The sequence below is a fragment of the Xenopus laevis genome, chromosome 3S, assembly GCF_017654675.1.
Source record: "Xenopus laevis strain J_2021 chromosome 3S, Xenopus_laevis_v10.1, whole genome shotgun sequence".
Classification (NCBI taxonomy): domain Eukaryota; kingdom Metazoa; phylum Chordata; class Amphibia; order Anura; family Pipidae; genus Xenopus; species Xenopus laevis.
This window is the reverse complement of record NC_054376.1, coordinates 125993742-126112111: the sequence shown is the minus strand read 5'-3', so window position 1 is coordinate 126112111 and position 118370 is coordinate 125993742. Positions and strand designations below refer to the sequence as shown.

The 118370-nt window shown below is 43.0% G+C and overlaps 5 protein-coding genes and 1 pseudogene across 8 annotated transcripts; 5 read left to right on the top strand and 1 right to left on the bottom strand.

The window, feature by feature from the left end:
• Positions 1-5877: 5877 nt before the first annotated feature.
• Positions 5878-18268, top strand: tubb4a.S (tubulin beta 4A class IVa S homeolog). Its single transcript, NM_001086203.1, is given in 4 exon segments — positions 5878-5958; positions 14458-14566; positions 14898-15008; positions 16204-18268. Coding segments are annotated over 4 exon segments (1335 nt in total). The 5' UTR covers positions 5878-5901; the 3' UTR covers positions 17262-18268.
• A 12440-nt stretch (positions 18269-30708) lies between these two features.
• Positions 30709-33937, top strand: LOC108703500 (annotated as a pseudogene).
• Positions 33938-37878: 3941 nt separating this feature from the next.
• On the bottom strand, positions 37879-47805 carry crb3.S (crumbs 3, cell polarity complex component S homeolog). Of its 3 annotated transcripts, none has more exons than XM_018239659.2 (4): positions 47674-47805; positions 46578-46702; positions 39931-39968; positions 37879-38785 (listed from the first exon to the last, which is right to left on the bottom strand). In XM_018239659.2, exons 2-4 carry the CDS (start codon positions 46657-46659, stop codon positions 38582-38584), a joined length of 324 nt encoding a protein of 107 aa, XP_018095148.1. In that variant the 5' UTR covers positions 46660-46702; positions 47674-47805; the 3' UTR covers positions 37879-38581. The 3 variants fall into 3 exon arrangements, with proteins under 3 accessions (XP_018095148.1, XP_018095149.1, XP_018095147.1); XM_018239660.2 differs by having other exon boundaries at positions 37879-38782; positions 47645-47786; XM_018239658.2 differs by having other exon boundaries at positions 37880-38785; positions 47645-47785.
• Positions 47806-56586: 8781 nt separating this feature from the next.
• Positions 56587-79614, top strand: khsrp.S (KH-type splicing regulatory protein S homeolog). Of its 2 annotated transcripts, none has more exons than XM_018239494.2 (20): positions 56587-56819; positions 61268-61361; positions 61616-61678; positions 64441-64477; positions 64571-64623; positions 64705-64776; positions 66402-66459; positions 66543-66714; positions 67939-68037; positions 69688-69804; positions 71217-71319; positions 72535-72635; positions 73348-73489; positions 73577-73737; positions 74567-74676; positions 74803-74900; positions 75703-75903; positions 77024-77095; positions 77931-78115; positions 78976-79614. In XM_018239494.2, the coding sequence occupies exons 1-20, from the start codon at positions 56745-56747 to the stop codon at positions 78982-78984; spliced, it is 2022 nt and encodes a 673-aa protein (XP_018094983.1). In that variant the 5' UTR covers positions 56587-56744; the 3' UTR covers positions 78985-79614.
• Positions 79615-82603: 2989 nt separating this feature from the next.
• c19orf53.S (chromosome 19 open reading frame 53 S homeolog) lies at positions 82604-84415 on the top strand. The gene is made up of 3 exons (XM_018239657.2): positions 82604-82826; positions 83495-83550; positions 84078-84415. Exons 1-3 carry the CDS (start codon positions 82751-82753, stop codon positions 84222-84224), a joined length of 279 nt encoding a protein of 92 aa, XP_018095146.1. The 5' UTR covers positions 82604-82750; the 3' UTR covers positions 84225-84415.
• Positions 84416-89159: 4744 nt separating this feature from the next.
• Positions 89160-106034, top strand: zswim4.S (zinc finger SWIM-type containing 4 S homeolog). The gene is given in 14 exon segments (NM_001091107.1): positions 89160-89397; positions 96575-96776; positions 99519-99866; positions 99971-100119; positions 100216-100366; positions 100583-100759; positions 101281-101604; positions 101907-102044; positions 102251-102511; positions 102701-102836; positions 102925-103079; positions 103484-103647; positions 103808-103889; positions 103987-106034. Coding segments are annotated over 14 exon segments (3279 nt in total). The 5' UTR covers positions 89160-89283; the 3' UTR covers positions 104865-106034.
• Positions 106035-118370: the final 12336 nt, after the last annotated feature.

Genomic DNA, 118370 nt, shown 5'->3' with positions numbered 1-118370 from the left:
TGAACCACCATTTCGTGACTCTATCTGTGCTGCCTCAGAGATCACCTGACCAGAAATACTACAACACTAACTGTAACAGGAAGAAGTGAGGAAGCAAAAGGCAGAAATCTGTCTGTTAATTGGCTCATGTGACCTTACATGTGGTTTGTATGTGTGCACAGTGAATCTTACGATCTCAGGGGGCGGCACTTATTTTTTAAAATGGCAATTTTCTATTTATGATTACCCAATGGCACATACTACTAAAAAAGTATATTATTATGATAATGGTTCATTTACATGAAGCAGGGTTTTACACATGAGCTGTTTTACTCAGTATCTTTTAATAGAGACCTACATTGTTTGTGGGTATAGTTTTCCTTTAAGAACAAGAATAAGACAGGCAGGTTGGACAGGGTGGGGTTTGGACAGGGTGTCTAATGTTGGCTAAAAATTAAGTTATGGTCTATATAACACTCTTTGTTGTAAAATTGTCTTCATACTCTTCTTGACCATGTCTAACTTGTTCTGCCACAGCCCCCAACATGCACCAACTTCCCCTCACCTTGGCCTTATTCACTGTGTTGCTGAAACCCAAGCTTTATTCTTTAATGTGATCAGTCATCTCCAGCTTTGGACCAGCATCCTCTTTCCTCCTTTATAGGGATCAAGGACAACAGTATCTTTACTAACTAGGATTTTACTAGGGTTCTGAATCAGCAGTGATGAGAAGTTATGGGCTCTGACTGATATTGAGATTCTTGGGCCACTCCATCTATATATCTGCAAGACTGTAGGGTCTGTGTCTACAGTGCTGGGCACTAGGGATGGGCGAATTTTTTCGCCTCGTTTCGCCGAAAAAATGATGCCCATAGACTCGTATGGCAGCGTGCGTCAAAAAAAAAAAAGACGCGCGTCAAACCAGTTTCGCCGCGCGACAAAATTTTTTTGACGCCCATAGACTTTAATGGGCGTCTGCGACATTTCGCCGCCGGCGAATTTTTGGCGAAGCGAAACGGGTCAAATTCGCCCATCCCTGCTGGGCACTATTTACTTTTTTGCATCCTGTTACACAGAAAGGAGACAATGGGGTTAAACAAACAGCTTCAACAGGCTCACTACACAATTGCTTATGAATTTTAAAAGGCTTTCCAATATGCTCAGTTTCAAGTTAATGTAAAACCACAACTCAAGGTGGACATACACACACAACGATAACGTTTTCTGCTATGAATACGAGCCTCCAAAATTTTATCTGCACGGCCCTTGTTGACCAGTGCTCAGTGCCTCAGCAGATGAAAAATTGGAGAGCCGCAACTTCTCTGCCCTCCCTGCTGTTTGCATGAATGATCAGAACAATAAGAGTGCCCGGACTGTGTGTTTCCCTTGTTTGTTATACTGTAGCTTATACAGGAGCAGTGGGCAGCTCCATGTTGTACCTCCCACCCTCCCAGCTACAGTCAGGTGATCCTAGTGGTGGCCAATAAAAGGGCAACCATGATTGGGAGTTTTAACCTTGAAAGCAAGTAAATTGCAGGTAAAACTTAGTCCCTGTGTTAAATGTATAATGAAGCAGTAAAATTCTTAAAGGAATCAGATGAAAGATGAGTGTAGGACTTGCCATACCAGGGATGACTTTGACATAGTTAGCCAGCTTAAATATATTGCAATATGTGGACAAACAATCCCTGTTTTGTTTAAAGGGTAAGGCATTTTTAGTAGCTTAAAGGACAAGGAAAGGCAAGAAAATAAAATCCCATTTTTACTTTCTTTAATGAAAAAGAAACCTTTCTCCAATATACTTTAATTAAAAAATGTGTACCGTTTTTATAAGAAACCTGACTGTATGCAGTGAAATTCTCCCTTTATTTACTGCTGTGGATAGGAATTGTCAGACGGTCCCTAACTGCTCTGCAGGGAAACAATCATACTTATGAACAGCAGGGGGAGCTCCCGCCTTACTTCCGAGCCATGCAGAATTCAAACAGCTTTGTTTATGACGATCCCTAAGCAGCCCAGACCACACGGAGCATGTGCAGGGTCAGGGTAAGATGTATAACAAAGTTACAAGATGGTGGACCCTGTGGCCAACTTTAAAAGCATAAATCATTTGTTTGATTAGGCTTGTGGTGCAGTAAGTTCATGCTTATGTTTAGTATACAAAATACAGCATTTCTAGCCTTATTCTATTTTAGACTTTACTTGTCCTTTAAGGCACAAAATGCCTCAATGTCTTAAATATATTGATATGAGAGATGGGTTGAGTGCAGAGGATTTTTTGTACTTGTATGTTGCCCCTTGGACACTAAGGGGCCGATTCACTAACTTCGAGTGAAGGATTCGAAGGTAAAAAACTTCGAATTTCGAAGTTTTTTTTGGGCTACTTCGACCATCGAATGGGCTACTTTGACCTTCGACTACGACTCGAAGGATTCGTAGTAAAAATCGTTCGACTATTCGACCATTCGATAGTACTGTCTCTTTAAAAAAAACTTTGACCCCCTAGTTCGCCATCTAAAAGCTACCGAAGTCAATGTTAGCCTATGGGGAAGGTCCCTATAGGCTTGGCTAACTTTTTTTGATCGAAGGATATTCCTTCGATCGTTGGATTTAAATCCTTCGAATCGTTCGATTCGAAGGATTTAATCAATTTCGAAGGAATTATCCTTCGATCGAACTATGCGCTAAATCCTTCGACTTCGATATTCGAAGGATTTTAATTCCTAGTCGAATATCGAGGGTTAATTAACCCTCGATATTTGACCCTTAGTGAATCGGCCCCTTAATGTCCTTTTGACCCGTTATGGCCACCTTTACAGGCCACATTCACTCCACTTTTGGTCATTCCCACAATTTTTATCTCCTCATTTTTATCTTCAAGGACTGATGTCAGTAGGTTTGTCCTGTCTGGCTGATATTTCACCAACCCACTGAAAATGATACTTGCTGCAAAGAAACAATACTTGTAGATTATTACTGGAGAAGTACCAGCCCTTCCAGTATAGAGAAGTCTAGTGGCCGGTACTAAACAACCGTCAATGTCAATATTAATAGCAACAGTACTGTCAGTGGCAGAACTGACAATATTCCCGCCCCCATCCCATTCATCACCTTGGCAAAAATTGCAGGTGCCAACTCAACCAGGGTCCGGCAGACAGAAGAGGTACATGCCCAGTGCCCCAAAACAATTGTTGCCCTCGCTTGTGCCTCTTCATCCTAGTTCTGGCCCTGAGCATTATGCTAAACCTTATTTCAAATGACCATAAATGTGAAGAGAATATTATCATGACTATATGACATCCTCAAGCATAAAGGTGGCTATAGACATATCGATTTTAATCGGACGGCGAACGTTCAGATGTCAAGCATACGTTTTAATACAACAATATGAATCTAAACTTCAGATTTTGAAATTGAAGGATTTAAGTCCTGAAAAATAACAAATCTGATGTTTTGGTAGGGTTGCCACCTTTTCTTCCATTGGAATCCGTGCAGGGGGTAGTGGCAGTGACATCAGAGGTGATGTAGATGACACTAAGGGGCGGGCCAGTGACGCGAAGGGGCGCGCTAGTTAAGTGCCAGCAGTGATTGGTCAAAATGCTCAGGAAGCAGGGAACAGGCTTGGCCTGTTTTCAGACTTCTGAAAACTGGGCAGGTATTTACAAACCGGACAGCAGGCGTAAAAAACCTACCTGTCCGGTTCAAAACCAGACAGGTGACAATCCTATGTTTTGGCCATTAATAATTGCCAGTCAACAATCATATAAAAATCATGTCCCGGATACCTCATAGGTCATCTACGGATATTGTCAGATAGGCAATACATGCACAGGGTTATCCGACAGTGAAATTTCCTAACCTGTCCAACTGCCAGGGTCGTTTTTGAGGCAGGAGCCTGAGGTGGCTCCTGCAAGGCCGCCCCTCTTGCCCGCTTACCTTTCCTGTGTGGGGGGTGAGGTCACAACACTAGTGCAGAGAAAGTAATCGTGCTCTCTCGCACTAGTAAAGCCAGACTTCCCGTTTAAAAAACGGAAATTTGTCTCTTAAAGGACAACGAAAGTGAAAAAATAAACGTAATAACCCTTAGGGGCACATTTAATCAACCCTCGATATTCGACCGTCGAAGTAAAATCCTTCGACTTAGAATATCGAAGTCTCAGGATTTAACGCATTCGTACGATCGAAGGAAAAATCGTTGAGCTGCAATGACAACAGTGGATGGGTATTTTTTGCATGAGCATTACCGATCAGGAGGAGGTAATCCTTAAGCAATATGGCGGGGACGTTCTGATAAAGCTGTTTGATGGTAGACTTAAGTGAGCTGTAATCTTAGCGATCTAACACTACTCCGTGAGACTTATTCAGGGAACATGATGATTAGATTTGTCTTTCCTTCTCCTTTGAAGCAGCTTTTTGCAGCCCCTGGTAACCCATTTGGTGTTACTGCCAAACCTTGCCTCATTGGCACAGCACCCCCCTGACTGCACTAAACACCCCTAGCCATAGGTAAACGGAAATATAAAATGTTTTCCCCTTCCCACCCCTAATTTGCATATGCAAATGAGCATTTGTACTCAGTTCGGAAATGGGCAGGATTCGGGTTTTTTCAGCAGGATTCGGCCGAATCCTTCTGCACAGCCGAACCGAATCCTTATTTACATATGCAAATTAGGGGCAGGAAGTGAAATTGCGTGACTTTTTGTCATAAAACAAGGAAGTAAATAAAAATTCTCTTTCCCAACCCTAATTTGCAAATCCAAATCCTAATTTACTTACGCAAATTAGGGGCAAGGAGGGGAAATCGTGTGACTTTTTGTCACAAAACAAGGAAGTAAAAAAATGTTATCCCCTCCCCCTAATTTGCATAGGCAAATGAGCATCCAGATTCAGTTCGGGATTCGGCCTTTTTCAGCAGGATTCAGATTCGGCCGAATCCTTCTGCCCGGCTGAACCGAATCCTAATTTGCAGGTAAATTGTGTGACTTTTTGTCACAAAACAAGGAAGTAAAAAATGTTATCCCCTCCCCCTAATTTGCATATGCAAATGAGCATCCGGATTCAGTTCGGGATTCGGCCTTTTTCAGCAGGATTCAGATTCGGACGAATCCATCTGCCCGGCTGAACCGAATCCTAATTTGCAGGGAAATTGTGTGACTTTTTGTCACAAAACAAGGAAGTAAAAAATGTTTCCCCTCCCCCTAATTTGCATATGCAAATGAACATTCGGATTCAGTTCAGGATTTGCCCTTTTTCAGCAGAATTCAGATTCGTCCGAATCCTTCTGCCCGGCTGAACCGAATCCTAATTTGCAGGGAAATTGTGACTTTTTCTCACAAAACAAGGAAGTAAAAAAAGGTTTCCCACCCACCACCATTTTGGATTTGGCCAACTCCAAAATGGTGGATTCAGCACATCCTTATAAAAAATACACGAAGGTCTGTATTTGTCTCAGAAAAGGTACAAACCTTAGGCACTTGACAAAAGGCCAGAAGACAGAAAGAAGTTATTAATGTGTCAGACAGGGTCTCAGCTGACTCGCAATATTCTTATAGTCATCATATCAGTCTGTAATTTCAATATTGCTTCTAATATCAATTAAAACTACGCATTTACCAACACGCCACACTGCAATCCCTCTACATTCGATGCTGTTGGCGCATTTTAATCCTATCGTAAGATGGAGGACAGGAAATGGAACCGTATTTGCCCATATTCAAAATGGCCGCTATGCGTCCTCAATGACTTTTTGTGCCAGTCGTGTGGAATGACTTGCTGGAAACGCTCAGCCCTGCCCCTTCGATGACGACACGCGCTCCGTCCTATAAAGCGGCAGACGGCAAGCGGGAACGCGCAGAAGCTTCAGGACTGGGGTTTGTCATCTTGTTTGTGGTACGAAGAGTCGAACGATAAAAGACCGGCAACATGAGGGAAATCGTGCACCTGCAGGCGGGCCAATGTGGAAACCAGATAGGAGCAAAGGTGAAGGCAATGTTGTCAATATGTGACAGGAGAAAAACCTTGTAATGCTTCTCTAGAGAGAAATATATAGGGAGAGAGAGACCGTTTTCCCAGTAAAGGTCCAAGTGTATTCATAGGGTTGAAGGGAAGGGTAATTTGGGGGGAATATTTCACACCACAGAAGTAAACGGCAGCCATTTTACAAACCCTTTGTGGAGAAGGGATTCCTGCCTTTCAGGGCTAATGAACTGTTAAATAGGTTCTAATAGCAACATTGCTAAGGGGGAACGGGCTGGGTCAAGGTACATGTTCTGAAGAGCTTACAGTCTTTACTTCTGAGCCTTAGATGTGCTCAACTGTGGAACAGGAAAGGGATTTAGACTTAGTGTCCATATACAACATGGTTTTGTGCACCGAATCCACTATTTTGGTTTCAGCCGAATCCTTTACGAAAGATTCGGCTGAAAACCGAACCCTAATTTGCATATGCCAATTAGGGGTAGGAAGGGGAAAACATTTTTTACTTCCTTGTTTTGTGACAAAGTCATGTGATTTCCCTCCCCACCCCTAATTTGCATATGCAAATTAGGATTTGGTTCAGCTGGGCAGAATGATTCGGCCGAATCCAGCTGAAAAAGGCCGAATCCTTGATTCAGTGCATCCCTAGTTTTGTGTCATTTATGGACCTTCAGCTTTTCTGCAACATTTGGATCATCCCCAGGTAGAGATAAATAGCAGCAATGCTGTGAGAGATAATCCAAGGCCAAGGAAGGAATCCTGATCCACAGAGCTTACATCCTGTAAGAGCCTTATTATTATCATCATCATTTATTTATATAGCGCTGTCAAGATACGCAGTGCTTTATTAGAGAATAAACTTATCCTAGGGAGAAAACGTACAATTTGTAGAGATCTCTATAGAATCATAAGAACGGCAACAGGTAGATAGGAACCAACAGAGACAGAGCTGAGAACCTTTCCTAATGGAAATAGAAGACATTAATGGAGACAGACCCCCCGCCCCCGTGGGATACAATTAGAGCTCAGAATTTAGGTGGCCATAGACGTAACAATTACGATCTTTCTTGGAGAAGATCGTTTCAATTAACACGTGTAGAGCTTAATCATCGGATATATAGGTAGAAAAAAATTAGAATTCTACCTGTATCTGATGATTCAGCACCAACAATGGCCGATGTTTGGGTGCCTTCAAATCATAATTTTCTGTCCAGCCCGATCAACGAGCCGCCCGATATCCAAGTCTTCTGCCGATATCAGTCAGCTCTTTTTCCACCATACACGCACCGAATATTGTATGAAAATTTGTTATGTACAATATTTTCTGTCTATGGCCACCTTAATTCTGCTGTAGTTGGGCAGTGTTTCAGAGCCTACAGCCTTTATAGAAAGGGTGACGATACTGAAAAGGATCGGAAAGAGGATTGGTGAGAAGTATAAAGCTTCCTAGAGTTTATATATAAATACGTACATATGTTGGACACAATGCTTATACTGTAGGAGGAATTACTGAAAGGATTGTAGCTCTAAGCTCATTCTCTATATAGTGGTGTACAAGCTATACAGGAAAAGCCATTCGGGAAGAGTAATAAAGCACTGCGGAGCTTAGTCTATATAGGGAAACACGACAGCCATACTGGGAGGGTTGAGAGAATGGAATCGTGCACTGCAGACCTTCACACAGCAATAACCAGGCTCAGCTATACAGTCTAGAAAGGATTATCCGAGCAGAAAAAGCCTCTTCTTGATGAAATTGCTTTCCACAATACATAAAAAGAGTTAATAAAGGTTGTGGGGGAGGTAGAAAGGTTGGGGGAAAGGATTAACCATTGAGAAAGTGTTCCTTCCGCTGAGATTCTATAATGTGAAGCAGAAAAACTGTGATTGATTTACAAGTGGCTATGGAATAGAATAAACCAAAGGTTGTTTGCCATTGTTGAGATTTTACATGACCGAAAAATGGAGCTCCATTACAGGCAGCCAAATGGGTGGAGGGGAGGGGTTTCTGCCCTGCAAGCTACGCAGTATAATAGACGGGGGGAGGGGTTTCTGTCTGCAAGCTACGCAGTTTAATAGACGGGTGGAGGGGAGGGGTTTCTGCCCTGCAAGCTACGCAGTATAATAGACGGGTGGAGGGGAGGGGTTTCTGCCCTGCAATTTACGCAGTATAGTAGACATATGGACATCACTGCAGTACATGAAAGGGTGGAGGCTTTGCAGGAATAGAATCTGGCTCTGCGTATGGGCATTTCAGAATAGTATATTTAGAGCAAGCCATCAATTGCGAATATTGTTCTGTAGATATATACCTATGTACATATTTAACTTCAATTAATGTGATGGGGGCGTATGAGCTTAGCAAAAATGCTGCAATGCAGAGATTTGGTTGTAACGTATAACGAGCCGTGCTGTGGATACAATATAGGGGAATCTAGATGGAGGGTTCCACCTCCTGCACAGGTTATGTTGTGATTTATAAGATGTATGATGAAAAAAATCTATAGCCATAATATATAAGGAACCTTGTTTTACTTTGCAAAGCATTATAATGCAGAGCTACAGCAGTTGCACATCACGGTGTATACAAGGTGTCACAGATTAGAAATTTAAAGCCATTTTGTGTCGAGGATATAGTTTGGGTGTGGCAGTGTCTGCATACAACATTGAAGCTGTACCTTCATGGATAGAGTATACAGCTTCTCAGTAACCTATATGGCAATTTATTTAAAATGCATTTTGCTACATATCCATGAGCTCATATGAGTGTTGAAAGGGTGTGCTTTTGGTAATAGTCTGAATTATGTGTCAATGTATGAATAATCCTCACCCCTCCCAGCCGGATTTGATGGTGTCAGGTGATGCACACGGAGCAGAAATGACTTGGTCTTCTGTGTGAGTAACAAGACCTGGAATAGGAGTGTGCCAGTTGCCTGTAATTCATGCGCAGTACAGATAAGCATTTGCACCCACATCATAATTAGGTTTGATTGCTTCTCTGTATAGGGGCAGTGAGACACCAGAAGATTAATCGCTAGCGATAAATCGTTGCTTCTCTGGGCAACTAATCTCCTGCATTCTCCAGTAAAAAGCTTTCCCATAGGCAATAATGCGAATCGCTGGTGGTAAAACACGTGTCGCTTCAGTCTCCCAAAATTTCTACAAGAGGAATCCAAGCGATTTTGGGGGGGAAACGCCGGCCGTAATCACACGCGACGATTCCTTTTCTGAAGTCGCCCGAAGTTTCCGACTTCAGAAATTGAACTGCCGCGTGTGATTAGCACCGGCATTTTTTCATTTTAGCCGGCGCAGGAACAGGGAAGGCATTTGGGGAGATTGGTCGCCGCAAAAACAAGCCCATTAGTCGCCAGGCGACCAAATGTCCCCAAACCGCCCTGTGGGAACTAACCCTAAAGAATATTCTTCAGTAGTTTCTACTTTTAAAATACAAAGTTAAAACATATTTTTTTCCCATAAAATGTAGCGACTACAAAGTTCTTACACAAGTAGATGCTGCCATAGTTATGTCATTGATAGAGGTGTTTTTGTCCCCATTTTCAAATATGGGTGTTGCTATTACTGTCTGAAGGGTGTGTTTCTGATGCTTTAAAGTGGTAGCAACCACTCATTAAAGAGTAGTTAAATTTTAAAATTAACTTATGATCATTAAGTGTGATATATAACATAATCAGCAGTGTATAATAGTAATACAATTTGGTCTCCATTTCTAATGAGTTTTCAAATTTTAACATTTTCTTCTGCAAATCTGAGGTTTGGCATTCCCACTGCAGTCTTGTTGCTAGGGATTACATTTCCCTAGCAACCAGGAAGCAGTTGGGAAGGCAGAGAGTAGAAGTCCAAAGAAATAGACTGACTCCACTGGAAAAGTGACAATCAGCGTGGAAACCAGTGTATTAAAATTTTTCAAAGGCTTTATTAAACCACTTTAAAATCACAGGAGTAGCGGGCAGAGGAATATGCGCTCAACGCGTTTTGTGACCCTTATGTCACTTCATCAGAAGCATGGGTGCCCTCTACCGGACTCATACTTAAATAGCATGCATCGTTAAGAACATGGGAAACACCTGATTAAAAATCATGTAAACATGCGCTTGCACAAAATAAATTAAAGTATTGAAAAAAATTTATATACTGCATAGCCGTTATGTATAAGATCATAGTTAAAGGGATCCTGTCATCGGAAAACATGTTTTTTTGTTTTTTTCAAAACGCATCCATTAATAGTGCTACTCCAGCAGAATTCTGCACTGAAATCCATTTCTCAAAAGAGCAAACAGATTTTTTTTATATAAAATTTTGAAATCTGACATGGGGCTAGACATTTTGTCAATTTCCCAGCTGCCCCTGGTCATGTGACTTGTGCCTGCACTTTAGGAGAGAAATGCTTCTCAATGTAACTGAATGTGTCTCAGTGGGACATGGGTTTTTACTATTGAGTTTTGTTCTTAGATCTACCAGGCAGCTGTTATCTTGTTAGGGAGCTGTTATCTGGTTACCTTCCCATTGTTCTTTTGTTTGGCTGCTGGGGGGGAAAGGGAGGGGGGTGATATCACTCCAACTTGCAGTAAAGAGTGAAGTTTATCAGAGCACAAGTCACATGACTTGGGGCAGCTGGGAAATTGACCATGTCTAGCCCCATGTCAGATTTCAAAATTGAATATAAAAAAATCTGTTTGCTCTTTTGAGAAATGGGTTTCAGTGCAGAATTCTTCTGGAGCAACACTATTAAGGATTAATTTTGAAAAAAAAAAATTTCCCATGACAGTATCCCTTTAAGCTGTTACAAGCATAATTTTGAGTCTCGTCTGCCCTTGAAAGTTTTAGTTGGCCTTATATAGCGGCAAGTGTCACGAGTTCCATCGCACCTGTAGCAACCCTTGGTTGTTAGCCAATGTGTGGGTCCAGATATATCAGAATCTGTGCATAGACTAGGTGACAAAATCGATCCCAAACTGGGTCCCCTCTTATAGGCAAAATTGGGTTGTGTGGGTAAAATACCCAATTTGCCTATAAGAGGGGACCCAGTTTCGGATCGATTTTGTCATGCCATGACTTTAGCTCTGCTGGATGGTTTACCAAACCCTAGAGGAGTTATCACTGGAATTGAAGTATACAATTCAGGTAGATAATAACTGAAGAATACATTCTTTATACAACTGCAGTCAACGCCATCCTGCTGTGGTATCTATTTTGCCATTAAGTTTTTGGTTCTAAGAGGTGGAAGGCCATGCCACTATACAGGCACCGCCAGTGAGAGGATGTTAAGTGATACCTCTTTCAGTAATGTTAATGTACTGTACCCGGAATAGAGGTTCTGTGCAGGTACAGGTCAAAAAGGGACATCCTTGCAACTACCAAATCAGGCCATTTTTTGGCCTTCTGTAGGCTTATACATTCTGACTTCTAGATGCAAATCACCAACAAGAATTGAATTATATAGCTCATATGCAAATTGACGGACTTGTGAATTATCTATTTGCGTGACCAATTTCAGGGCAAAATGCTGACTTATATTTGTAAAGTAGATTATTCAATGGGAAACATTCATGTTAAAGTACCAGAGGATTAGACTTTACAAAGTGGGAGGGGAATGGTTTAGTTAAAAGATTAACAGGATTCGTATTTTCAGATTTCCCTTTTCTTTTTTTTTTTTTTTTTTTGTCATTGAATGTCTTGGCACGAATGTCAATCTTATATGGTGGTTCCTAACTATTTACCTCCAGTCATAGTATTCAAAGGCTGGCACCTCTCTGCATGGTAGCATTTCTTTCGATTAGTGTCTTCTGACCTAGGCATTGGTTTCAGTCCGAACGCTTAGTCCTCCCCCCCCCCCCACCATTAGCTTTTAAAGGAGAGAGATTGGCAAGACCACAGCATTGGTTCTATAGGCTTAATCCTCCTGTTGGACCAATCTTGTATATAAAGATATTTGGACTTGTGCATTTTTAGTCTGAGAGTCCTTGTCTGTGATGTGTTTTGCTGTGTGTGTTTGTGGCATGAAGGCATTTCTGCATCATAAATGCATCTTCTGTCTTGATGAAGATAGAGGACACATCTGTGCTCTGAGCACAAACCAGTCATTGTGCAGTGAGGGGTGTGCTCTAGACCTAAAGCCTCTGCACACTGCATCAGATTCTATGATTCTCTGTAGTGGGGCGGTAGGAGGCAGTCATCGAAGGCATCCATTTATAGCTCATGAAAGCTGTGGCTTTTCACATATATTACAGTGCACCTACAGAGAACTTGTTATTTGTTCCTGTTTAATAATTTAGTGCTGTTCTTCTTCCAGATTGCCACGTGTCAGCATTTGCAGAAGCAGTTACAGGGTATCAGATGGAAAATGCAGCGGTTTTTAATCTGCTGTGGAGATGCAGGGACTTAACAGTGTGTACATTATTCAGTAACTTAATCTAGAATCTTTGTAGTGACTGTTCACTCTCTATCTCCCCCCCCCCCCCCATGTTTAGGGACTGAGTAGTTTGTGGGGAGAAAGGCAATTTCAGTAGCCAGAAGCATCAATCTTGCATTTGACTTACAGATTTACAGAATATGTTTTGCAGTACACTCCTTTAGTTTTTTTTTTTTTTTTTTTTTAGTAGCCTAAGCGCACAGTGCCAACATTGTCCTCTATGGTATTTGCCTGAAATCACAAGTTTTTGGGCAAATCCCATGGTAGGTGCTTCCAATCCCTTTCAAGTGATTGTCATGGAGGCTAGTATCTGGTGTTTTAAATGGGGATGCACCGAATCCAGGATTCGGTTCTTGATTAGGCCAAGATTCTGCCTTTTTCAGCAGGATTCAGCCGAATCCTTGTGCCTGGCCGATCCAAATTCTAATTTGCATGTGCAAATTGTGGGGAGGGTGGGATTTTACGTGACTTTTTGTTACAAAACAAGAAATTAACCCAACTTTTTCCTTCCCCACCCCTAATTTGCATATGCAAATTAGGATTCAGTTCAGGATTCAGACGAATCTTCCAAGATGGATTCGGCCGAATCCAAAATAGTGGATTCGGTGGATCCCTTGTTTTGTAGCTGCTAATCGAGAAGCTGGCAAAGCACCTAAAATTGCATGCATATGCCTTTTCCCTGTAAGGCTACCTAAAACGTCTGCAGGAAAAAATGTTTTATGATTGAGTACTTTGAGAGCACTGTACAGCTTCTGAGACTAAACCCACTAAAACCCTCCAAATGTGTTCCACTCTACTGCAACACATGACTCAAGTTTAGCCCCATTGCTTAAACTCTGTTATCAGCCCTACTTTGCGCAGGAAAGCTAGATGTACACTTGAAGAGCTGCGTATCTGGCAAGGTTACAAAACCAAGCTTATCTTTGCCCATAATAATGCCACCTTTGTGCTCATCTAAATCAGGCTGATACAATTTTTTTAACCTCCAGGCCAACGATTCCATAATAATGGAGGGCGCCTGGAGAGGACTGTATGCAAGGGACCTTGCCCCTAAAACTGGCCATAGATGCAAAGATTCGAACGATCAGACTTCCCCATCTCCCGACCTGCCACTAACATTCTGATCAAATAAAGTAGTAAAAGAACAGATCAGCCGATGTTCTGCCCCTGACGGCAATCGTACGAAAGTTGTCCGACAACTGGTAGTGACAGTCTCCCACTGAAAATCGTACGATCGGAAATACATGCAGAGAAATTATCGGCAGCCAAACGTCCGATCTCCGCCGGACGAAAAATCTCGGGACTCCACACACGGTCCAAAAATCGTATAATGGTGGCCATACACGGGCAGATAAAGCTGCCGATATCGGTCGTTTGGACCGATTTGACGGCTTATCTGCCCGTGTATGGGGCTTCCGACGGGTCTTCCCGATCGATATCTGGCCACGATATATTTTACCCGACCGACCCGTCGGAGCCGCTTGGCGCATCGTAATTCGAACGTTCGGCCATACGGCCGAACGCTCAAATTACCCCCGATATAGCCACGCAGTTTAGTGGCATATCGGGGAAAGATCCGCTCGTTTGGCGATGTCTCCAAACGAGCGGATCTTTGAGTCTATGGCCACCTTAAATCCTCGGATCGGATCTTTACGTTTATGGCCAGCTTTACACAATTTTCCAATAATTATCTGGCTGATCTTGAGACTTGATTTCTCATTCAGAGATGGCAGCTGTGGAAATTCTGAGGGGCCATGCAATGACTGTATGTGTTTCTGCTCTAAATAACTGCATTTCAAGGGTTCCTAGTGTAACATGTACCCATGTTAGTGGTATTGTGTAACTGTGTGGTCTTTTTTTAGATGAATAGTGATCAGCAAAATTGTCGTGCGACAAAAATAAAATTTGACTCACTGCATCAAGCGATAAAAAGATTTGACGCCCATAGACTTCAATGCATCTTGGTGGATTTCTTTTACCGTTTCGCAAACTTTTGGCGAAGCGAAATGGGTCAGATTCGCCCATCACTAGATATGAATGCCCTGCCAGCTAACCCTATCTCCCTTTCTCTACAGTTCTGGGAAGTTATCAGTGATGAGCATGGAATTGATCCTACGGGAAGTTACCATGGAGACAGTGATCTGCAGCTGGAAAGAATTAATGTCTATTATAACGAAGCTTCAGGTACATCTTGTGCTATGCTATATTATTATCTAACTGGTTATTGTGGAACATAAAGCCAGTGTTAGGGTATTCATTGTAAACTTTGGTATAGTAGTGACTTTAACTGAGCTCTTTAAGTATCAGGTGATAATAGAATAGGAAACGCTAGACTATTTACAAAAGTTCACGGATACTGCTCAAACTGTACATTGCATTTTATGAATTTGTACGATTGGCCATAATTTGTGTAGAAGTAGTAATATTCACATTATTTTTATTTAGTTTGACATTGTTCTTTTCCTGAGTTTACAGGACCATGTACAATGGCTTATTGTATGTTTCTGTTCCATAGGTGGAAAGTACGTTCCCAGGGCAGTTCTTGTGGACCTGGAGCCTGGTACAATGGATTCTGTTCGTTCCGGCCCTTTTGGGCAAATCTTTAGACCCGACAACTTTGTATTTGGTGAGTGGCAGCATTTTATCTTGGAGGTGAAGAAGGAAATTTTAAGAGATTAGCTTCAAAGCTTTAGTGGATTTGGCATAGGCATACTATATCTGAGTTCATTAAGTATGAAATCCTTGTTTGCACAGAGTTTAGGCTGATATCTGACTAGGTGTCATGACCGTGACTATCATCAGACAGAAAACAGTGGGGGTCAAAACTCCCTAACATCACACAGACTTCAACCAGCTCCTTATATCAGTGGTAGTCAAAATCCCACTTGCCCCGAAGGGTGGAATTCCACCTGTGTTTGTCCATCCCCAGACACAGGTTAAAATTCTCAATTCAAATGCTCCAGTGCCAAAAGACTGATGCAGAGAGGGTAGGTAGTTAGAGTAAGTTAAAGATAATGCTTGTTTGCTATCTGAAATGTAACAAAAACTGTGGGCAGCTCAAGCAGGTCACCTCCTGATAATTAGTGAAACACCTGTAATAAGGGTTAATTATTTCTATTAACTAAAAAGTTAATATTTGCAGACATCGCTTCCTATCCTAAACGAGTTCAACTGGAGATGGAAAAAAAATGATAAACCTTGCTAAATATAAGGTAATGCAGTTAACATTAATATACAGATCAAAGGAGTGAGGTCAGACTGGAGCAGCTGTTTCTTTCAAACACAAAGTTGCCACTCCTTATTCTGAAGTGAATACACAAACTTGGGCAAGGCCTGACTTTACAAACCACAACATTTTTATGGTAAATCCAGCCACCTGCAAAACATTATTCTAACTTAGAACATTATTCTACAGAAAAACAAGAGGAAAGAGTTTCTGCAGAAATACTCCTTAGTGAAAACATCTGAGCCAGTCTGTCTTGGCAGTGATGGATTGTAATGTTTTATCCACAGGGTTGTAAATATAGATTTTAGCAGAGTTAGGTAAACCATCCAAGCCAAGTAATATTGAAAGGGTGCCGATTTACCAGTTAGGCAATATCTGTCTCTGTCCAGTGCCCCTGTGTCTATAATAAGGTGTTTGAAATGGTCTATTCTCTTAACTGTAGGCAGGAACCAATGTGTCTGAGCTTTGATGCTTGCCATTTAAAAATACAGCAATGATGCTTGCCATTTAAAAATACAGCAATAGGTATCTGATTACTTTTGACTGGGTATCAACCTTGACTGACCTTTTTGTTTTGGCATATTCTCTTGTGCAGGTCAGAGCGGTGCTGGGAACAACTGGGCTAAGGGTCACTACACAGAAGGTGCAGAGTTAGTGGACTCTGTAATGGATGTTGTAAGGAAGGAGGCCGAAAGCTGTGACTGTCTGCAGGGTTTCCAGCTCACCCACTCATTAGGAGGGGGCACTGGTTCTGGAATGGGAACCCTGTTAATTAGCAAGATCCGTGAAGAGTACCCCGATCGTATTATGAATACCTTTAGTGTAGTGCCCTCCCCTAAAGTATCTGATACTGTAGTGGAACCATACAATGCCACACTTTCTGTACACCAGTTGGTAGAAAACACAGACGAAACCTACTGCATAGACAACGAGGCCCTTTATGATATCTGCTTCCGCACTCTCAAGCTGACCACTCCCACCTATGGTGACCTCAACCACCTTGTTAGTGTCACCATGAGTGGTGTCACCACCTGCCTTCGCTTCCCAGGGCAGCTTAATGCTGACCTTCGTAAGCTGGCTGTCAACATGGTACCCTTTCCACGTCTCCACTTCTTCATGCCAGGGTTTGCACCCTTAACCAGCCGAGGCAGTCAGCAGTATCGTTCCCTGACAGTACCAGAGCTAACCCAGCAGATGTTTGACTCCAAGAACATGATGGCTGCCTGTGACCCAAGGCATGGGCGATACCTGACAGTGGCTGCAGTTTTCCGTGGCCGCATGTCGATGAAGGAAGTGGATGAGCAGATGCTTAATATTCAGAACAAGAACAGCAGCTACTTTGTAGAGTGGATACCCAACAATGTCAAAACAGCAGTGTGTGACATCCCACCCCGAGGTCTGAAAATGGCAGCTACCTTTATTGGCAACAGTACTGCCATCCAGGAGTTGTTTAAGCGCATCTCTGAGCAGTTCACAGCCATGTTCAGGCGCAAAGCCTTCTTACATTGGTACACAGGAGAGGGCATGGATGAGATGGAGTTCACAGAAGCTGAAAGTAATATGAATGACCTGGTATCAGAATACCAACAGTACCAAGATGCCACAGCTGAGGAGGGAGAATTTGAAGAAGAGGGAGAGGAGGAAATTGCCTAAATCATATTTACCTAGTGTATCATTTGCCAAGCCCCCTCCCATTTCCCTTCTTTTTTTTTTAAATCTCTTCATCTGACCTCTTACTCCATTTCTGTGAGAAACAGCAGAGTCTCTGAATATGCAATCAGGAGTTGAACGGTTACAAATGTCATCCCAATTACAATTACTATAATGATCATCGTTAGGGAAGCAGCTTGTTCTTTAGAATACCATAGATGATTTTGCCCCACAATGGGCATTTATTTAACTGCCCGATAGAAAGGGTATTTGTTATACAGAAAGCTAGAGGGACTCTAAAGTTTTATTTGCTTTTGAGCAGAATTTTAAATTTTGTAAGATGAACAAAAGTTTTCCAGAAAGGCTGTTAGAATGCAGCACCAATAGGGAATGTAATGTAGTACTGTATTTGACATCATTTACATTAAGCTGCTTCAGAAGTAGGCTCTGCTGCCAACATTTCTCACTGCACAGCATCCCCAAGACAATTCCCCTGCTGTGCTGCAGCTGTTCAATCTTTTCTGTTCATAGTTTCAGCACTGCTGGGTGTAACTGAAAGCACTTGCCTTTCATTGTCTCTGTGCTAACAGTAATGTCACACCTTAAGCTCATGAGCATGATAACTTTCTATTTACAACACATGCGCTGCTGCAACTTATTCAATTTACTGAATTGACCAGAATTGAGAGGAACAGGGTTTTCCCGAGCCACTAGAAATATACATGTCATAGAAGAGGTTAAGATGGTGGCCCTGTGTGCTGTTTAACACAGAGGTGGAATATACTGAGAGGGCAGAACCTTTTTCTGAGATGTTAATCAGACGGCTGTGCTGTCCAGAAAGCTTCATCCTCTCCTACCTCTCTGTGTTCTGTACAGTTTGGTTCTGTGAGTACATTCATGTGATTTGTGAGTCATTGAACGTGTTGCACATGGTGTAAGCACTTACCCTGGCAAAGTAATTATCATGTTTGCACATTACACTACTGAATAAACGCCTGTGCTCAATCAAATACTGTGTGATGTTTACAAAAAAGTCTAATGGCTTGGATTTGGGTATGGGTTCTGTATGTTAAATGATCAGAATGATTTGCCACCAAGCTAGCTGCATGTTATTTTCAGTCAATTCCTTTTCTAACAGGATTGTAAGATCTTGGATCACTTAAACTCTGTTCCCATTAATTCAATGTTGGGCATATCAAAATACTAAGATGACCATTATTATACTGGGATTACAGGCTGACCTGGCATTGAGATGCTCTCCAGTAAATGTGTGGGTGATATGTACTGACTGGTCAGATACCTTAACAGATGGCCAGGGAAAAGTTGCCTGCTGGTTGAATGTTATTGGACAGTGAGTCCAGTTTCATCAGAATTGCCTGACCATCATGCAGGAGCTTTATATGTCAATCATTGGATCCCATTAATCTGTCTGGATGGAAAAATAGTTTTACTGATGTTGACTTGTGCAAAATCATTGGCTGAACATGAAGTAAATGGACACACAAATGGGCCTTAAATGAGCTGACCTCTTGTGCTCCAGGCCAAACAAACATAGAGCATGCGAGGAGCCACATGATATGGCCGCTCTTGTTTCAGTCATTCTTTCAAAGTGCAAAATGCTTGGCCATACATGAGCTTACCTCCTATCTTCTCTGGGCCAAACAGAAGGAGAATGTATGAGGAGCCACATGGTATGGCCACCTTTTTGTTGTTCCAGTCGTTCATGCAAAGTGCACACAAAAAGTGAAAGGTTTGCCGTTTTCACTAAAGATAGCCATACATGTGCTGACCTCGAACGCTTGCTGGGCCAACCTTTCCATTGTACAATGGCTCTTTTACACTTCCTCGTCTGCTGATGCACCATGTGACATCCTTAACCTAGACCAAACCCTCTTGTGTTTCTCTATAAATATATTCTGCTCTCACTGATTACATGCCCTTGCTTTTGCACAACATTTCAGCCTTGCTTTATTCATGAAATAATCTCTCCTTGACTCTTTGTTTTCCTAAAAGGCTGATGTAATACTGCATTATATCATATCTCATGCACACACTATCTGTGCACCCTAGCATTTGATATGTGTTTGCCTTTCCCACAAGTCTCTTCTTCCTTAAAGAATAATCAGAAGTTTGGCTTTTCTTGTGCTGCTGTGACTGGACATTCCTGGCAGGCTTTGGTCACTTGTGCTGGCTGGGGACATTCCCACAAAGACAGCTGCAAATTGAAGAAGGGGAAAGTGTTCTGTGTTAGACAAGAGCTTCCTCTGGTGGACGTTACATACAAGTAATATGACATACTTTAAAGTGGTTTTGACTACTTTTTAGTATTTAATAGGGCCTATTAATTAAAGCTGTGTAAAAACAACAAACGTTACACCTGAGAAAATGGAGTTTAAAAAAATGGTGCAAAATATATATATATATATATATATATATCCAGCTGTGCTTTAATATTTAATCATGACTTTACATCTTTGCCATTGACAAAAAGAACCACCAAAATAAGTTACAAAGCCCAAATGGGTGTATTTTTTTGATGTGTATGTGTTTTATCTTACACTTTCTGAAAGGCAAAAAAAAACCTGGGAAACAAGAAAACTGAGATTTGAAACACCAGAAGATCTCCACTGAGCAGGAACTTGTACATAGAACTTGTGGCAGGACAGAAGTCTCACTTGAGGACAACTGTGCATAAAAAAAGAGTCCAAATTATTTTATTTACATAAAATACATATTCAGCCTTCATAAACATTTGCACTTCAGTTGAGAGTTGGATCTCGCTTAGGTTGGTTGTAATCAGGTTAGTCAGGCTGATGAAATCAAGGTTTCCAGAGACTGTAAGATGAGCTTCTGCATTTTTGGGGTATACGGGCTAACTAGAAGGAAGCCCTGAAAGTGGACGTTTGATCTCCAGATCCTATTATTGAGTCTGTCCAGCTGGACCTTTTATATTTCAACCATTACACACACACAGAGTAAAAAGGTTAGGTGTGTAACAATTAAATTGAGATATATAGCTTCATGTGTTTTGGGGTTTGACTTTCATATCTGAACATTTCAGAGTATAAATACCAACAGCCTGGCAGATTTTTTCTATTACCAAACCTGTACATTCATATTCGGCATAATGTTGTTCTAGGTTTCCCAAAACGACTGTTGCAAAGAGCATATGTGCAAGTTCTTCTTGCCACACAAGATATTCAGTTTGAACATCTGCTCTACACTCCTACCCAAAGCCACAGATACTTATAATCTGAATAAATCATCATGGTGATCATGAGGCTATAATGGAACGTAAGGAGGTGGAGCTGTCCCAAAGCTAGCTGCCTGTTATTTTCTAAGACTGGGACACCACAAAGGAGAAGACAGGACAGGGTAATCGAGACTGTGGCCTTGGTGTATTAACTTGCCCTGATATTAAAGAGACTAAGTTAACCCTAATAAGCTCCAGATGCAGTTTGGCGTCAACGCACCAGCGCCGCAACCCACATGGTGGCCATGGGCGCCACCATCTTGGATTTGGCGTTGAAGTGGACAGGAGCGCAGTCGGGTGCTCCTGACAGCTGCAAACCACTTTCACCTACCCTTCCCCCCCACCAGTGCGTACCTGCTATATTCTGTTAACAATCGAGGAGGGGCAGAAATCCAGGAGGCCAGCAGACATGAAGAGTAGGTCTTGACCAGCAGGGCCCACCAGGTTTTTCCTAGTGTTCCATCAGCCCTGTCCGACCCTGTTATTAACCAAAGGGAAGGTCTTGTGGCACACTACCTTTGTCTTCCTCTTTTCCTGAATTGTCTACGTTTCGGAGCACAGAGACCTGTGGCCACCCCAGTGAATACAGCTGTTGTGTATTTAGGGTTGCCACCTGGCCGGTGTTTTACCAGTGTGGCTGGTAAAAATGATGGTTGATCCCAATGTTATTAATAGGATGAAAAAGATAAATATATAGGAAAGCTGGTATTTTTTTCCAGAAAGGTGGCACCCCTAACTGTATTCCTGAGGGGATGTAGGCTCGTAGGCATCTCCCTCCTGCCCTCTAACTTGTGCATGATTGAAACGCACATGTAAGGGAGCGGCAGAGGGGCTCTGTCCTTACTGCATCTAACTCCCACCTTACAGGTACAAGTTGCAGAGGGCAGCCATTATGCTCGGTAGAAGTCATCCACGCATGCACACTAAGATGGCCATATATAGGGGTAAATTTACTAAGCGGCGAAAATTCACCAGGGATGGCTTCACACCCATCACAACACTTTGCCAGGTGAAAATTCGCTGGGACAACACACTAGTTAACAAAAATGCAAAGTTTCATCCTGGCTGGCGAATTTTCGCTAGAGTTACTTCGGCAATGCGAGCAAATCAAAGCGAAGATGCGCTAGCATTCAATTCTGCCTAGTGTAAATTCGTTAGAGGTCTTGTGCTCCCAGAACCTTAATAAATTCAATAGAGCTGTTTTAATGTCCTACACATGAGCCCACTGTAAAATAATGTTCCATATGTTAGAAAATGTATGGGGGGAACCGGTTACACAAAAATATTTTTTTAGGACTTTTGCAGCCTATCACCCTGAAAAAAGGAAAAGACACCAGCGTTTTTTTCACAAAATATTATGTAAATAACTGAAGATTGAGGAAGTTCTATCCACTCCATTGCACTTGGTCTGGTCTGAGCTGGCGAAGGCAAGTCTGGTGAAACGTTCAGTAATGTTCAGTAAAATCCGCATTTTAGTGAATTTGCGCAGTGACGTAAATTCGCCAGAGAGAAAGGTCATCTGGCGGCAGAGTGCGAATCACAACTAGCATCTATCTTCTTCACTAGCGAAGTGACGCCTGTGCCCGTTAGTAAATCGGTGAAGTCTCATGTGGGCGGTAATAATGGCGAATCATCGCCAGTGCTAGTCACTTCACACTTTTGTAAATCTGCCCCATAGATAGAACTGCTCGTTTGGCAATGTCGCCAAATGAGCAGATCTTTTCCCTATATGCCCACTTTGAGGTGGGCAATATTGGGCTGATCCGATGGTGAGCCCTAGGGCCCAACGATCGGATCATAATGCAGGAATACGGGATGGTTGGATCGTGGGACCGCATCAACGAACAGATGCAGTCCGTGAACCAACAGGATTTTTAGCCCTGCCCGATCGACATCTGCCGGACTTTCGGGGAAGCCCATTGGAGGGCCCTATGCACGGGCCAATAAGCTACTGACTCGGCCTTGGTTTCATCGGCCCGTTAAGGGACACACGTTGCTACTCTTAGTGCACTTATACTTCTTTCCAGGGGCATAGGATCTGATACCCCCCCAGTATGCCATCTACACATGTAATAAAATGTGGGAGATACAATTATGAAACATTATCTCTTCCACTAAGAAAACATGAAAGTGCAAGTTTGGCCTCCATTTTTGTTCCTTTCAACAGCTTTCAGTTGTGTATAAAAACAAAACAAATCATGATTGAAACACAAAAGCATTCAAATCACTACATTTCAGTAGAGACCACACCCAGGAAATTGCTACTGCAACAACATTTCATTCAATTGTTACCAAAGTTGCACCAATCTCCACCCACATAATTTGAAACTTTAATAATAACATTTATGGCCAATATTCTTCTCCAGTAAACCATTGGGCAATACGCCCCTTGTGCCTAGGCCTTACTGGTTTCATTCATTAATTCATTTTGTTGTGTCTCTTTGAACTGTTTCCATTTTGTGTAAATGTTTAATGTATTGGTGCCAGCAACTATATCATATTTTCAGAGTGTGACTTATCCACTCCATAAAGGCAGGTTAATGGTGGAATTCATTGATTCTATTTACCCTTTTTTTTTGATAATAGTTATAAGTGTTTGCCCCAGAATGTTGTTACCAACCGTGCCATCTACTATTATATTATACTATTAAATACGTCACATTTTTATACTGTATAGCAGATCTATCGCTACATTGCTCAGACTGCCATGGACTCCAGATATTTCCATAGACGTTCAGCTCAGATTTAAAGGGATACTGTCATGGGAAACATGATTTATTCAATATGCATCAGTTAATAATGCTGCTCCAGCAGAATTCTGCACTGAAATCCGTTTTTCAAAAGAGAAAACTGCTTTTTTCATATTTAATTATTTTTTTTAATCTGACATGGGGCTAGACATATTTTCAGTTTCCCAGCTGCCCCCAGTCATGTGACTTGTGCTGATAAACTTCAGTCAGTCATAACTGCTGTACTGCAAGTTGGAGTGATATCACCCCCTCAGCAGCCCATCAGCAGAACAATGGGAGGGTAATCAGATAACAGCTCCCTGGCAAAAGGGAGGCAGAGCCACAGTGCGTGATGGCCAGAAGGATGCAAAAAGGTACGTTTTGAGTAGATTGGGGGCAGGCTAAGGGCTATAGTTAGGGTTATTACAAATTTAGCGGCAGCTACATTGCCAGTTAATTTGTAATACCGGCCTTGGCAGGTGTTTTAACGGCCTGGTGGCAACCCTAGTCCTAGCGCTGGCAGGGCCAATTTTTATTTTTTTAAACTACTGTTACGCCCAATCGGAGTGTGGGCTTTATTCTTTTTAAAGGAGACATTTTGTGTAAAAAATAAGAATGTACCAGTGCATTATACTCATTTAGATATAGAAGAATTGTGCTTAAAAAAGTAGTTTTCAGGTTGATTTTTTGAATATTTCTGCAAAAACCCTAATAATCCCTCCCTTCTCTTCCACTTCCTGCTCCCTGAATTCCCAGGCTGTGCACTCAGCTCACTGCACTGTAGGACAGGAACCAATCAGCAGCTAGCAGGACCTGATAGGGAACTGAAGCCTGACTGCAGGGCTGTGATTGGCTGTCCCCCTCCTACTGTGCTTCTGGCAGGGACCGTTAGGACACGCCCACCCCTCATTTGAAACACAGACAGGGACCAGAGAACATCTATAGGGAGCTCCAATAAAGGGACTATTTTTAAAGATAATATTAATTTTTAGCACCATGTAAAAGCAACACCATATATTACTTATAATTGGCTACAAAATTAGTTTTTTTTTCATTTATCCTATATGTCTCATTTAAAGTTATCATTTTTCTGCACAACAGGGCCAAATATAAGGAATGAATTAACTAAATAGTTTAGATCAGTTACAAAGTCGATGACCCCAACCCTCACTTCAATGATAAAAAAAATAAACGGTCATAAATGGAAAATAGTCATAGTAATTGGAAAAGGTCTCGATTTCTGGTGAACTGAAAAAAAAAATGATGGTGAACAACCCCTTTAATAACAAAAATGATTTGCATAATGAAAATTCATTCTAAAGCAAATGTTTAGAATGTTGCGCGTTTTATGTTGCACGTTTTATTCATCACTCTACTATGAGACACTATATTAATATATATTTCATGGGCTACTTTATTTCTATCCGCTGTACCTGTACTATAAGCCTCTAGGTGACACTGTGCCCAACAAGGATACTTAAATAGAACATAGTAAGTGAGGTTGAAGAAAGACACACGTCCATCAAGTTCAACCTTTTGACTTTTTCTTAACCTGCCTAACTGCCAGTTGATCCAGAGGAAGGCAAAAAAACCTCTCCAATTCCTTCCTGACTCCAAAATGGCAATGGGACCAGTCCCTGGATCAACTTGTACTATGAGCTATCTCCCATATCCCTGTATTCCCTCACTTGCTAAACACCATCCAACCCCTTCTTATACCTATCTAATGTATCAGCCTGTACCCCTGATTCACTTCCCAGCTCTCCCTGTAACACCCCTTTCCCTCCTCTAATCTCATTGGATCCCTCCTGTCTGCTGGGAGGAGCTACTGGTGAATAAAGCATCCGACCCTTCCTTGTACCTATCTAATGTATCAGCCTGTACCACTGATTCAGGGAGACAATTCCACATCTTCACAGCTCTCACTGTAACAAACCCCTTCCCAATATTTAGCCTGAACCTCTTTTCTTCTAATCCGAATGGGTGACCTTGTGTCAGCTGGAAAGACCTACTGATGCTGCTGACTGGCATTGCTACAGACAAGTTTATCATCTACAAGGACTCCAAGCTCCGTCTCCATTATGGATTTGCCTAGTGCAGTCCCATTAAGGGTATAAGTGGATATTGTTACATCCCAGGTGCACGACTTTACATTTATCAACATTGAATCTCATTTGTCACTTAGCTGCCTAGACTGACAGTTTGTCAAGATCATGTTGCAAGTGCCACATCAAATTTGTCTGACATGACCTATCAAGCAAGAGTTTAGTCAGCACTCATACCTCCAAAAATCCGTTCATTTGGTGCAAGTCTCACAGTTTCCACAACCAACTGATTTTCGAATCCTTTGTATCACAGACAGCACCATCCATGAATGTATTTTCTTAAAACGCCTTTGTTGAGACATAGGCTCTTGAGCCAGATAAAACACAACGTTTCAGACCTGCTTAGGTCTTTTTTCAAGCCACTTAAACAGCACCTGTGCACAATTAGTTATACATAAGTGACCCCTGGTGGTATATGTGTTGTAACACATCTCATATACAATCAGCCACAATTATAGCAAATCAATGAACAATGTTGCAAAATGTGTATTTTGTGTATCTTAATAAAATGTCGATGATGATTTCGATAAAAAACTGCAAAAAAGATTAAAATATTTAAAACATTTAGCGATATATTTTACTTAAATCATATTCTCTGTTCAGGCCGTGGGGAACCAACGTTTCCAGCTTTCGAATCCATCTCGCTTCCTTTTTGAGTAACATTTTCACCCAATATCCCCCTCTCCGTATTTTAGGGACACTATCTAGTATTTGGAATTTTAGCTGTTGTACCCCATGGCCTGCATCCAGAAAATAATTTGCAACTGCTTGATCACTTTTTTTGGTGTTAATAGCGGATTTGTATTCTCATATATGCTCTCGGGCACTTCTTGAAGTTTGCCCAACATAAGCTAGCCCAAACGGGCATTTTATGTGTTGAAAATATTTTATTTGATTTTCACGTTAAACAAATGATAAACGGGCATTTTATAACATATACAACATGAATACTTTCACATGTATAGAACCCATTAATCTTACTTGCTGTGCCCTTTCTCGGATGGTATACTACCTCTCCTTTCTGGCAATTCGAGCAACAGCTACACCCTAAACATGGGTATGTCCCATTCTTTCTTGGTCGTAATAGTCGCTCTTGGGTATTTGAGCCACCTATGTCAGCTCTTATGGCCATAGAGCCAATCGACTTAGATGTTTTGTATGAAATAATTGGGGGATTTTTAAATTGTTGTATTTCTGGTATACCTTCCCCAAGTAACGACCAATGTTTTTTAATAGCTTTCTTCACATGGGTGCTTACTGTGCTATACCGAAACACAAAAGGAATTTTCTCTATTTGATTTTTTGGGGTTTACTTACACTCAGTTGTACATCAGAGCGTTGATTTTTTAAAAGTTCCACTGGATATTCCCTCTCTTCAAATTTCATCCAGTCTGGTTTCTAATGCACTGTTGTCGGACACTATTCTTTTCACCCTGCTGAATTGGGATTTTGGCACTGATTTCTTAACCTGCATAGGGTGAAATGACTTATAGTGCTTTTATCAGTAGGTTTTATATATAGGTCCAAGGATTTAAATCATCATGTAAAGTTAATTTTAAGTTTGTCCTGGTACAGTTGATTTGGTTATGAAAATCTTCCAGGTTCCAATGTGGCCCCGTCCATATCACAAAGATATCATCGATAAATCTGTACCAGCACAGACAATGTTCTCTATACAAATCATTGGTATAAACAAAAGTTTCTTCAAAAGCATTAATATAGATATTTGCATATGACAGGGCCAAATTGGACCCCATGGCCGTACCCCTGAATTGCAGAATAAATTGGTCCTTAAACAGAAAAAAGTTGTTATATAAGACCAGCTTCAAACATGTCAGAACAAAATCTTTTTGTGAATCATCCAGTGATTCATCTTGGTCCAACTCGACCCGGATCGCCTCCACACCCCCATCATGTGGGATGGAGGTGTACAGGCTCTCATGTCAAGGGTGACCAAGATGATGTTTTGAGGTAAATTCTTTAATTTTTGACAAAAAATCTCCTGTATCTCTTACATAAGAATGATGTTTCAATACATAAGGATTAATGATTCTATCCACAAAAATTGAAAGTGGAGACAATATAGATTCTATGCAGGATACAATAGGGTGGCCTGGAGGATTATCCAAGCTCTTATGAATTTTGGGTAAAATTGAATTTATCGGAATGACTGGATTTTCATTTATTAGGTAATCCCCCAGGTTTGCATCTATTATCCCTGCATCGCACGCGTTTTTAATGAGTGTCACTATTTGTGTCTTCATTTTAAGACATGACCTATCCTTCATAAAGCCATGCTGATTGCTGCTCATAATGCCATAATGCCATTACTCCGGATCCATGGGAGACTTTTGGAAGACTTTTACGAATGTCCAGGAACCAAAATAAACTGACAACCCAAATCTGTTCAGCTTCAAGATGTGTCTTAGCTTCAATGTGGAAAGGTCCTGGGCCACACCATTCAGCACTGGAGAAAAAAATATGGTGGATTGCAGCCAATGTAAAATCACCTACCTATTGAAAGATAAGCTTGATAAATATGAGTCAATATGGAATCCATGGATTAATAAAGATAACCCCACACAGGATGCTAGTATCTCAAAAACGATGCTATAAATACAATTTTAGCCCTTGTAAAGTAATCTGTAAGAATTACACCGTGACAACAGAAACTTTATGCAAAAAATGTAATATTTTATTTCATATTATTTTATTGTATGTTATGATGTATTATTTCACTTTATTTCTATTTTTTTTTTCATTTTGTGCAAAATACTAAACTTGAATAAACAGTAAGTTTAAACAAAAAAATTAAGTGAATGTAAAATTGATGAGCAATTTTGTAATTTACATTCATTATTTATTTTGTTTTTATTCCAAGATATTAAGGGATACATGTACTGTTAATATGAATAAATTTTATTACAACAGCCCCACCTGCTGGTCAGTTTCCCACCAGTCTGACCACCAAGTAGTCAAGGAAGTTGTCAGGAGAAAATAGAGGCTGATCTGATGTTCTTCTGCGTAGGAAAAGAATTAGAAACCTTTCTCACATCTTTCCTAAGCAGAAGAACATCAGAGCAGCCTCTTTCTTTCTCCTCACAACTTCCTTGACTACTTGGTGGTCAGACTGGTGGGAAACTGACCAGCAGGTGGCGCTGTTGTAACAAAATCCATTCATATTAACAGTACATGTATCCCTTAATATCTTGGAATTGAAAGAAAATAAACAATTAATGTAAATTACAAAAGTGCTTAGAATAGCCCCCTCATCTATTTTACATTCACTTATTTTAAAGGTTTACTTATCCTTTAAAGTCCAAATGGCAAAAACACAAAAAAATTGAAGTTTTTTTTATTATAAAATCCAAATTAGTCCGAATCTGAAAATCAAGCATCTCAGCGCCGAGGTTGTATATAAGTCAATGGGAGAAGTCCCAAAGATATCCTGATCTGTGATGGGTTTCGTGCAAAAATCGGATAAATTCGTACAATTTGAATTTTCGTACAATTTTCACGATTTTTTGAGAAAGTGTGTTGATAAGTAAGGAGAAATGACCCGTTGCAGCTTTGGTCGGAGTATATTTCAGAAAATAATTTGATAAATTCAGATTTTGCACTCTATGGGTAGAGCACAGAGTCCTAGAGTTCTTGATAGAAATGTAATGGTGGCCAGGATGAGGAACATACCATATTGAGATAGGACAGGAAGCTTGGCTTTGAAACCCCTGCAGTGGCTTAGGGTAAAATAGGAGAGCTATGGACCCACCTGTGTAGACTAAAGGAACAACAAGAACCTCCTGGTATCCAACTGGCCAGTCGGACCATGTTCACATGACATATTGTTTAGTGGTCAGTAACCAAAATCAGTGGCGTAACTAGATGTTACAGGGCCCCATAGCAAATTCAATTTAGGGCCGAAAATATTGATAATTTGGCCTATTTTTCCAAGGTATATTAAAATTGCTCGTTAATTAGAACCTCACTGGGCCCCCTACACTCATGGGCCCTCCTTCAACCACAGGGTCTGCTTCCTCTGTAGTTACACCCCAGACTAAAATAGTTGTGTAATATTCTTTCCAAATCAGAGAAACCCTTGAATGAAGAGAAACAAGTTGTTGTTGGCTCCACCATTCATACATTATCCCTGTATGGTTGTGTAGTGTTCTACTAAAGCAATGACTTGAGTCTCTGTATTTCATCTAGAAACGAGGTGGCTCCCTCATCAACAATGTGAAGAGTCGCACACACCCAGCTGTGAGGAACATGCTGAGATATGCGAGTATCTGACTGCCCCATTAAGGATCTAGGCGGGATATAGCTGTGGGATCCCAAGAGATGTGGTAATTCCTTGTTGTCTATCCTCCTTTCTATGTCATACTTTGGGTTGCTTTCCAATGCTCAGACAAAAGGACAGGCAAAGACAGGTTTACAGGTATTGAAATCCTGCATCAAACAAAAGGTAAGAGCTAACGAGGAAGAATTCTATCTTATATTCGTCTGTTGTGGATCATTGGTGGGACCTTAAGGTAGGGACACACTGGGCGATTTGGGGAGATTTAGTCGCCTGGCGACTAAATCTTTCCGCGACCAATCTTCCCCGAATGCCTCCCCTCGCTCTGCGCCTGGCTAAAATGAAAAATCGCCTGCGCTAATCACACGCGGCGATTCGTTTTCCGAAGTCGCCCGAAGTTTCCTCGTGAGGCAACTTCGGGCGATTTCGGAAAACGAATCGCCGCGTGTGATTAGCGCAGGCGATTTTTCATTTTAGCCAGGCGCAGAGCGAGGGGAGGCATTCGGGGAGAAAAGTTGCGGCGATTAGTCGCCAGGCGACTAAATCTCCCCAAATCGCCCAGTGTGTCCCTACCCTAAAGGAGAATTAAACACTTAACTAAAAAAAAAATCCTTATCTCCTACCTAATGTAGAGGCTACTCTGAATTAAAAACCTTTCTCACAACTTTCCTAAGCAGAAGAACATCAGAGCAGCCTCTTTCTTTCTCCTGACAACTTCCTTGACTACTTGGTGGTCAGACTGGTGAGAAAATGACCAGCAGGTGGTGCTGTTGTAACACAATTCATTCATATTAACAGTACATGTATCCCTTAATATCTTGGAATAAAAACAAAATAAATATTGAATGTAAATAACAAAAGTGCTTAGAATAGCACCCTCATCAATTTTACATTCACTTATTTTAAAGGTTTACTTATCATTTAAAGTCTGAATGACAAAAACTTGAAATGTTTGAGTTTTTTTTACTATAAAATCCAAATTGATTGTGAAAAAAAAATCAAATTTTTCCTTATTTATTTTCGTGATTTATTATAGGATGCAAATAGTCCGAATCTGAAAATTCAGCATCTCAGCGCCGAGGTTGTATATAAGTCAAGTCCCAAAGATATCCTGATCTATGCTGGCATTTGTACAATTTGAATTTTTGTACGATTTTCGAAAATGATTTTCGAAAATGTATTGATAAGTAAGGAGAAATAACCTGTACGGCTTTGGTTGGAGTATATTTCAGAAAATAATTCTATATTATATACTTCTTTTGTGGATCATTGGTGGGACCTTAAAGGAGAATTCAACCCTTAACTAAAAAACCCTACCATTCTTTGGCTCTAGAAATAGGTTTTTTATTAGGTCATCTTAGGGCTCATAAAAAAGGGTCCCAAGTGCCCTAATAAAGTCTGCTCAGCTGGTGTAGACTGCATGTAGTACAGTTTTATAGACAATGTAGCTTCTAAAGATGACAGAGAGGCTTTTGCAGTGCTACTACAGGTGTAGGCTACTGTTAACATTGCCTTTCTGTGTGTAAAATACATGAATAGTAAGTAGTTCAGATACTGTTGGTACCAGGAGCACCTGTTTTAATAAACACACAGCATTGACCAGTCCAGGACCTTCTTCAGGATAAGTATCAGCTCCAGCGTGAAGGCTCACTCCGATGGAGGATCAACACATAATCACGAGAGGTTACAGAATAGACTGCCCATCACTCAGCACTTTGGTCACGTAAGATGAGACCATGGATTTAATAGCAACCATGGTCAATGCACATACATCATTGTCTAAGCTAGGCGTGATGATCACGGGCCTCATTTTTGGCCCAGTCTCTTTCCACACAATCGATTTACCCATGTGACCAGGCCCCTGTGTAAACTAAACACATAAGCTGTACCAGGGTTTGTATTTGTGAATACAGCTGACTTGATTTGTTTCCTTCTGATTTTCTCTATCTCTTTGCTTCAGTCACATCCCAGGAGGCCAGAAAAAAGTTTGAGGTATGAGAATCATCTTTGTCTTTTGTTGTAGTAGTTTCCATTCTAAAAAATTATGGAGAAGCAAAAAATAATCCTTATTTCCCAATGGATGTGACTGTCATTTTTTTCTAGTTACTCCCAGGCTGAGAGAAGGGAGGATAATTAAGCCCATGCCCACTGCTGAAGATGACTCTCCGCTGCTCCAGGAAGAGGGTATGGACTTGCTGGAGGAAATCTTTGAGACACTGAACACGAGCGCCTGGCGAGGAACATGCACTGTATGGTACCCACAGCCTGGACTTATTCAATCTAGAGGACAGCCAATACTTCAAAATGGTGAGCGAGACAGATCACATGGCAGTTTTCATGGGTTGGAGACGACAGACCATGTTAGGGCAGGTTAACGAAGCGATAGTTGTCTTTGTTGATTCTCCCTACAAAAAGCACTAGAGGATTTGGTTGATTTAGAATGGCTTCTTATGCACTTTTCTAGCCAGTGTGAGGGACATGTTTTCTATATAGACACCGATGGCTCAGTCCCTAGGGAGCAGCTTCAGGGAGGGCAGCACATAGTGTCGAACAGGGGTGAATGGTTGGTTGATAACATGGCAGAGCTAAAAGTTAACCTGGGCATTGGCCAACCTATATTGTCTAAACCTGAGAACTCCCTGAACCCCTATATATAAACTATATATGTTTAGCCCAGATGAAACCTGGCAGCTTCCTATTATGTCAATAGTTTTCCCATATCCTAATGATCAACGGATCTGTAGAGAGTTATTAAGGCAGCACACAATGCAGTTATTAATCTGAGAGTATCTCTGTTTGAGATATTGGTAGATCATTTTGTAATACATAATACATTGAACCAGCTACAGTTCTTATCAACTTGGGGTCTTGGCTTCCTGTATTGCTGTGAAGAACTCCCTTCACCCCATGACAGGATTGAAATTCTAAATTTAAAGAGTATTGAAGGAGCTTATATTTTCAATCCGCTATTGTTCATGCAGTTGTATGGTGGGGGCAGGAGGTTATATTTGTTGATATCAGCTGTACCAGGGTATTTCCAAAACAACTCTACCAGCTCTTCCAGAGCAGTATAAATACATAAACAGATTTCAGACATTATTATTTAATATAATTAAATAGTAATAGAATGTTGTCTATACACACACAAAGGATAAGCCACATTCAGGTTCTGGCAGGTCCCTATGCAGACACAAGGCCTACAGTAGTTGTACTGCCAGAACAGAATCAGGCCTGTTGGGGCAGATCCTCCAGTAGACAGTATGCTGTGTACATATCTATACATCTTACACAAACCTTTCTTAGTTTCAGTCAATAAACCCCACAAGTGATGAAGACCTGAGTATAAATCAGCCCAGAGACTATAGCCTTTGGTACCTGCAAGAAGAAGACGAGGAGCCTCCAGACTTCTTCAAGTAGTCACCAGAAGTCACTTCAGTGTCTTCAGAGCCTCTAACTCCAGAGATTGCCTCACTCAACACCGAGGACCATTACTAACTCCTGAGGACACTTTAGTGACCTCCAAGTTTATATCCGATACCAGTGATACTAAATCCTCTACCGCAGTGGCTACACCACTCATTATAGACTCCCTAACCACAAATAACATGTCAAAGTGCAGAGTCGGCACCCTCAACCTCAGAAATCAAATTACAATTAACACCAGACTACTTAACAGATAGAAGTTTACCAAAAGCAAATGTATGTTCAGCCAAACTAGAGGTGTTATCAATAACCACTAAGGTGACAACACATACCCACCAGACTATTATACCATCGGCAGAGGCTGAAATTCCACCCACCACTAAAGAAGAAAGCAAGCCTGCACCTGGCCTACCATTCGGGCAACTGAGTGGGTGCTGTAAGGTGAAGAGGGAAACAAGCGGAGGCATTTGACCCAGTGTGTCAGGCTCACACAGCGTTTGTGCAGCAATATCTCGTTTCCAGGCATTGGATTTGGACCGTAGGATGACCTGGAAAGGAAACAGAAAGGAGGAAAATCAACCCCAAAGAGCGATACGATGGAATTACCAACAGCTTCAGAACATGCAACAAGCCAACAGCCCAAATTCTATCAACATGAATAGCACCCAAAAGCTCAACACCCAGTCAAATAACATCCCCACATCCAGCACACAAAGAGGCATTGATGCCCCAAATACTCATTTAGAGAATCTAACTGTCAGGGAGCCGGGAGCTCCCTCCAGGGAGGTAGTCAGGATCTAGGAGGAAGCCCTCTTGAGGGAGCAAGGTCGCGGTATCCAAAGAGTTAAGCAAGTGGATGGTCAGAGTCCAGGCAAGAGTTCAGTGGCAGGCAGATCAGGATAATAAGCAAATAATAATAAGCAATAAGCAAGAGTCCAGGCAAAGGTCAATAACACAAGCAGGTAACAGGAAACACGGCCAGGGAGCAGGAATCAAGACTGGAGCAGGGATCAAGGCTGGAAACAGGCAGGAATCAGGAAACACAAACAGGAACCCAGGATCTATGGCAGCAAATCCTATTCTTGGGCGCCCTTCTGGCGTCCTGGGAGCCCTTTTATAGTTGAATTTGGCGCCATAGTGACGTCACTGGCGCTGGCGTGTTTGCGCATGCGTGTTTACAGTAAAGAACTCACAATATGAACTTTACAGGCATATACAGGTAGGCTTGTGTACGGTATGCAGAAAATATAAACAAAAAAATTATACAATGGTATTATGTTAGGATATTTTTACTTAAATCTCCCTACAGATACCAGAGTAAAGCATTTATATTCTCCTGAAATTCCTTAAAGGGCAGTTTCTGACCCTTTGTGAAGAATTTCCACTGGAGCAAATTTCCAGAGGAGGGATCCCAGTAATATCTGTGTATTTATACATCTCCTTTCTATTACAGTTATACACAGTGCAGCTCCTCTGGGGAGGGATCCAGTAATATCTGTGTATTTATACGGCTCCTTTCTATTACAGTTATACACAGTGCAGCTCCTCTGGGGAGGGATCCAGTAATATCTGTGTATTTATACAGCTCCTTTCTATTACAGTTATACACAGTGCAGCTCCTCTGGGGAGGGATCCCAGTAATATCTGTGTATTTATACAGTTCCTTTCTATTACAGTTATACACAGTGCAGCTCCTCTTGGGAGGGATCCAGTAATATCTGTGTATTTATACAGCTCATTGCTATTACAGTTATACACAGTGCAGCTCCTCTGGGGAGGGATCCAGTAATATCTGTGTATTATACAGCTCCTTTCTATTACAGTTATACACAGTGCAGCTCCTCTGGGGAGGATCCAGTAATATCTGTGTATTTTATTACGGCTGCCTTTCTATTACAGTTATACACAGTGCAGCTCCTCTGGGAGGGATCCAGTAATATCTGTGTATTTATACGGCTCCTTTCTATTACAAGTTATACACAGTGCAGCTCCTCTGGGGAGGGATCCCAGTAATATCTGTGTATTTATACAGCTCCTTCTATTACAGTTTATACACAGTGCAACTCCTCTGGGGAGGGATCCCAGTAATATCTATGTATTTATACAGCTCCTTTCTATTACAGTTATACACAGTGCAGCTCCTCTGGGGAGGGATCCAGTAATATCTGGGTGTATTTATACAGTTCCTTTCTATTACAGTTATACACAGTGCAGCTCCTCTGGGGAGGGATCCAGTAATATCTGTGTATTTATACAGTTCCTTTCTATTACAGTTATACACAGTGCAGCTCCTCTTGGGAGGGATCCAGTAATATCTGTGTATTTATACAGCTCATTGCTATTACAGTTATACACAGTGCAGCTCCTCTGGGGAGGGATCCAGTAATATCTGTGTATTTATACGGCTCCTTTCTATTACAGTTATACACAGTGCAGCTCCTCTGGGGAGGGATCCAGTAATATCTGTGTATTTATACGGCTCCTTTCTATTACAGTTATACACAGTGCAGCTCCTCTGGGGAGGGATCCAGTAATATCTGTGTATTTATACAGCTCCTTTCTATTACAGTTATACACAGTGCAACTCCTCTGGGGAGGGATCCCAGTAATATCTATGTATTTATACAGCTCCTTTCTATTACAGTTATACACAGTGCAGCTCCTCTGGGGAGGGATCCAGTAATATCTGTGTATTTATACAGTTCCTTTCTATTACAGTTATACACAGTGCAGCTCCTCTGGGGAGGGATCCAGTAATATCTGTGTATTTATACAGTTCCTTTCTATTACAGTTATACACAGTGCAGCTCCTCTGGGGAGGGATCCCAGTAATATCTGTGTATTTATACAGTTCCTTTCTATTACAGTTATACACAGTGCAGCTCCTCTGGGGAGGGATCCAGTAATATCCGTGTATTTATACAGCTCCTTTCTATTACAGTTATACACAGTGCAGCTCCTCTGGGGAGGGATCCCAGTAATATCTGTGTATTTATACAGCTCCTTTCTATTACAGTTATACACAGTGCAGCTCCTCTGGGGAGGGATCCCAGTAATATCTGTGTATTTATACATCTCCTTTCTATTACAGTTATACACAGTGCAGCTCCTCTGGGGAGGGATCCAGTAATATCTGTGTATTTATACAGTTACTTTCTATTACACTTATACACAGTGCAGCTCCTCTGGGGAGGGATCCAGTAATATCTGTGTATTTATACAGCTCCTTTCTATTACAGTTATACACAGTGCAGCTCCTCTGGGGAGGGATCCAGTAATATCTGTGTATTTATACAGCTCCTTTCTATTACACTTATACACAGTGCAGCTCCTCTGGGGAGGGATCCAGTAATATCTGTGTATTTATACAGCTCCTTTCTATTACAGTTATACACAGAGCAGCTCCTCTGGGGAGGGATCCAGTAATATCTGTGTATTTATACAGCTCCTTTCTATTACAGTTATACACAGTGCAGCTCCTCTGGGGAGGGATCCAGTAATATCTGTGTATTTATACAGTTACTTTCTATTACACTTATACACAGTGCAGCTCCTCTGGGGAGGGATCCAGTAATATCTGTGTATTTATACAGCTCCTTTCTATTACAGTTATACACAGTGCAGCTCCTCTGGGGAGGGATCCCAGTAATATCTGTGTATTTATACAGCTCCTTTCTATTACAGTTATACACAGTGCAGCCCCTCTCCTCTCACTGGCATAAAGAAACATAAAGAAAGCAAAAAAGAATTTTCTGATAAAATATTTTTATTATCTTAGCAATGAGATGTAAAATATTACGTGTTATAAAATACGATGCCAAGTTGAAACAAGATTGTTTGGCAGGGATGCAGTAAAAAGGTGGGTCATGTAATTGACATGAATCAATACGGCACCAGGTTTGGGGTTGATTCCTGCTGATGTCCAGGGGCACATGAGTGTAAAGCATAACCTGCAGAAAGTGTTGAGGCAGACAGTATACAGTACGTGTGGCCTTTATGCAACTCCTCCATAACCCCAGAAAAATAAGGGGATAGGGGTTCTTCCTTAAACGATGATCGAGGCATATTTATGGCTTTGGGCCAATCAAAAGCCAGCAGATTGCCCTGGCATGCAGCACAATGGCCCAGGACCCAGGTATCACTGGGCTGAAGGCACTGGAAGGCAGGGATTGGTCAGCTTTGTTTTTACACAAACTGTTGCCTTTGATAAGAACATGTCGGCATCATGCCAAACAACTGAACGATAAACATCAGGTTCATACACGCACACATAGTAAGTAATAACATAATGTGACATTCATTAAGAACCCCGGGGAGTGTCTGCAAACTTTCCCTGCTAGTTATTTAGTAGAGTTCAAAATAAACAGTTTCCCTTTAAGTGTTGAATTTAAACCATTAGCCCCAAAACAGGCAACAGAACAACGGCGTTTGTTGGGTGATGTCATAAAAGTATCTGCTTCTAGTGACTCGTAGCAACCAATCAGCACTACTTTACAACCTGATAGGTTGCTATGGGTTACTAAACCTGTGAAATGTATTATATTACCCCATGTGGCATTTAGCAGCTGGAGTATCGACCTCTATTCCCTGTACTGATAAGGCTGAGATCTATCCACAATTTAGGGCACAGACACACGTTCAGATTCAGGGAGATTAGTCACCCGGCGACAAATCTCTTCTTCGAGGCGACTAATCTCCCCGAACTGTCTTCCCGTTGGCTAGAATGTAAATCGCTGGCGGGATGGCACTCGAAACGCTTCGCTTTCTGAAGTCGCCTGAAGTTTCCTCGTGAGGCAACTTCGGAAAACGAAGCGTTCCGAGTGCCATCCCATCGGAGATTTACATTCTAGCCAATTGGAAGGGGAGATTAGTTGCCTTGAAGAAGAGATTTGTCGCCGGGTGACTAATCTCCCCGAATCTGACCGTGAGTCTCTGCCCTTACACCATCCCCAGTGCTATAAAACATATTACTTAATAAATGAGATGTGCCTCTGGAGAATACATTCTTCTGATATCATTCCATGTCCAGCATGTTTAGAATTATATATATATATAAATACATTTATGCACTCAGTTCATTATCAGAGCCTTTATGCCATCGCCAGGCAGGCCCTGCAACTGGATAACATGAGCCCAGGCCCAGATAATCAGTGGTGTTTCTAGGTTTCCTGTACTCCATAGGCCTCTAATACTTTGTGTGATACACACCAGCCCAGGTCTTGGTACCATACAATGAGAGTTGCAAATGGAGTCTGTCGGAAGGCTAAATATTGGATAATACTGAAACTCTATATCTATACAGGCATTTAATGGTGGGGCAAGCAACTGCCATACAGTAGGGTATCCTGTATCTGCCCTACCCCTGTACCCCAGGTTTCACGTGGGAGGAAAAAACAATGCTGCTGATTATTGTTTGGGGACCTTGCCAGTCACATGGTGTGTAAGTCACAGTTCTGACCCGTCTCTAGTGTCAAGTTTTGACCCGTCATTAAATCTTTAGGAATCTCTCCTGGAGTTCATCATATCAACCTCTCCTCGGGTGGTAGTTTCAGAGCCATGTTGGGCTCCACGCGGGGTTCCTTGTGCTCCTCGCTGCTCGGCCGGTAGGTTCCCTCTGTCTGCCGTCTCTCTCTTATCTTAATGAATATAAAGGCCATGATGCCGATGAGAATGAGGCCGCCTACTACGCAGGGAACGATGATGGCGGCTAGTAACGCCGACTCCTGGAAGTAAGAACAAAGGGTACACACTAAAGGCTCGCTGATAGAATACCATAATAACCGGTTGTACCTTCCTCTTATTCATTTGCCCTTTCTTTATGGCTAATGGAAATATTAAAAGGAAAGCTCGTCTTACAATGAACATTTGTTTTGCATTAAAAGGGGTTGTTCAGCTTTAAAGGAGAAACAAACCCCTTATTAAAAAAAACCCTACCCCACATAGACTCCCCTGCCTCCTCAAGCAAAAACAAAAGCGGGATAGACTTAATGTTAGTTGAAAAAGGAGCCCAGATGATATAAAAAGGACATGTTCAAACCTGACGCATTTCGTGCCAAGGGTGGGCACTTACTCCTCAAACCCAGCCTAGCTGCTACCTAACCTAACTTTTTACTTACCCCTTGGTGCAGATTCAGGGACCAGAGTTCAAGGCAGCCATCTTCCGGGGCTTCGGAAATTTTCGGCGCATGCGCAGTTGTTGCAAACCAGGAAATTGCTCCAACTGCGCATACGCATTACTGAAGAGCCAGAAGATGGCTGCTGTGAACTCCGATTCCTGAATCTGCCTCGAGGGATAAGTAAAAAGTTAGGGCCATTTGCCCGGGGTAGAAGCTAGGCTGGGGGTGAGGAGGGAGGGGGGACTATTTGGGGTGGGGGGTAGGGTTTTTTTTAATAAGGGGTTTGTTAATATGAATGAATTTTGTTACAACAGCGCCACCTGCTGGTCAGTTTCCCACCAGTCTGACCACCAAGTAGTCAAGGAAGTTGTCAGGAGAAAGAGGCTGATGTTCTTCTGCTTAGGAATAAAATTAGAAACCTTTCTCACATCTTTCCTAAGCAGAAGAACATCAGAGCAGCCTCTTTCTTTCTCCTGACAACTTCCTTGACTACTTGGTGGTCAGACTGGTGGGAAACTGACCAGCAGGTGGCGATGTTGTAACAAAATTCATTCATATTAACAGCACATGTATGTCTTAATATCTTGGAATAAAAACTAAATAAATAATGAATGTAAATGACAAAAGTGATTAGAATAGCCCCCTCATCAATTTTACATTCACTTATTTTAAAGGTGTACTTATCCTTTAATGGCTATGAGAGAAACAAGAGGTAAATGTTAAAAACATGGCGACAGAGCTGTGTCACTCACCGAGAGCTTGCCTGGGGCTGGCGTGGTCACATTCTGAGCTATGGACAGAACACAGACAGTCACACACAGGAAAAGATAAAATAACAAGAAGAATTAAAAGTAACCCATTTAAATATATATATATATATGTATACACATCACCAGAGAGATAAGGCCCCTGAACACAATAACCTATTAATAGAACCTCTTAAACATTAAAGGGGTTGTTCACCTTTAGTAGAGTAAAGGCCTCCTTTAAGGCAGAAATGTTATAACACAGAACAGTTACGTCTGAGCTTTCATCATCAGGTATGTCCGACTGCCTGGCAAAATCCTTCCAGATCTCCATATGGATAAACTCCATACTAGCTAATGGCCAATGGGGTGTGCTTGTAGATCACTGTGACCAGGAATGAGCCACATAACTATTAGCAGTCACAACAATTTGTGCTCAAAAATGACCCGATGGTTTATATGGCTAACAGTACAACGAAAACCAAAGAGGTTGCAATCTATATAAGGAAAGGGTTACAATTACAGTTACTGGAAACCTTTGAAGATCCAGAGGGCAGATATATAGCTCTGAAAATATCAATGGCTGAGGTGCAAATGACATTGATCTCTTACTATGCCCCAAATTCTGGTCAACTACAATTGTTTGAAAGGTTAGTGGGCTTTCTGTCACACTGGGGAGAAGGCCACTTAATCATTGGGGGAGATACCAATAGCATTCTGGATAGGTACTGGGATAGACAAACAATTTCAACACCCCCTGATCTTCAACACCCCCTGATCTTCAACACCCCCACATCTCAGCAGAGGGGATGAAAATTAGCAAGTTATGTTGCTCAGAGGGTTGGGTAGATGTTTGGAGAGAACTCCATCCAGGTATTAGGCAGTTTACACATTTTTCTCCACCTCACAATTTATATACAAGGATAGATCACATATGGTCCTCACAAAGTCTGATGTCGATGCCCCAGTCCTCCAGAATTTTGAACATATCCTGGTCAGACCACTCTTCCATACTGTTTAAAATCACCCTTCTCCACCTACCCAAAAGCCTGGCAAGGTGGCGAATGAATGAATCTCTTTTAAAAGTGCCGGACTTACACAAACAGCTAGAAACTTCCCTCAAAACACACTTCCAGGAAAATGTTTCTACTGTTCCTTCTTCTACTATGGTATGGGCGGCCCACAAATCTGTAATACGGGGCCTACTGATCCAATGGGGGTCACAGCGGAAAAAGGCCCAAAATATAGAAATCACTAACCGGACCACACAATTGAATGACTTAATGTTACAGCAAACGGAGAACCCTAATGTAGACTTAAGAACCCAGATCATCAAATTCATACAACATTAGATCTAGTTCTCACCCATAAGACAGAAAAAGCCTGGAAATGGACCCAACAGAAATTATATTATAATACAAACAAACCGAGTCGCCTTTTTGCTAGGAGACTCCGAAATCGCTTAGACACTACTCCGATTACTAAAATTAAAAATTCTAGTTGGTTTACCACCAATGCACTGCAGTGTTCTACGAGAATTCCATATTTTCTATAAAAAACTTTACAAGTCTACACCAACCCCCCCACCTTGCAAATTGAATTCATTTTTTCACGATATCACTTTACAACCCTTGACCCCCTCTCAACATCAATCCTTAAATGCGGAGATTTCGGAAGAGGAGGTCAAGGTAGTTATTAAACTCTTGAAACAACCCAAAACACCAGGACCAGACGGTTTTCCAGGTCTATATTACAAGAAATTCTCCCATATCCTTACTCCTCAGTTAGCCACAATGTTTAATCATTTACTTAAGGATGATAAACTTCCAGCCCAAACTCTAATGGCTACAATCATTCCCATCCCTAAACCAGATTCAGACTCGGCAGACTGTAAAAACTACCGCCCTATCTCTATTTTGAACCTGGATATAAAAATTATGGCTAAAGTCCTAGCCACCTGTCTTAGTAAAACCCTGCCATACCCTATACCAATTCATAGGGACCAGGTGGGGTTTGTAAGAGGAAGGCAACCCACAGACGCTATAAGAAGACTAATTTTATTTATGGCGGCAGCCCAAAAAACCTCTACCCCTTCCATGCTCTTGAAGCTTGATATTAAAAAAGCTTTTGACTCTTTAGCAAGGCCCTATCATTATTACAAAATGGGGAATAGGCAATAATTTTTTTTAAATGGGTCCACGCTCTGTATGACCATCCAACGACGAAAGTCCATATTGGACCATACTCCTCTTCCCCATTCCGCATTGAGAGAGGGACACGACATGGGTGCCCCCTCTCCCCTTTACTCTTTGACTTAGCACTCAAACCTCTAGCAATCGCTATTAGGAACAACCCTGATATTATGGGCTTTAAAGACAAGGCTCACCACCATAAGCTAAGTATGTTCGCAGACGACGTGACACTATTTCTATCTCGCCCACTTTTATCACTTCCTAATTTGTACAATGTCTTCAATAAATTTAGTGATATCTCTGGTCTTAAACTCAAACATGCGAAAACAGAGGCACCGAATATAAATCTCCCAAAAGATCTAACCAAACTATTAACTCTGAATTTTGAGTTTCAGTGGAGTACTAAACACATAACAGTACTGGGTGTTAAATTAACTAAGTCATGTGACCAGTTATATGTAGCCAATTACCCTGACTTATTTCGAACGCTACGGAAACTTCTGGAGTACTGGGGAAGATATCACATATCATGGATGGGGAGAGTGTCAGCAATAAAAATGGTCCTGCTGCCAAAAATCCTATATTTGTTCAGAGTATTGCCTATCCCAATTTTAAGGTCAGACTTACGGAAATTTGAATCAAATATCTCATAATTTGTGTGGAATGATAAAACTCCTTGGGTACGACTTAAAACATTACAAAGATCCCTTTCTGAAGGGGGCCTAGGACTCCCAAATCTCTGGAAGTACTATATAGCTGCACAGTTAGTCCACCTTCCTACCTTATACGCCCACGGCAATGCCCCTTTACGGCAGAGAACTGGTTTACGACCCCATTTACAGCTGACAAAGGTAAAACAGACCAACGATAGCTAGCTGCACTTTGCGACATTCCATTAGTATCTGGGACGCTAACGCCCACCTTTACTCACTATTCTCCGCCAACAACCCAGCAAAGCCACTTTTCTATAATCCTCAATTTATCCCTGAATTCCAAGGCCACTCATTTCAGTGGTGGAGAGACCACAACCTTAGGGTGAGAGACTTACTTAATGTTAGGGGCCCGTTACCATCAACTATCTACGAGAGATCCATGACCTCCCAGAAACAGAGTACTTTCGAGCAAACCAATTATTACACTTTGTTACAGAATGTTGGCGGCAACGCTCTCCTGAGGCCCCAGAGCGGACCTTCTTTTCAAGGGGTTGCCTTGAAAGCCATAAGCTTCCTATATAGACATATCAATTCTCCTACATCTTTAGCTGACATACAATATGCTCAGTCATGGGGTAAAGAACTAGGGAAGTTCCTGACAGATATACAATGGAGTAAGAAGTGGGATAATCTAAGGAGATGCTCTAATAATACAGTATTGCTATATGGATATAAGGTTCTCTTTTGTTGGTACCTCACACTCAACAGATTAGCACTTATGTATCCAAACCTTAATAATGGCTGCTTTAGAGAGTGCAACTGCCCTCGAGCAACTAGGTACTGGATCCGGGTGTACAATCTGATATTCTGAGTACTAAATGTAAGTTTAGAGAAAGACCCTTATGAAGCGTTGATGGGTGCTCCACCACAAAACGTAACAGGGACACAGAGAAAGTTAATTAATCACATATTTTATGGCAGCTAGACTGGCACGGTCCTGGAAATCGCCACAAATAAATTACAACCTCCTTAAAAAATAGATTGGATATTCGTAAACGAAAAGTTCACCAGTATCGGAGTAGACAAATTTCCCATGTTTCTAAAAGTATGGCAACCGTGGATAGATTATAGGTACGGGGGGACCCTTTTTCCCATTTGCTGACACTCTATCCATCTGGATATAAAACTGAGGATTTCCATACTCGGATAATAAATAGAGGCAATTAGACAGCGAGGTAAACCACTTTCTATTTACTGGTTTTTTTCCTTTTCCTTTTCTTTCCATTTTAACTGGTTACTTATTATTTGTCATATGTTCTACCATTACCATATGTATACATCTGATGGAACTGGACTTTAGACAATGGAAAACGTTTGCATTTACATTGAACAGTGTTATATGTTTTGAAATATATATGGATACAATGTCAAAACCATTTATGAGTATATCATATGATAATGTATCTATTATTAAAAATAATAAAAATATATTGAAACAAAAAAAAAAAAAGAGTGACTGAAGTTTATCAGAGCACAAGTGACATGACTGGGGGCAGCGACCACCATGTGCTTTTTTTCTGCTGCTGAGAAATCCTCCCTGTCTGTGACATGAGCAGTGGAATGTATAGAGCAGGGGAATGTATAGTGCAGGGGAATGTATAGTGCAGGGGAATGTATAGTGCAGTGGAATGTATAGTGCAGGGGAATGTATAGTGCAGGGGAATGTATAGTGCAGGGGAAAGTATAGTGCAGGGGAAAGTATAGTGCAGGGGAATGTATAGTGCAGTGGAATGTATAGTGCAGTGGAATGTATAGTGCAGGGTATTGTATAGTGCAGGGTATTGTATAGTGCAGGGGAATGTATAGTGCAGGGGAAAGTATAGTGCAGGGGAAAGTATAGTGCAGGGGAAAGTATAGTGCAGGGGAAAGTATAGTGCAGGGGAAAGTATAGTGCAGGGGAAAGTATAGTGCAGGGGAATGTATAGTGCAGGGGAATGTATAGTGCAGGGGAATGTATAGTGCAGTGGAATGTATAGTGCAGTGGAATGTATAGTGCAGGGGAGTGTATAGTGCAGGGGAATGTATAGTGCAGGGGAATGTATAGTGCAGGGGAATGTATAGTGCAGAGGAATATATAGTGCAGGGGAATGTATAGTTCAGTATAATGTATAGTGCAGGGGAATGTATAGTACAGGGGAATGTATAATGCAGAGGAATATATAGTGCAGGGGAATGTATATTGCAGTGGAGTATATAGAGCAGTGGAATGTATAATGGAGAGGAATATATAGTGCAGGGGGATGTATAGTTCAGTATAATGTATAGTGCATCTGTACTGTGTACTGCCCACAGAGAAACAAAGCAGTAACAGAGAAACTGTGCAGTTGTACCCCCCCCCCCCACCCATGGAGCTTTTGTAGATCATATTACAATGAGTCACAACCTGCTGGGACTGTCTTATATAACAGTGCCCTTAATTCATTCCTGTGACCGCTCCTTAAAGGAACACTTTCAGTTTTTGGCGATACTGTTCCTTTAGGGTAAGGCCACACGAGGAGATTCGGGGAAATTTTGTCGCCTGGCGACTAATCGTCTCATCTTTTGAGCAACTATCTCCCCGAATCTCCTCGTGTGGACTAGCCCTTAAACATGGGCTCAGGCTGTAGCACCTGCTGCTTTGTGAACTAGACCTAAAACAAACCATGCGACTCTCATCACATTACTTGCACCGAGTTCATCATTTTCTTCCTCCCAAGCTCTGAACAAACCAATATTTATTTTTTCCAGGCAGGAGACGGTTAATAAAATCTATTGCTTCAAGGATGTCATTATCAGGTCACACAGGGTCGCCACAAAGGGGTCAGATAATAACCTGTTGGTTTTATGCACCTTCCAGGGACTGAGAAGGGGAATCAGCAGATTCTATTTCAGTTAGAGATGCACCAAATCCAGGATTCGGTTCGGGATTCAGCCTTTTTCAGCAGGATTCGGATTTGGTTGAATCTTTCTGCCCGGCCGAACGAATCCTAATTTGCATATGTAAATTATGGACGGGGAGGGAAACCACGTGACTTTTTGTCACAAAAGAAGGAAGTAAAAATGTTTACCCTTCCCCCTAATTTGCATATGAGAGCGTTTCCTCTGAGGATGTAATAAAATGCTTTCTGTATACGAGTTTATAAATTATGTGAGTGTAGGGAGGGGTCAGTGTGTATGGGGCTGGGTTCTATTTGAAGGGGTTGAACTTGATGGAATTTGCACTTTTTTCAACCCGATTTAATGATGTAACTATAGGTTACTGCTGAAGGACCAAATCATCCATATTACTGCATGTTCCTGTATACAGGTATGGGACCTGCGGGTTTCCAGATAATGAATCTTTCCATAATTTAAATCATATAAACATTAAATAAACCCAATAGGTTGGTTTTGCCTCCAATAAGGATTAATTATATCTTAGTTGGGATCAAGTACAAGCGACTGTTTTATTATTACACAGAAGAAGGAAATCAGTTTTTAAAATTTCTATTATTTGGATAAAATGGAGTCTAGGGGAGATGGCCTTTCCATAATTTGGAGCTTTCCACATAACGGGTTTCCGGATATCGGATCCCATACCTGTACTAGTGCTGTGCAAACCCACAGCCAACAAGCTGATCCTTCTGTGATGTCAATAGAGGGCGGTGCCTCTGAGGGGAGGGGCAACTGTTGGCCCTCCCACAGGTCTCAAGCCCAGCGGCAATAAGAAGGCTGCAATTGAAATTTAAATGAAGCAAAATACATTGAGGCCTGTGTTTTTGACACTTACCGTTGGCTAATAAGAGGTTAGAGACGGCAATAAACATGGGAAGAAACTTGAGCTGGCGCATGGTCAGTACATACGTGAGCATGTCGACTCTATAGGCAGCAATAGGAAGTGATGCAGAGATCAGCCTGTGTGCAGCAAATAAATCACAATTATAAATACACAAACTTTCAGTTGAGCAGACTTATAGTTTATCTCTATACCACTTCATACTGGCACTGGGATAAAGTGATAAGGATTGCTATAGAACTGTATATACATATAAATAATACGTCTTTACACATAAAAATGTATCCCCCATACGTACAGTTCAGACATGTTTATATCATTACCCTTATTCACTAATGAGGCTCAATGATTTACACCAGCCAGGTCTCTTATGTATCATGTCTGTATCATTACACAAACACCAGACATGTGTCTTTATATAGTTCCATAACAAATCAGTGACTTCTAATATCCTTATCATTTACAGTAGGGGGTACATTATCCCTTATAATACATGAGTGATACTCAGAGTTCCCTGTATAACTCAGCCTGCAGCCTTGTGTCTTTATATAGTCACAGAACAACCCCTCAGTGACTTCTAATATCCTTATCATTTACAGTAGGGGGTTCATTATCCCTTATAATACATGAGTGATACTCAGAGTTCCCTGTATAACTCAGCCTGCAGCCTTGTGCCTTTATATGGTCACAGAACAACCCCTCAGTGACTTCTAATATCCTTATCATTTACAGTAGGGGGTACATTATCCTTATAATACATGAGTGATACTCAGAGTTCCCTGTATAACTCAGCCTGCAGCCTTGTGCCTTTATATGGTCACAGAACAACCCCTCAGTGACTTCTAATATCCTTATCATTTACAGTAGGGGGTACATTATCCCTTATAATACATGAGTGATACTCAGAGTACAGACAGGTGTAAGAGTGCAGGTAGGTACAAGTGTACAGGGTTGATCTGCGCATGTGTGACAGAATATACACAGATAGTGAAGTACAGAGAAGAATACACTGACGTTACAGCCCCTCACTGTGCCAGTATATGGGGGATAAAGAAACTTACCGCTCTGTAGTGACCCGCCTGCCACTCACCTGTCCGGAGCGTACTGGCCCCGCCCTCACTTTCGGTCACGTGATCAGCTCCCCCACACCTGAGACGCATCCGGGAACACACCCAGGAAAGCTTTTGCGTCATTTCCGGAGTTACCTGAGCAAAACATTGAGCGTATCCGGGTTTCACCTGGCTTGCGTGAGACGTCACTTCCGGAATGTACCTGGGGCGCCGGGTCTGAGCGCTGTGTGGCCTGGAGATTGTAGTGCGGAGCCAGTGGAATGTGTGTGGCGGGATCTCTATCTCAGTGTCACCTGTAGACTTTTCTTTTTTACACAAACTGTTACTTAGCCGCCCCTGGGATTCACATAGTCATCAGCCGCCTGGGATGGAAAGGGTTATGGGTCAGCCTGTGATTTCTCTGTGTTCTCTTTAACCCTTTCTCTACTGCAGCCCTTCAAGGGGCGACTTTATATTAATATTTATTGATATTAACTCTTTGTATCTTATAGAATGGCCAAGGATCAGCAACTTTTCACTTGGTCTCCTTTTATTATAGTTTTGTAATTATTTGCCTCCCTTTCCAGCTTTCAAATGAGGGTCGCTGACCCCATGTAAAAAACAAATTCAAAGGACAAGAAAAGGTTAAAACTAAGGGGCAGATTTATCAGAGGTTGATGTTAATTTTCGAATTTTGAGCTATTTTTTGTGTACTTCAACTAGGGAATAATCCAAATTCGAATATTGAAATTTATCATGTACTGTCTCTTTAAAAATTCAACTTTGACCATTTACCATCTAAAACCTGACAAATTGCTGTTTTAACCTATGGGGGACCTCCTAGAACCGATTTGAAGTCAATTGGTGGACTTTGAAAAACTTCTATTCAAATTTGATTGAATGCGCTAATTCCTTCAATTCGTACGATTCACATTCGGCCAAATATGGACCTAATCGATCGAAAACAGACCTATTGGACCAAAAAAAAAACAAAAAACAACTTTGACTTAATTTCAGTTGGTCTTTTTGAATTTTGACATTTTTTCAATTCAAAATTAAACCCTTCATAAATATGCCCACTAGTAAGCCTTATCAGAAAGGTCTATATAAATACACCCGTAAACCCTCAAAGTAATGCTGCTCTGAGTCCTCTGTCAAAAGAAACAGCACATTTCTTTCCTTCTATTGTGTACTCATGGGCTTCTGTATCAGACTAACTGTTTTCAGCTTAAACCTCCAGGGCTTGGGCTTGAGCATGCTCAGTTTGCTCCCCTCCCCTCCCTGCTGTAATCTGAGCCCAGAGCTATGAGTGAGTAGGAAGAAACTCGGGCAGGAATTGATGTCACACCAAGCTAATATGGCAGCTGCTATCCTAAACAAACAGAGAGCTTCTAGAGCTTTTTACTCAGGTATAATAAAACATTCTACAGAATAAATATAGCATTCTAGCTTGCACTATTACAGCTAATCTATTGGCAATAAAATGCCTCCATAGCTTTCCTTCTCCTTTAAAAACCATAGGAAATTTGTAATGAATGTATATTACAAAGTTGCTTAGAATAAAGTTTTCTTTTATTAGGCAATTTTTTATTTTGGGGTTGACTTGCCCTTTAAAGGTGAATAACCCCTTCCAGTACTTATATCTTTGCCAGGTGATGCTGTGCCTGCATTTCTGGGTATAAGATTACTTTATGGGGGGAAAAAACCTATGAATAATAAAACAATATTGAAAATGCTCAATTTGGTTCCTTTGACTATATATATATATATTTATTAGGGATGAACTGAATCCAGGATTTGGCCTGGGATTTGGCCTTTTCCAGCAGGATTTGGCTGAATCCTAATTTGCATATGCAAATTAGGGGCGGGGAACGAAATCACATGACTTTTTGTCAGAAAACAAGGAGGTAAAAAATGTTTCCCCTTCCCATCCCTAATTTGCATATGCACATTTGCATATGCAAATTAGGGTTTGGTTCGGTACTCGGCCGAATCTGTCACAAAGGATTCGGGGGTTCGACCGAAACCAAAAAATATATATATATATATAAAGAAAGTAAATGGAGCCTTGCTACTGTTTCAAAAAATTGGTTAACTCTAAGGCAGATAGCATATGTCGCTCTCCCGGATTACACAGTGACCTGGGTGTACAAACCCGGGTCCCGCTCTTGGGATTGCCGATGCTTCAAACAGTGTATATGGCTAATGTGAGGGAAGGCACTGACCAGATGAAACGAGTGGCTCGGGTGTGTCGGCCCCAAGCCGTAGCTGAAGGTGAATTGCAAATAGAAGATAAAATCGACGAGCACTCGTGAGTTAAAAGTTACGTACTTTATTTCAACTTGTTAAAAACATCCTGACGCGTTTCGTATCAACGATATGTAGTCCTAGGCATAGCACTCTAATGTGCCGAACGGCTTTTTGAATGGATTCACCGGACATGACATTAATTACAAGGTGGGCGATTAACCCCATTGCTAAAAGCCACGCGTTCTTACAACTGAAATTTGTTAATTCACAAAAACATTGTTCATTTACATACAAGATAGAGGTTAAATAGAATGCTAAAGTCCAATTCACATATGTGCAACAAAGCAACCTGCTCTATCAATGCTTCAAATCAATTTATCTTGTATAATAAATTTCCTCTTTCTTATTTTGATATATGTCCAAATGTAACACATACAAAAAGCTTGGCTACAGAGCAATGGATAGTAAATGTCAATCTGTGGCACGCTATAGACCTCTAGTGACCAAACCGAGGTATATCACAATTCTCAAAAACTTTCATAAGCTCTTTAGTTAAAAAAAAAGGTTTTATTTCATCACATTTAAAACAACCCCACATGGAGCCTAACGCGTTTCATGCTTACCTAGCACTTAGTCATAAGCAATTCCAGATATTTATACTCAGATATGTGTCCCATCTGGAAGGGCCCATTTACTTAGCTCGAGTGAATGAATAGAATAAAAAAAGGAATAGAATAAAAAAAACTTCGAATTTCAAATGATTTTTTTGGCTATTTCGACCATCGAATTGGCTACTTCGACTACGACTTCGAAACAAACGATTCGAACTAAAAATCGTTAGAATATTCGACCATTCGATAATTGAAGTACTGTCTCTTTAAAAAAAACTTTGACCCCCTACTTCGCCACCTAAAACCTACCGAGGTGCAATGTTAGCCTATGGGGAAGGTCCCCATAGGCTTTCTAATGTTTTTTTGGTCACTGAAAAATCGTTCGATCGATGGATTAAAATCCTTCAAATTGAACTGTTCGAAGGATTTAATCGATCTAACGATTTTTCATTCAATCGAACTATTTGCGGTAAATCCTTCGACTTCAATATTCGAAGTCGAAGGATTTACATTCGGCAGTCGAATATCGAGGGTTAATTAACCCTCGATATTCGACCCTATGTAAATCTGCCCCTAAGTGCTAGGTAAGCATGAAACGCGTTAGGCTCCATGTGGGGTTGTTTAAATGTGATGGAATAAACACTTTTTTTAACTAAAGAGCAAGTTTTTGAGAAATATGTCCAAGTGTGCTTTTGGGATAGAAATTTCTGATTTGATTTAAACATAAATATAAATGAGCTAAACATCACAGTGCGTTTTGGGATCAGATATGGAATGGATGTAAAATCAATAGCTAATTATGACTCACGTATCAATAATTATATCCGAAGCTTTACAGAGCTAATTAATGTTTCTTTTATTCTTTTTCTGCTTGATTTCAATTAGTAAAAATAGTAAATGAATTAAGTCATGAATTTAACCAACGTGTAAAAATGAATAAATAAAGAAATGAATAATAAATTATACACATGATATAAGTTCTAACCTTTGTGCGTTTACCCGACACGGTGCAAGTGTTGTCTTTGTCAAACTAACTACCCACTTTACCTATTACCCTGGTGTCACTTAAAACTGTTTTATCCACTTTGGTTTAAAGGGGTGGTTCACCTTTAAAGGAGAAGTAAAGCTTAACTAAAGAAGTAGCTACATTAAGTTTTTTGCTTCTGTACCAGCCCAAGGCAACCACAGCCCTTTAGCAGTAAAGATCTGTGTCTCCAAAGATGCCCCAGTAGCTCCCCATCTTCTTTTCTGCTGATTCACTGCACATGCTCTGTGCTGCTGTCACTTACTGAGCTTAGGGAGCCACTCACAATATACAGTACACATAGAATAGAAATGTCACAATATAAGGCTGATTAGTAATTAATACACATAATTACTACATGGCAGCACAGAAACCAGTGCAATTAGCATCAGAATCGAATAATCAGCAAACCTGTAGCATCAGCTTATATTACAGCCAGGGAAGCTCATTTTCTGCTGGATAATTAGTGACGAGCCCTAAGCTTAGCTTCTCAACAGCCAATCAGAGCCCACTGAGCATGTGAGTGTCACAGACACTTTCCAAGATGGTGACCCCCTGTGACAAGTTTGAAGTCCTGGATCATTGCTGCTATTGACAAGCTCAAACTTTAGCCCCGTGCAATAAGTTCACTATGTAAAATATGCCATTTTTAGCCATATTAATTCTTAGGGTTTAGTTCTCCTTTAAGGAAACTTTTATTATGTTATAGAATGGCCAATTCTTAGCAACTTTTCATTTGGTTTTAATTTTTTATAGTTTTATAGTTTTTTGACTTTTTCTTCTGACTCTTTGCAGCTTTTAATTGGGCGACACTGACTCCCTTCTAAAAAACAAATGCTCTGTACGGCTACAAATATAGTTATTGTTACTTTTTATTACTGATCCTTCTATTCAGGCCCTCTCATATTTATATCATATTAATATCATATATTCATATTCCAGTCTCTTATTCAAATCCATGCATGGTTGCTAGGGGAATTTGGACCCTAGTTACCAGATTGCTTAAGGTAAATAATAAAAAATTAACATGAATTGTAAATTGTCTCAGAATATCACTCTCTACATCATACTAATAGTTATCTCAAAAAGGAAAGAGGTATAAAAGTATAGAAAAGGGGCAAGAATTACATCCCGGGTTCTATAAGGCTATCTAGTTCACAAATCGGTGTAATTATAGGATTTGTTTTTGCAGCTCCACCAGAGGGTGAAAAAGTTCAAAACGATTTTCCCCCGATTCAAAATGAATGGTGATGTGTGACAGGATAATGACATACATTTGTACACGGTGGGTCAATTCTGCACAGATTCCTTTATCCAAAGATAACTGTCCCAAGGCTTTTTTTCCATAAAAAATGTTATTTTATTTAAATTAGCATTAAAATTCAGTTACAAACAAACCCCACCAGGCCCACCTTACGCGTTTCGCACCCTCCGGCGCTTAGTCATAGGTGTATTTGGATACAGGAACTAATTTAAATAAAATAACATTTTTTATGGAAAAAAAAGCCTTGGGACAGTTATCTTTGGATAAAGGAATCTCTTATATGTTATCGCCTGAGAACTGGGGCGAGTCCCTTGGGCTTAACTAAATGGAAATCAGATGTGGACTCCCAATTGATGTAGAATATAATCAATTCTGCACAGGTTACAAAAGGACCATTGTAGGTGCAAACAGCAGAAATGAGCAGCAAGTAACGTAACTAGTAGTTCCTGGGCCCAGCTTTGGGCGAAATTATTATGGCGGATTCGTTACAGCATGATCATCTGTCGGGCCCTGAAGGGGTGGAAACCTGCGAGCAGCTACTGAAACTAGAGTTCTACGTGAGCCCGGCTGATCAGACGTGTGCCCAATCCAGACCCGCAACCAATATACTCGCCTCTCCCGATACCCATCCCTACCCTCAACTCTGAGCCAAACCATAGTCAGAGAAATACAGAAGTGAAATAACTCCAGACAGACACAGGTCCACCAGTTCAAGAGGAAAATTACTTTTCACACAAGGAGGGATTGGATTGCAAGCTTGCAGTCAACCCAGGCAGGGTACCCACAGATTGGTTAGAGAATGAGACTTTCTGCCTGGAACCTGAGTGCTTTGCACAATTCTGCAGGTATCCAACTCAATGCAGGACTCTAAAGGTGGCCATAGATGTTACAATTGCGATATTTCCTGCGAAAGATTGTTCGTTTTCAATACAGATGTATTGGTCAGATTTACAGGTAGAAACAATAGAATAAAACTGACAATAATCTGACAATTCAGCAGTTCCACACGCCGATGTTCAGGTGCCTTCAGTGGCCCGAGCAAAAAAGATAAATATATAGGAAGGTCAGTGATCCCAATGTTATTAATAGGAATAAAGATAAATATATAGGAAGGTCAGTGATCCCAATGTTATTAATAGGGAATAAAGATAAATATATAGGAAGGTCAGTGATCCCAATGTTATTAATAGGAATAAAGATAAATATATAGGAAGGTCAGTGATCCCAATGTTATTAATAGGGAATAAAGATAAATATATAGGAAGGTCAGTGATCCCAATGTTATTAATAGGGAATAAAGATAAATATATAGGAAGGTCAGTGATCCCAATGTTATTAATAGGGAATAAAGAGAAATATATTGGAAGGTCAGTGATCCCAATGTTATTAATAGGGATAAGAAAATAATATAGGAAGGTCAGTGATCCCATGTTATTAATAGGGAATAAAGATAATATATAGGAAGGTCAGTGATCCAATGTTATTAATAGGGAATAAAGATAAATATATAGGAAGGTCAGTGATCCCAATGTTATTAATAGGGAATAAAGATAAATATATAGGAAGGTCAGTGATCCCAATGTTATTAATAGGGAATAAAGATAAATATATAGGAAGGTCAGTGATCCCAATGTTATTAATAGGGAATAAAGATAAATATATAGGAAGGTCAGTGATCCAATGTTATTAATAGGGAATAAAGAGAAATATATAGGAAGGTCAGTGATCCCAATGTTATTAATAGGGAATAAAGATAAATATATAGGAAGGTCAGTGATCCCAATGTTATTAATAGGGAATAAAGATAAATATATAGGAAGGTCAGTGATCCCAATGTTATTAATAGGGAATAAAGATAAATCTATAGGAAGGTCAGTGATCCCAATGTTTATTAATAGGGAATAAAGATAAATATATGGAAGGTCAGTGATCCGCATGTTATTAATAGGGAATAAGATAAATATATAGAAGGTCAGTGATCCAATGTTATTAATAGGGAATAAAGATAAATATATAGGAAGGTCAGTGATCCGCATGTTATTAATAGGGAATAAAGATAATCTATAGGAAGGTCAGTGATCCCCAAATGTTATTAATAGGGAATAAAGATAGATATATAGGAAGGTCAGTGATCCCAATGTTATTAATAGGGAATAAAGATTAAATATAAGGAAGATCAGTGATCCCAATGTTATTAATAGGGAATAAAGATAAATATATAGGAAGGTCAGTGATCCCAATGTTATTAATAGGGGGAATAAAGATAATACTATAAGGAAGATCAGTGATCCCAATGTTATTAATAGGGAATAAAGATAAATATATAGGAAGGTCAGTGATCCCAATGTTATTAATAGGGAATAAAGATAAATATAAGGAAGATCAGTGATTCCCAATGTTATTAATAGGGAATAAAGATAAATATATAGGAAGGCCAGTGATCCCAATGTTATTAATAGGGAATAAGATAAATATAAGGAAGATCAGTGATCCCAATGTTATTAATAGGGAATAAAGATAAATATATAGGAAGGCCAGTGATCCCAATGTTATTAATAGGGAATAATAAAGATAAATATATAGGAAGGTCAGTGATCCCAATGTTATTAATAGGGAATAAAGATAAATATATAGGAAGGTCAGTGATCCCAATGTTATTAATAGGGAATAAAGATAAATATATAGGAAGGCCAGTGATCCCAATGTTATTAATAGGGAATAAAGATAAATATATAGGAAGGTCAGTGATATGATCCCAATGTTATTAATAGGGAATAAAGATAAATATATAGGAAGGTCAGTGATCCCAATGTTATTAATAGGGAATAAAGATAAATATATAGGAAGGTCAGTGATCCCAATGTTATTAATAGGGAATAAAGATAAATATATAGGAAGGTCAGTGATCCCAATGTTATTAATAGGAATAAAGATAAATATATAGGAAGGTCAGTGATCCCAATGTTATTAATAGGGAATAAAGATAAATATATAGGAAGGTCAGTGATCCCAATGTTATTTATAGGGAATAAAGATAAATATATAGGAAGGTCAGTGATCCAGATGTTATTAATAGGGAATAAAGATAAATATATAGGAAGGTCAGTGATCCCAATGTTATTAATAGGGAATAAAGATAAATATATAGGAAGGTCAGTGATCCCAATGTTATTTATAGGGAATAAAGATAAATATATAGGAAGGTGAGTGATCCCAATGTTATTAATAGGAATAAAGAGAAATATAAGTGAAAGAAGGAGGTAGAAGCAGCACATTAGTCATTGGGAGGCCAGACCACGTGTTGGCAGTAGGACCCAGGGGAAGATGAATATTTCATATTATGTTTATAGTTTATTTGCTGCTCTTCTCTCACTGATTATGTGACACAATGAGATGCTGCCGATGGACACAATTGAGGAATCGGTCAGTCATTGAAGAGAGTAAAGTAATCGCTGGGATTGGGAACACAGGTAAAAAGGCCCAGTTTATAAAGCGACTACAAACACCGCTGTGTTCCGGTACCTCGCCAATCCAAAGGCCTAAAATGTGTTTAGAGGCCTGCGGTGCCAGTCTCTTCTTTGTAGCCAATCCAGTGAATAAAACAAATAATAGCTCCGCCTTTTAGCATTTACACGCAAATGGTTGGTTCTAATGCACGTCAATTAACACCGTGTTCTGCGCTGTATGGCTACTGCGTATCTCAATCTGCGCCTTCCCACCCACTTGTCTTTGTTCCCTACGACGCAGCGCTTCCTCTTGTTATAGGCCTCTGGTGGGTGTCAGTCAGTTTTGCCCAAGCACCGCCCCAGCTCTGCGGTTGGCTGGCTCCAAAGCACCAAAGCGCTGTGGTTGGTTGTTACGTTTGTTGCTCAGCGGTCTTCATTCCCCCCCTTCTTTTCCCAGGGTTCTTTGCGCGTCGCGGCCTTGTTCGCGCCTTCAGACCGCGGAGAAGCCACTGCCACCATGTCAGACTATCCCGGAGCCCAGAGCGGTAACCGTAAAGACGCATTTGCCGATGCTGTACAGAGGGCCCGCCAGGTAAGGGCGCTGCAGTGGGAATATTAAGAGTGTGGGCGGCTGGAATAGAGAGCGGGATCCCGTGTAAACGTGAGGCGTTCGGGCCGGATGTGCGGCGCTTCCCTGCGTTCCCTGGGTGCTCGTGTTTGGCGCCGGGAATTGGTAAAACCGCGTATTTAAGCCGGGACCCTTTATCTGTTCATCAACCAGCGGTGTGTGGAGCCTCGGGAGAGCGGTGGCTGCTGGGAATTGTAGTTTCCTACAGACTGGAGAGCGGGAAGATGTATATGAGTGTGTGTTTGGCTCGGGCCTTGGGAGAGCGCGGAGTTTAGTCAGGGCCCATGGCTTTCTCTACACAGGGGGCTTTTTATACGGGCCACTTATTGTCTATAGAGGAGGGAGCTAGGGCCCGTGGCTTGTGTATTGCACGTGATTTATTTAGTGACCCGTGGCTTGTATCCTGCATGTGGCATAATTAGTGGCTTGGGCCCGTGGCTTGTGTATTGCACGTGATTTATTTAGTGACCCGTGGCTTGTATCTTGCATGTGGCATAATTAGTGGCTTGTGTCTTTTGGCTTGATTAGTGGCCCGTGGCTTGTATACTACATGTGGCCCGTGGCTTGTATCCTGCATTTGCCTTTTTTAGTGGCCCGTGGCTTGTATCCTGCAGGTGGCCTTGATTAGGGGCCAGTGGCTTGTATACTACATGTGGCCTTGATTAGTGGCCCGTGGCTTGTATCCTGCATTTGCCTTGATTAGGGGCCCGTGGCTTGTATCCTGCAGGTGGCTTGCAATGTCTAGGGGTCAAGGCTTGTAAGGGGCTTGGCTAGTTGGTCCATGACTTGTATATAGCAGGGTGTTGACTTGCGACCCATTGCTTGTATACTGAATGGGATTGGGCTAGGGGTCAGAGTCTTGTATACTGAATGGGATTGGGCTAGGGGTCCAAGGATTGTATATGGGAATTATCTAGGGGTCAAGGTTTATATATTGAAGGCAGGGCTAGGGGCTCATGGTATTGGAGCTATGGGTGTGTCCATTACAGGGGGTGTGGCTAGAGGACTGTGTACTGTGTGGGAGGAGCTTGGGTGAAGGTATGGAACAGTGCAGTGTTTGCTATAGGGGGCAATGACTTTATACAATACAGGGGGTCCATTGCTTTGTACAGTGCATGGGGTTTGGGTGCCAGGGCCTGAGGTGGGGGAGTTGGGCTTGTGAGTTCATCCTTATGGCACTTTCACTACTAGTGACCTACAATGATCTTGTGCAGCCCCTGAACTCTTCCAGGGCAGGTGAGAATAATAGGGGTGGTGAGTAAGTGAAAACTAGTGAACCCTTTCCTGTATGTTCTCTAGCTTGGGAGCTGAAACCGTCCTTTGTGGGGGGTTGTGCAAAAGTTTAGCTCTCTTTAACTGAGTTGACCTGTAGATCCCTGGAGCACATGCTTTGTGCTGCTTCAACCCCCGACTTTCACTGTACCCCAGATAGCAACTCAATAGCACACCTCTAAAAGTTTTCTTTTAAAGGACAAGTAAACCTTTAAAACCAGGGAATGTAAAATTGATGATGGTGCTATTCTAAGCAGTTTTGTAATTTACACACAATTATTTATTTTGTTTTTATTCCAAGATATTAAGGGATACATGTGCTGTTAATATGAATGAATTTTGTTACAACAGCGCCACCTGCTGGACAGTTTCCCACCAGTCTGACCAGCAAGTAGTCAAGGAAGTTGTCAGGAGAAAGAAAGAGGCTGATGTTCTTCTGCTTAGGAAAGATGTGAGAGAATTCTAATTCTTTCACTAAGCTCTGGCAGGGTGGGGGTCAACGACCCTGTAAACTGTTCTAAATTGATACATTTAGTTGGTAAATTTCTTTGTCCCTGCTGAGCAGAATCCCTGAGTTTCATTACAGGCAGCTGTTAGACTTGATACAATAGTTGCTAATATGCCACTGATACTGCTGAGAAATGTATCTACTAAATGTATCTACTAAATGTATCTACTAAATGTATCTACTAAATGTATCTACTAAATGTATCTACTAAATGTATCAAAATTCTAACTGTTCAGAATCTGCACCAGAATTACTGATCTGCCAGATTGAAACACCAGAGGCAGGGACATTCAACTTTAAACTTAGATTTTGAAAAAATGGAAAGTGATTGAAAAAAGTCTTTATTTCTGGGGAACAATATGAAAACAATGGAACTAAAAAAAAAATGTTTGGAAGCTGAACAACTTTTTTAAATAACATTGGCCATCAGTCTGCTTTGTGGTAGTTGTGCTCAGTCTTCTTAGCAACTGTGAGGCAATAGAAATGCTAATGAGTTACAGAACATAGCCTGGAGGCCACCTGCATGGGCTAGTTACATCTTTTACATTCTATTATCTAAATGGCAGCTTCCCTAAAAGCCTAATCACCCGAGGCAACTTGACTTTCATTGTAAACAGACGTGGTCTAACCCGCCCCTCAATGGCCTGTGATCCTTGGGGATTATGTTGCCTAAGGGCAGAGACATGCTCCGATTCGGGGAGATAAGTCACCCGCCATCTAATCTCCCCAAACTAACTCCCGCCGGCTAGGATTTAAATCACCGGTGGGATGATACCCTGAGCGTTTTGTTTTCCGAAGTCGTCCGAAGTTTCCTTGTGAGGCTCATAAAGTAAAAATAGAATAAGGCTAGAAATGCTGTATTTTGTATACTAAACATGAACTTACTGCCCCACAAGCCTAATCAAACAAATGATTTATGCTTTTAAAGTTGTAACTTGTAACTTTATTATACATCTTTGCAAGACTAAGACTGTGCACATGCTCAGTGTGGTCTGAGCTCATAAATTATCAAAGCAGCACAAGTCAAATAATATCTGCCAGAAGCCGATACAGCAAGACTGATTGATAATCAGAATATACAGACTGCACTGGGTCCTGTGTACAAACTTTCTCCAACTCTCCAGAACCAGTGGCTGCAGCAAAATAATCCTCCAAATAGAATCCCAGTTTATCTGTTTAAATCTGGCTCCATGATCTTTGTCCCTGCAGCTGGAGTTGGAAACAGTAAAGGGGATGTAAAGGCAAAAATAAAATCCAATACAAATCTCTACACAGTCGCCGACTGCTCTACAGGGAAACAAACAAAGCTGCTTGAGTTCTGCATGGCTGGGAAGTAAGGCGGGGGCTCCCCCTGCTGTTCATAAGTATGATTGTTTCCCTGCAGAGCAGTTAGGGACCGTCTGACAATTCCTATCCACAGCAGTAAATGAAGGGGGAATTTCACTGCATACAGTCAGGTTTCTTATAAAAAGGCACACATTTTTTAAAGTATTTTGGAGAAAGGTTTCTTTTTCATTTAAGAAAGTAAAAATGGGATTTTATTTTGCCTTTACATGCCCTTTAAATATATTTAAAATGGGCTCTCGTGTGGTTATGGTCCAAATTACCCAAGCAACCATGCACTGATTTTAATAGGGGACTGGAATATAATTAGGGGAGGGTCGGAATAGAACAATGACTATTAGAAAGTCACAATAACAATGCATTTGTAGCCTTACCGAGCACTTGTGTTCAGATGGGGTCAGTGACCCCCCATTTGGAAGCTGGAGACAGTCAGAAGAAGGCAAGTAATTTAAAAACGAGAAACAGCCAATTGAAAAGTTGCTTCGAATTGCCCATACTAAAAGTTAATTTAAACGTGAACCACCCCTATAAAAGCCACCAAAGCAGTTTATTGCCAATAGATTAGCCACAATAATGCCAGCTATAACACTATATTCTGTAGAATGCTTTACCATACCCGAGTAAACCGCTCTAGAAGCTGTTTTTTTAGGATAGCAGCTGCCATATTAGTGTGGTGTGACATAACTTCCTGCCTGAGTCTCTCCCTGCTCACTCATAACTCTGGGCTCAGATTACAGCAGGGAGGGGGAGTGAGCAACAAATTGACCATGGCCAAGCCCTGGGGGTTTAAAGGAGAAGGAAAGCTACCAAGGCAGTTTATTGCCAATTGATTAGCCACACCAGTTCAAGCTAGAACTCCGTTTTTATTCTTTAGAATGCTTTTCCATACCTGAGTAAATCACTCCAGACCTTGTCTCTGTTTGTTTAGGAAAGCAGCTGCCATACTTGCTTGTTGTGACATCACTTCCTGTCTGTCTCTCTCTGCTGACCCATAGCTCTGGGCTCAGATTACAGCAGGGAGGGGGGGAGAAGAGCAAACTGAGCATGCTCAAGCCCTAGCCCTGGAGGTATAAGCTGAAAACAGGAAGTCTGATACAGAAGCCCATGAGTACACAATAGAAGGAAAGAAATGTGCTGTTTCTTTTGACAGGACTCAGAGCAGCATTACTTTGAGGGTTTACTGGTAAATTTGGGTGGACCTTCCTGATAAGACTTGCTTACCTTTTCTTCTCCTTTAACCAAGATCTGATAAATAGCCATTTGATTTCTCTCTCGCTTCCTCCTACAGATTGCCGCAAAGATCGGAGGCGATGTCACCGGTGGCGTTAACAACACCCCAGAGTTCAACTTCGGGGGGCAGAAAAGGCAGTTAGAGGATGGAGGTAAAGCAGTGCCTGTGATCTAATTTGCAATTCCTCGGTCACGTATTACATTGCGTGGTCACGTGATTCCCTCATTCTGGTTTCTAAATGGCTCACCACGCAGTGGCCTTCGCTATTCGCATTACCCACATTTAGAACAATGAGATACAGTATCTGGTTAATGTGCCTCGCTGCACTGTTGCAAGTTTAACATCAGTAAATGAAGGTGTCTTGTCTTCGGCATCATGCTATAAATAATTACTTGTTTATTCCAGATATGTTTGGTTTTCCTTCTCCAGACCAGCCAGAGTGTAAGAAACTGGCAACCCAACCTGAATGTAAGTAGCCTACTTTCTAATTTAATTTAAAATACTTAATAGTGGCGCTCCAGCAGAATTCTGCACTGAAATCCGTTTTTCAAAAGGGCAAACAGTTTTGTTTTTTTTTTAAATCTGACCTGGGGCTAGACATATTGTCAGTTTCCCAGCTGCCCAAAGTCATGTGTCTTGTGCTCTGATAAACTTCAGTTACTCTTTACTGCTGTACTGCAAGTTGAGTGATATCACCCCCTCCTTTCCCCCCCAGCAGCCTAACAGAACAATGGGAAGGTAACCAGATAACAGCTCCCTAACACAAGATAACAGCTGCCTGGTAGATATAAGAACAGCACTCAATAGTAAAATCCAGGTCCCACTGAGACACATTCAGTTACATTGAGTAGGAGAAACAGCCTGCCAGAAAGCAGTTCCATCCTAAAGTGCTGGCTCTTTCTGAAAGCACATGACCAGGCAACCATGCATTGATTTGAATAAGAGACTGGAATAGGAGAGGACAGAATAGGAAGATTAATAAAAAGTAACAATAACAATACATTTCTAGCCATTTGTTTTTAGATGGTTTCAGTGACCCCCTTTTAAAAACTGGAAAGAGTCACAAGGCAACTCAAAATCTGTAGAAAAAATAAAGACCAATTGAAAAGATGCTTAGATTTAGCCATTCTATAACATACTAAAAGTTAACTTAAAGGCAAACCAACCCTTTAACTAAAAAAAACGAAATTGTGGCATAGTATTGTGTTGTATTATGTCCAAGTTTAACCTTTTTCTCTCAAGTGTTTTAAGAATTTGGTTTTTATGCAGATACCCCCATACTTAAAAACTAAATAAAACATGCTCTTGACTGGGTGACCAGTAAATTGATTGGTTGCTCTGGGTTATTGCAACCGGCAAATTGAACCCACTTAGACACTAAAGTTGGATCACCATGCTGCCTGTAATTTTCTGCTGCTATTCAGAAGCTCAACGTGTGGCTGTTAGAAATGTGTCCGGATTGCACTTGGTCTGTCGCAGAAGTTGGTTTTACAGGGGTGAGATTAGATTATTCGGTTCTGATGCTCAATGTGCAAATATGGGAGCTGCCATGAATTGCAAATATCTGTTAATTCCGAATTAAGGTGGCCATAGATGTTACAATTACCATATTTCCAGGAAAGATCGTTTGTAGTGTAGAGCAGAATGGTCAGATATAATATAGAAACAATAGAATTCCACCTGTATCTGATGATTCAGCACTAACAATGGCCGATGTTTAGGTGCCTTCAAAGGCGCCCGATTTTCCGGCCAGCCTGATCGATGTGCCGACCTATACCCAAGTCTTCTGCTGATATCGGTCAACTCGTCTCCCACCATATACGCACCGAATATATTTTCTTACAATGGTGGCCCTGTGGCCATGTTTACTCATTTATTTTGCAAGGCTCAAGAAAGTGACCGCAGCCCAAAGCATGTGCCGGAAATCAGGAATAAAATATGTGGAGCATATGGGACATCTAAAGAGACACAGATCTTCCCTGCTAAAGGGCTGTGCTGGCTTTGGGCTGGTACACAAACCCTAAAACATAATTGTGTAACTTTTATAGCCTAATTTTAGTCTTTTAAAGGCCCCCATACACAGGCCAATAAAAGCTGCCGATAGACCCATTCGGAAGCTTAATTGCCAGTGTGTGGGGCCATCCAACAGACTTCCACGATCTATATCCGGCTGAAAGTTGGGCCGATCTCTATCGGGCAGGTTAAAAAATCCCATCACATCTATGCGTGTATGTGGTCCCGCCATCCGACCACCCGTACCGGATCCATTATGATCCGATCGTTGGGCCCTATGGCCCACGCTCGGATCAGCCAGATATCACCACCTTCAATGTGGGCATATTGGGGAGAGATCCGCTCATTTGCCGAGAAAAGGTTTCTAATTGTTTTCCTAAGCAGAAGGACATCCGAGCAGCCTCTTTCTTTCTCCTGACAACTTCCTTGACTACTTGCTGGTCAGACTGGTGGGAAACTGACCAGCAGGTGGCGCTGTTGTAACAAAGTTCATTCATATTAACAGTACATATATCCCTTAAAGGGGTTGTTCACCTTTAAATCAACTTTTAGTATGATGAAGAGGGATATTCCGAGACAATTTGCAATTGGTTTTCATTTTTATTATTTGTAGCTTTAGTTATTTAGCTTTTTATTCAGCAGCTCTACATGTCAGCAATCTGGTTGGTAGGGTCCAAATTACCCTGGAAACCATACTTTGGAATATGAACAGAAGAGGGACCTAATAGAAAGAGCAGTAATAAAAAGTAGCAATAACCATGAATTAGTAGCCTTACAGCATTTGTTTTTAGATGGGACCCCCCATTTGAAAGCAGTAAAAAGTCAGAAGAAGAAGGCAAACAACTAAAAAAAACAATTAAAAGTAAAGACTAATTGAAAAGTTGCTTATAATTGTCCATTCTATAATATACTAAAAGTTAATTTGAAGGTTAACCACCCCTTATATAACTATATTGGAATAAAAACAAAATAAATAATGAATGTAAATTGCAAAAGTGCTTAGAATAGCACCATCATCAATTTTACATTCACTTATTTTAGGTTTTACTTATCTTTTAATATATTCAATGTTTTTGAGAAGGAGCCACCTCCTATGTGCATAGATACATGTTACCTAACTTGAAGCCAAATCCTTTTGAATGAGGCTAGAAAACAAATTATATCCTTGAAGCACAGGAAAAAAATCCAAGTGACTTATTTATTTCTTCTTCCTGTAGCAATGCCCCCTCAGCTTGCTCCAGTTCATCCTCCAAGGTAAGCATTAAAGCCAAAAAATATACCCTGTTATCTCTTCTCCCTTCATTCTCATGTCAACTTGTTTTAATCCCACTGATGTGCCATTCCCAGGTCGTCTTCCATGACAGAGGAGTATCGAGTTCCAGACGGAATGGTGGGACTCAGTAAGTTATTCCCTTAATACATATTTCTCACAATGTCCGCTGATTAGGTGGCAGTTTAGTAGACGTTTCCTCTCTTTGCAGTTATTGGTCGTGGAGGAGAACAGATCAATAAGATTCAGCAGGAGTCCGGGTGCAAAGTACAGATATCCCCAGGTGAGAAGTTGTGCTGTAACACACTGCACAGTTAGAGATAGTGACACCTCTAGTTTTGTTTTTAGATCTCCTCTACTTTGATGGCAATAATAACTATGAATCGCAAAATTATTCATGTAAACCCACAAATTAGTAAAATATATTGTAAAAAAACACCCCTCTTCCTCGTATGCAGATACTACTTTCTGTAGGGGGGTGAGTATTACTGCTTTCAGTCTCTCATCTCACTACTTCCTGTAGGAGGGGAGTATTTCTGCTTTCAGCCTCTCTTATGTAACTACTTCCTGTAGGGGGCGAGAATAACTGCTTTCAGCCTCTCATCTCACTACTTCCGGTAGGGGCAAGTACTACTGCTTTCAGCCTCTCTTATGTAACTACTTCCTGTAGGAGGGGAGTATTTCTGCTTTTATCCTCTTATGTAACTACTTCCTGTAGGGGGCAAGTACTACTGCTTTCAGCCTTTTATCTCACTACTTCCTGTAGGAGCGAGTACTACTGCTTTTAGCCTCTCTAATGTAACTACTTTCTGTAGGTGCCGATTACAACTGCTTTCAGCCTCTCATTTCACTACTTCCTGTAGGAGCGAGTACTACTGCTTTCAGCCTCTCATCTCACTACTTCCTGTAGGGGGCGAGTACTACTGCTTTCAGTCTCATCTCACTACTTCCTGTAGGGGGCGAGTACTACTGCTTTCAGTCTCTCATCTCACTACTTCCTGTTGGGGGCGAGTACTACTGCTTTCAGTCTCATCTCACTACTTCCTGTAGGGGGCAAGTACTACTGCTTTCAGTCTCATCTCACTACTTCCTGTAGGGGGCGAGTACTACTGCTTTCAGCCTCTCATCTCACACCCGCTCATGCAAAAAATAAAAGCTGCCTCCTTTCTGAAAATCTCCTTCCCTGCACTGTTGTTTGTGTTTTTTTCAGCTAGTGCTTTTAACTCCTTCCCTCTTACTAGGTTATGTATGCGTGTCCCTTTCCTGTCTGCTTTGACTTTTCCTGCACTAAAGATCTACTCCAGCTCTGGGAGTTAAAAGATTAATCTGGCACAGATCATTCTGTTTGTGCAGGGAAGGCAGGCAAGGGCCACACATAATCAAGTAAGGCAGAATAAGTTAAAAACGCCATTAACATAAATGAGCGGTGCAGAAGAGGAGTTTTGCAGTGTGGTGGTGGAGGAGCAGAGGATTTAAATGTACAGTCACATACCTGAACATGAAAGGCAGCATCAGCACTGTGAGAAGGAGGCTGTAAACCCCTGACCCTGTAGTATAAGCCGATACCACAATTTAACTGCTGCCAGATTCTTCCTGTCAATGAAGCATTTAACCTCCGGCCTTGCAGCTCTCATCGACAAGCCCCAATGGACCATAGGAACGTGTCTGAGTCCAGCACTCTCTTAAAGGAGAAGTGACCTATGTCCAATTTACATACAAAGATGTCACATTGAGGGAAATGTTCTAAAGCACATATAGGCCTGTTTTGATGAAGAATTCAATTGCTGAAACCTGAGACGTGTCACTGTCCCTTTAATATGTGGCTTGAAAGGATATGTAATATGTATTTATCTGCGCTTTGATTGGAAAGGAGCACAACCATGAAATATTCTTGCCTTTGACTTTCAGACAGTGGTGGGATGCCCGAGAGGATCGTTTCTCTGACTGGTAACCCCGATGCTGTGCAGTGAGTAGACTTTTATTTCTCTAGGCCGACACAAATGTGCGCAAGTAGTTGTCTTTTCTCACTAGTGCTCTTTTTTTGACTAGGAAAGCCAAGATGTTGCTCGATGACATTGTTTTGAGAGGTCGAGGTGGTCCCCCCAGCCAATTCCACGACAGCTCCAATGGGCAAAATGGTTCCTTGCAGGAAATCATGATCCCTGCTGGAAAAGCTGGACTGATCATTGGGAAAGGAGGAGAGACCATAAAACAGTTACAGGTGAGTTGAAAGGATATTGCACTGATCACAATTTATACTATTTTATGTAGTAGGACTTAAAGGATAAGTAAAACTTTAAAGTAAGTGAATGTAAAATTGACGAGGGGGCTATTCTAAGCACTTTTGACATTTTTTATTTTGTTTTTATTTCAAGATATTAAGGGATACATGTGCTGTTAATGTGAATGAATTTTGTTACAACAGCGCCACCTGCATGTCAGTTTCCCACCAATCTGACCACCAAGTAGTCAAGGAAGTTGTCAGGAGAAAGAAAGAGGCTGATGTTCTTCTGCTTAGGAAAGATGTGAGATGATTCTAATTATTTTCCTAAGCAGAAGAACATCATAGCAGCCTCTTTCTTTCTCCTGACAACTTCCTTGACTACTTGCTGGTCAGACTGGTGGGAAACTGACCAGCAGGTGGAGCTGTTGGAACAAAAATTCATATTAACAGCACATGTATTCCTTAATATCTTGGAATAGAAAATAAATTAATGTCAAATACAAAAGTGCTCAATTTTATATTCACTTATTTTAAAGGTTTACTTGTCCTTTAACATTTGGTATTTTTTAAGCCCCTGGTTTTTGCTGCCTCAAAAATTAATTGGCTTATAATTATAAAAATCCTACCACGAGAACCTAAAGCCCTCTTAAATGACCTTCCTTTTGCTGCTGGGTGAGTTCGGACTTCACTTTGTGGGGTGCACTGCCCAGTTCGTCACTGGTGTGTCTGGATGAAATATAACTGGCCAATGAGCAATAGTATGGCAAGTCTAGTGTATGCAGGAAATAGTGCACATAAAGTGTCCTGCATTATAGATCTCTGATGGGTCCCTCTGTCCTCATGTTTTGTTTCTGTTGTCACGGTGTTAGTATTATCCACAGTGCAATGTACAGTGCTGCAAAGTATGATGGAGCTTCCTAAATTAAAGGGATACTGTCATGGGAGAAAAATGTTTTTTTGTTTTTTTCAAAACGCATCAGTTAATTATTGCTGCTTCAGCAGAATTCTGCATTGAAATCAGTTTCTCAAAAGTTTTTTTTTTTCGTTTAATTTTGAAATCTGATATGGGGCTAGACTTTTGTTGGTTCAGGATTGCAATTTTATATTGTATCATATTATATGCAGTTTAAACAGTAATTTATAAATAAAAATTACATCTAAAAATCGTGACAGAATCCTTTTTCAGTATAATGGGCTTCATTCTTTGCCCTTTTTTTACAGGAACGAGCCGGAGTCAAAATGATCCTGATACAGGATGGCTCACAAAATACCAACATGGATAAGCCTCTTCGTATAGTGGGGGAACCTTTTAAAGTGCAGGTAATTAAGTTTTCATTGGATCTTTTAAAGGGGTTGTTGGACTTTAAATTAAAGGGCTGAAGCGCAACTAAAGTGTGAATTTTGAGGTCGCCACAATGCTCTAGAGTGAAATTCCACAACTCTCCATTCATTTCTATTTCTCTATTAAAGGAGATCTAAAGCCTAACTAAAGTAGGTAGAAATGTTGTACATGATTTGTGCTTCTGTACCAGCCCAAGGCAACCACAGCCCTTTATGGTAAGGGCACACACTCAGATTAAAGGAGATTAGTTGCACGGCGACAAATCTCCTCTTCGGTGCAGGCTACTGGGGCATCTTTGGAGACGCAGATCTTTACTGCTAAGGGTCAGGGCACACTCTGATTTGGGCAGATTAGTCACCGAAAATGAATTGCTGCAAGTGCCATACCGCCGGCGATTTACATTCTACTCGGCGGGAGGCAGTTCGGGGAGATTAGTCGCCTGAAGAAGAGATTTGTCGCTGGTTGACTAATCTCCCTGAATCTGAGCGTGTGCCCTGACTCTCCAAAGATGCCCCAGTAGCTCCCCATCTTCTTTTCTGCTGATTCACTGCACATGCTCTGTGCTGCTGTCACTTACTGAGCTTAGGGAGCCACTCACAATATACAGTACACATAGAATAGAAATGTCACAATATAAGGCTGATTAGTAATTAATACACATAATTACTACATGGCAGCACAGAAACCAGTGCAATTAGCATCAGAATTTAATCAGCAAACCTGTAGCATCAGCTTATATTACAGCCAGGGAAGCTCATTTTCTGCTGGATAATTAGTGACGAGCCCTAAGCTTAGCTTCTCAACAGCCAATCAGAGCCCACTGAGCATGTGAGCGTCACACACTTTCCAAGATGGTGACCCCCTGTGACAAGTTTGAAGTCCTGGATCATTGCTGCTATTGACAAGCTGAAACTTTAGGCTCGTGCAATAAGTTCACTATATAAAATATGCCATTTTTAGGCACATTCATTTTTATGGTTTGGTTCTCCTTTAACTTTTAAGCATGTAAAGTTTCTGGGTGGTGCGCAAGTGCTTTGGTTAAATATTTGGTAGACCTTAGGTGGACTGGCAGCCTACAGGAGACTGTTTGGCAGTACATCTGGTTTAAATGCAACCAAAACTTTCCTTTAAGCCTGAAATTCAATAATAAGCACCTGCTTTGAGGGGTTGGAGAGCAACATATTGCGCACAAGACTCTGGTTGGGAATCACTGATGTAGACCGTGATAATCTGAGACAATTTGCAAATGGTTGTTGGTTTTTTGGGTGTTCAGTTGTTTAGCTTTTTATTCAGCAGCTCTTTAGTTTGCAGTTTCAGCATTGATTGCTAGCAACCATGTATTGAATGAATAAGAGACCGTACTATCAATAGGAGAGCTCCTGAATGGAGAGATGAGTAATAAGTAGAAATAACTAACTTTTAACCACCCCTACAAAAAGACTTCTAAATGGCTTGCCTTTTTAAAAGCAGAGACTGTTAGTTGTCTCTGCAGAGGCAGAAGTGCTCTCCTGTGTGTTGGGTTGTGTGGAAAGGCATCTGTTTAAAAGCTGTTTTTCCTCAATGCTCCATCTTGCTCTAGACACAGTGATTGACCTATGGTAACAGTCATTCTTTTTCTGTTGCAACAGCAAGCCTGTGAAATGGTGATGGATCTTCTAAAGGAGAGAGACCAGCCGAACTTTGACAGAAATGAGTATGGGACACGAGGTGGTGGAGGAGGAGGAGGAGGAGGAGGTGGTATTGATGTAAGTAGAAGACTTCCTTGCTCGATGTAATGCATTCAGGTTTGATCGCTAGAAAATTAAAGGCATGCAACTACCTGAATAATAAAAGGTTTTATGGCTTGAATAGGAAGATAACCGTTTTACAAGATCTGTTGAATGAAAACCTTTCTCATATGGCATAAGACCTGGTTAAACAGATATTGCCTATAAAAAAAAATCAATTTCGTTCTTAAAGGATAAGTAAACATTTACAATAAGTGGAAGTAAAATTGATGGGGTGCTATTCTAAGCACTTTTGTCTTTTACATTCATTATTTATTTTCTTTTGATTCCAAGATATTAAGGGATACATGTACTGTTAATATGAATGAATTTTGTTACAACAGCGCCACCTGCTGGTCATTTTCCCACCAGTCTGACCAGCAAGTAGTCAAGGAAGTTGTCAGGAGGAAGAAAGAGGCTGCTCTGATGTTCTTCTGCTTAGGAACAATTATAAACCTTTCTCACATCTTTCCTAAGCAGAAGAACATCAGAGCAGCCTCTTTCTTTCTCCTGACAACTTCCTTGACTACTTGGTGGTCAGACTGGTGGGAAACTGACCAGCAGGTGGTGCTGTTGTAACAAAATCCATTCATATTAACAGTACATGTATCTCTTAAAGGGCACCTATCACAGCCAAAATCAAACACATATTAACAATCTGACCAGTACAAGCTAAACACGTTTAATCAAACTACATATATAGTTTTTTGAAAAAACTGCAGGTTTTAAAAAATATCCCTTACTTTGTCAAATGGGTTCTTTCACTGAGGGAGGCCATATTGAGACTCTAACAGAGACTCTAATGTGCAAATTTCAGGAGCATGCTCAGATTGTAACACTGCTTTGAGTATTCTACCCAGAATGCTGTTTTAGTAAACTACTCCCTAGAAGTATCCACTAGAAGTGCTGCCACCTGCTAACTTCCAGCAGATGGCAGCACTACTGTACAGCAGCTAAAGCACAGGTTTGGCTGATTTGAAAATAGCTTAGAAGGGTTGATAAGCAAACAAGGAATTTGAACTGAGCATGTGCGAGATTTCAGAGCTACAGTTGGCTGGGAAGATATAGGTAGGAGGAGCCAGTGAAATCCAAGATGCCTGCCTCAGCTAGAACTGCAGTGGAGATAGGGGAGATCTTGCAGAAGGAATAGTGAGCTGATCATTTACATTATACAAACAATTCTAACTGTTTTAAAAATCGGATTTCTTGAACTTTCACATAGTGTATTTACTTAGTAAATGATTTTGGTCATGATTGGTGCCCTTTAATATCTTGGAATCAAAGCAAATTAAATAATGAAAGTAAATTACAAAAGTGCTTAAAATTCACTTACATTCGCTTATTTTAAAGGTTTGCTTATCCTTTAAATATCATCTTTGCTGTGCTTGCAGGTGCCTGTCCCCCGACACTCAGTTGGGGTCGTTATAGGACGCAGTGGGGACATGATTAAGAAGATCCAGAATGATGCCGGTGTCAGGATACAGTTCAAACAAGGTAAAAAGGATCGGGTATATGGAAGCTTGGAGGGGGCACATACAGCTGATGACACATTATATATTTGGGGAAACCAAAGGCTTTCCCCACTAAGTCTTCTGGTCCTGACTACCACATTGACTTGTTATTCAGGAAATACCGCTCAGCAAGGTTCCCTATAATTTCTTCTTGGCTCTGCGCACAAACAATTTGCAAGTGTTTCTTTGTGCAAATGACAATTTATGGTGTGTGTGAGCGCACAGCTTTGTGGGAAGTGCCTCCGATATTTTAACAGGTGACACCACTTGCCCCCCTCTGGTTTGCTTGCCATACTGTTCCCAGTACTAGACCAGTTAACCTATTTAGACTGCTGTGGAAACTGAACATCCCTGAATATATATATATTTGGTTCGGTATTTGGTCGAATCTTTTGCGAAGGATTCCGGGGGTTTGGCCGAATCCAAAATAGTGGACTAGAAAAAATACCCTTTGACTTTAATGCATTAGGACTAAAAAGTCTCCGTAAGAAAGAACGCCTATTGACTTTAACGCTTGTGCAGAAAAAGTCGCCATAAGAAAATACACCCATTGACTTTAATGCTTTAGGACTAAAAAAGTCTCCGTAAGAAAGAACCATTGACTTTGGAGCGAGAGAAATTGTCACGCACGTAAAAATTGATGTGTATAAAGACGCCAATTGACTTCAATGCATTTTGCAAAATTTTGTCAGTGCGCATTTTTTTGCAGTTACGCAAAATGTTCATCGAAACGGGACAGGTTCGATCATCACTAAGGATGACACTCCTTCCTAAGCTAACTTGTATTCTCTTCCAAACTCCCCTTATAATGATCTGTCTTTACTCAACTAAATATTGTTTAGAAAAATTCATCTGGGCAGGTTGTTGCCCTTGACTGAGTCTGAATACCATTGCCAGCAGTAGATCCTCAGGAAAGACCTTCTACTGTATTTTGACTAAAGGTGGCCATACCCCGAGAGATCCACTCGTTTGGTGATGTCAACAAACGAGCGGATCTCTCTCATAGGCTGATCCGATCGTGGGCCCTAGGGATTTTTAGTCCGATCGAGATCTGGCCGCCAGCTTATTGGCCCATATACTATCTGTCAGCAGCTTTTATCGGCCCGTGTATGGCCACCTTAAGATTGTTGCCCATCTCATGTGCTGGCTATATCATTGTTTATGCAGGCTATTAAATGATCACTTTCTCTACTTGCAGACGACGGAACCGGTCCTGACAAAATTGCTCACATCATGGGCCCCCCAGACAGGTGTGAGCACGCAGCGAGTATTATTAGCGATCTCCTTCAGAGCTTACGGGTAAGTGCAACAGGATTTCATGTCGTTGATCCAGTAATGACTGGCTCTTCTAGGTAACACCCTGTTTGGTTATAGAAAGTCTATTGGCTACAGAATCTATATCGAGTATAAAATACAAAATTTAAAGGGGTTATTACCTTCAAATAAACTTTTAGTATGATGTAGAGAGGGATATTCTGAGACAATTTGGTTTTGGTTTTTTATTTGTGGTTTGTGAGTTCGTTAGCTTTTTATTCAGCAGCTCTGCAGTTTCGGCAGTCGGTTGCTAGGGTCCAAATTAGCATAGCAACCATGCACTGATTTGAATAACAGACTGGAACATGAATAGGCTGAATAGAAAGATGAGTAATGTGTAGCTTTACAGAGTATTTGTTTTTAGATGGGGGACAGTGACCGCCGTTTGAAAGCCGAGAAAAATCCAAAGAAAAAGGCAAATAATAAACTATAAAAAATAAAGTAGACCAATTCAACAGTTGCTTAGAATGGGCCATTCTATAAAATAGTAAAAGTAAATTTAAAGGTGAACCACCCCTTTAAGAGCTGGGTAAGCATGAAATGCGTTGGGCTCCATGTGGGGTTATTGATATGCATTTTAATGATAAATATACTTTTACAACAGCATGAATATAGAGAATTTTTTAAATTTTTTTTGGTACTATAAAGACCCTATGTGGACCGTGTGGTTCTTAAACTGTTGTATTTTTCTTTTCAGACTGGTCCCCCTGGTCCTCCAGGTCCAGGAATGCCTCCAGGTGGCAGAGGAAGGGGTCGGGGGCAGGGTCCTTGGGGTCCTCCTGGTGGTGAAATGACATTCTCTATACCCACTCACAAGTGTGGACTGGTGATTGGAAGAGGTAAGCCCCGCCCCCTTTTCGGCTTTTTTAAAGAACTGATAAATCCGTAAACGGTTTCTCTGGTTAACTGCTATGAATATCTAACAGGTGGGGAAAATGTGAAGGCAATTAATCAGCAGACTGGAGCATTTGTTGAGATCTCCAGGCAGCCGCCACCAAATGGGGACCCCAACTTCAAGATGTTTATTATTAGAGGCAACCCCCAACAGATCGACCATGCCAAGCAGCTGATTGAGGAGAAGATTGAGGTAATGAGATGTTAGAAAGGTTCTAATTGTTTTCCTAAGCAGAAGAACATCAGAGCAGCCTCTTTCTTTCTCCTGACAACTTCCTTGACTACTTGCTGGTCAGACTGGTGGGAAACTGACCAGCAGGTGGTGCTGTTGTAACAAAATTCATTCATATTAACAGCACATGTATCCCTTAATATCTTGGAATTAAAAGAAAATAAATAATGAATATAAATGACAAACGTGCTTAGAATACCCCCTCATCAATTACGTTCACTTATATTAAACGTTTACTTGTTCTTTAATATCTTGGAATAAAAAGAAAATAAATAATGAATGTAAATTACAAAAGTGCTTAAAATAGCCCCATATCCATTTTACATTCACTTATTTTAAAGGATTACTTATCCTTTTAAAACTTTGCCATTTCAACCTCTTGCTCGGCTCACTGGTCCCTGCCATTTTGGGGTTTTAACTGTTCTAAACTGATTTTTTTTTTTGGCTGTTAAAATTGAAACAATAGTTGCCAACAACCCACTGATGCTGCCAAGAAATGTTATCGACTAATGTAGCAAGTTGTTGAGGATCTATAACCTGGGCTGCTAAACGGCCACACTGAGTTTAAAACCAACTTTAATTTTAGAAATCGAGCCAAAACTTAATTGAGAAAAGTGTTTCTGGTGAAGTATCTGCAGACTGAATGTGTTGGCAGGTGAAACCCCCTTTAATGTGAGGAGGGCACAGTGTAAATGGCTTTGGCACAGAATATTTAGTGCAGATCTTTGCAGTTGTTCTACAGTATTTGTGCACTTGTACTATACATAATGGGAACTTTGTTTCTTTACAGGGCCCTCTTTGTCCAATTGGACCCGGTCCACCTGGCCCAGGCCCAGCCGGTCCCATGGGACCTTATAACCCAGGTCCCTACCAGCCTGGACCTCCAGGAGGCCCTCCACAGTAAGTAGAAGATATGGACTACCTTTATGCCTTAGGCATACAAACCGATATGTAGGAAAAGGCTCATGCTGCAAGTTGTAGTTCTTCTACATGTTGCTAAAATACTTTAATGCCCTTACCTTTCAGCCAAGGACCCCCTCCTCCAGCAGCTCATCAGTACCCTCCTCAAGGCTGGGGAAGCACATATCCCCAGTGGGGCCAGCCTCCTGCAGCTCACGACCCCAGTAAGTGTCATCCCTGATTGTATGCTACGGAATCTATTTTTAGAGTACTTTTCAACTTAAAGGGATACTGTCATGGGGAAAAAATGTTTTTTTTTCAAAATACATCAGTTAATAGTGTTGCTCCAGCTTCTCAAAAGAGCAAACCGATTTTTTGATATTTAATTTTGAAATCTGACATGGGGCTAGACATATTGTCAGTTTCCCAGCTGCCCTCAGTCTTGTGACTTGTGCTCTGATAAACTTCAGTCACTCTTTACTGCTGTACTGCCAGTTGGAATATAACCCCCTTCTTCCCACCCATTTCGGATGCATTATGATCCGACAGTTGGGCCCACAATTGGCTCAGCCCATTAACGCCCGCTGCAATGTGGGCGTATTTCGCAAACGAGTGGATCTCTATGGCCACCATAACAGAACAATGGGAAGGTAACCAGATAGCAGCTCCCTAACACAAGATATCAGCTGCCTGGTAGATCTAAGAACAACACTCAATAGTAAAATCCAGGTCCCACTGAGACACATTCAGTTACATTGAGTAGGAGAAACAACAGCCTGCCAGAAAGCAGTTCCATCCTAAAGTGCTGGCTCTTTCTGAAATCACATGACCAGGCAAAATGACCTGAGATGCACCTACACACCAATATTACAACTAAATACACTTGCTGGTTCAGGAATTACATTTTATATTGTAGAGGGAATTATTTGCAGTGTAAAGTTTAATTTAGAAATAAAAACTACATCCTAAAAATCATGGCAGAATCCCTTTAAGTTTTCATTGTTCTTTCTGCTCTCCCCTTTCCAGCAAAACCTCCTGCTCCCACAGATCCCAGTGCTGCATGGGCTGCTTACTACTCTCACTATTACCAACAACCTTCTGCTCCCGTCCCAGGGCAGCCCCCCGCTGTTCCTGCACCTCCACCTCAAGGAGAACCCCCACAACAGCCCCCATCTGCCAACCAGCCTGATTACACAAAGGCCTGGGAGGAATATTACAAGAAAATGGGTGAGTTTCTAGCGCTCACATGTACATAGCAGATAGAATTCTGTAAAAGAAATCCTGCTTTTAGTCGGTAACCAGTTGGGATGCACCGGATCCACTATTTTGGATTCGGCCGAACCACACGAATCCTTCACGAAAGATTCAACTGAATACCAAATCCAAATTTGCATATGCAAATGGAAAGGGGAAAATATTGATTTCCTTGTTTTGTGACAAAAAGTTGCGTTTTTTCCCTCCCCACCCCTAATTTGCATATGCAGATTCGGGTTTGGTTGAGCTGAATCCTGCTAAAAAAAAGGCCGAATCCTGAACTGAATCCTGGATTCGGTGCATCTCTAGTAACTGGGGAGACACCGGTGGCATTTATGGATTTCCACAGCTATAGAATGAATATTACCTTTTCAGTTTGTGGTTATTGCTTTACCGAGCCTTCAATCTTAAAGGAGAACTAAACCCTAACAATGAATATGGCTAAAAATGGCATATTTTATATAGTGAACTTATTGCACGAGGCTAAAGTTTTAGCTTGTTAATAGCAGCAATGATCCAGGACTTCAAACTTGTCACAGGGGGTCACCATCTTGGAAAGTGTCTGTGACACTCACATGCTCAGTGGGCTCTGATTGGCTGTTGAGAAGCTAAGCTTAGGGCTCGTCACTAATTATCCAGCAGAAAATGAGCTTCCCTGGCTGTAATATAAGCTGATGCTACAGGTTTGCTGATTATTCAATTCTGATGCTAATTGCACTGGTTTCTGTGCTGCCATGTAGTAATTATGTGTATTAATTACTAATCAGCCTTATATTGTGACATTTCTATTCTATGTGTACTGTATATTGTGAGTGGCTCCCTAAGCTCAGTAAGTGACAGCAGCACAGAGCATGTGCAGTGAATCAGCAGAAAAGAAGATGGGGAGCTACTGGGGCATCTTTGGAGACACAGATTTTTACTGCTAAAGGGCTGTGGTTGCCTTGGGCTGGTACAGAAGCACAAAACATCATGTACAACATCTCTACCTAGTTATTTAGTTAGGCTTTAGTTCTCCTTCAGTTGTTTTTTTTTAATGAGAATTTTAAAAGGGTCAGCAGCTGTGACACTGATATTTTATCCTCTTTCCGAATAGGTCAGCAAACTCCACAGCCTGCGGGGCAGCCAGACTACACAAAAGCTTGGGAGGAATACTACAAGAAGCAAGGTGAGCTCAGAGATGTATCAGGGGGGGGGGGGCGGGGTGTTGTGTGGGCTTTGAACAAATAGAAAAATGTCCACTTGCAAATAACAAATGTGTATTTCATGTGTTCATGGTTTAACACCAATTCACACCAATCACAACATTTAGGGGAGGTGTGTTATCCAATCCCTTCCTCAGGTGTCGTGTGAGCTTTGTCAAAGGCATCAGGAGTCGTCAAATCAAATAGTCCCGATGTAGAAGTGCCAAAAACAACCCGTGCTGCCTCCCAACGGATTTATTTAAATGGGGCCCGTCTGACGTTGCTAATATGGCTGTTTTGTTGGCCAGAAAATGCCCTAATGCACATGTCTGGGGCCACGCTCCCATTAGTGGTGCCGTCAGGTGGATTCTGATTTGAATTTACTGGAGAAAATGCTGTACTCGCTATTGGTCAAATTGTCTTCCTGTCCTGCTTTTAGTATCCATAATTCATTCCGACATCTATAAATATGCTTGTTTATTGGGGTCACTGAGTTTAATAACCATTTAGTTGACAGTTGGTGGCACACGGGGAGATGAGTGCAGCATTTTCTCCTTCAGTAAATTCAAATCAGAATCCACCCGACGGCACCACTAATGGGAGCTGTGACAGTCACGTGATTTAACGTCCCACGCCTAATTTACATATGCAGATTCGGTTCGGCCATGCACAAGGATTCGGCTGAATCCTGGATTTGGTGCATCCCTAGCTGAGATTAAAGTTTAGTAGGAAAGTCGCTTTCATTTTTAGGTTTCGCTGTCCCTTTAATGATTACTGAATACTTCAGCAGCAGGATTTTACATTTGTTGTTTTTTTCAGCAGCAGCAACTCCAGGAGCACCAGCAGCAGCAGTGGCGGCAGCAGCAGCAACGGCGGCTCCACCTGCAGCACAGCCAGATTATAGTGCAGCATGGGCAGAATATTACCGACAGCAAGCAGCATATTACGGACAGGCTCCAGGAGCTCCCCCCACACAACCCCCATCGGCACAGCCGGGGCCACAGGTACGTAGCTTGTTTGTGCCATAGCCGGATCATGCCAACTCCTTTTTCACACTTCAGACTTTTCTGATACTATGGTATGGAAATTAAAAAAATGTCAGTGTTCAGTAGGCTCTCTGCTCTTCCCCTTTGTGTGTTAAAGGGATACGGTCATGGGAAAAAATGTTTTCTTTTCAAAACACGCCAGTTAATAGAGCTGCTCCAGCAGAATTCTGCACTGAAATCCAGATTTTTTTTAAATTTCATTTCAAAATCTGACACATTGTCAATTTCTCCGCTACCCCCAGTCATGTCAGTTTGCTCTGATAAACTTCAGTCACTCTTTACTGCTGTACTGCAAGTTGGAGTGATATCACCCCTCCCCCCCAGCAGCCTAACCACAGAGCAATGGGAAGGTAACCAGATAGCAGCTCCCTAACACAAGATAACAGCTGCCTGGTAGATCTAAGAACAACACTCAATAGTAAAATCCAGGTCCCACTGAGACACATTCAGTTACATTGAGAAGGAGAAACAAGAGCCTGCCAGAAAGCAGTTCCATCCTAAAGTGCTGGCTCTTTCTGAAATCACATGACCAGGCAAAATGACCTGAGATGCACCTACACACCAATATTAAAACTAAATACACTTGCTGGTTCAGGAATGACATTTTATATTGTAGAATGAATTATTTAGTGTAATTTAGAAATAAAAACTACATAAAAATCATGACAGAATCCCTTTAAGTATTTATGTAAACGTAATTGCTTGAACTCCTCCCACAAGGCATTTTAGTGAATGGAATAACAGATTGACTGCTTCCTGTAGTGAGAACCGACAGTGCGGAACGTTTGAGCTCATGATTGTCATTTTTTTTCTCGCAGGCCCAATGAATGTCACTTGCCCCCTGGCCCGTTGCCCGTCTGAAGAGAGTCCCGCTGCTGCTGCCCGTCTCACAGTGGGGAGAAGTCGTATGAAGAGTCGTCTAGTCGTTTTATTTTTTTTTTTTTTTTAGGACCCGCCCTCTCCTCCACTTTACCCAGGAGGCCATCTTCCAAAAGTAAAAGACGAGCCCCCGGAGGCTTGTTGTGTGCAAAGCAGGTGTAGAAATTAGGACTAATCTGAGCGCAACCCCCAGAACCCTCCAATTTTCTTTCCCCAGCAAAGACACACGGTTTTATTCACTGGAACCGCCCTGTGAGTAATAAATGTAATATATAATTTGTTTTGTTTTAAGTAAAGGTTAATTCCCTATGTCCCTGTGCTTTTAGTTCAACATTCCCTGGTATCACCCCCCGTGCTGCCTGCTGCTCCCTCCCCTGTGCCTGGGGATCCGTGAAGGCTGCAGCTCCCGCCCCAGTGGATTGTGGGGGGTGATGGGAGTCAGCTGGTCCGTCTCACAGCTGGGGGGGGGTTGTGATGTGTTTTTTTTTTTTGTCTATTCAGAGACATGGAAACTGTACGCTGAGTTTTTACTTTTTATTGCCTGTTTTTAACTTCACAATAAACCAATGAGAAAACTCTCCCAGCTTCCACGTTACTTTCTCTCTCTCGTTTTTTTTCTTGAAATCCCTATTCTTTTTTTTTTTTTTTTTTCTTTAGTGAGTGAAATAGCTGTTTAATAAAAGTTTCTTGTGATGACTATTTTGCAATGTGTGTTTCAGAGGACTCTAGGGCAACCCATTGTTTTCTTCACTAAAGAGATTGGCTGTAACTTTAGCAGCTAAAACCTGCGCTTTTAAGCATTAATTCTCGTGTCAACGACATGTTTGTGGCTTTAAAGGATAAGTAAACCTTTAAAATAAGTGAATGTAAAATTGATGAGGGGGCTGTTCTAAACACTTTTGTAATTTACATTCATTATTTATTTTCTATTGATTCCAAGATATTAAGGGATATATGTGCTGTTAATATGAATGCATTTTGTTACAACAGCGCCACCTGCTGGTCAGTTTCCCACCAGTCTGACCACCAAGTAGTCAAGGAAGTTGTCAGGAGAAAGAAAGAGGCTGCTCTGATGTTCTTCTGCTTAGGAAAAGAATTAGAAACCTTTCTCACATCTGTTTTTATTGTCTCCAGCTATTGTGGTGGGCACAGACCAGGCGGTTGCAAATGGAGATACAATAAAATTGGGACATACCAGTTGGCCATCGTTACCGAATATCATGGAATCCCTTTGTATGTGGCTGCACACAGCATGTCATGTGACCTCCGCCAGCCAACAGCAGACACTATAATCATGAAGTAGAGGCTCAGCCATGAGCTGATAGATATGAATGGCATGAGAATAGCAGCACCAGCTGGATGAATAAGTCCTTCTTGGTAACAAATGTGCAGATTTGCCTTGGTATGGTCAGACTAACATGCCAATCACAGGGAAAGTATACACAATGGTCTTATAGAAATCCTCTTAGATAAATAATGATCTACCCCCTGCTGTGAAATATAAGGATATTAATGTGACAGAGGAGCATATACATGATGCTCAGATTTCCCTGTATAACTCAGCCTTCAGCCTTGTGTCTTTATATGGTCACAGAACAACCCCTCAGTGACTTCTAATATCCTTATCATTTACAGTAGGGGGTACATTATCCCTTATAATACATGAGTGATACTCAGAGTTCCCTGTATAACTCAGCCTTCAGCCTTGTGCCTTTATATGGTCACAGAACAACCCCTCAGTGACTTCTAATATCCTTATCATTTACAGTAGGGGGTACATTATCCCTTATAATACATGAGTGATGCTCAGAGTTCCCTGTATAACTCAGCCTGCAGCCTTGTGCCTTTATATGGTCACAGAACAACCCCTCAGTGACTTCTAATATCCTTATCATTTGCAGTAGGGGGTACATTATCCCTTATAATACATGAGTGATGCTCAGAGTTCCCTGTATAACTCAGCCTGCAGCCTTGTGCCTTTATATGGTCACAGAACAACCCCTCAGTGACTTCTAATATCCTTATCATTTACAGTAGGGGGTACATTATCCCTTATAATACATGAGTGATACTCAGAGTTCCCTGTATAACTCAGCCTGCAGCCTTGTGCCTTTATATGGTCACAGAACAACCCCTCAGTGACTTCTAATATCCTTATCATTTACAGTAGGGGGTACATTATCCCTTATAATACATGAGTGATACTCAGAGTTCCCTATATAACTCAGCCTGCAGTCTTGTGCCTTTATATGGTCACAGAACAACCCCTCAGTGACTTCTAATATCCTTATCATTTACAGTAGGGGGTACATTATCCCTTATAATACATGAGTGATACTCAGAGTTCCCTGTATAACTCAGCCTTGTGCCTTTATATGGTCACAGAACAACCTCTCAGTGACTTCTAATATCCTTATCATTTACAGTAGGGGGTACATTATCCCTTATAATACATGAGTGATACTCAGAGTTCCCTGTATAAGTCAGCCTGCAGCCTTGTGTCTTTATATGGTCACAGAACAACCCCTCAGTGACTTCTAATATCCTTATCATTTACAGTAGGGGGTACATTATCCCTTATAATACATGAGTGATACTCAGAGTTCCCTGTATAACTCAGCCTGCAGCCTTGTGCCTTTATATGGTCACAGAACCCCTCAGTGACTTCTAATATCCTTATCATTTACAGTAGGGTGTACATTATCCTTATAATACATGAGTGATACTCAGAGTTCCCTGTATAACTCAGCCTGCAGCCTTGTGCCTTTATATGGTCACAGAACAACCCCTCAGTGACTTCTAATATCCTTATCATTTACAGTAGGGGGTACATTATCCCTTATAATACATGAGTGATACTCAAGAGTTCCCTGTATAACTCAGCCTGCAGTCTTGTGCCTTTATATGGTCACAGAACAACCCCTCAGTGACTTCTAATATCCTTATCATTTACAGTAGGGGGTACATTATCCCTTATAATACATGAGTGATACTCAGAGTTCCCTGTATAACTCAGCCTGCAGCCTTGTGTCTTTATATGGTCACAGAACAACCCCTCAGTGACTTCTAATATCCTTATCATTTACAGTAGGGGGTACATTATTCCTTATAATACATGAGTGATACTCAGAGTTCCCTGTATAACTCAGCCTGCAGCCTTGTGCCTTTATATGGTCACAGAACAACCCCTCAGTGACTTCTAATAATATCCATATAATATATAGTAAGGGCTGTCGGGGTTTACAGGCCACGTTAATGGTGTCTAGTGGTTGCTGGGAGTTGTAGTAGCAGCGCAGGGGATTCTGGTCGCACATGGCTGGGCTTTATTGAGGAGACGTTACTACAGTAAGAATCAGCGCCTGGTGCAACTGGTTTTAAGGTGTCACGTGTATCCAGTAGACGATACTATTAGGCCTCCAGCAGTTGCAGGTGCTCGTGAGGTCAATGCCAAGAAGCGAGAACACGTAGCAGGTCAGGTATGGCACATGCCTGCACCAAGATGGCGGACAACGCAACCGCCTCCCCTCCAGCAAAATGGCGCCTCTTCCTGACACTAAAAATGACGCATGCGGCAGGAAGTTTCAGCGGATGTTTCTTTTCCCTTCCAACATGTCTGCCGTCTCTCATGTTACTCGCGTGTAACTGTGATTAACTTTGTCCGCTGCGAAGGGAATTCAAGTTACACGTCGTGTCCTCACAGGGGTCTCCTCCGCTATGGCACAGGGGGCTGTAAAAGGCAAAGCTAAGCCCAAGAAACCTGCCAAAAAGTCCGTGCCCATGAGGAAAGGAGGTGAGAAGAACTTGTCTGCGCCAAAGCTTTCCTTATATCTCTATAGACGTACTCTCTCTCTCTCTCTCTCTCTCTGTATGTGTGTGACTTCTGGGCTACACGTCTCACTGCTCTCTGGGGCTTTGTTCTGCAGGGGATGCTGGGAGTTGTAGTTCAGCAACAGATCAGGAGCCTTTGGCTGCACATTGTGGTCCAGAAGTGGGTTTATTTGTGTGTCCTTGTCTACACTCCTATACTATTTACTTTTATTTTCCTCCCTAATAATAACTTTGGTTTCAAACATCACTTATTATCATTATTATTATTATTATTACTAATACTGGCAGGGTGTGTTCTACTTCCAGCAACCAGAAGGTGTTCTGTTATACAGATAGCTAGAATCTCAGCTGCCATAAAGCAGGACAGGACTGCTGCTTACAATGGGGATCAGATAGGATCTGTGCAGCCACTGGGACAGAATGTTCTGTTATACAGATAGCTAGAATCTCAGCTGCCATAAAGCAGGACAGGACTGCTGCTTACAATGGGGATCAGATAGGATCTGTGCAGCCACTGGGACAGAATGTTCTGTTATACAGATAGCTAGAATCTCGGCTGCCATAAAGCAGGACAGGACTGCTGGGAACAGACATTGTCCCTTTAACATTGCTCTTCTCTGCCCCCTATAGGCCGGGTTATTGCACCAAAGAAATCCCGCATTATCCATCAACAGAAGCTCAAGAAGGTAACGTATACAGAGACATGAGACTGTGCTCGATCCTCAGCCCACAAATCACCCCTCGGTGTTGGTATCTTCACACACAGAGACTGGGGAATGCTGGGAATTAGTGAAGAGGACAATGTATTTCTTTATATTGGGGTTGTCAGTGAGTAGGCGGGGCTTTGTCCCGTGTCCGTGACCTATAGGAGTGCCGTGACACGCCCTCTAAACAATAACATTTCCTGCGCCATATTGTGATTTAAAAGAAAATAAAACAGCTCCGGCCTTTATGCAGGTCACTGATGTCACTGATGTTACTGATGTTACTCTATGGCAACAAGTGTGTCCGGCCTGTGGCCTATCAAATCATACGTCCTTTACCCAACCCTAGACTGGAACAATCCCCAGTGACAGACGAGGGGAGCATTATCTCCCAGGCGCTGATATAATTCTACTGCCCCCCCCCCACCAGGCTGGTTTGGCACTGCCCATTGTCAGGGGCCTCTGAGTGTTCGGGTAACGGGTGATGTTGCTTTCCTTGTTTCTGGCAGAACCTGGAAGTTGAGATCCGGAAGAAGATTGAGCATGAGGTGACCCAGAAGGCGAGTTCCAACATGCCCAAGAAACTGGCGCTGCTCAAGGCCCCAGACCAGGGCAAGAAGGATAAAGGGGGCGTGGCCGGAGGAAGCAAGGCTTGAGGGGCTGCCCTGGATACGGACATTTTTACCCTGACTGGGGCGGGACCCTATAATGGGGTGTCTTTTTTTTGGTTTTTATCCAGTAAAAGATTTTCAGATTCTTTCTATGTGCTTGAAGTTTCCCATAAAGAAAATGTCAACCCATAAACCTAACGTTTTTGCCGAATTAAATAAAACCTGATTTTAAGCAACTTTGCAATATACATTAATGACAACATTTTCTATGGTTTTTAAAGGATAAGTAAACCTTTAAAAAAAGTGAATGTAAAAATGTATGCTATTCTAAGCACTTTGTGATTTACCTTCATTAATTATTTTGTTTTGATTCCAAGATATTAAGGGATACATGTACTGTTAATATGAATGAATTTTGTTACAACAGCGCCACCTGCTGGTCAGTTTCCCACCAGTCTGACCACCAAGTAGTCAAGGAAGTTGTCAGGAGAAAGAAAGAGGCTGCTCTGATGTTCTTCTGTTTAGGAAAGATGTGAGAAATGTTTCTAATTCTTTTCCTAAGCAGAAGAACATCAGAGCAGCCTCTTTCTTTCTCCTGACAACTTCCTTGACTACTTGGTGGTCAGACTGGTGGGAAACTGACCAGCAGGTGGCGCTGTTGTAACAAAATTCATTCATATTAACAGCACATGTATCCCTTAATATCTTGGAATCAAAACAAAATAAATAATGAATGTACATTACAAAAGTGCTTAGAATATCATCAATTTTACATTCACTTATTTTAAAGGTTTACTTATCTTTTAACTACTTAATAACCTGAGATCTAGGGTAGAGTATTTCCTGCTATTCTTCACTTCCTCTCTAGCAGCAAACAGCAGTTCTACCTTGCTTTATGGCAGGTATCCCAGTTATCTCTGCCTAATAAACACTAAAGAACGGGCTTTGCCTTTCGTCACTTGCTGCTGAAAGACAATTCCCAAATTTATGTTGATGGTGGACAGTTGTCGGGGGGGTTATGGGAGTTGTAGTTCAACACCAGCTGGAAAGAGTCAAGCTCTGTCTCCCTGTTTTATCAGTCTGGTAGCTCAGATTGGATTAGAGCAAGTGTTTCACAAGTGACAGTTACGTTTGCGTCTCTGGATATTGCTGGACTACAAATCCCAGAATCCTCCGCTGTATAATCAAGAGTTCAGAGTGCACTGGGGGGAATTGTGTGCTGTAGTGTAGTCTGGCCACTGTGTGGTGCTCTTCCCGCAATACAATGAGCAGCCCCCGGGCTGAGATCAGCACAATCCCCCCTGGTGTCGTATTATGTGCCCGGCCAGTTATTGAGGTCATTGTCTCTGGTGGGCAATAGACATTTCATGTGTATTAAATGAATGGGCGGGGGGGGGTCAGGCAGCTCTTATTCTTCTCCCCGCCCCCCACTTGCCCTGTGGCAAAGCTGCTTCTGTATTCATGACCGGCTCATGGCTATGTAACTGGAGATGGCAATGCCATTATGGCTTGGTCACAGCTAGTTAAAGGGGAACTATCACGAAAATGAAAATGTAATATTCGCTTCAGCTTACTGAAATAAGAAACGTATTAAATACAAACAATTAAAAATTCTCTACCGTTTCTGAAATAATCACGTTTATCTTCACTATCCCTCTCTCAGCATCTGTTTCTCTTCATTCTCTCTTCATGCAGCAGTTGGGTGTCAGATATTCATTGACAGTTAGATCCAATATATCTTATAGGGGGGCTCCTTTTGCCTAGAGATGTATTAGAGCTCACTCTATTAAACTCACCAGACATCATGTCTCTCTACATGCAGAATTTGTGCAAAAGGCAGTTATTTTGTTTCCACTGGAATCAGTTATTTGAGTGAGCTCTAATACATCTGCTAGGAAAGGAAGCCCCCCTATAAGATATATTGAATCTAACTGTCAATGATTATCTGACACCCAACTGCTGCATGAAGAGAGAATGAAGAGAAACAGATGCTGAGAGAGGGATAGTGAAGATAAACTTGATTATTTCAGAAACGATGCAGAATATTTGATTGTATTTAGAAAAGTTTCTTATTTCAGTGTGAAGATTCATTTTCAATATCGTTCCCCTTTGAGAACTAATCATGACCCTGTTGGGCCACAGGGGATATGATATTGGCCTGCCCCTTGGAATTCTGGGAATTATAATAATGCCTAGAAATACTTTATTGTCTCAGGGTGGTACAGGCCAATGCTTTGTCCTATCCAACAGCCTGTGAAAACTACAGCTCCCAGCACCCAACAGGCATCAGATTATTTCCCCTACTAGGGAGCAGGCCTGTGTGTGTATATCTTCACTACTAAGTAGAATGTAAGCTCTTCAGGACAGGGGCTGCCCCAGCAACCAACGCCGTCTGTTCCCATTGATGTCATAGGGCGTCTGTTCTTGGCTGTTTATCTGTGGGCGTCTAGCCCAGGCATTACGGCTGAATGGGGCTTAAAGTGCGCCTGACAAAAGCTTTAATTGACACAGAGCTTGTGCTTTATTATCCCCGCGGCTTCATAGGCTAATCAGCCAAATAGGCGCCTATTGTCCCGCCGCTGCCATTGAGAAATCCCAGGTGCTGCGTAGTCATGGCAACTACAATAGCTTTAGGTAAGGATGAAAGTCTTAAGGGAAGGGTGGGGGGTTTATCTAAACACCCCAAATGGACCCCTATAAATGTCTCCCCCCCCAAGGTTTACTGAGAGATTTCGCCGCACGTGTGTCTTCCTCCGTGTACAAAGCAGCATGTGTATTGTGTGATGTCTGCTCCCAGATAATGTCATTAATTAGGCTGCACAAAGCAACGACTCACACAATCACTTTGGGACTTCTCAGCCCTCCCTGGGGGGTTTCTTATGCAAATACACTGGGACCCTTTTATCCCTGTTAGAGAAGCCCAGTCATATCCTGATATAATCCTGCCCATTCTCTCCCCCCACAGAGACAATGGTATGTCCCACACTGTATGTTATTGTACCCCGCTCTATGGGACCCCCTTATAGAGTCCTGTCCCCCTATCCCCACACTGTATATTACTTTATCCCGCTATACAAAGGTCCCGCGTATATTACTGTACCCCACTGTACAAAGGTCCCATGTATATTACTGTACCCCACTGTACAAAGGTCCCGTGTATATTACTGTACCCCACTGTACAAAGGTCCCGTGTATATTACTGTACCCCACTGTACAAGGGTCCCGTGTATATTACTGTACCCCACTGTACAAGGGTCCCGTGTATATTACTGTACCCCACTGTACAAAGGTCCCGTGTATATTACTGTACCCCACTGTACAAAGATATATTACTGTACCCCACTGTACAAAGGTCCCGTGTATATTACTGTACCCCACTGTACAAAGGTCCCATTTATATTACTGTATCGGGGTCCCATATGGAGCCTGGTGTAGTTTGGGCCCATGGATGGCCGAATGCTGGAAGGAAGGCAGTAACGTAACTAGAGGGGGGCGGGCCCTGGTGTGGGACGTGCAGCCGGGCCCCCGCCCCCCCTCCGTACACCCGGAACTCCGTAGAAGACAGTGGCACGTGAGCTGCCCAATCGCACCCCCTGCTCCCCCAGTAGTTACGCCACTGAAAGAAGGAGATAGTGGCTGGTGCGGGTGCAACTGTATCTCCCACTGTCCATGGATGGGAATCTGACATTCTGCTTTCACTGTATCATTTGCATTATTCCCAGCCACTGGTGCAGGGCCTGGTACTGGTGTTAACTCACCTTTTGGGGCTTTTCTCTCCAAGCTTTGTTTAATTCTCATACACAGGGAAGAATGGATTCTGCACACACTTCCCTGTCTGAATATCCACTCAATTTAGCTCTGTCTGCCCACCCGTCCTCTCACCTAATCACATGGCCTGTTATCCTGTATGTGTGGAATCAACACTCAGGGCCCTTATTACTACAAGGATACTAAATAAGCGAAATGATCCTATGTGTTATACAGGGAACTCTGAGTATCACTCATGTATTATAAGGGATAATGTACCCCCTACTGTAAATGATAAGGATATTAGAAGTCACTGAGGGGTTGTTCTGTGACCATATAAAAACACAAGGCTGCAGGCTGACTTATACAGGGAACTCTGAGTATCACTCATGTATTATAAGGTATAATGTACCCCCTACTGTAAATGATAAGGATATTAGAAGTCACTGAGGGGTTGTTCTGTGACCATATAAAGGCACAAGGCTGCAGGCTGAGTTATACAGGGAACTCTGAGTATCACTCATGTATTACAAGGGATAATGTACCCCCTACTGTAAATGATAAGGATATTAGAAGTCACTGAGGGGTTGTTCTGTGACCATATAAAGGCACAAGGCTGCAGGCTGAGTTATACAGGGAACTCTGAGTATCACTAATGTATTATAAGGGATAATGTACCCCCTACTGTAAATGATAAGGATATTAGAAGTCACTGAGGGATTGTTCTGTGACCATATAAAGGCACAAGGCTGCAGGCTGAGTTATACAGGGAACTCTGAGTATCACTCATGTATTATAAGGGATAATGTACCCCCTACTGTAAATGATAAGGATATTAGAAGGGGTGCTAGTAGTGTACAATGAGTACATGAAGGAATAAGGAAGTAGAAATATAAAAGAACAGGGAGGCGCTGGATTAGGACTTGACTGTTTGACCCAAATTGAACACATGAATGAGTAGCGTATTAGCCCCGCCCTTCTATTCCTAATAAGGCGCATCCGTTCAGTTAAAGAGCCCTGGCGCCTCCCACGTTGGTCACTGCTCCCTATGAATGACAATCCATTTACTCTCTTGACCTAGACAGGGTCAGGCGAAGGGCGGGTCCTCCCTGTGAGTGACAAGAGGCTCCGGCCAATGAGCAGTCGGAAGCGCAGGTTGGTGGGCGGGGCCGGGGATGCCAGGATAAAGCTCACAAGCCCCATTGTTAGTGTGATTTAAAGGGGCCGCGGACAGGCCGGGCAGGGAGAGCGGAATTCCGGCCTTGCCCAACAGGATAACGCGGGGGCTCCGGGGGGATTAGGGACTTGCCTGAGTTGGATTTACTTGCGATTGTGTCTGGGGAGGATCTAGAGCGACATGGAACCTCCCGCCCCAAAGAGAAGGTGCCCGGGCCTGAGCCCCCGATACCGAGCCGACTCCCTCCTGGATGTGAGCGCCAAGAAGGTGGCCGAGTGCTGGGCCTTCGAGCAGGTAACCAGCCCCTGTCTCTACTACTTCTGCTGTTATATCCACTGACTCTACTTCTGTTCTATCTACTGACTCCTCTACTGACTCTTCTACTGACTCCTCCTCTACTGACTCCTCTACTGACTGACTCTTCTACTGACTCTTCTACTGACTCCTCTACTGACTCTTCTACTGACTCCTCTACTGACTCTTCTACTGACTCCTCTACTGACTCTTCTACTGACTGACTCTTCTACTGACTCCTCTACTGACTGACTCCTCTACTGACTCTTCTACTGACTCCTCTACTGACTGACTCTTCTACTGACTGACTCTTCTACTGACTCTTCTACTGACTGACTCCTCTACTGACTCTTCTACTGACTCTTCTACTGACTCCTCTACTGACTCTTCTACTGACTGACTCCTCTACTGACTGACTCTTCTACTGACTCCTCTACTGACTGACTCTTCTACTGACTCCTCTACTGACTCTTCTACTGACTGACTGACTGACTCTTCTACCTCTACTGACTTTCTACTGACTCTCTACTGACTCTCTACTGACTCTTCTACTCTCTCTACTGACTCTTCTACTGACTCTTCTACTGACTCTCTATCTGACTGACTCTTCTACTGACTTCTTCTACTCCTCTCCTCTACTGACTTTCTACTGATGACATCCTCTACGACTTTCGTTCTACTGACTCCTCTGACTGTCTTGTACTGGACTCTGTATGGATCCTGACTTTGTACTGACCTCTTGTAATGATCTTGTACTAGATCTTTCTACTGATTTCTTACTGATCTCTAACTGATCTTCTATCTGACTCTTTTACTGGCTTCCTCTACAGATTCTTCTACTCGAATCCTCTAATGACCTCTCTCTACTGATCGACTCCTCTACTCGACTGCCTCCTCTACTCGACTCTTCTACCGAGACTACCTCTCTCGCTTCTCTCCTGAACTCTACTGACTTCTTTCTGACTGACTCTTCTACTGGGACTCTCTATGAGTCTTCTACTGACTGTTCTACTGATCTTCTCTGATCTCTTCTGACTCTTCTACTGACTGACTCTCTACCGCGACTCTCTACTGCTGACTGTTCTACTGGACCTGTAACGACTGACTTCCCTGACTTTTCATACTGACTCTTCTACTGACTTTCTACTACTCTTCTACTTGACTCTTTCTACTGACTGACTCTCTACTGATCCTCTACTGACTGAACTCTTCTAGTCTGATCTTCGTTATGACTCTTCTACTGATCTTCTACTGACTCTTCTACTGGACTCTTCTACTGCTCTTTTACTGCCTGTCTACTGACTCTTCTACAAGACTTGACTCTCTATGCTTTTCTACTGACTCCTCTACGATCTTTCTATGACTCTCTACTGACCTCTTCTACTGATGGATCCTTACTGATTCTACTGACATGAGCTCTCTACTGATGACTCTTCTATCAGACTGACCTTCTACTGACTCTCTTTTACTGGACTCTTCTAACTGACTCTGTCTATAATCAGACGACTCTCTACTGACTCTACTGATGGACTCTTCTACTGACTCTTCTATGAACTTTCTCTGACTCCTATTACTGATTCTAACTGACATCTCTTACTGGACGACTCTCTATCTGACGTGACTCCTCTACTGAATCTTCTCTGACTTACTGATCTTTACTGATGAACTCTTCTCTGAACTCCTCTACTTGACTGCTCTACTGGATGACTCTTTTCACTGATTCTACTGACCTGTATTGACTCTTCTACTGACTGACTCCTCTACCGACTGATCTTCTACTGATGACTCTCTGACTGACTTCTTGTACTGACTGACTTCTCTGCTCTTCTACTCGATTCTACTGAACCTCTTCTATTTTCTCTTCTAGCTGGACTCTTACTGCTGCGATTCTCATACTGACTCTCTATCTGACTGACTTTCTATGACTTCTACTACTCGCTACTGACTCTTCTTAATTTAACTCTTCTCTGACTCTCTCTAACTAACTGGACCTCTTCTCTACTGGACATTCTTCTACTGCTTCTACTGACCTTCTAACTGACTGACTCCTCTACTGGACTCTTCTACTGACTCTCGGAATCTGGATCTTCGCTAACTGGCCTCTACGTGACTCTTTCTGACTCTTGGACTGTACTCTCTACTGACTCCCTACTTACTGACTCTTCTACAGGACTGATATTTTCTTGATGCTCTTTACTGATCCTCTCTACTCGATCTCTTCTAGCTGATCTTCTCAGACTAGACTCCTCCTACTGTACTTTCTACTGACTTCCTCTACTGATTCTTCTCTGACTGCTTCTATGATCTTCTATGATGACTTCTACTTGACTATGCTCTACTGACTCGCTCTCTGACTTCCCTCTTTACTGACTCTTCTATGTGATCTTTCCTACTGACTCCTCTAACTGACTCTCTACTGAGACTCTTCTACTGTACTCATCTACTTGTGAATCTTTTAATGACTCTTCTACTGACTCTCTACTGACTGACTCTTTCTGACTGCTGACTCTTGCTACTTCGACTCTTCTACTGGACTCTCTACTCGACTGGATCATCTTCTACTGACCCTCTCTGACTACTGACTCCTCTACTGATCTCTATCTTGACTGGTCCTCTACTACTGACTCCTCTACTTGACTGACACTCTACTTGCTGACTCTCTACCTGACTCTCTACTGACTCTTCTCTGACTGACTCATCTACTGACTCTTCTACTGACTCCTCTACTGCTGACTCTTCTACTGCTGACTACTTCTCTGACTCCTTATTCTGATTTTTCTACTGCTCCTCTATTACTGACTTTCTACTGGCTGACTCCTTCTACTGACTCCTCTACTGACTTTCTACTGACTGACTCCCTATGTGACTCTTCTACTGACTCTCTTACTGATCTCTACTGACTCTTCTACTGACTGACTCTCTCTGCTCTGACTCTTCTACTGATGCCCTTCTACTGATCCTCTACTGACTCTATCTATTCTGACTCCTCTACGACTCCTCTATCGACTCTTCTATGACTCTTTCTACTGACTCTCTACTGATTCTCTACTGACTGACTCTCTCTGATCTCTACTGACTGACTCTGGTTTACTGGACTTCTTCCTCTGATTCTCTACTACTGACTCTTCTTACTGGACTCTTCTAACTGACGTCCTCTACTGATGCTTACTGATGCCTTCTACTGACTCTCTACTGACTCCTCTACTGATGATCCTTATGATGACTACTCTACTGACTGACACTCTACTTGACTGACTCTACCTGATCCTTACTGACGTTTTACTACTGATGATCCTCTGATCTTTCTACTGCTCCTCTATGATACTCTTCTACTTGAGACTCTTCTACTGATCTCTACTGACTCTTTCACTGACTCCCTCTACTGACTCTTCTACTGACTGGACTCCTTCTACTGGACTCTCCTCTACTGATTTTCTACTGACTGACTCTTTACTGACTTTCTACTGACTCCTCTACTGGACCTCTACTGACTTCTTTCTACTGATCTGACTCTCTACTGACTGAATCTCTACTGATCCTCTACTGACTCCTCTACTGACTCTCTACTGACTCTTACTGATCTCTTATACTTGACTGACTCTTCTATGACTTCCTCACTGGACTCCTCTAGCTGATTTCTGACTCGAACTGACTCTTCTACTGACTCTTCTACTTGTACTCTTTACTTGACTCCTCTCCTGACTCCTCTAGCTGACTGCTCTTCTCTGACTCCTTCTTACTCGACTGACTCTTTTGACTGACTCTTCTACTGATCCTCTACTGATGACTCTTCTCTGACTGACTCTTCTACTTGATCTTAAACTGACCTGACGTCTTCTACTGATTTCTACTGCTCCTCTACTGACTGATTTTAACTGCTTTCTACTGCTCTTACTGACTCCTCTATCGATGACTCTCTACTGATCTCTACGACTCCTACTGACCTTGTACTGACTTTTACTGACTCCTCTATTGACTCGTCCACTGACTATTATTCTACTACTGACTGTCTACTGATCCTACTTCTCAACTGACTTATTCTGTTATATCTACTGATTCTAATGATATTATTTTACTGACTCTTCTACTGACTCTCACTGACTCCTCTAAGTGATCTCTATACTGACTTCCCTCTACTGTGACTGCTCTTCTGTACTGACTCTATCTTTATATTTATGATCTACTGACTTGTCCACTGGAACTCTGACTTCTGTTATTCTACTACTTATGATCTTCTACTGACTCCTCTACTGACTCGTCCATGACTCTACTACTATGTATATCTATGATCTACTTGTGGTTATATGCTACTGATCTTTGATTCTCTACTGTCGTCTGCTGAACTGTTATATATCTACTGACTTACTGAACTCCTCTATGACTCTTCTCTCTGACTCTTAATACTCTTCCACTGGAGTTCTTCTCTGCCTCCTCTATCTGACTCTAACTGATGTTTATTCTACTGACTCCTCTACTGACTCCTCTACTGACTCCTCTACTGATTCGTCTGCTGACTCTACTTCTGTTATATCTACTTATGTTATATTTACTGACTCCTCTACTGACTCTTCCACTGACTCCTCTAATGACTCTTCCACTGACTCCTCTACTGACTCTTCCACTGACTCCTCTACTGGCTCTTCCCCTGACTCTACTTCTGTTATATTTACTGACTCTACTGAAGTTATATTTACTGACTCTACTGACTCCTCTACTGACTCTACAAATGTTATATCCACTGACTCCTCACTGACTCGTTACTGACTCCTCATTGACTCTACTGATGTTATATCTACTGACTGCTCTACTGATGTTACTATCGTGCGACTACAGCTACACCCACACTCATCTACTACTCATTGTGCAGCCACTGGGGGCGCCTTATTTATTATTTGTCTCCCCCCATTGTCTTTCTACTTTACCCCCAGGGAATGAGGGGGTGTATAAGAAACATTGTGGTGTAACATGGGCCCCAGGGGGTTATTGTGTCCTCCTCCCCAATCTCATAAATAATAATAATTATCTCTCCTGTATGTGGGGCCACTCACATAACAACGCCCCCCCCAACAAACAAACAGGCCCTGGAGCACATGAATGAGTGTCTGGAAATCCTTTTTATGGAAGTGAGTAGTCCCTTGTCTGCAGCAGAGCTTGCAATCAGTCCTGGGTTTATCAGCTGGAGAGGAAGTGGCAGTTGATGGTTCAATGACATTTTTATGGGGGGGGGGGTCCTTTTCCTTGTGCAGATGAGTTATTTGTGCCAGAGGTGAAACCTCACCCACGGGGGTGTCTTGTCCACTTCAGCAACTCTCTGTCTGTGTCTCTGTCTGTGTGTGTGTGTGTGTGTATACACTGTATTATTATACACTGACAGACTGGAAGTGGATAGGTCCCTGCATACAGCAGCGTACAGTGTATAACTGTGTGTGATATATATATATATATATATATATATATATATATATATATATATATATATATATATATAACCAAAGGAATAGTGCACTCCGTAGACAATACACAAAAGCTATGAATATCTTGTAAATTATATCCTTATAAACGGAGAGTTCTGATGTCATCAGTTATAAACGGTGAGTTCTGATGTCATTTCTGTCACAGGACTCACTGAAATTTGTGTATTATAATAAATAAAGTACCCCCTCTTGTAAAATATAAGGATATTAGAAGTTACCTCGGAGTTCCATGACCTGTATAAAAACACTCGGCCTTCGGCCTCGTACTTTTATATGGTCATGAAACTCCTCGGTCACTTATAATATCCTTATATTTTACAAGAGGGGGTACTTTATTCACTATATATATATATATATATATATATATATATATATATATATATATATATATTGAAGTGACTGGCAGCTAGCTAAGGGTTAATGGGGTGCGTCTCCTGGGGCAGTTGAATTCCAGGACATACAGTGAGTGGGCCCTACGTGAATATATAAATATATAATATACATATATACACTCACACCCCATTACTGGGGAGGGTACAGTTGGCACACCGTAGTATCGGCCGAGTATCATCTCTGCCTCATCACTTCCTCTTTCCCTGCCCACCAATCAGCACTAAGGGCCCTAATCACTACAGGTAGGGACAGGGAGGGGCCACAGTGTCACCTGTCTCCTGTGTGATGTCACTGCGACATGTATGACCACATTGCTCTTCATTATAGATAGAACATAAAATTGTGTTTTATACCACTGAAGTGATTAGAAGCTTCTCCTGATACCTCGGTATATTGACTTTACACAACCAGTGGGTCTTCTCTGTACCACAGAGCTGACAATTAAATATGGTGCAGAAACCATGATCATTACCCCCTCAATTTGTCTATAGAGAATGTTTCAGCTGGTCTGTCTTTTTGGGCCTCTCCGCTGTATGTATGTAACATGAAGGGTTTGCTGGGGGGACCAGCCTAGCAGGGTGTCTGTTACCCCAATGTTTCTATATATCTGTAACCTTATTATGAGCTAAGGGGGCCCAGTCTGAAGGCCAGTTAGGGGGAGATTTGGGGTGAGTGCTTATTTGTGCCCTGGGTACCCCTGGAACTATAGCAGGGTGACTGTTACCCCAATGTTTCTATATATCTGTAACCTTGTTATGAGCTAAGGGGGCCCAGTCTGAAGGTCAGTTAGGGAGAGATTTGGGGTGAATGCTTATTTGTACCCTGGGTACCCCTGGAACTATAGCAGGGTGACACCCCAATGTTTCTATATATATGTAACCTTGTTATGAGCTAAGGGGGCCCAGTCTGAAGGCCAGTTAGGGGGAGATTTGAGTGAGTGCTTATTTGTGCCCTGGGTACCCCTGGAACTATAGCAGGGTGACACCCCAATGTTTCTATATATCTGTAACCTTGTTATGAGCTAAGGGGGCCCAGTCTGAAGGTCAGTTAGGGGGAGATTTGGGGTGAGTGTTTATTTGTGCCCTGGGTACCCCTGGAACTATAGCAGGGTGACACCCCAATGTTTCTATATATCTGTAACCTTGTTATGATCTAAGGGGGCCCAGTCTGAAGGCCAGTTAGGGGGAGATTTGGGGTGAGTGCTTATTTGTACCCCGGGTGAGTTTTGGGGTGAGAGCCGTGAGTACGCTGTAGGAATAGGTGACGCTACAATGGAGGCCGTGGTTACAGTCCCTTTGCAACTCTTTCAGGTGGAGGAGCGATTTTCAAGGGTTCCAGAGCCTGTGCAGAAGCGAATCATATTCTGGAGTTTCCCACGTAGTGAAAAGGAGATCTGTATGTATTCGACTCTGGGTTATCACCCTCCCGAGGGAGAGAGGGACTCCCGGGTACCCTTCAACCGAGGGCTGCAGTTGATGCAATCTGGAGCTGTACAACGGGTCCTACAAGTGGGTAAGTTAAATCTGTCCCTGGAGATCCTTCATGCTTTTTAATTCTCTGAAACTGTGTTATTGGGGATGCTGGGAGATGTAGTCCGACAGCCAAAGAACTGGTTGAGCTGTTAGTGGTTTGGCTTTCTATTTCTGGATTGTGGCTGCTGATCCTGCCCCAGTGTTGTATGCCCACAGGCTACTTGTGTGGATTGGAGTCTCCCTCGGCCTGTAGATCTGGTTTAACGGAAACTGTTTATTTTGGAACAAAACTCCTTTATTGTCACCGAGCCTCCTGGATTGTGCAAGACTGCTGCTTCTCTAGCCGCTGTTGAATGATGCTGGGAGTTGTAGTTACATGACCGGACTATCTCTGTTCTAAGGTGAAATAAGCCGTAACCTGCACAGACAGGTGCCCCCGCCGTTTGTACTTTACCAAGTTGGGATTTGCCTGTGACAAGGCAGTGGCACCTTCCCCGGGTGCAGGCAGTTACATGTCGACTGGGTGACAGTTGGGGACACTCCTCGTATCGGGGTGACGCTCTCTTCCTTGCCCTGAGCTGACTCAGTCTCCTGCCCTGGCCTGTCTCTCTCTGCTCATACCGGGCACCTCCCTGCTATGTCTATGGGCAGTTTGGGTGCTAGGGGGACTTTAGGGTGCCCTGATATGGGATTTACATTGTTTTCATTCCTCCAAGTGCAATTAGAGCTCAATTAGAATAATCCCAGTTAATTAACACTCGCATTGCCTTGGCACAAGTCCTAACTCCGCCCCCTCCCGGCACAGTCTTTGATGGAATAAATTCCTGTTTCTCTTTACGGGGACCGAAACCGCATGGATTTGTTTGAATCCTCTGTAGATTCTCAGCATGGACAGAGCCCCGGGCCTCCACCCCCCCCCCCCTTGCCATTTTTTTGTTTTGTTTTGTACACGGCAGATAAAAGTCCCATTGAGCAGCCGAGGCCCGAGGCGTGTGAGACAATACGGGGCTGTCATGCGTCTCAGATCACACACATGCACCCGGCCCTGGAGCCTTCAGCCATTTGTTTCCTCAATAGCAGCTCTGTACATTGTGTTATCACTTACAGGGGGCAGTGACGCTACAATAGAACATCACATTGCCCCATCTCTACTGAAATGAACCGTAGCCATTCCCCCTATTTATTCTCCCGGCCTGCCTGAAAGTAATACTAGCGCAGATCAGGCTGCTCATGTCTGTGGTCCTTGTTATTGTCTTATCCTTTTTTTTGTTGGTTTATGAAGGATGGCGTAAATAGATATTACTGGTCCCCACAGAAAATTATTTTTCAGGCCCCCAAAATGTCTAGCGGTTTTACCAATATTTACTGCAGTTGTATATGAATTAGGGCCTCACTTTACCTCCGCAGGGTCTGCTTCCTCTGTAGTTACATCCCTGGTGCTGGGAGTTGTTGTTCAGCCCCGAATTAAAGGTCCAGCCTCTTGTTTAGGCCCAAGGATGACAAACAGCATTTACTGGTTGGCCATATTCATATTTATGAATACGCAGGTCATGTGATTCAAGGTGACCATTTATAATCTGATATAGGCAGGGATTTATTTTATTTTTTTAATGGATTTAATTGCCCCAGTAAATGCAGTTGCCCTAGTGGAAGCAGCATGTTTATCCAGTAGATATATATATATATATATTTATATACCCCTTGATTAGTTGTATAAATAAAGGCCACAACGCGTTTCGCGCTACGTTGCTCGTCTGTCCTGCGGCAGCAGATGGTCAGGTTTTCCCTGGGATACGTGTCCTACTAAAGCTCAGTGTTTTGGGTTTTAGTTCAGCTTGGCTGATTCCATGAGCTGAAGGTCTCACCTATTATCTGACTTTTATTGTATCCCCCCCCCCGGGCCACAGGGCAACCCACACAACCACACCCAGGCCGGCCTCTTGTTTAATACTAGAATTGGTTTTGCCCCAGTGTTTCCCAGTCTTGGGGGGGGTCGGTCCCATGCAGAGCCAATAATCCAGACCTGTGTCCTTAGGGTAATTGGGGGAGGGGGGCTGAAATTCTAGTAGAGCTTCCCCTGCTGTTCCCTTTTCTTATCTGCGTCTTGTTTGCGGTGAATGGGGGGGTCAGTTTGCCTGAACAGATGGGTAATGGAGCTTTTCTCAAATACCCTCCGTCCAATCTTTTAATGCAAAGATGCGCGAATTATACATGAGATGGGGAGGCGTCGGGTTATTATCTCCCCATCCCCCTCCCCCCCCCATGTCTCTGTGTTGTAAGAAAGGAGGGTTTCCCGTGTGCAAGATAATGAAGAGATTCCCAAATCATCCGCTTTATTCACACAATGATCAGAGATAAGGGAATTCGGCCTTTGTTTTAAAGCCGGCCGGGGGAAGGATTTTTTTGTTGCACTTGCCCGGACCGTAGACAAGGAAGTGATCAGTGATGAATGGAATGTTCCATCTAGGGATTCAGTTCGGGATTTGGCCTTTTTTAGCAGGATTCGGATTCAGCTGAACCGAATCTTAATTTACATATGCAAATTAGTGACTTTTTGTCACAAAACTGAGAAGTAAAAAATGGTTTTCCCCCCCCTAATTTGCATATGCCTGAATCTGAAGGATTTGGAGGTTCTGCTGAATCCAAAATCGTGGATTTGGTGCATCCCTAGTTCCATCATATCTTGCAACTTTTCCTTCTGATCTGTTTTAGAATGTGGGTCTGGACTGGAATTCTACGTAAATAATTTCTGATTTCTCCCCTCCCTCTATTTTCCATTCAGGGTTCCACCTCAGCGGATCCGTCACAGAATCTGGAGACCCGGAGCGGACCTACCAAGTGTCCATCAGCTTCGACCGTTGTAAAATCACCTCCGTCAGCTGCGGCTGCGAGAATCGGGACATCTTCTACTGCGCCCACGTCGTGGCCCTGTCCTTGCACCGGATCCGGAGGGCGCGGGGGGTGGAGCTGCGGCTCCCGATCTCGGAGACCCTGTCCCAGATGAACCGAGACCAACTGCAGAAGTTTGTCCAATACCTGATCAGCGAACATCACACGGAGGTGCTCCCCACCGCGCAGAGACTGGCCGACGAGATCTTACAGCTGGGCTCTGAGATAAACCGGGTGCACGGTGAGATTACTGGCCTCGTATCGGGGGTGACGAGGGTTGGACAACCCTAGTCTGGATTTTGACGGGAGTTGCCAAACTAACCAGTTGACTTTTTTTACTCTCAGGGGCCCCAGATCCAACTGCCGGCGCCGGACGAGAGGATGAGAACTGCTGGCACCTTGATGAGGAGCAGATTCAGGAACAGGTGAAGCTGCTGCTGGCTAATGGCGGTTACTATGGGGCAAGCAAACAGTTACAGTCGATGTTCAGCAAGGTAGGTCCCCCCTCTGCCCCATCCCCCCCCCCTCATGCTTCAATTGCTGCAGGTATAACACCTGTGATTCCTTCCCTGTCGCTTCTTTCCGTGCAGGTGAGGGAGATGCTGCGTATGAGGGATTCTAATGGGGCCCGAATGCTGATCCTGATGACGGAGCAGTTCCTGGAAGATCCGCGATTGGCTCTGTGGCAGCAGCAGGGGGCGGGAATGACGGACAAGTGCCGGCAGTTATGGGATGAACTCGGTGAGACATGAAGGGCGACTCCTGATTTTGCTTTTTTCTTAAATCTATATTGTAGCCATAACTGCATCACCTACGCGTTAAAGGCCAATCACATAACCTCATTCTTAATGGCCATCCACATGCATTAACAGGCAGTGGGTAGTTGGCATTTGGGGCTTGTATTACTGACAGTGTTTCACTTCGCCTGGTCTATAAAGTCTCTTCTGTCCATCACAGGTGCCTTGTGGGTTTGTGTGGTGCTGAGCCCTCACTGTCGCGCAGAAGAAAGAGAATCCTGGCTCGAGCTTCTTCGCAGGTGGAACGCCTTGGATATCTGCCCTTTGGAGGAGGGCAACTATAGCTTGGATGGACCCGGGGCACAGACTCAACCGCAGGGCTACAATTCCAATCAAGGTATGAAAAACAGGGTGGCTTGGAGTCTGTCCCTCCCACTGCAGGGTGATACAGTGACACAGACAGGAGGGAACTATGGGACATGAGTCTGTCCCTCCCACTGCAGGGTGATACAGTGACACAGACAGGAGGGAACTATGGGACATGAGTCTGTCCCTCCCACTGCAGGGTGATACAGTGACACAGACAGGAGGGAACTATGGGACATGAGTCTGTCCCTCCCACTGCAGGGTGATACAGTGACACAGACAGGAGGGAACTATGGGACATGAGTCTGTCCCTCCCACTGCAGGGTGATACAGTGACACAGACAGGAGGGAACTATGGGACATGAGTCTGTCCCTCCCACTGCAGGGTGATACAGTGACACAGACAGGAGGGAACTATGGGACATGAGTCTGTCCCTCCCACTGCAGGGTGATACAGTGACACAGACAGGAGGGAACTATGGGACATGGGTCTGTCCCTCCCACTGCAGGGTGATACAGACAAATAGTAATGTATTTTATTTTTGCCCCCAGCTCCTGTTCCACGTCAGACTGTATTCGCACGGGCCTTGAAAGCCGGGGAGCTTCACTGGACAGACCCGCACCTTCAGCGAGTGCTGAGTGGCGAGACAGGTGCCCCCAGCAGTGGAGTAAAGAGCAGCGCAGATATGCTCTCCTATGACCCCCAAGGCCGCCCCCTGTGGTTGGGAGATCATTTCCCGGTGGCTTGTGCCCGTGTGGATGCCCTGCGGTCTCATGGTTACCCACAACAAGCGCTCAGACTGGCTGTCTGTATTGTCAACACCATGAGGCTGCAGCGCCAGCACCAGCTTGAGAGTGTGAAGCAGCAAAGGAAAGGTAAGAAGTGATTAATTGTGCTCATGTAGGGGAGCTACAAATAGTTACACAGGGTTGGGGAGGCAAGGGGGCGCTAGAGAGGAGGGTTGGGGAGGTTAAAGGAGGCTAAAGAGAGAGGTTGGGGAGGCAAGGGGGCGCTAGAGAGAAGGGTAGGTGAGGCAAGGGGGCGCTAGAGAAGAGGGTTGAGGAGGCAAGGGGGCGCTAGAGAGGAGGGTTGGGGAGGTTAGAGGGGGCGCTAGAGAGGAGGGACTGGGATCTATCGAATGTGAGTTAATCTAATTGTGTCTGTCCGGTTGTTGCAGAACTGCAGCTGAAGGGAAGCACGTCTCTAACTAACCTGGAAGGCTGGGTGGGGCACCCGTTGGACCCCATTGGATGTCTCTGCCGGACGTTCCTGGAAGCCAGTCTGCCTGAGGATGAGGGACTGTCTCTTTACCCAGGTAAATATAAAGCAGCTGTGGACTTGTCTCCCAGGGGCAGATAATTGTAAAAAAAAAAGGGTTGGCTGATGGTTTAAGCAACTGGTAATATTTATGTAGGACATTGTTGATCCAGGGACTGGAGCCATGTTGGATTCCCCTGTAGAAGGGAGTTGATGGGTAACCCATTCCTTTGCTCACACTAATTCTCCTTTCTTCCCTTGTAGATATTGGTGGAGAGCAGAGGAAAGTGATGTATCAGCAAGTGCCCTTACCTGGTGCCACCGCCAACGGAGAGTCCTACTTGTGTCTGGCACTGGAAGTGGCTCTTATGGGCCTGGGGCAGCAACGGGCGATGCCCGAGGGTCTGTATGCCCAGGACAAGCTGGTGAGGAGCGAGGAGCAGATTATTGGCCTCTTGGGCACGTTGGACATGGCAGAGAGACTGATCCAAGTGCTGAGGAAACAGTCCATTCTTCTCCTGGAAGGTAAGTGCCTGCAGTGCTCACATGGTCTTATGGGTGTAGTAGTTAATGAGCTACAGGTAGCCATGATTGTCCTTGGGCAGATAAACACAACCTTTATTAGGTCCAAAATGACCAATTCCCTCCCTAGAGCCTGTATAGCCATCTTCTCTCTTGGGTCCCACCTCATCCTATTTTGCTTCTTTTCCCAAGGTGGTCCCTACAGCGGCTTCGGGGAGGTGATCTACCGCGAGAGCGTTCCCATGCACACCTTTGCCCGCTTCCTTTTCACCACTCTCCTCCCACATGACGCAGACTTGGCCTATCGGATAGCACTGAGAGCCATGAGGTGAGTAGACTGCTGTGGAGGTTGTTGTACTTCTGGAATGAAGTTCTCCTGCCCGAGAGCCTTTCTTACCCTTTGTCTCTCCTTTCAGGCTCCCTGTCCTGGAGTCTATCCTCCCACCCCATGGCTCCGATATTCTGCCTCTGGACTCCATGTTAACCAGTCGCTTCCCTCGCTGGTTCATCCTGGGACATCTGGAGACTCGCCAGTGTGAGCTTGCGTCTGCCATGCTGACCACCGCCAAGGGTAGGTAGAGGGGCTCAAGTCTTCTCCTAAGCATATGATGCATCTTTTTGTGAAGGTCCAAAGTGACTGTATTTGGGGGGACGCTGTTTTTGTGCCAGGGCCACTTTCGCTTCTGTTCCTTTGGCATTTTACTCTGTGGCCCTCAGGGGCCTGCCCATGCATAACCCTAAGCTTCATAACTGCTTTATTCCCTAAAGGGATGCTGTTGTCAAAATAAAGGTGTGTACATGGAAACAGGGCCTGTTATTTTGTAAAGTAGGTGGAGTAAAGTCTCTGTGATAGTGTTTTGGCTTTCATATGCAGCAGCCCTGTCTTGCTTTATGGCAGGAGGCCTAGATATGTCTTCAGCAGGCAAGTGGGAGACCCAGTGCTGATGTAATATTTTCCTTTTTTCGTATATTCAGGGGACCCCAAGTGGCTTCACACCGTCCTGGCCTCCATCCAGCAGCACATTCACTCCCCGGCGCTGCTTTTCAAGTTGGCCCAAGACGCCTGCAAGACTGCGACCCCCCCAAACGCGTCTCCGGACACCACCCTCCTAAATATCTCTCTGGAGCTGGGACTGCAGGTGAGAACCAGTGTTATTCTGTTTTGTTTTATTAGTGGTGGACGCTCATTACCCAGCAGCCTGTGCCAGTCATACAACACTACTTGGCATCTGTAACCATGGAAACGCAGGTATGTTCTGCTGTTAATATCAAGCCTGTTTTTTTTTTATTTTGTATCAGGTGATGAGGATGACTCTGACCACCCTGACGTGGCGTCGCCGGGAGATGGTGCGATGGTTGGTGTCTTGTGCTACGGAGATTGGTAAGTGGCCGCAGTAATATCTCTGACCAGCAGGGGGTGCTGTGGGATCAGGCTGAATTTGCCTTTTGTTCCACACTGACATTATTATTTTCTCTAGGTGCCCAGGCTCTGATCAGCATCATGCAGAACTGGTACGCCCTCTTCACCCCCATCGAGGCTACGACCATCGTTGCTGTCACCTGCACATCCCCCGCCACTCTCTTGCGCTTCAGTCCGGACCCCCGGCAACGTGAGGAGCTGTGCTCGTGCGCCCGGGCCCTGGCTTTGCAGTGCGCCATGAAGGACCCCCAGAGCTGTGCCCTACCTGCCCTCACCCTCTGTGAGAAAGACCACACCTCTTTTGAGGCGGCTTATCAGATCGTATTGGACAGTGCCAGCTCGGGCCCCGGAGCCCACTCTCACCTCTTTACTGTGGCGCGATACATGGAGCACCGAGGCCTCCCACTGCGGGCATTTACTCTTGCCACCCTGGCTCTGTCCAACCTCCGCATCGGATTTAGCCAAGACACTCACCCGGCCGTCAGTGATGTTCTGTGGGCGTGCTCCTTAGCGCACTCTTTGGGCAAGGCGGAGTTAAGCTCTGTGGTACCTCTAGTCATCAAAAGTGTGCAGTGTGCCCCTGTTCTCTCTGACATCATACGCCGCTGTAGCCTGGCACCCCCTGGACTGGCACAGGCCTTGTCCTCTTCTAGTGGAGGCCGAGGAAGGGGCTCAGGGGGGCGGGCGGATAAGCCTCCTCTCTGTCAGCTGCTGGAGGCGGCAGTCGGGGCTTATATCAGCACCACGCACTCTCGCCTCACCCACATTAGCCCGCGGCACTACGGCGAGTTCATAGAGTTCCTGGCCAAAGCCCGCGACACCTTCCTGCTGGCACCCGATGGCCACCGCCAGTTCTCTCAGTTCTTGGACAACTTGAAGCAGACGTACAAAGGGAAGAAGAAGCTGATGCTGTTGGTGCGGGAGCGGTTTGGCTGATGCCAACAGAGGAACGAAGGATTGGGAAGCCTGAGAGAGGGGGAGAGCGAGAACTCGTCCCCCTTTTATAAACAAGATTCTCTTCCAGAGGGGCCTCAAAGTCGGTTGTCCCCCGGAAAATTTAATGGACTTCCAGTTGGTGGCGGGAGCCGTGATGGTTCCCACTGAAGATTCCCTGCAAGGAGCCTGGCTTTTAATAACGTATTTATTTATATTATTATGGATTTTTTTTTTTTAAATTTCCCCTCCCTCTGCCTTGGGCAGACCCTCCTCTTTATGCGCCTGATCAGTTGGACGGAATTGGGGGAACGGCTATGGGCCCCGCACGGTGCGGACTGCTTATTTATTTCTGAAGGATTAATCTCGTAATTAACTTATTCTTTTGTATTCTTTCTAATGTGATTTGATTTCACTTGGCGCCGACCGCAATCATTCCCAAATGCTGCCCCGTCCTCGGGATACAAGATGGCGACTGCATGGCGTTTCCAACAGATGCGGATCCCCAAGCAGTATTACGAGCGGCCGTCATGTGACCAAGAACTGGGGGTGTGGGCTCGCGAGTCTTCGCCCCCGGCCTGACCAACCGCGCCAGTGGCTGGATCGCTGTGTATAAATATTGTATATTAATATATACTTAATATATAAATGTATATTACGAAAAAGGAAACAAAAAAATAGTAAAAAAAAGCAAAAACTCTATGGAAGAAAAGCGACGGGGGCTGCTGCAGTGGTGGTCTCTGCATTCAATGAAGTGTTCCAGATAAGGTGGGGGTCAAATTCAGCTTTATACCTCACCCCCCCCATAAGTGTATCATGTTCCAATGTCTACACTGGAAATATAACTCAGGAAGATGCCGCTTTCAGTGTCACGTTGTCTCCCCCCCCCCGACTAATTCTACATGTGCCCCCCATTTATTTCCTCTCACATCTTACCCCCCCAAACCCACTGACCCCTCTTGTCTTTCCATTGTTTAAATGAAGGTTTTTGAAATCCCATTTATGATCTGAATGTCTCTCACTAGAAAATACCATTCTCTGTTCTGTGGGGGGAGGAATCGGATATGTATAGAGATATATACAGAATGACTGAGCTCATCTGTTTTTATTTATTGATCCATCTGTCACAGTTGTTTCTTAATGGAGATAAAACAAACAACATTTTAATGAGAATTTGTGTTTTTATTTTTATTGGGGGGGTGACGGGACTTCCAACTCTTAGCTGTTCAAGGGTAACAGTCACCCTGCTATAGTTCCAGGGGTACCCAGGGCACAAATAAACTCACCCCAACATCTCCCCCTAACTGACCTTCAGACTGGGCCCCCTTAGCTCATAACAAGGTTACAGATATATAGAAACATTGGGGTAACCGTCACCCTGCTATAGTTCCAGGGGTACCCAGGGCACAAATAAGCACTCACCCCAAATCTCCCCCTAACTGGCCTTCAGACTGGGCCCCCTTAGCTCATAACAAGGTTACAGATATATAGAAACATTGGGGTAACAGTCACCCTGCTATAGTTCCAGGGGTACCCAGGGTACAAATAAGCATTCACCCCAAATCTCCCCCTAACTGACCTTCAGACTGGGCCCCCTTAGCTCATAACAAGGTTACAGATATATAGAAACATTGGGGTAACAGTCACCCTGCTATAGTTCCAGGGGTACCCAGGGTACAAATAAGCACTCACCCCAAATCTCCCTCTAACTGGCCTTCAGACTGGGCCCCCTTAGCTCATAACAAGGTTACAGATATATAGAAACATTGGGGTAACAGTCACCCTGCTATAGTTCCAGGGGTACCCAGGGTACAAATAAACTCACCCCAACATCTCCCCCTAACTGACCTTCAGACTGGGCCCCCTTAGCTCATAACAAGGTTACAGATATATAGAAACATTGGGGTAACCGTCACCCTGCTATAGTTCCAGGGGTACCCAGGGCACAAATAAACATACCCCAACTGGCATTCAGGCCAAGACCTGCTACTACTGCTCCAAGTTCCCTGGGGTTGGGGCACAGTTTAGGAAGACATTGCTCTAGACCAGTGATCCCCAACCAATAGCTTGCGAGTAACACGTTAATCTCCAACCCCTTGGATGTTGCTCCCAGTGGCCTCAAAGCAGGTGCTTATTTTTGAATTCCAGGTTTGGAGGCAAGTTTTGGTTGCATAAAAGACAGGTGTACTGCCAAACAGAGTCTCCTGTAGGCTGCTGGTCCACATAGGGACCACCAAATAGCCAATTACAGCCCTTATTTGGCACCCAGGAAGTTTTTGCATGCCTGTGTTTTTCCCCAACTTTTTTTATTTTTGAATGTGGCTCATGGGTAAAAAAGGTTGGGGACACCTGCTCTAGACATACTGTATATTGCGGGGATTGCCAGGAGACTCTGCACCCACATGGGCAGCTCCTTTATTTTGTTTCCTCCGGGCAGGTGTATGGTGCCCCCTGCAAGGCAATAATAGTTGTGTCCAGGTGAAAAGTGCTCTAGTTCTAGTTGGTGGTTTTATTATGTTCTGGTAAATGCTACTCTACCCTAATGTTTCCTTCATTCTGGGGTTTGTAAGTGGTGGCAAGATACTCATTATGGATTGGATCCTACAGGGTGGGTTTTAGGGGTTACAGGGAATGGAGCAGGACTGTTATCTGTACAACTGGTCAACCTCTGTCTTGAGATGCGTTTGAAGAACACTGGTCTTTTGTCTTATGGTGAAAGCTGGAAGTTACATCTTAATATCAACCAATGGGCTGCACGTTGGATAAAGTGTTCCTGCTTAGTACAAGTGCTGCCCCCAAAGGGCCTTATTAATTGAGTACCAAAGTCATTGGACCTATTTGCAGCCCTCTTCTGACTGGCTTAGTATCTCCCGGCAGCGTCCCTGGGGTAATCTTGTTCCATGGTTGGGATATCTGCTCAACATGGCCACCCATGTACCGGACCACATCTGACCTGGTTGAGTATTTGGATTTAGGCCTAAGGCCTGGGCAGGGGGCTGTGCAGTGTGGTTGGTGAAGAACCCTTGACAAGATGTCCTTCCCTGCTCAGCTAATGGAGACACAGAGGTGAGACAATTTGGTCCGGCAGGTCCTCTCCCAATATCTTTTTTTTTTTCCCTTCTCATCTCTTCCCACGCCACCTTCTTTCCCCTCCAGCTATTGCCACTTTCTTCCATTTCCTGTGGCCTCACCCCCCAGGGGCACTTACCAATGACTCACCAGCTACTCCTCCAATGGGAATCACCGGTGACTCATTGGCCCGTGCCACACTGCCCCTCTTTGTCCCAGAAATAGCGAGGCGTGGCGCCTATTATTGAGTGGCAAGTTACAGAGACTGTTGGCAAGACTTGTTCCATTACTCATCAGCATCTAAACAGGAAATCAAAACTTTCCGACCTTGGGAGACTGGACCTGAGTCATTCAGAATAACAAACCCAACCGCCATGATTTAACCACTTGGCACCGGAGATGAATATTTCATGGAGGGACCAGGAGGCCTTAAAAGGCAAGTCTGACAAAGCCAATAACATTGTGAAAAGTAATTTTCGACTGCAAACAAGTGCAACAGACTTACAGTTTAACTTCCCCTTTAAAGGATATGTAAACCTGTAAAATAAGTGAATGTTAAATGGATGATTGTGCTGTTCTTAGAAATTTTGCAATGTACATTCATTATTTATTTTGTTTATTTATTAAGGGATACATGTGCTGTTAATAGGAATGAATTTTGTTACAACAGCGCCACCTGCTGGTCCGTTTCCCACCAGTCTGACCAGCAAGTAGTCAAGGAAGTTGTCAGGAGAAAGAAAGAGGCTGATGTTCTTCTGCTTAGGAAAGATGTGAGAAATGTTTCTAATTCTTTTCCTAAACAGAAGAACATCAGAGCAGTCTCTTTCTTTCTCCTGACAACTTCCTTGACTACTTGGTGGTCAGACTGGTGGGGAAACTGACCAGCAGGTGGCGCTGTTGTAACAAAATTCATTCATATTAACAGTACATGTATCCCTTAATATCTTGGAATCAAAAGGAAATAAATAATGAATGTAAATTACAAAAGTGCTTAGAATAGCACAATCATCAATTTTACATTCACTTATTTTGAAGGTTAACTTATCCTTTAATAAGGGGCAAACCGGGTCTTTGACAGGGCACATGACAAATATACAGTAAACAAACAGCACAACTTCCATTTTTTTATCCTTTATTCTCAGGCAATTTGGACATAGACTGTAGTGAGATGGGAGGAAAGTGGGGTGGGCCCCCCAGCACTAGGGGTCGGTTGGCAGATACTCGGCTGCAACTCCTGTCCTGCTGAACTGAGCCAGGGGAAGACATAACAACTGATTATCAGCCCAGTAGGTACAGGAGGTGGAGCCAGTCGGCGACATTAATCCAGTGGGAGTGGCCAAAGTGAAGGGTGCGCCAGAGAGGGGCGGAACTTAGCCACTGTGAACAGGTGCGAGAGTGACAGTGCTCACAATACAGCTAAGCCCTGGGCCGCTCAGGAACGTCTCAGAGGAGCTTGGGAATCCGGAGCATCATTCCAATCACATGCGAATCCTCATGGAAAGTTCCATGTAATTGTGATGCATGACTTTATTCTTCTCCGCCCGGGGCTCCCATACACACTAGGGGTTTATATGCAGGAAGCTGAGTTTCATTCTGGAACTTGGCAGCATAAAATCTCCTGTAAGGAGAGAAACTTCTCCCAGGGCTATCGACTGGGAAATGCGAATTCTAGATACTTTCCTGGGCCCTATGCCTTGTAGGGGCCCCATGATAACTGTAGGACTGTACGTATAGTCAGGTAAGCTGGTGTCAGGAGAAGGAACTGTAACTGAGGGTTAGTGAAGAAGGTGAAGTATAGACTGTGTTCCTAAATAGTTGCACTTCCCCTTTAAAAAAGTTTGGCTCTATGTTCCAGAGTATTTATAACAGAGGAAGCCCCCATATACTCTATGCATGTACCCCACACGTTGCTGGTCTCTGGCTCCTGATTGGCTCCCGCTGTGCAGATCTGCTGGCCGGGGGGGGAAAGGTGCAGCGCTGACCAGGCAGCCGACAGTTGGAAATCCCTGGCAATGTGATTTATTGGCTGCAAAAAATAAAATCCCATCTCCAGGAATCCCCCGCTGTCAGCGGCAAGAAGGGGCACCGGTCCCAGGAAGTTTTTCGGATCTTTGGGCAGGTGAGAGTAAGACATGACCTGCGGGTTGTAATGAGGAATGGGGTGAGAGCAAAGAAGAGAAGGCTCAGACAAAAGGCAGGAAAGGGGAAACTAAACCTCAATTAACGGCGTTAACAGTGGGACAGTGTGTATAGTAAGGTGAGATGGGGGGCAGTAAGATCATATATTAAGGCTGTCCAAGCTACACCCTCCTGCTAATCCCTTTACTACAACATCCAGCATCCTCTAACAAGCACACAGTCTCAGGGGATGCTGGGAGCTGTAGTTCAATAACATGGAATCATGGAATACTAGGAGCAGGAAACAGGCCAAAGACATACTAGGAGCTGGAAACAGGCCAAAGACATACTAGGAGCAGGAAACAGGCCAAAGACATACTAGGAGCAGGCCAAAGGCATAATAGGAGCAGGAAACAGGCCAAAGAAATACTAGGAGCAGGCCAAAGACATACTAGGAGCAGGAAACAGGCCAAAGACATACTAGGAGCAGGAAACAGGCCAAAGACATACTAGAAGCAGGCCAAAGGCATAATAGGAGCAGGAAACAGGCCAAAGACATACTAGGAGCAGGAAACAGGCCAAAGACATACTAGGAGCAGGAAACAGGCCAAAGACATACTAGGAACAGGAAACAGGCCAAAGACATACTAGGAGCAGGAAACAGGCCAAAGACATACTAGGAGCAGTAAACAGGCCAAAGACATAATAGGAGCAGGAAACAGGCCAAAGACATACTAGGAGCAGGAAACAGGCCAAAGACATACTAGGAGCTGGAAACAGGCCAAAGACATAATAGGAGCAGGAAACAGGCCAAAGACATACTAGGAGCAGGAAACAGGCCAAAGACATCCTAGGAGCAGGAAACAGGCCAAAGACATACTAGAAGCAGGCCAAAGGCATACTAGGAGCAGCAAACAGGCCAAAGACATACTAGGAGCAGGAAATGGGCAAAAGACATACTAGGAGCAGGAAACAGGCCAAAGACATACTAGGAGCAGGAAACAGGCCAAAGACATACTAGGAGCAGGAAACAGGCCAAAGACATACTAGAAGCAGGCCAAAGGCATACTAGGAGCAGCAAACAGGCCAAAGACATACTAGGAGCAGGAAATGGGCAAAAGACATACTAGGAGCAGGAAATGGGCAAAAGACATACTAGGAGCAGGAAACAGGCCAAAGACATACTAGGAGCAGGAAACAGGCCAAAGACATACTAGGAGCAGGAAACAGGCCAAAGACATACTAGGAGCAGGAAACAGGCCAAAGACATACTAGGAGCAGGAAACAGGCCAAAGACATACTAGGAGCAGGAAACAGGCCAAAGACATACTAGAAGCAGGCCAAAGGCATAATAGGAGCAGGAAACAGGCCAAAGACATACTAGGAGCAGGAAACAGGCCAAAGACATACTAGGAGCAGGAAACAGGCCAAAGACATACTAGGAACAGGAAACAGGCCAAAGACATACTAGGAGCAGGAAACAGGCCAAAGACATACTAGGAGCAGGAAACAGGCCAAAGACATACTAGGAGCAGGAAACAGGCCAAAGACATACTAGGAGCAGGCCAAAGGCATAATAGGAGCAGGAAACAGGCCAAAGAAATACTAGGAGCAGGCCAAAGACATACTAGGAGCAGGAAACAGGCCAAAGACATACTAGGAGCAGGAAACAGGCCAAAGACATACTAGAAGCAGGCCAAAGGCATAATAGGAGCAGGAAACAGGCCAAAGACATACTAGGAGCAGGAAACAGGCCAAAGACATACTAGGAGCAGGAAACAGGCCAAAGACATACTAGGAGCAGGAAACAGGCCAAAGACATACTAGGAGCAGGAAACAGGCCAAAGACATACTAGGAGCAGGAAACAGGCCAAAGACATAATAGGAAGCAGGAAACAGGCCAAAGACATACTAGGAGCAGGAAACAGGCCAAAGACATACTAGGAGCTGAAACAGGCCAAAGACATAATAGGAGCAGGAAACAGGCCAAAGACATACTAGGAGCAGGAAACAGGCCAAAGACATACTAGGAGCAGGAAACAGGCCAAAGACATACTAGAAGCAGGCCAAAGGCATACTAGGAGCAGCAAACAGGCCAAAGACATACTAGGAGCAGGAAATGGGCAAAAGACATACTAGGAGCAGGAAACAGCCAAAGGACATACTAGGAGCAGGAAACAGGCCAAAGACATACTAGGAGCAGGAAACAGGCCAAAGACATACTAGGAGCAGGAAACAGGCCAAAGACATACTAGGAGCAGGAAACAGGCCAAAGACATACTAGGAGCAGGAACAGGCCAAAGACATACTAGGAGCAGGAAACAGGCCAAAGACATACTAGGAGCAGGAAACAGGCCAAAGACATACTAGGAGCAGGAAACAGGCCAAAGACATACTAGGAGCAGGAAACAGGCCAAAGACATACTAGGAGCAGGAAACAGGCCAAAGACATACTAGAAGCAGGCCAAAGGCATAATAGGAGCAGGAAACAGGCCAAAGACATACTAGGAGCAGGAAACAGGCCAAAGACATACTAGGAGCAGGAAACAGGCCAAAGACATACTAGGAACAGGAAACAGGCCAAAGACATACTAGGAGCAGGAAACAGGCCAAAGACATAATAGGAGCAGGAAACAGGCCAAAGACATACTAGGAGCAGGAAACAGGCCAAAGACATACTAGGAGCTGGAAACAGGCCAAAGACATAATAGGAGCAGGAAACAGTCCAAAGACATACTAGGAGCAGGAAACAGACCAAAGACATACTAGAAGCAGGCCAAAGGCATACTAGGAGCAGCAAACAGGCCAAAGACATACTAGGAGCAGGAAACGGGCAAAAGACATACTAGGAGCAGGAAACAGGCCAAAGACATACTAGGAGCAGGAAACAGGCCAAAGACATACTAGGAGCAGGAAACAGGCCAAAGACATACTAGGAGCAGGAAACAGGCCAAAGACATACTAGGAACAGGAAACAGGCCAAAGACATACTAGGAGCAGGAAACGGGCCAAAGACATAATAGGAGCAGGAAACAGGCCAAAGACATACTAGGAGCAGGAAACGGGCCAAAGACATACTAGGAGCAGGAAACAGGCCAAAGACATACTAGGAGCAGGAAACAGGCCAAAGACATACTAGGAGCAGGAAACAGGCCAAAGACATACTAGGAGCAGGAAACAGGCCAAAGACATACTAGGAGCAGGAAACGGGCCAAAGACATAATAGGAGCAGGAAACAGGCCAAAGACATACTAGGAACAGGAAACAGGCCAAAGACATACTAGGAGCAGGAAACAGGCCAAAGACATACTAGAAGCAGGCCAAAGGCATAATAGGAGCAGGAAACAGGCCAAAGACATACTAGGAGCAGGAAACGGGCAAAAGACATACTAGGAGCAGGAAACAGGCCAAAGACATACTAGGAGCAGGAAACAGGCCAAAGACATACTAGGAGCAGGAAACAGGCCAAAGACATACCAGGAGCAGGAAACAGGCCAAAGACATACTAGAAGCAGGCCAAAGGCATAATAGGAGCAGGAAACAGGCCAAAGACATACTAGGAGCAGGAAACAGGCCAAAGACATACTAGGAGCAGGAAACAGGCCAAAGACATACTAGGAACAGGAAACAGGCCAAAAACATACTAGGAGCAGGAAACAGGCCAAAGACATAATAGGAGCAGGAAACAGGCCAAAGACATACTAGGAGCAGGAAACAGGCCAAAGACATACTAGGAGCTGGAAACAGGCCAAAGACATAATAGGAGCAGGAAACAGTCCAAAGACATACTAGGAGCAGGAAACAGGCCAAAGACATACTAGAAGCAGGCCAAAGGCATACTAGGAGCAGCAAACAGGCCAAAGACATACTAGGAGCAGGAAATGGGCAAAAGACATACTAGGAGCAGGAAACAGGCCAAAGACATACTAGGAGCAGGAAACAGGCCAAAGACATACTAGGAGCAGGAAACAGGCCAAAGACATACTAGGAGCAGGAAACAGGCCAAAGACATACTAGGAGCAGGAAACGGGCCAAAGACATACTAGGAGCAGGAAACGGGCCAAAGACATAATAGGAGCAGGAAACAGACCAAAGACATACTAGGAGCAGGAAACGGGCCAAAGACATACTAGGAGCAGGAAACAGGCCAAAGACATACTAGGAGCAGGAAACAGGCCAAAGACATACTAGGAGCAGGAAACAGGCCAAAGACATACTAGGAGCAGGAAACAGGCCAAAGACATACTAGGAGCAGGAAACGGGCCAAAGACATAATAGGAGCAGGAAACAGGCCAAAGACATACTAGGAACAGGAAACAGGCCAAAGACATACTAGGAGCAGGAAACAGGCCAAAGACATACTAGAAGCAGGCCAAAGGCATAATAGGAGCAGGAAACAGGCCAAAGACATACTAGGAGCAGGAAACGGGCAAAAGACATACTAGGAGCAGGAAACAGGCCAAAGACATACTAGGAGCAGGAAACAGGCCAAAGACATACTAGGAGCAGGAAACAGGCCAAAGACATACTAGGAGCAGGAAACGGGCAAAAGACATACTAGGAGCAGGAAACAGGCCAAAGAAATACTAGGAGCAGGAAACGGGCCAAAGACATACTAGGAGCAGGAAACAGGCCAAAGACATACTAGAAGCAGGCCAAAGGCATAATAGGACCAGGAAACAGGCCAAAGACATACTAGGAGCAGGAAACAGGCCAAATAAATACTAGGTGCAGGAAACAGGACAAAGACACACTAGTGTAATGTGACTGCACCAAGTTACACAAGATTGAACACAATTAACATGTGCTCTCCTATGTGGGCATGTCCAGATTCCACATCTTACTTCCTATTACACCACTAGCCTGTTAACTGCTGCTGCTACAGGTGCTGACACAGTCCAACTAGGAGTAGGAAACAGGCCACATATACAGTCACAGCAGAAAACAGGCCAATCACACCCCAAGAGCATGAAACAGGCCAGGACACAGCAGAAACAGGCCAATGGCATGTTAGGAGCGTGAAGCAGTCCAAATACACTCTAGGAGCAGAAAATAGGCCACAGATAAATTAGAAGCAAAAAACAGTTCACAGGTACATGAGAAAGAACAAACAGGCCAAAACACACCAGGTGAACGGAACAGGCTAAACCCACCAGTAACAGAAAACAGGCCAAACATACAAGCAGGGAAAAGTCTACAGTCGCATCAGGAAAACAAGGCGAGAGTGGAGCAGTCAAGGAGCAGGGAAGTAAATGTGCCGTTCCGTATAGACACTTGGAGCAGAGGGAAGTGGAGGCCACTAGGACAGACGTCCATTAATGCACAAGAAATGCAGGGGGAGAAATAAGAGACTGACAGAGGCCTAAACCACTGCTCTCCTCACACTCCTCACTTGCCCAGCAATGGCAACACGGGCCAGATAATCTGTGTCTCTGTGACTCGGCCGACATGAGAAAGAGGAGCCACTAAGCTCTGTGGCTGCAGAAACAAGACACAGTCCTTACAGACCCAGGGGCCTCAGGGACCCACCCAGGAACATACCAGAACCTCTCCCCCCAACAGGCAGGTGCCATATGGATCAGCACTGTGTCCTCTTCTTACTCCAGGGAGAGGGGGCCCAGCAGTAATATTTCCCATGAGCACATGTGCCCCGAGGAGGCAGATCCTACCAAATCACTGTGTTCCTCTCCTGCAACTGTGTACTGGGGCTTTAATGGGGCTCTAACTCCCCCCTATATACCTATAGTATTAAATGCCCCTATATACCTATAGTATTAACTGCTCCTATATACCTATAGTATTAACTTCCCCTATATACCTATAGTATTAACTGGCCCCTATATACCTATAGTATTAACTTCCCCTATATACCTATTAAATTCCCCCCTATATACCTATTGTATTAACTGCCCCTATATACCTATAGTATTAACTGGCCCCTATATACCTATAGTATTAACTTCCCCTATATACCTATAGTATTTACTGTCCCTATATACCTATAGTATTAACTGTCCCTATATACCTATAGTATTAACTTCCCCTATATACCTATTAACTGCCCCCTATATACCTATAGTATTAACTGGCCCCTATATACCTATAGTACTAACTGTCCCTATATACCAATAGTATTAACTTCCCCTATATACCTATAGTATTAACTGGCCCCTATATACCTATAGTATTAACTTCCCCTTTATACCTATTAACTGCCCCCTATATACCTATAGTATTAACTGCCCCTATATACCTATAGTATTAACTGGCCCCTATGTACCTATAGTATTAACTGCCCCTATATACCTATAGTATTAACTGGCCCCTATATACCTATAGTATTAACTTCCCCTATATACCTATTAACTGCCCCCTATATACCTATAGTATTAACTGCCCCTATGTACCTATAGTATTAACTGCGTCTATGTACCTATAGTATTAACTGCCCCTATATACCTATAGTATTAACTGGCCCCTATATACCTGTAGTATTAACTGCCCCTATGTACCTATAGTATTAACTGCCCTGCCCCCTGTGTACCTATAGTATTAACTTATACAGCCGGAGAGTCTGAGGATGAGATGATCCAATCAGAGCAATCTTGAGCTGTACCCTGGCACAAATATAACTGAGTATTGAGTATCAGTTTGATCTCCTTCACCCAAACCGACCTTCACCCTGGGCCTTTCCAGCCACTGCTTGGGGTTCTCCTAGCGAGTCCAGCTGCCATTCTGAAGTGACAGTTGTAATAGGGAGGTTGCTGGCTGGTATCTATGCCAAGCCTCTCCTGCTGTTGGCTAATCCTTGCCCTGCACTTATATGTGTGTCTGGCTGTGGCTTGTACCTAAGTATGTCCCGTAGGGCAGGGCTGAGACTAAACAAAGCTGCTTTTTTTCCTCCCAACAGACGAGCAGGTGCTTGGGGCAAGAATGCAGACAGAGGCAATAAAGAGGAGAGGTTATGGCCTCCCTGCAGAACAACATGTGCTTTTCCCTCCAGACTGGGCAAGTAAAGATCATAGAGACTCCATGCCTGGCACACGTGGGCCACTGACTCTCTCCAGGGGCTCCCAGAGTGGGGGGGGAGGCTGAAGGTCAGTTGTGGGTTCATCAGTAATACTTCTATGCCACTCTACACTGGTACCCGCCCCACCAACCCCTCCTCTATTAAAGGGGAACTATTCAGAAAATATAGATTTTATATAACCTTCCTCATACTGAAGTAAGAAACTTGCTGAATACAATCAATTAAATATTCTGCATTGTTTCTGAAATTATCAAGTTTATCTTCACTATCCCTCTCTCAGCATCTGTTTCTCTTCATTCTGTCTTCATTCAGCAGTTGGGTGTCAGATATTCATTGACAGTTAGATCCAATATATCTTATAGGGGGCTCCTTTCCTAGCAGATGTATTAGAGCTCACTCTATTAAATGATTCCAGTACAAACAAAATCTAACAAAATAACTGCCTTTTGCACAAATTCTGCATGTAGAGAGACATGATGTCTGGTGAGTTTAATAGAGTGAGCTCTAATACATCTTCTAGGCAAAAGGAGCCCCCCTATAAGATATATTGGATCTAACTGTCAGTGAATATCTGACACCCAACTGCTGCATGAAGAGAGAATGAAGAGAAACAGATGCTGAGAGAGGGATAGTGAAGATAAACTTGATTATTTCAGAAACAATGCAGAATGTTTATTTGATTGTATTTAGAAAGTTTCAGTATGATGAAGCTTATTTTAAATTTCCATTTTCACAATAGTTCCCCTTTAATGATCTGCTCACTCATATCCATATCTATATATTCCTTCTCTGGAATCCCCTTCCATCTCCCAAAAGACTTGCACCCAGTCTCTCAACCACACATTGGGGTTCTGCCGGGTGCACCCCAGCTCTATCTTGACTATAAGCTGCAATAGAATATAGAACATATTGATGCCCAGAGGGCGGCCATTAAAGAATTTAAGACGGGGCCGCTGGACCTCCCTGGCGCATACAAACAAACCCCAAACTGTGGTTGTTACTGAATATGCCCAACACAATCGCTTGTTCCTCACCCCCGCATTCCCATCTCAGCACAACGATTAAACGGCCATTAACACAAGTTCTGCCCAAATATAAATGACTGGGCCCCATCCCCTAAATCCTGGGAGCGGCAGCAGGAGGAGCGCCACCCAGTGCGAGGGCTGTAATTAAAGTGGCGCCTAACGTACTCACAGCCCAAAGCATTTAAGGTCAACTCACGTCTCCTTTTTATCGATGGCAAGGTTTGGGGGGCACTAAATAATATTACCATTGGGGGTCCATGAGTTTTA

Bases quoted from the DNA above. Each gene is read 5' to 3' on its own strand.
- crb3.S (XM_018239659.2), bottom strand. From the start codon at position 46,659: ATGCTCACGTATGTACTGACCATGCGCCAGCTCAAGTTTCTTCCCATG. The intron at 39,969-46,577 runs GTAAGTGTCAAA...TTCTGTCCATAG, and splicing joins TAACCTCTTATTAGCCAACG to CTCAGAATGTGACCACGCCA. The intron at 38,786-39,930 runs GTGAGTGACACA...TCTTACTTCCAG, and splicing joins CAGCCCCAGGCAAGCTCTCG to GAGTCGGCGTTACTAGCCGC.
- khsrp.S (XM_018239494.2), top strand. From the start codon at position 56,745: ATGTCAGACTATCCCGGAGCCCAGAGCGGTAACCGTAAAGACGCATTT. The intron at 61,679-64,440 runs GTAAGTAGCCTA...TTCTTCCTGTAG, and splicing joins ACTGGCAACCCAACCTGAAT to CAATGCCCCCTCAGCTTGCT. The intron at 64,624-64,704 runs GTAAGTTATTCC...CTCTCTTTGCAG, and splicing joins AGACGGAATGGTGGGACTCA to TTATTGGTCGTGGAGGAGAA.
- c19orf53.S (XM_018239657.2), top strand. From the start codon at position 82,751: ATGGCACAGGGGGCTGTAAAAGGCAAAGCTAAGCCCAAGAAACCTGCC. The intron at 82,827-83,494 runs GTGAGAAGAACT...TGCCCCCTATAG, and splicing joins CGTGCCCATGAGGAAAGGAG to GCCGGGTTATTGCACCAAAG. The intron at 83,551-84,077 runs GTAACGTATACA...TGTTTCTGGCAG, and splicing joins ATCAACAGAAGCTCAAGAAG to AACCTGGAAGTTGAGATCCG.